This window comes from Zingiber officinale, chromosome 6A (assembly GCF_018446385.1).
Source record: "Zingiber officinale cultivar Zhangliang chromosome 6A, Zo_v1.1, whole genome shotgun sequence".
NCBI classification, from domain to species: domain Eukaryota; kingdom Viridiplantae; phylum Streptophyta; class Magnoliopsida; order Zingiberales; family Zingiberaceae; genus Zingiber; species Zingiber officinale.
The window spans coordinates 6,767,073-6,911,251 of NC_055997.1; the positions used below are offsets into that span (position 1 = coordinate 6,767,073).

At 42.0% G+C, this 144,179-nt stretch overlaps 5 protein-coding genes and 1 long non-coding RNA gene across 7 annotated transcripts; 3 read left to right on the forward strand and 3 right to left on the reverse strand.

The window, feature by feature from the left end:
• The first annotated feature begins 19,562 nt into the window (after positions 1–19,562).
• Positions 19,563–43,654, forward strand: LOC121995684 (ubiquitin-like protein ATG12). The gene is made up of 5 exons (XM_042549427.1): positions 19,563–19,767; positions 19,865–19,923; positions 23,297–23,365; positions 23,454–23,516; positions 43,256–43,654. Exons 1-5 carry the CDS (start codon positions 19,734–19,736, stop codon positions 43,313–43,315), a joined length of 285 nt encoding a protein of 94 aa, XP_042405361.1. The 5' UTR covers positions 19,563–19,733; the 3' UTR covers positions 43,316–43,654.
• An 806-nt stretch (positions 43,655–44,460) lies between these two features.
• LOC121995686 lies at positions 44,461–53,459 on the forward strand. 2 transcript variants are annotated; one of them, XR_006115891.1, is made up of 5 exons: positions 44,461–44,863; positions 45,479–45,628; positions 45,865–47,449; positions 52,160–52,219; positions 53,287–53,459. XR_006115891.1 is itself a non-coding variant. In XM_042549428.1 (4 exons), exons 1-4 carry the CDS (start codon positions 44,666–44,668, stop codon positions 53,289–53,291), a joined length of 1,938 nt encoding a protein of 645 aa, XP_042405362.1. In that variant the 5' UTR covers positions 44,461–44,665; the 3' UTR covers positions 53,292–53,459. The 2 variants fall into 2 exon arrangements, 1 of the variants encoding a protein (XP_042405362.1); XM_042549428.1 differs by lacking the exon at positions 52,160–52,219.
• Positions 53,460–56,185: 2,726 nt separating this feature from the next.
• On the reverse strand, positions 56,186–62,619 carry LOC121995687 (phosphatidylinositol/phosphatidylcholine transfer protein SFH12-like). The gene is made up of 15 exons (XM_042549429.1): positions 62,350–62,619; positions 61,805–61,872; positions 60,841–61,090; positions 60,561–60,660; positions 59,931–60,197; positions 59,596–59,673; positions 59,390–59,491; positions 59,271–59,320; positions 58,992–59,085; positions 58,759–58,854; positions 58,554–58,685; positions 57,985–58,090; positions 57,511–57,875; positions 56,829–56,906; positions 56,186–56,465 (listed from the first exon to the last, which is right to left on the reverse strand). Exons 2-15 carry the CDS (start codon positions 61,848–61,850, stop codon positions 56,442–56,444), a joined length of 1,788 nt encoding a protein of 595 aa, XP_042405363.1. The 5' UTR covers positions 61,851–61,872; positions 62,350–62,619; the 3' UTR covers positions 56,186–56,441.
• A 24,988-nt stretch (positions 62,620–87,607) lies between these two features.
• Positions 87,608–89,146, reverse strand: LOC121993683 (phenylcoumaran benzylic ether reductase Pyrc5-like). The gene is made up of 5 exons (XM_042548035.1): positions 88,842–89,146; positions 88,622–88,759; positions 88,313–88,550; positions 88,015–88,218; positions 87,608–87,915 (listed from the first exon to the last, which is right to left on the reverse strand). The coding sequence occupies exons 1-5, from the start codon at positions 89,112–89,114 to the stop codon at positions 87,749–87,751; spliced, it is 1,020 nt and encodes a 339-aa protein (XP_042403969.1). The 5' UTR covers positions 89,115–89,146; the 3' UTR covers positions 87,608–87,748.
• A 25,467-nt stretch (positions 89,147–114,613) lies between these two features.
• On the reverse strand, positions 114,614–116,126 carry LOC121993684 (eugenol synthase 1-like). The gene is made up of 5 exons (XM_042548036.1): positions 115,833–116,126; positions 115,616–115,753; positions 115,309–115,546; positions 115,011–115,214; positions 114,614–114,906 (listed from the first exon to the last, which is right to left on the reverse strand). Exons 1-5 carry the CDS (start codon positions 116,025–116,027, stop codon positions 114,740–114,742), a joined length of 942 nt encoding a protein of 313 aa, XP_042403970.1. The 5' UTR covers positions 116,028–116,126; the 3' UTR covers positions 114,614–114,739.
• Positions 116,127–138,820: 22,694 nt separating this feature from the next.
• Positions 138,821–142,154, forward strand: LOC121995688. Its single transcript, XR_006115892.1, has 4 exons — positions 138,821–139,365; positions 139,501–141,044; positions 141,301–141,351; positions 141,767–142,154. It is a non-coding gene; the product is annotated as an uncharacterized LOC121995688 (long non-coding RNA).
• Positions 142,155–144,179: the final 2,025 nt, after the last annotated feature.

The following is a 144,179-nucleotide window of genomic DNA, read 5'->3' on the forward strand; positions in this document are numbered from 1 at the left end:
TGTATGTTTTTGATTTTCTGATTCCATACCTTTTCTCTCCTTTGTAATAACCTGGGATGAGAATCTTGCTGCGGAATACTAAATCCTTTAAAGATCTTTTGAAGGCGGCATCTTTGCATTCATTTTCTAAATATCGGTAAGCAAATAATATTCGTGGTATTACCCTGATTACTACCCTTGGATATTTTTGCTCAAAGGCTTCTTTCATTCTTCTGCCAAGATCCCCTGGCATTTTTAGCCAGAATTTCCCAGACAGGTTACTGCCGATGTAAAGTCTTCTAGTCTTTGCAGCTAGCCTCATATACTCGTTAATGTATTGGATAATATTTTTAACATTCTCACATGATAATCTTTCCAGGTCACGATAAGCAGCGTCCTGGATGATAGTAGAACCCTGTGTAGGATCTTCCAGGGAAAATACTCATCTCATTTGAGATAAAATATTTTGTGTTCCTTCTCTTCCATCACCGGATTCAATTAGCGTCTGGTACTCATTGCCATATTGCATGCGCCACTGGACCCATGTTAACTTTTCAACTTCCCCCAAGAGGTTCTCCATGTATTCTATTTTGTCTCGGGTATCAATGAACCCTTGGTTGGCCATATGATTCCTTGTGATAGATTCTCATCGGGAGAAAGCATCATCAAATAATCCCAATTGATCAAGGATCACAAACATTGCACCCCCATCTTGCTGGGATGATGGAAGAGTCCGCATTTCATTGTTATACCCTCCTTTGAATTTGCCATGTCTCCTTCCTTCATCAAACATTGGCACAGGTTTGTGGATAGCTAGGGGGCCCATGGATGTGTTTGCAGGTGGTTTGTAAGGCGAGGTTGCGAAAGTAATAACACTGGAATAGAGTTGCTCGCATAATTTTTTCATAGCTGGATACTCCAACTCTATTTCTGGCTCTTCTTCATAACCTGCTGTAATAATGTTAGAGATACCTGTAGAGGAAGAAGCTATTTCTTTGAAAAAGTGGTTAATAAATTCTTCCGTAGAGTTGAGTCCTTCTAATAGATGCTTATCCTTAGTAGGTCGTCGGGATGGGTAGTCCATTTGATCACCGACTGGTCAATAGGTTGGAGCTGATTTCTTCTTCATGATCCATTGTGAGATAAAAAAATGTTTTATTGGTAGAGCCAAAAGATCCATCTCCTCGCATGGTTTCTGATAGTTCAGTTTCTTCATAAATATCAGGTGATAATATTTGCTCGATTATTAGTTGAGCAATGCATTCGCCAGGCTGGATGCGTACTTGATAGTTAGAATGATTAAATATAAGAATCATAACTTCTCCCCAATAATTGACATCAATGACTCCTGCTCTGACATCCAGACCTCGTGTCCATGTAGCACTGGATCTTGCTGCTATTCTTCCATACGTTCCCTAGGAAGTTCTAGGCTAAGACATGTTGATATAAGGCCTCACCCTCTGGGCTCTATAATGCATTCTTTGTCTATGGCAAGGTCATAACCAGCAGCTCTATGAGTTCTTTTCTGTGGCATGATGGCAATATGTGATAGTTTTTTTTGACTCGAACAGAGGATCTTTCCTCCCATTGGTTATCTCCTTCGGGAGGGGTATAGTTAACATAGTAGTTAAACTTACCACTTGGTTATCCTAGAGAGTCCCAAATTTCCTTATTTTTGGTAAGTACTGTTATAATTTGTTAATCACTCCTGATTTCTTCTTCATCACTAGCCATTTGTTCATTATGTTGGTTATATTGAGGCGGTGCCGTAACATAATTATCAAAATTAATGCTAATAGTGCCATTTAATAAGTTTCGAGATTGTACCTATGTAGGTATCCTTGGGAATACCATTTATGGTTGCTGGATAATCTAATTGTGTCCCTGTGCCTCATTAGCATTGTATCTTCTCCCAGGGAGAGCTCGTGCACTTTGACTTGCCAGGTAATCTGCAACATGCTGGACTTGATAGGCAAAACCAACATTGGGTGTGTTGGAGAGTCACCCCATAATTCCCTTTGTAATTAATAAGTTGGCCTCTCTATTTTACCAATTATCATAGCCCCTTGTTTGTATTAAGAACTGGATATTCTGATAGAAATCTCTTATTGTGGTAATAATATCAAGAACCACATAAATAAGTTGACTGCCTGTGGGCAGATCAACCTCCATGGTGGCAAAAATAGCTTGGTCCCCTTGCCATGGATTATCTCTGAATATCACCAGGGCTAAGGTTCCCTCCTCTCGTCAATGTAGTATTTGCAGCCTTAACTGCATAAGGCCAATATGTACAAACTGCATACTACTTCGTCGCAGTTCCTCAAAACTTTCTGGCTCTATTACACTTCTGTCTATCTGCTGGACATCTATGCAAGTTATGGCTTCCTCTGATTTGTGTATGTACACCCTATGGTCTGCATCATCTATTCTGGATCTGTATAGCACTTCTACCGGTACCAAGTTTACCCTTTACTTCATTGAAAGCTGAAGTTGCTTCTGGATTTACCTGCTGCTCCAGAGTCTGATTATAACAGCCTCCAGTGAATCTTCTCATCATTCTTCTTGCATTAAATAGTTGTCTTTGCCCTTGTCGATATCCTCTAATTTGATCCTCAAATAGTGCCTATTCCCGTTGTGTTGTCCTTTCTGAGACTGAAGTTCTTGAGGTCATCATTACCCCTTTAGCTTTTCTTGTTCTTCCTTGAGGATTTTGAAGGGATCTTTGTAAACTCACAGTTTTCCTTTTCCTTCCTTTGGCTTCTCTTGGGCTCCAAGAGTTAGTCCTTGCAACTTTTCAATTAGTGAGTCCGGAATAGCTGTTGTTGTGTTGCCGCTCCCTTTCTTGGTTTGTTTAACCACTGTCTTTAGATCAGACTAGATGTCCTTCAAGGTTTCAGCAATCTGCACCAAAAGTTGAAGTTGTGTATTATTTTGTTTAATAATTGCAGAGTTGCCTGAGAAAGCTCCCTGATATTTGCTTGGCTTCGGAAAACTAATAGCAGGAGATTCGATGGATTCTGTTGCTTGAACCGCCTCTTTATAGGTTTGTGCTGCTCATGTGGCGGTCCACCTTTCAATTCAATGGAGAAGTTTTTCTACCCTTCCTAACTTCTTGTTGAGGTCTTCAGTAAGCTTAAGGGCCTCCTCTTTGACGAGTTTTGGTTGTTTAGCGATTTTTGCAGCAAGTTCTCTTACTTCCTGCTTTGTCAAGGGCTTGTTTTAAAAAAAATAGTTGTAAGATTTTTCAGAGCAACCCTTAGCTTGGAAATTTCTCTTTCAAGAACCTGATCCCTCTCTAGGATGATTTAAAAATTTTTGAGGTTCACTCGGGAGGATAGGCAGATTCTATCATATACTATTGCTAGGTTGTGAGCTAAATGGTTGAGACTGACTTTGGTAGTGGAGGTAAGGTCAAAGTACTCTAGGTTTGAGGTTTGGGAATGATCATACCACACTCTTGGATAGCCCTTTCCTAGGTTTCAGACATACCGCTACTGCTTAATTCTTCATTAGTTAATCACTCTTCTCGGCTCATCTCCAGGGTTCACTAGACTTACCCTCTGGTGCCAGATATAATGCCTTCACCTTCTGCCAATACAAGTTTTTACCTTTGAGGTTTCAAGCAGATGGGAATGCCTTTGATCCAGTTAGAGTTTTTCTAGGAGATAGATACGGTCAGCCCTTACCTCTTCCCCATGAATACCCTGACCCTAACTAACTTAGGCTTTATATTAATTAAAGATAATATTTTCCAGCATAACCAATCATTTCACATAATAGTCATTGAAGTATCCAGAAAGAATCTAGATATTTCCTGAGGTATATAAGACAAGAATTCTACATCTGATACGACAACATCACTGAATGATGCATGTTTTGAGATGTAACCTACTCCATGAAATGAAAGTGGTTCTCCTTGCAGCTTCGTTTAGTCGGCTGCTGGCAAGCACACTGATTTTAAGAGCCAAGTTGGAGTTGGTGGTTACGGGTACCCAGCTATGATAGCTTTGAACGTAAAGAAGGGTGCTTATGCCCCACTCAAAAGTGCTTTTCAGCACGATCAAATCATGCAAGTCTGTTTCTCATTCCTTTTGTATCAATTTATGCTCGAAAGTACTCCTACAAGACAAATATTTCATCTTATCAAGTAAACTAATGAATTGTTTTTGCAGCGAATTTGTCAAAGAAGCAGGTCGTTGTGGAAAAGGGAACCTGCCCCTCCAAAACACCCCAAGTATTGTCAAAATAGAACCATGGGGTGTGATGCGGTAATGATGAAGGGCTCTATCTCGGTGCCACGGTGGAGGTCAAAAGAGGTCAAAGTCAAGATGGTCAATGGATGGACAATATCGGTCGGTCGGACGAATCACACTCCGACCAGGGATTAAACTTCGACCCACTGTCTTCGATACGAGCAATCAAACCAACGCTCAAAGGACGACGCACAGAAGCCGAACCGAGCGGCCCCTTCGCTCGGTCGAGCATCAGACGCAACGTCAGCCAAGCATGCAGACAGTGGACTTCCGACCGAGCGGCTATCCCGCTTGGCCCGGCGACAGACAACACTCGGACAGTAGACTTCCGACCTCTCGGCCCAGCAACAGACAACATTTATGTTAGAGTGTATACTAAAAGCCTAGTTTTTTGTAAACATTTATTTTGAAATAAAGAATCACATTGGTCAAATGTCTACATTTATATGCTAAGTGTAGTTGTTCAATTAATTTATATTGAGATAACATGGTGTGTGGTGTCACACACAGAAGATCATGTTATCAGTTCCTTATAAATTATAAACAGTAGCTCACGACTAAGATAGATAGGAACAAACCATTGGAATAGTTGTAGTGTAATTTGTTATTAATTTATTTTGACTAAAAAATTACACTAGTACACTCTGAGTGTATTGAGCAGGACCATTTAAGGTAAGTTCTTTTTATACTGACTGCATAAAAGCACAAGACCTTTGTTATTATGGAAGTGTGTGCTCTTAATCATGATATAATAACAAGCACATATACTCAATATTCATTTCTTTAATTTATCAAAGGGTGTGATTTAGTTTGATAAATCAATAGGCCTGATAAGTTGAAAAATCATATTATTTATATGGTGTATTGTTGATTATAGAATGAAACTGTGTCCTAGTAATCTAGGTTGATAATGTCCCCAAGAGGAGCTCATAAGGATTGTCATGTAAACTCTGCAGGTGAACTTAGTCTGACATGACAATAAGGTTGAGTGGTACTACTCTTGGAGTTAGATATTAATTAAGTGAGTTGACAGTAACTCATTTAATTAGTGGACATTCGACATCTTAAACACAGGGAGATTAACACACTCATGATAAGAATGAGCCCATATAGTAATATGAGATTGGTGCGGTAGTTCAATAATAACCCTTTAGTGGTATGAGTTATTATTGATGAACTCGAGTTGGGTGTTCGGGGCGAATACGGGAAGCTCAAGTTCATCGGGAGACCAAAACCAATCCCTTCTCTCGGTCCCTGTCATAGCCTCTTATTTATAAAGTCTTATACCCACCTATACCCAACTTCTTACCCACCTTAAGGTGGCCGACCAAGTCTAGCTTGGAGCCCAAGCTAGGGCCGGCCAAACCAAGGCATGATGGGTCAAGTTGTGGCCGGCCCTAGCTTGAACCCAAGCTTAGGTGGGCGGCCAAAATAAAATAAAAGGGGAGTTTAAATTTAAATCTTTTCTAATGTGGAAGACATAATTTTAAAGAGAGTTTTAAAATTAAATCTTTCCTTTTATATCTTTCTACAAAGGATTAAGGAAAAGGTTTGATATCTTTTCTTATTTGTAGTTTAAAGGAAGATTTTAATTTTTGATAAAATTTTCCTTTTTGTAATCATCCACATGTTTTATGATCCGGCGGTAAGAATGGGGGATCCACTTCCTGAAGGGTCTCAGCTTGAGGACAGATGGAGGGCTGACTAAGCGGTTAATGGCCGCGCCGAGCAGCTGAGTAGGTCCGAGCGGAACCAAAGATAACCCAGCCAGGCTTGGGTTTCCGACGCCAAGACAGGAGGATTGAATGGCCGAGCGGGGCGTCTGCCCGGCTGGAACCGAGGGGCCGAGCGGGTTGTCCGTTCGGCCAGGATAAGGGCGAGGATACAAAGGTTAGCCGAGCGGCCTATTCGTTCGGCTCGAGATATGAGATGTCAGCAGAGGCATGTCTAATGATTATGCCGTACACAGAATTTCACGATAGAAGATCTTGCCGTCACATCATGGAGAGGTTGATACAGTAGCGGTATGGCCTCATGGATGCCCTTCTGACAGACTCATACCTGGGCATGGTCGAAAGCAGGAGATTGCTTCGATTGGCGCGCCCAGGCTTCTTGGAGAGGTCTATATAAGGTCTCCATTTCTTCACCGGAGGTACGCGGGTCTTCATCTTTGAGCCACCTCTTCATCTATTTCCTCGTCTGACTTGAGCGTCGGAGGGCCGTCGCTGGGACACCCCCCCCCCGGCTCGGTTTTGTTGCAGGTTCGCCGGAGCACTCGAGGATCCAACAGGGAGCGCCACGTCCCCAACGTTCGTTGACCCCTGGTTCGGACAGGATCAATTTGGTGCCGTCTGTGGGAACGCACCTGTATCCGAAAGGGAACAATGGACGAGGCTGGACGACAACACACGGTGACGCTTTCGACGGAAGAACTCGACGCTCTGGTCGAGATGAGGGCCGCCAAACTTGTGGAGTTAAAACAAAAAGCATCAGCCGAGCGGCCTGAGCAACAAGCAACATCTGCATCGGGTGGCCGAGCGGACGCACCTCAAGCCACCGTTGCATTCCATCGGGCCTTATTCCGCATCCCTGAAGTCGGGCCAGCTCGGAGAGATAGAGGATCTTCTTCCGACGAAATGCCTAGGCGAGACGCCAGAAAGGGGAAAGCTCCCCGAGCGGACTCATCTCCCGAGCGGATCAATCGCCAATTTTCGGAGGCTATTCTACGAGACCCTCTGCCCAAGCACTACACGCCCCCGACGATCGGCGAGTACAATGGAGCAACAGACCCGGATGATCATCTGGGTAAGTTCGATAACACAGCTACGCTCCATCAATATACAGATGGAGTAAAGTGCCGAGTCTTTCTTACCACTCTCTCGGGATCGGCTCAACGGTGGTTTCGGAGGCTGCCGGACGGATCCATAACTAGCTTCAAGGACTTCCGAACAGCCTTCCTCCACCACTTCGCCAGCAGTCGGCGTTATCAGAAGACAAGCGTCAGCTTGTTCGCCATCAAGCAAGAGCCGAGAGAGTCACTTCGAGCTTACATCCAGCGATTCAACCAAGTGGCGATGGATATTCCAACGGCCACATCGGAGACGATGATGAATGCCTTCACGCAAGGCCTTGTGGACGGGGACTTCTTCCGGTCGCTCATCCGAAAGCCGCCCCGAGATTATGATCATATGCTGCACCGGGCCAATGAATATATCAACGTGGAAGAAGCGCAGGCAGCCAGGAAAAAAGAAACACCAACCGAACGGGCTCCTCATGCCGAGCGGAGACCCTTAGCCGCTCATCAACTGCCGAGAGGACCAAGGGCCGAAGCAACCCGCTCCCCTCGTGTGAGGTCCTATGTACAAGAGGTAGCTGCCACTCGGCCTAAGCCAAAGAAGAGATGGACCCCTATGTTCTGCTCCTTCCACCGGACGGATACGCACAACACGAGGGATTGTCGAAGTCTTCCCTTCGTGTCTAATCCCGTTCCTAGAAATGCCGAACGATGGTCTCCTTCCATCGACAGGAGACCCAGGACCCATGAAGCCGACCGGACTCGCACCGAGAGGCGACATCAACAGACGTCCGATCGGCAGCAATCTCCAATACAGGAGAATCGCCGAGCATCCAGAGAACGGTCCCGACCGGCCACTAGGGAAGAGGAAAATAGGAGCAATACTTCCCGCGGCGAGATCAATGTTATTGCTGGTGGGCCGACTGGAGGAGATTCCAACCGAGCCAGAAAGGCAGGCGTCCGGCAGCTCCAGATCCACGCAGTCGGTTGCAGTCAAGAGCGGGCAAGTGGACCGGAAATCACTTTCGGGCCCGGGGACTTAGAAGGAGTCGAAGTGCCCCACGACGACGCCCTACTCATTACAGCGGTAATAGCAAATTACACTATTCACCGCATATTTGTTGACACAGGGAGTTCGGTCAACATCATATTCAAGAAGGCGTTTGACCAGCGTAACGATCGAATCAAGGAGCTGCCATGACAACCGCTCTAGGTTCTACATAAACGGTGCTCTGCTCTGCCATGGCGATTGCTTACCGGAGCCGGAAGAGGACAATGGACCAAATTTTGGTGGTCGATTCTCCTCGCCTACGCCATGGCCTCCGCCGGAGCTCGCTCTCAACCTTCCACCGAAGCATCGGGTTCCCGTCCATGGACTGAGGCATGGAGACCGGCTCGGCGGTGTTACATAGAGATGATCCGAGCAGAAGCTTGTTCCGCGGAAGGCGCCCCGGATCGAGGTGCACGCCATAACCGAGAAACCTCCTGCTTTAATTTATGATGAAAAGGAGGAAGTTCAGATCCATCCAACCCGATCGGAGAACACGACTTTTATCGCCTCTGATCTGGAGGAGGAGCAGAAGGAGGAGCTGATCCAGTGCCTCCAACGAAATCATGATGTATTCATCTGGTCGACACATGAGTTGCCCGGAATTTCCCCGAGCATAGCGCAGCATGAGTTGCATGTCCGACCAGACGCTCGGCCAGTGAAGTAGAGGAAAAGGGATTTTAGTGCCGATAATCCGAGCGGGAGTAGAGAAACTTCTGGAGGCCGGCCATATACGAGAAGTACAGTTTCCGAGTTGGCTGGCTAACGTAGTATTAGTCTCCAAGCCGGGCGGCAAGTGGAGAGTCTGTATTGATTTTCGGGACTTAAACAAAGCATGCCCCAAAGATTTTTATCCCTTGCCCCGGATAGATCAGCTGGTGGATTCTACGGCCTGCTGCGAATTAATCGCGAAGATCAAGAAAAAGTAAGCTTCGTAACGGCCGACGGCACATATTGCTACAATGTGATGCCGTTCGGATTGAAGAATGTCGGGGCCACTTATCAACGCTTGATGAATAAAGTATTCAGAGAGCAGATCGGGCGGAATCTGGAAGTTTATGTGGACGACATTCTTATCAAGTCCGCCCGAGCGGCCGATCTCTTCAAGGACATGGAAGAAATCTTCCGAACGCTTCGCAAATATGGAGTCAAACTAAATCCCCAAAAGTGCCTGTTCGGAGCGAAAGGAGGACGTTTCTTGGGATACATAGTGACCGAGCGGGGAATCGAAGCCAATCCCAGCAAGGTGAAAGCTCTGCAAGACATGCCGCCTCCAAGAAATACAAGGGAAGTTCAGCGGTTGACCGGTCGGATAACTGCTTTGTCCAGATTCATCTCCAAAACCGCCGACCGGAGCCTACCATTCTTCAAGATCCTGCGCAAGGCTACTAAGTTCCAGTGGGATGAAGAATGTGACCGAGCATTCGAAGAATTGAAGACATATCTAAATTCTCTGCCTGTACTTGCCAAGTCGATCGGGGGTGAGTCACTTTATATGTATCTGTCGTCAACTGAACATGCTGTAGGCTCAGCACTTGTGAGGGCGAGTGGCGGAGAGCAACCGGTGTATTTCCTAAGCCACATTTTAAAAGATGCTGAATCTCGTTACACCGGGCTCGAGAAGTTGGCCTTTGCTTTGGTTCTAGCCGCTCGGCGCCTTCGACCATATTTCTTGGCTCACACCATCATCGTCCGGACAAACAGTCCACTAGGAAGAGTCTTGTTGAATCCCGAAGCGTCCGCAAGTGGACGACGTAACTAAGTGAATTTGACATCCAATACCAGCCCGATCGGCGATCAAAGCGCAATCCTTGGCTGATTTTGTGACCGAAGTGCCAGAGCCGGAAGCTCTGTGGAAAATATATGTGGATGGGTCTTCCACCCGGCTCGAAGTGGGATTGGAATATTCCTGCTCTCACCTCAAGAAGAAAAGATGCACCTATCCGTCCTACCGACTACAAAGCCACCAACAATGGCAGTAGTATGAGGCCCTCATAGCCGGACTGCAGGCAGCACGACATGTAGGAGCCGGTCGGGTGACCCTCTATTCGGATTCACAGTTGGCCGCTCAGCAACTTTCTGGCACCTTTGAAATCAACAGCGTTCGGCTTAAGCTCTACGCTGAAGCCTTTGAAAAACTCAAAGCTACTTTTCGAGAGGTCCTTATTCAAAAGATTCCCCGAACGGAGAACCAGGTAGCCGATGACTTGGCCAAACTAGCAAGTTCTATAGTGCCGGTCACCATTCAGCAACCAATTGAAAAAGTACTGCTGGTAGCGCACGTCGACCGGATGGAAAGCCTCACGTTTCCAAGCGACTGGAGGACACCCATCATAGAGTTTCTCCACTCTGGAGCCACACCGACCGATCGGGATGAAGCCCAGTTGCTCAGGAGGAGGGCCGGTCGGTTCACACTCATCGGTGATCAGCTCTACAAGAAGGCTTTCTCACGTCCGCTGTTGAAATGCGTGAGCTCGGAAGACTCTGCTTACATTCTCCAAGAAGTACATCAAGGATCGTGTGGAGGGCATCCGGGCGGACGATCATTAGCTAAGAAGATCCTGCTAGCTGGATACTTTTGGCCGACCTTACAGATAGACGCCGCTCGGACAGTATCTACATGCCTCTCGTGCCAGAAGTATCACAACTTCTCCCACCGACCGGCGGAGGAGATGAAGGCATCAACCGTCTCATGTCCGTTCGATCAATGGGGAATGGATATCGTGGGTCCATTTCCGATGGCGACCGGGCAGAGGAAATTTTTGCTGGTGGCGGTCGATTATTTCTCCAAGTGGGTGGAAGCCGAGCCACTAGCCAGGATCACCGAACAGATGGTCAAAAAATTCATATGGCAACACATCATCTGTAGGTTCGGTATCCCTCGCCGATTGGTTTCCGACAATGGGCGGCAATTCACAGGGAAGGTGCTAGAAGATTGGTGCAAAAGCTACGGCATCGAGCAACACTTCACGTCCGTGGCTTACCCCCAAAGCAACGGTCAAGCCGAAGTAGCCAACCGGGAAATTCTCCGTATGCTGCGCGCTCGGCTCGACCACGTGGGAGGAAGTTGGCCGGATGAAGTGCCGGGCGTTTTATGGGCCATCCGGACGACTCCTAAGGAGGCGACGGGCGTCACACCTTTTCATCTGGTGTACGGCGGCGAAGCAGTCATCCCGGTTGAAGTCGGCGTCGAGTCCGTCCGGGTCCAATGTTACGATGGAAGCAACGCCGAGCGGAGGAACATGGAGCTGGATTTGGTTGATGAGGAGCGGGCCAAGGCAGCCGTACGGCTGATGGCGTACCGTCAACGGATGAAGCAAAACTACAACCGGCGCGTCATTCCCCGATCCTTCCAGGTCGGCGACCTCGTATGGAAGAAAATCAAGCCGGTCGGTGACGTTGGCAAGCTTGAAGCTCCGTGGGCAGGTCCCTTCAAAATCATCGAAAAGCTCCGCTCAGGCGCGTATTACTTGAAGGACGAGGACGGTCGGCAGCTAGATAGGCCGTGGAGCGCAAATCACCTCCAGCCTTACCGGGCGGGATGAAAGGTGTGCCAGTGTAAATCATCCTGTATACTTTTTCCGACTGAATGCTTGAAATGCAGAAACGAAAAATCTAGAGAATAAATATAAGGCATCGTCAAGAAAAATCGAAGGCCCCGTACCGTTCGGACGGAGGTAAATTATCCAAGCCAAAATGCTCAATGCGGAAGACCCCGTGCCGTTCGGCCGGGCGCACGATACCCAAGCATCGACACAAAAACCGAAGGCCACGTGCGGGAAGCAAAGTGGTGTAATATGGTGCTAATTGTATATTTTAAAGCTGCGCCGAACGGGAGAGTTAAAATTAGCCTTAACGGCCGTCTAGCCCAGACGTTAAACCGTAGAGCCGCGCCGACCGACTATAAATATCCGCGCCGACGAGCTCCGTCTTTAAAGATCGAGAGACGAGCCGGCGTCTATAAACCCTCCGAGCGGGAGACCGACGAGCACCGTCGTTAAAGATCGAGAGCCGCGCCGATCGGCTATAAACATCCGCGCCGACGAGCTCCGTCGTTAAAGATCGAGAGACGAGCCGGCGTCTATAAACCCTCCGAGCGGGAGACCGACGAGCACCGTCATTAAAGATCGAGAGCCGCGCCGAGCGGCTATAAACATCTGCGCCGACGAGCTCCGTCGTTAAAGATCGAGAGACGAGCCGACGTCTATAAACCCTCCGAGCGGGAGACCGACGAGCTCCGTCGTTAAAGATCGAGAGCCGCACCGATCGGCTATAAACATCCGCGCCGACGAGCTCCGTCGTTAAAGATCGAGAGACGAGCCGGCGTCTATAAACCCTCCGAGCGGGAGACCGACGAGCTCCGTCGTTAAAGATCGAGAGCCGCGCCGATCGGCTATAAACATCCGCGCCGACGAGCTCCGTCGTTAAACATCGAGAGCCGCGCCGATCGGCTATAAACATCCGCGCAGACGAGCTCCGTCATTAAAGATCGAGAGACGAGCCGGCGTCTATAAACCCTCCGAGCGGGAGACCGACGAGCACCGTCGTAAAAGATCGAGAGCCGCGCCGATCGGCTATAAACATCCGCGCCGACGAGCTCCGTCGTTAAAAATCGAGAGACGAGCCGGCGTCTATAAACCCTCCGAGCGGGAGACCGACGAGCACCGTCGTAAAAGATCGGGAGATTGATTAAGGCCGATCGGCCGTCGGTTTGCCAACACTTCGCATTCACTGAAGGCAAACAGTATAGCCAAGCACTAAACGATTTTGAGGAAGCAAGTCAATTGATTAACCCGATCGGTCGTTTAGTAGGAAACAAGGGGAGTCCAACTGATTCTACGAATAAGCAGCAACACACTAAAAGGAGACAATGAAGGACAAACAAAAAATACAAGCAAAGGAACATAAGGAGGCCGAACGGCACGTACAAAAATTTTTTGCATCCGCTGAGCGGAGGAAATACAGAAGGCACTCGAAAGAACTCGCCTCACTCCGGGTCTTCAAAATTAAAAAAGGCGTCCGGGATATCATCAATCATGGCAGCCAGGTCGGAGGAGGGAATATGCATTCCCGTAGGAAGGTGGCCACCCTTCTTCAAATACGCCATGGTGACCTTGACCGCCTCGGCGAAAGTGGAGGAGACGTTGTCGCCGAATTTTGCGCCGAACCGTTCCGAGCGGAGATATTCTTGGCGCGCTGCTGCTAAGCGACTCGGCTCTCCCTCCTTATATTTTTTAAGCACCGTCCGGGAGGCAGTTAAGGAATCTTGGACTGCCTTCAAGTCCATCTCAGCTTTTGTGCGTTCAGCCGAGCGGACCTCCCGCTCGGCGTTCAGTTGGGCCTCCAGATCCTTGGATCGCTGATCTAGCGCACGGACATCTACTTTCATCTTGTCCAGATCAGCTATCGCTCGCTTCTTCCGGGCAGTAGCGCGTTTGGCATCCGCTTCGCGCTTCTTGATTTGGCCCTCTAGCCGAGCCACCTCTGTAGACAGGTCGGCGGCCTTCTTCTGTTCGGCCTCGCGGGCTTGTTTCTCCCGCTCGGCCGATGGACCCCCCGATACTTGGAGTTTCTCCCGGAGATCCTCCAGCTCGGCTAGCCGATGGCTAGTGGCGATTTGCTCAGCCCAGCGCTGTAAGAAAATAATAAAATGAGGAACCGGACAGTAGCATGGCACAGAAAGAAAAATGAATTCACCTGAGTGACCTGCTGCATATTGTTATCGCCGAGCTGCTTGGGCGTCATGAGGGCCACTTGAATCTGGGCATCCTCGAAGAGCTTGGCGAGCGAACCCGTCAGGGTTATTTCATGAACGGGGCTGGCGGGCCGATCGGCTGACAGTAAATATTCCTCCGATGGAAATCGAAGGGTAGTCTTGATGGTCGGGTGGCCGGTCGGCGCTTCCTCAGCCGCAGTCGCCTGGCCGGAGGACTCCCCTATGGTAGAGGTTTCGCCCAACCGTCGTAAGCGACGGCGAGTTCGTGGAGGAGAACCAGAGGGCTGTGCGGTAGGCGAGGCCGCTGGAGTCCCGATATGCGACGGCGTGCGATCTGGCGAAGCTACCCCGATCGGCGCCTGTGGTCCACCCTCTTGGGTCGGCGGAAGGCTGGAGTCTCTGTGACGTTTTCGCCGAACTTCCAGTGGGGGATCCCCAACCTGGGGGACTCCCAGCTCTGCTGGAGCAGAGGAAACGGGATCCGCCTCAACCTCCGTTGAAGCGGCTGAGGTAACTTCTGTTTCAGGGGCGGACTGCGTCCCCCCCTCTCCTGTAGCTGCCGGACGGCTGGGGATAAGACCCCGCTCGGCGAGCTCTCTTTTGGTGGCCGCTTCAATTTCCACGGCCTTCAACTTCAGATGAGCGGTAGCTTTGGAGCGCCACATGACTTCAGCTGCAATAGAAGAAATTAAAATCAGTTAGACAAAAAAAGGCGAGGAGAGTAAAAAGTCCTTACTCATGCGGTAGGGGAGATTGGCCCGAACGGAAGATAATCCGAAAATATACAACACCCCCTTGAGAAGCAACTGGTCGATCTTGTACCGCTGACCGGACAACCAGTTCGCCGCGTGAAGGTATGCCGGGTTGCTTCTGAATTTGCCGAGCTCCGGCTGGGTCGGCACGGTGGTCTGCCATTTGGTTCGAAATGCCGGCCGCTCGGGAAGTCGGATGTAGAAGAAAAATTCCTTCCAGTGCTTGTTGGAGGTCGGCATATTATCAAAAAATTTAAAGCCTATTCTACTCTGGAAAATGAAAGTGCCCAACTCGGATTGTTTGGGGTAGAAGAAGAAGTGGAATATTTTGGGGTCAAGTGGGATACTATGCAGCTTAAAGAGGACAACCACCCCGCTCAGCAACCTAAAGGAGTTCGGCACAAGTTGGCCGAGCGGGATGCGGAAATAATTACAAACCTCCAAAATGAATGGATGGGTAGGAAATCTAAGGCCGCCCTGGAATTGGTCTAGAAAAAAGCAAATGGTGCCGATCGGCGAGTTATGGGGCCGATCGGACGGGCTGGCTATAATTACTTCGTGGTCATCAGGGATCCCATACGTCCAAACAAGACGCCGAGCGCCCTCTTCATCAAACCGACTCTCCATGGTCATATACCAAGGGCCATGAACACCAACAGCGGGCTCAGAGGAGCTTGCCATCTCGGAGAAGCAATAAGATGGCAAGAAACCAGAGGAACGGGAACGAAAGAGGCAAAACGACTTGGGAGGACCTTGTAAACGAGGGGAGAAGACTCACTGAGAAGGAAACGGGCGGAAAAGATCACCGGTGGGTTGGTAGCCGCCGAAAAAACAGGAACTGGATCGTCGGAGGTCGCAGCAGAAGAAGAGGCGGAAGGACAACGCACAAGCAAGCATGCGGCGAAGGAAGTAGATGGAGGCTTTATACGGCAGAGGCTGGTCGGCCTCCGCCGTCGGATGCAGGTCACGAGAGACGAGGTCATCATCTAACCGTCCATTTCAAAGTAATCGGCGTCCCATCATACGAATCATCACCGCCACACAAGAAGAGCCACGTGGCGCTCTGTCAACAGGCGCAATTAAGGCGCCCATATCGCGCATGCTTCGGTTTAATGAAGAGGATTTGCGTGGTTTTCGAGAAGATTTAGACAAGCAAACATCCACGTTGAGCGACAAGACAACCAAAACGAAGAGCCGAGCGAGCCGAGCGGCTGAATTTGGCAGAAGGGCCGAACGGCCCCAGGGATATTATAAGCGACGGAAAGGTGACGACCGCCCGCTCGGACACATAGTCCAGTCAGTCGGACTCACTGCCTCCTTCGACTAGACTTGAAGGGGAGGCAAGTGATCCGGCGGTAAGAATGGGGGATCCACTTCCTGAAGGGTCTCAGCTTGAGGACAGATGGAGGACTGACTAAGCGGTTAATGGCCGCGCCGAGCAGCTGAGTAGGTCCGAGCGGAACCAAAGATAACCCAGCCAGGCTTGGGTTTCCGACGCCAAGACAGGAGGATTGAATGGCCGAGCGGGGCGTCTGCCCGGCTGGAACCGAGGGGCCGAGCGGGTTGTCCGTTCGGCCAGGATAAGGGCGAGGATACAAAGGTTAGCCGAGCGGCCTATTCGTTCGGCTCGAGATATGGGATGTCAGCAGAGGCATGTCTAATGATTATGCCGTACACAGAATTTCACGATAGAAGATCTTGCCGTCACATCATGGAGAGGTTGATACAGTAGCGGTATGACCTCATGGATGCCCTTCTGACAGACCCATACCTGGGCATGGTCGAAAGCAGGAGATTGCTTCGATTGGCGCGCCCAGGCTTCTTGGAGAGGTCTATATAAGGTCTCCATTTCTTCACCGGAGGTACGCGGGTATTCATCTTTGAGCCACCTCTTCATCTATTTCCTCGTCTGACTTGAGCGTCGGAGGGCCGTCGCCGGGACACCCCCCCGGCTCGGTTTTGTTGTAGGTTCGCCGGAGCACTCGAGGATCCAGCAAGGAGCGCCACGTCCCCAGCGTTCGTTGACCCCTGGTTCGGACAGGATCATTTTAAAAGAGAGATTTTAATTTATAAAACTTTTCTTTTATAACCAACTATGAAAGAATTTTAAAAGAGAAATTTTTATTTTAAAAATTTCCGGAAACAAATTAGGAAGTTTTATTTTTGTGTTTAAAACTTTCCTTATTTGGAGGAGATGGTGGTGGCCGACCATTAAGGGTTTATAAGAAATTTTTTAATTAAATTTTCCTTCTTAAACATTGGCAAGGAATATAAGGAAGTTTTATTTATAAAACTTTTCTTATTTGCCAAGACCAAGGAATATAAAAGAGAGGGTAGAGGTGCCTCACCTCACAACATATTATCTAGTATTCCTCTATTCTCTTCCTTAGTGGTGGCCGACCCTCTCTTCCTCCTTTTCTCCTATTCTTATTCCTTGTGTGGTCAGCGACATCTTCATCTCAAGGAGCTTGGTGGTGGCCGGATCTTGTTAGAGGAAGAAGGAGAGATAGGAGGCTTTATTTCTTAGCATCCCTTGGAGCTTGGTTGGTGGCCGAAAGTTCTTCATCTCTTGAAGATTGTTGGTGGCTGAAACTTGCTTGGAGAAGAAGGAAGATTGGGTGGATTCTCGTCTCGGTATATCGCCGCCCACACGACATCCGAGATAAGAAGAGGAATACGACAGAAGATCGTGAGGTCTATAAACTACAAAAGGCATAACTAGTTATCAGTTTTCACATCATAACTAGTTCATCCTTTTGTTTAGATCTTAGAATACCAAACACAAGAGGCTAGTGATTCTAGGTTTTTGGATTTATGATTTGATTTGTGTTTCTTTTGTTTCTCGATCTTGTGATTCGATTGTTCTTATTGGTTAAACCTAGGGTTACTATAAGAAGATTAAATATTGAATTTCGTTGAAAGGCTTTGTCTAGGAAGTGATGGATGATCTCATACCCAAGAAGGCCTAGTACCTCGCCATGTTTAACCTGAAAGCCGATCTCTGAAATAAATATTTAATCAAATTTGTAACATAGGTAGGTTTGGATTAAGAATGTTAAACATCGTTTGCAATCCAAGTCTAAACATCTAAGAACAGATAAATTGAATTTGGAATCAATAATATTAAGTTCTGTTTGCGATTCCTAATTTAATTTCTAAAGAATACAATAGGTTGTTAGGAAAGGTTCAGGACTTGTACAAAATTTTTATACAGGGGAACCGGTACGATATTTCGAGTAGCAACCAACAACTTGGACAGTGGACTTCCAACCGAGTGGTTATCCCGCTTGGCCCGACAACATACATCTTGTGGACAGCATAATTCCGGCTGAACGGCCATTCCGCTCGGCCAAGCAACATACACAGCAGGATATCTTTTGACATCCTTTTGGGAGCTAGTGCCGCTGCCAGACGACATGGTCAGACAGAGGATCGTACGACGGAAGCTTCCACTTTCACTTCAGAGATATGTTCGACCCGTTAAGGTACTGTGTCAGGGACACTTTACAGACACGTCTTTTCAGGGAAGCTTCAAGATGCGTGCCCACCTTGGGAAGCGTGCACGTGCGTTACGGGAGCTCTATATAAAGAGGGGTCCAAGCACCGACGAAGGTGTGCGTTACATGTGATGTTTACTGTTGCGCTATAGTTCTCGTTGTTTTTTCTTCTTGCTTCACCGGAGACTGATTTGAGTGTCGGAGGGCCATCGCCGGGGATTCCTTCTCTGGCTCGACACTGACGCTGCTTGTGTTGTAGATCGGAGCGAAGTCCATCGGAAGTCAACAGGAGCGCCACATCCCAACATCCATCTGATCGACTTTCGGATAGGATCAGGATGGTAAAGATGGGGAGGTCATTGAGGAGGATGAGTTCTCCCTCGATGAGCTCATGGGTGAAGATAGCAAAGCTAAAGACGAATTGTGACCGCGAGAAGAGTAGTGTAGGTGATTTTTGTAAGGGTTGTTGAAGGTTAGTTTCCAATTCTGACTTCCCTTGTAATCCCTGTGACAAATTACTTGACCTAATTAATCTCTCGAGATTTAGATGAGGCTTAGCTTTTTCTGATTTGTGTAGTCAGGAATGATAATCATGTCAGAGCATCCATATCAATTTTCTTATTATTACATCAAAAATTTAGGATAAGTGATTCACTTTATTAAATTTAGATAATCATTTTTTACTACACACTACATCAACTATCATAAAATTTCTATCATCCTTAATTTTTTATTATTTTCTTCTCTTTCTTTTATTTTTTTATTATTATATTTATGGAATGAGAGGAAGGAGAGAGATGGAGTGGAAGGTGAGAAATTAAAAAAAATTATTTTATTTTTAGGGTAATGGTTTCATTCATATTCATCAAATTTAAGAAATTGATAGAGTAACTGATTAAAGATTTTTTTAATTATCCAATTTAAAATTTAAAATAAAATTTTTTAATAGAATAGTTGATGATACTTTTAACATTTGGACGAGGTGGCATGTATCAATGCTTGCTTAGGATTTGGTGTTAATTTTTGAAGTTATCAAGGAAAGGCCTTCTGAGCTATTTTAATACGCTATTTGTATTCTGGAATGTGCTGGCCCTATTTGTCAGTCATCATTTCTTACGTCTTAGAATTACGTGCACCACTCAAATATAAAAGGCTTAATTGCTAAATGATAAAAGTTTTTAATATTTCCATTGCAAATTTTCATTTTTCATAAATTTATGCAGGTATTCCTTTTAGCATGAGATATTTAAAAGGCATTGCAAGTATTTGCAACCATATGATAGTATTTCAAATTCTTGTTGGCAACTCAAGTGTCTAGATTTGAGTTTTAGATTCATTTCAGGGGTTGTTTAACTTGCTTTAAAATTCATTAAATGGAGAAATGTAAGTTTATGAAGGATGAAGTGTTGCCAAGGGATAAGCGAGGGTATTTTTGAAATTCAGGGCATTGTTTTAAAAAAGGTATTAAAAAAAGCGAGGACTTTTTAGGCAATTGCCCATATTATTTCATAATTAGTTTACAAATCAAGGTGTGAGAGCGAGTCTAGGCGCATCCCTTCGTGCTTCTCTCGCCGCCGATCTCCACTCGCATCGATCCTTTACTTTGTTCGCTGCTCTTCCTTCCGCTGGTTACAGTGATCTGAAGCCTGAAGTCCACCGATCTTTTTATCCCTCCGGTTTTCCGCTATCGGTAGATGGCGGCTGATTCGCCCACGGCTGACCGGAAAGGTACGACGATACTCGGGGCCAAAGTGAACAACATTCTTCCTTTCTTTATCATTGATCTTTTGGTTTCTAATTCCTCTCCCTTCAAAATTGATTGCAGTGGTTGTTCACCTGAGGGCCACTGGCGACGCTCCTATTCTTAAACAAGCCAAGTTCAAGGTACCTCTTTGTACGAGGTCAATGTTCCAGGCCCAATCTAGAAAGCAAAGTTACAGTGTGCTAGTTCTGAGGATATATTATTTAGATCCTTGTTACTATCCCAAGCTCCATATATATTGTTACTTTATTTGTGTTAGAATGGCATGCATCATTCCTTGCACAGGTTGCACAGGCAGTTTACTTCTTTTTTTTTTTTTAAACATAAGGATCAGATTCATCATTGATATCTTGCATTTTAGCAGATACAAATTGTACACGATTTATACTACTTGAAAATCTTTGAGTTGATTAGCAAATAGCACTCCATGGTAATTTTACATGCATTGGGGAAATTAACTGGTCTGAAGTAGGTTCCAAGGTCCTAGAAATCATCAAAATGACGTGTTATTGTCTGTTTTTTTATTTTTTTTGTGTGTGCTTGTGTTCCTTCATACACTAATTGTCCTTGATGTATGATAGAGGGCGTTGAAGACTTGGAAATTAACTCTTCTCCTAAAAGAGTTGCTAATATAGTATAGTTTGCTTCAGCACATCCTTTGGCAAGTTTTGACATGATACGGCAAGTTGAGTACATAAACTTGGTGCATGACAAAATATCATTATGTTTGACAACCATAAATGTGGTGGGCTGTCTTATCATAAAACAACAGTGACCGTCACCTTGTACAGTCATGCTGAACACTAGTGCATCTCAAGTAGTACATTTCAAGTTTAACTTTTGTGAATTGTGTGCATGGTTATACTATGTACTTATCCAGCTGCATCCTACCTTACCAGGAAATCATTGCTCTGCTGAAATATGATCATTTTTGCAAATATTTCTTTTTTTAAATCATCAAGATTGGAATCAGTCGATTTGGATTAGGATACATGATGCATGAAGTCTGTTTTGATTTTATCCGAAAAATAGATTCCCATCTACTGCTAACTTCCTGGCTTTATCAATAATAAACAGAAGTACAAAATCATGGCAAATTTGTCAAGAATCAGCACTGGGCAGTCAATAATTGGACGATACTTCTAAGGATCGGTTAATCCCTGCTAATCCCAAGTGGATGGAACAAATCAAATGGGTAGAAGAGTGGAGAATGAGATGAGCAGAATGAAACCCTTTGCAGCCACACTATTGCAATTTTCATGTTGTGATGCTTACAATTTTGAATAATAAATTAACACACTAGGAAGAGGAATTGTGGGCATGTTTTGTGAAATAGGATAATATTTTACCTTTCTATTAATGGATTAGATTCTGATCAAAAGCAAGGAAGTAGATAAGCTATAATATTCAATTGGTAAGATGTAGTGTATGCTAGCCAAAATTGGTATATAACCAATAAAGATTTAATTAAACAATTTAATTTGATTCAAATAGTCATAATGATACAACCCTGCTTAATGTAGGATAAGGTCAGCCCCAAATGGTTTGACGATGATAAATATACAGGACAAAGAATAATATACAACAATTGAGACCATTAAATATTGGTTAATTAATAAAATAAGATACATATGCACTCGCTAGAATTGAACTGGATTAGGTATTGTATCATTACTGAAGTTACAAGTGCAGTTGGCCAACAAAATATAAATACATGCCCCTTAAGATCTACATATTTATATATGCAGAAAATATTTGGAAAAAGAATTCCAAATTATAAAGAAAAGTTGAAATTACCAATTCGTGCCCTATCCGATTGCTTCAATCCATAAAGATGTTTATTCAGTTTGCATGCAAGATCACTCTCCTCTTGGCCCACAGGGCATTGCTCTATCCTCTATGCATACTTTTTTTTCAAGTTCACCATGGAGGAAAGAATTCTTTATATCCAGTTGGTAAATCATCCACTAAAACATAACTGTTAAGTGGGGAAGAGTTGTATTGAAGCAATCTTATAGCCATAAGAGAAATTTATTTCAAAATACTCAACTCCATTCACTTGACTGAATTGCTTGCCATCAATCAAGCATACCTGTAGATTATCTTCACAGTGAACACCCACTTAGTTGCATCCAACTGTGAATTTGAGAGGAGGAAGAAGAACTAACTCTCAAATATCACAGAATATAGGTTTGTGGTGCCTCATTTGCCATCATTTGTTTTCATCTCCTATTAGAAAGTGTCTCTGAAACAAACTATGAATCCTAAGAAAATAAATAAATACATAATATCTATGTTACAGAGAAGCACATGTATTGTAACAAGAAAGAGGATGATTAGCAGTAAATTGAGTTAACATCAGGGAAAATCATTATTGTGACCTGATTCTTGTTACTGGTTTGTATCCTATGAAAGTGACTTTGAAGGTCGTATAACGATAAGCATTAGGAATTGTACCTTACACATTGAAATTTAGCTGCACCTTAACACTTAAACAAATGGATCCAGTAATCAGGACTCAGTCATGGGTATTGGTTTAGCATCCTCTTGATATTTACCTATAATAGGTAGAGTCATACCAGTGATTTGGAGGGGCTAATTTCGGTCAACTCTCCATTATCTTTCTTTGGTTGAGTGGGATGTACTTCCATGGCGCCAAATGTTGAAGCATGGCTAAGTGATCCTACTCACATTGCGCCCAGTGCCCAGGTACTTGAGTTTGGCCAGGTCAAGAAACGGTACCACAGGTCGTGGGACATAGACTAAGACAGGGTTTTGTCTTGGTGCAAGAAGGCCTCTGGACAAAGGCATATGTATGTAGAATCTAGTTTTTTTTTTTAATTTCTTGGATGTTTATATTTCCATGAGTATTAATGAGGTACTTTTAACATTTTGGCATTGTATATGCAAGTTTACACGTTTCTTCATTTAAGCTCATGCCAATTCCCAAATCAATTTATGTTCAGATGATGTCAATGAGTGCTAAATATAGATGCCTCAATGGCAAATTGAATGACATCAACTCACATAGGCAAACTGCAAGTAAAGATGCATTTACATTATCTCATCTTCTTCACCATGCTTAGTTAGCCAATTATAATTGCAAGTGTTTATTTGTATGCCATTTTATGTTATTTAAGGTCAATACAAAAACTTGACTTGCATTTAGTAATCACAGTATATAAGCAATAGTTGCCTAGAGTGGAGAGGTAGGGAATTGAATGATAGACAGTTCCCTATTGAGAATGGAAATGCCCAGGGAGAAGGAAATCTCTGTTGAGAATGGAAATGCTTAGGGAACCAAAATTAGACCAGGATTATGTATATTCTCATTCTAGTCTATTGTTGTTCAGAAACATACTCTTGCTCAGCTAATTTAAAGCTATTCTACTTTTATTTGTATTTGAAATTTGTCAAATGAGATTCAGGAAGACAATAAATGATGACAATTAGTAATTGTGTCAAAATCTGAAGCAAATTGCTTTCTGTTTGTAGATTTCCGGAAGTGACAAATTCTCAAAGGTCATTGAATTTTTGCGGCGCCAACTTCACCGTGACACTTTGGTATCATATCATTACTCTCGTTTCCATATGCTTGGAAGCTTATAATGTCATTATAATGCCCTTTCTAAATATTCCTCATTTGTAACAGTTTGTATATATCAACAGTTCGTTCTCACCAAACCCAGATGAATTGGTGATTGATCTCTATAATGTAAGCTTCTTTCTTTCTATCGTATATGCTGGTGATTTAGTTATGCATTGAATTATCTCAGAACTTAACAAATAAAGCTTTTCTTTCTGATTAGAAGGTCCATATCATGCTTTATATCCTGTTTATTCTTGAGTTGCTTGTGTCATAGGTCCAACTCCTTGTGTCTTGATTACAAATGACTTTATAACTGTACAAAGTAAAATTTAAAATCTCGTGTATCTAGGAACCACGAGTTAGGCCTTTATATAGAAAAGAAGAAATAAGTCAAAAGACCAAACTACCCCTATACTTATTCTAACACTCCCCCTCAAGCTTGAGAATATAGATCATATACACCAAGCTTGTTACATATGTAGTCAATCTGAGGACCTCTAAGTGATTTAGTGAATATATCTGCTAGCTGATCATTTGAGTTGACAAAACTAGTAGATATTTCTTCAGATATGACTTTCTCTCTGACAAAGTGACAGTCAACTTCAATATGCTTTGTTCTCTCATGGAAGACTGGATTTGAGGCAATATGCATAGCGGCCTGATTGTCACATATGAGTGACATTTGTGTAATCTCTCCAAACCTTAGTTCCTGAAGCAACTGTTTTAACCATATAAGTTCTTGACTAGCAATAGCCATAGCTCGATATTCTGCCTCTGCACTGGATCTTGCCACAACATTCTGTTTTTTTGCTTTTCCAAGAAACAAGGTTACCTCTGACAAATATACAAAATCTAGAAGTGGATCTTCTATCAGAGGGAGATTCTGCCCAATCTGCATCAGAATATCCCACGACTTGAGTATGTCCTTTGTCTTCATATAGAAGACCCTTTCCTGGTACACCCCTGATATATCGAACAATGCGAGTCACTGCATCCCAATGTTCTTTGCATGGAGAGCTAAGAAACTGACTTACTACACTTACTGCAAATGAGATATCCGGACGAGTGACAGTAAGGTAGTTTAGTTTCCCTACCAATCTCCTATACCGTTCAGGATCTGAAAAAGGCTCCCCCTGATTTGGTAGGAGCTTGACATTAGGATCCATGGGATTGTCGACTATCTTTGAATTTAACATTCCTGTTTCTTCCAAAATATCTATTGCATACTTCCTTTGGGATATAATGATCCCATCTTTAGACTGTGCCACTTCTATCCCTAGAAAATATTTGAGTTTGCCAAGATCCTTTGTCTGGAAATGTTTGAAAAGATGTTGTTTTACTTGTGAAATCCCAAGATAATCATTACCTGTGATGACAATATCATTAATATAAACCACTACATAGATGCAACCAGTAGATGAGTGGCGATAAAAAACAGAATGATCAGCCTCGCTTCGAGTCATGCCAAACTGCTGAATTACGGTACTAAATCTACTGAACCATGCTCTGGGTGACTGCTTGAGACCATATAAAGATTTCCGTAAGACTTCCTCGAGCAACAAAACACGGAGGTTGCTCCATGTAGACTTCCTCGAGCAGGTCACCATGTAAGAATGCATTTTTGATGTCCAATTGATGAAGGGGCCAATGGCGAAAGCAATAGACAGAAAAAGACGCACAGAAGACATCTTGATAACAGGAGAAAAGGTGTCTCCATAATCCAATCCAAATACCTGAGTATAGCCCTTAGCGACAAGACGAGCCTTAAGCCGATCAACCGTGCCGTCTACACTAACTTTTACCGTAAACACCCATCGACAACCAACTACTGACTTCCCAGGAGGTAGAGGAACGAGATCCCAAGTCCCACTGCTCTGTAATTGTAACGACCCACCTTCTGGGTACTGGCTGTGAGGCCGGTCGCTACAGTTATGCTGTGCTATACTGTGCGGAAAGCTGGGCTAATTAAAATTTTACTCTACTAAGGACGGATACAACTGATAAGAAAGGTCTAAAGACCTTCTTTGCTGGTGTACACATGCTAAGGAGGGGAAACTGAACATCCCAACCGAGCTAGGGACTAGAAACTAAACTTCCCAACTACCTACAGACCTGCCGATCGATCCACAGATCGATCGGAGCTGCGGTCGTTCTGTTCCCAACTGGATCGGTCGGCAGATGGAACGCTACTGTATCGTGCTGGGTCGGTCGGCTGACCGATCCAGGAGGATACAGTAGCATACTGTATCTGTCTGGACGGTCGGCTGACCGATCCAGTGGCACTGCTCAGGCCCTGATCGGTCTGGAGACCAATCAGAGTTCTGATTTCGCCCGGAAATCTGATTTCAGCACTTTGGCGTGCCAAAATCTCACACAACAACTCTAAACCAATGCAAATCACACTAATATAAAACTACTAACATTCTAAACCTGGCATACTACATAGTGCATGGTTTACTATCTCATAACACTTAACAATCAAAACTGAATAATGAAAACTAAAAACGCAAAGTGCTAATACTGAAGTAAAACTATTTAGATCCCAAAGATCTTTATTCCAATTCCTGCTCACACACATCTTGATAGCATTGCCCTCCAACCTCCGCTACTGATCCACTTTTCCTTTACCTTTATCTGCAATATAAGAAAAGTAGTATCTATAAGCTAAAAAGCTTAGTAAGAAACCATCTATCTCACGAAAACATGCATACGATGCATATATGTTTTAAAAACATGCTGTTGGAAAGTAGGTGCTGATCATGGCATAGCATGACATTTATTCATATAAACAGAAACTGAGCATGGCAATCATACTTGCAAAAATAGAGCTGAGCATGAAAACTGAAACTGAATACAAATCATGGAACTGAACTAAGCTGATCATGAACTGTACTAAACTAGCTGAGCTGGTACTGAAACTAAGCTGAACTCACATAACTGATTGTGAATTTGAAAAGTTATACATATAATAAGTGAAAATACTAAACATGTTGCTGAGGGGCCCGACAACTGTACGTGCTATGCGCGCATCTCTAGCTAGACCCGGGGTTGCAAGTCCCGAATTTAGTAGAGCTACTAGGTTATCTAAACCTAGGGATCGACTATGGGAGCCCAGCCCAATGGATATCTAATCCAGTACAGTGCCAACTGAAAAGTAAAATAATGAGTATAGCTAAACTGTTCTAAATTGCTGTTTCTAGGTTATCTGAACCTAAAGCTAGGTTGTCTGAACCTAGAGGCGACTGTGGGAGCCCACCCATTGGACCGTAGTCCCATATAAGCTAGAATAAACTGATTTACTAATTTAGATGCTTCTAATGCATTCAACCGTGCTAATAAAAATGCCTAAGTTGCATTCTTTTCTAAGCTGGTTATTTAATCGAACACCTAGTGCGCTTAACTCCCCTCTCTATTAGGGAGACTACATTTAGGCACCCAACAACATCTAAACCTCCAACTGAAGGAGAAAAGATGTGTCCGACCCATCTAAAGGTACTCACTAAATCCCTAAACCTGCGAGGAGGGTTAAATACACCCTATGTGTCGAAAACATACGCATATAACTAAACTAATGCACAGAAAAATCACACGGTAGCTATTATACTGCAGGTGAGGGGTTTCTTACCTCCTATTCGTAATTTCTTACGATTCTATTCGCTAGAATTCCGGTGGAGATGACCTTCTCGACGATCCGCTCACGTCTTCGCGTTCCTCTCGCGGAGAAGAACCTTTTTCGTGTTGGAGTCGTCGCCGGAAGAAGTTCCCTTGGCCCTTGGGGGGCTTGGTGTGCCGTGCGTGAGGAAGAGGAGAAGGAGGAGTCGGCGTGAGGGCTAGGGTGAGGAATAGGTCACGGTAAAAATCCAATAACTCTTCACCCTATTAATTTTCCTATTTATATTAAAGACTTAATTCGCCCAACTCCAATATAAATTTTATTGGTTCCCTTTCCTCTTAGCACGGCCCTGCTGGGTTCAACTGGTTCCCAACATTATCCCTAAGCCATAGGTCTCGGGTTCGATTCCCACCTAAGCTATTTTGCGGTTCTAATTATTTTTGCTGCTTCCGCTACTCGGAAAATTCCGAAAAAATATCTAAAAATTCCAGAAAAATCATAGAATATTTATAATGCAAGTTTGAGAATTTTCGGGCGTTACAGTAATGCACTCATTTCATCAAGCATAACCTGTTTCCATCTTGGATGAGCAAAGGCATCACCTGCAGTCTTTGGAAGAGAAACAGAAGACAAGGAAGACAGGCAATAATAATAGGATGGGGAAAGACGATGATAGCTCAAAGAAACATAGTGAGGAGAAGGATTACGAGTGGAACGCGTACCCTTTCGAAGTGCAATAGGAACATCAGGGTCAGGAAATGAGACCGGAGGAAACGGCGAAGGACTTGGCTCCAAAGATGTGCCCACAGCAGTGTCAGTGTTGGCCGGCGGCAAAGCAGAACGAGTACGACGCTGATAAACCTGCAAAGGAGGAGGCGAGGCTGGAGAAGATAGAGGCGCCTCTGGAGGACAAAAGATAATCACTGGCGCAGGTGGAGAGGGAGAAACCTCGACCTGTGAAGCGGAAGGAGCAAAAAAAGAAACCGACTCAAAGAATGTGACATCAGCAGAAATGAAGTACCGACGAAGGGTAGGAGAATAACACTTGTACCCTTTCTGAGATCGTGGGTACCCAAGGAAAACACACTTATGAGACCGGGGAGAGAGCTTGTCAACGCCGGGATCAAGAGCATGAGCAAAACATATAGAACCAAAGACCCGAGGTGGTAGAGGATGAAGGGACTGATGTGGATAAAGTACCTGATGAGGTATTTTTCCCTGGAGAGTGGATGAAGGCATGCGATTGATGAGATAATACGCAGTAAGTACGGCATCACCCCAAAACTGATGAGGGACATGAGAATGGAGAAGAAGAGTCCGAGTCGTCTCAATGAGATGACGATTTTTGCGTTCTGCAACCCCATTCTGTTGAGGGGTATGGGGGCAAGACGTGCGATGCAACACGCCATGAGATGTCAAGAAGGTACGAAACTGAGTAGACAAATACTCGCGTGCATTATCACTTTGCAAAATTCGAAGGGAAGTACCAAATTGAGTTTTTATTTCAAGGAAAAAGGATTCAAAAATAGAAAACAATTCTGAACGATCCTTCATTAAATATAGTCATGTACAATGGGAAAAATCGTCTATAAAAGTAACAAAATATCTTGACCCCATTGTGGAAGAAATACGACTCGGACCCCAAACATCAGAATGAACCAAAGCAAAAGGAGACATAGCCCGACTCTCAATGCGAGGAGAAAAAGAACTACGAACATGCTTACCTAATTGACACGACTCACAAGATAAAGACTCTAAGTGAGAAAGACTAGGATGTAACTGTTTCAACTTATTAAGACCTGGATGTCCTAACTGAGCATGAATAAGTAGTGGAGATGTTGCCGCCGAACCAACAAAAGAGGGTTGTTGAAGCCGATATAAGCCATGGGATTCACATCCGAAGCCAATCATCCTCCCCGTACTCCGGTCCTATAAGGAAACAGACGTGTTAGTAAAAGAAATGACACAGTCAAGAGATCGAGTAAGTTGACTTATCGACAATAAATTAAAAGGGGTGCCGGGAACATAAAGAACATTATGAATTGAAAGAGATGAAAAAGGATGAACAATACCAATACCCTGGGATTGAGTTTGGGAACCATTGACCATGGTGACCATCGGTAAATTACCAGAAGTAGTGAGAGAGGAAAAAAGGGATTTATTACCAGTGATATGATCGGTGGCCCCCGAATCAAGAACCCAAGGACCCGAAGAACGAGATATGCTAGCAAAGGAAGTACCAGCGTCTGCAATGGTAGCAGTGGAACCCGAAGCCTGTCGATCCTCAAACCATTTCAGAAAGTCAGTATAGGAGGGTGTTGAAGTCGAATTAGGTGTTAACTGTGAGGTGGAAGCTGAAGGAGTAACAGAACTCTGAACAATCTGAGCAGCACGAGGAGGACGACCATGTAGACTCCAGCATTTATCAATCGTGTGTCCCGGTCGGTGGCAATGATCACACCAAGGGCGTCCTTTGCCACCCTTACGAGGTGGAGGTCCTTTGTGTCGAGAGACCAAAGCTGACGAGTCGACAGGAACAGAAGAAGGCATCGTCAAGACTTTGGCCGGGACACGGAGAAGAGTTACCCAGGTATTTTCCATGGTAGCTTCTGTGGGGCTGCCCAGGATCTGGTCACTGACATGAGAGCAATCTGTAGGCAGACCATATAAAGCCAAAGACAAAAAATTTCTTCCGATTTTCAAGCTCTTCAACAGGATCAGCCGTAGGTGGGAGCAGTTCATTGAAGTCACAAAGAAGGCTAGAAACTGAACCCAGATAAGTTGACATTGAATCCTTAATCTGATTGGCGTTGAGGATAGTCATGAGATCTTCACAAACTTGGTAGAGTCGCCGAGAGGTGTTTGTAAAGAGTTGTTGAGCTTGTGTCCAAACAACTTTGCAGGTTTTGTGAGTACGGAAGACATTCCTAAGAGATGAATGGATGGTGGCTCGGATAATACAACACAACTGAGCGTCAACCTTCTTCCACAGAGGACGATCGGCGTCTTGAACATCTTCTTCAGTTTGAGTGAGATGTGTCTCATACCCCTGTCTAACAAGCCAAAGTTCAATGTGAGATGCCTAGGAGATATAATTTTTTCCATCCAACTGCTCGGAAGAGAGGGGTGCAGTAATATGGTTGGTAAAGATTGAGGTATCTGGCTTTAGAGCGCTAGATGTAGCCATGAATAGAACTATGAACCGGACTGCGCTTGCTTCTGTCAGCAGTGCTTCTTCTGGCGTCAGGTTTGTTGGTTGCTTGAACTCTCAAATCTTAATCTAAGGGGTCCCTGGTTCCGTCCTCAATCCATTTCCATTCAATGAAAGAGGTAAGGAAGCAAGACAGCAGGTTATGATAGCAGCTTTGCGTCACAGGTTCTTGGCTGCCGCAGAGACGCTTGTTGGCTACTGGAGAAAGGCCGTTGGAGACGGCAGAATCGGGAGCGAAGGGACTCACCACCGCCGGAGCAGATCCACACCGCCAGTAGATAACCCTAATACGAGATCATCGCCGCTCGTAGGGGCCGTCGGAGTTGCTGCCGTTGCCGGATGGAAGAAATCGCGAACAGGAGAAAAGAAACGCGAACAGGAGAAAAGAAAAGAAACCCGAGCCCAGACTAGCGGCCGCCCGCCACGGGAGAAGAACCTCCGAGAGATCTTGGTCTAGGGTTGCCGCAAGTGGACAGGTGGTGGACGACAGCCGACCATGAAACACAGACGGCGGCCAACACTGAGGAAATTAGGTGTCCTGTGGAGAACTCGCGCGGCAGAAAGGAAGGAGGCGGCGCGAGGAAGGAGGCAGCGTGGAAGGAGGCGGCGCGAGGAAGGAGGCCGCTGGAGATGCTCGCGGTGAGAGAGAGGCGCGGCGAGAGAGAGGCGCGGCGCTGACGAGGAGATGAGGAAATTAGGTTTAGGGTTTTAACCTCGCTCTGATACCATGTACAAAGTAAAACCTAAAATCTCGTGTATCTAGGAACCACGAGTTAGGCCTTTATATAGAAAAGAAGAAATAAGTCAAAAGACCAAACTACCCCTATACTTATTCTAACAATAACAATAAACAATGATGCAAGACTTTATATTAGAGTCATCTTGTTTATCACTACAGAAAATAACATGTTGCACAACTAAGGATTTCTTGGTACCCTTTTTATTTTTTATTTTGTAATCAACAAAATTGCTGTGTGGCCAAAGAGATATGTAAAGTTCTCCCATTCTTGTGGACATGATGCCAACTTTACATAGAGGAAATAAGATGTGACTCATTTCACTAATTTACTAAAAGGTTTTTGAATTTTTTATTTCCATATACCGTAGGACGTTGAAGAAAGAATTCTATATAAAAGAGCTTGATTCTCATGCCTGACAATTGGTATCGTACTATATGAATGCAATAATTTAAGGTTGTGATTCCTATTAACCATTAACATTCCAGTTTAATGTTAAAATTGTTAAAGTTCCTCTGATTATTCTTTTGAAGATATAGGAAATGAATTTTTTTTAACTTGTATTTATTTGACACATCCAAGATGCAATATCATGGTGCATGTTGTTGGTAGATAATATTATTTTTGGTAGATGATAAACTAGAATCTTGGCAGGGAATGCTAAAAGTGAAAAGTTTTAGATTTAGTAAAGTAAAGACAAAATATATAAAATTTAAGTTTAGCAATATTAGATATAATGAGACAATTGTTAAGATAGGAGATGATAAGTTGTCTGAGAGTTTTAAATATTTAGGATCATTTTTATAAAAAGATGAAAAAATTGAGAGTGATGTCTTGCATAGAATATAAGTGGTGATCCTGTCCGAAAGATGAATCAACGGACGCTGGGCACGTGGCGCTTTCCGGTTGCTGACGGGGGTCTTCGGCCTCTGGTGCGAACTTTCAGCGATCCTGCAAAGAAGTCGGGCCGAGAAGGGGTTCCCGACGACGACCCTCCGACGCTCAAGTCAGAAAACGAATGGCAAGAAGGTGGCTCCAAGGATTTCAGATTACATACCTCCGATGAAGTCTGATGGCGTTTATATAGAGCCATGAGAGCTTGGTGCACACAACTCGAGGTGTACACGTGTCATACCCCATACCGCAGCATGGGCTTGCCAGAAGAGCATGTTTGACTCCATTCCGCTACAGTCTAAGCGTCTGATTGATGGGACAGCAGAATATTCGATTGTACCATACTACGTATGGTTTAGTCTTCGAACATGCCTGTTGTCAGCAACAGGGGTTACTGAAATGACGTCCACGTCCCCTACTCTTTGACTTCCTCTTCTAAGATCGACCACCCAGCCGCTCGGCCAGCACGCTTTTCTTTAGTCCGAGGTAGGTGGCCACCCGTTCGGGAAGACTGAGGGTCGTCGTTCTTTTGCTCGGCCCTTCGTTCCTGGTTAATTGAGCGCCGGAACCCTGACTCCTACCAAGGCGCCTATTGCCATTGGCTATTCACCGGTCGGCCGGCCGGGAGGTCGGCCCATCCTTCTCCGGTCGGCTGATCGGTCCGCCTCCGATGGACTGCCTGGCTCTTTGATTTCCACGTGGCGTTGACCCCTCAAAATGGGGGTCCCCTGTTCTAACCGTCGGATCACTTGCCTTCCCTTCAAGTCTAGTCGAAGGAGGTGAAGTCCGACTGACTGGACTGCCGATCTGACTGAGCAACGGCCGCTACACTACTCCGCTCGGTCAGGCATAGGGATGCTCATCCGGTCGGCGATGTCTTGCCCGTGCCTTGTATTTCCTTGGAATCCATGCCGAATTCTCTTCTCTACTGCCCCTCACGTGCGCAGCGTGCAGTAAGGGGCGCCCATTAAATGTAACCCGTATCCTGCTGACACGTGACGATCTTACTTTTGTCAGGGTATGGCGGTGGCGTCACCTCCGATGGGACAGCCGCCGTTTGAAATGAACGGCTGGATGATGACCTCGTTCTTCACGACCTGAATCGGATGGCTAAGGCCGTACGAGGCTAACGTTATAAATCTCACGGCCTCCTCTCTCCGCCGTCTTCTTCTTCATCAACCTTCGACCTCCCGCTGTTCTCTCTGCTCCAGCGACCCCATGTTTCAGCTTCCCGACGAACCCGAGGCCCCTTTCGATCATCCCTTTTGCTCGTAAGCCTTCCTTTTTCTCGCTCCCTCCTTTTTTCTGTTAGTTGTCCCTCTCAAGTCTACCACCTTTTCTTTCTTGTTCGAACCCTTCTTTTTGCCTCAAATTTCTTACTGCGTTTCGCCCATGACTAGCACTTCCCAGTCGACCGCCGGCGCTCCTGGTCTTTGGTACACGACCATGGAGAGCCGGTTTGACGAGGAGGACGCGCTGCGCCTCGCTCGGACTTATGACATCCCTTCCGACCACCACATAGTAATTGCCACCCCAGCCGATCGACCACATGAACCGCCGCCCGGCACCGTTCTTTTCTTCCGAGACCAATTTTTGGCCGGGCTACGCTTTCCACCCCATAAGTTTTTCTTGCAAGTTTGCAACTACTTTCGCATCCCGCTCGGCCAGCTAGTTCCGAATTCCATCAGGCTGCTGAGCGGGGTGGTAGTTTTGTTTAAACTGAATAACATCCTGTTGGACCCCAAGGTGTTCCACTACTTCTACTACCCTAAGCAAGCCGAATGGGGTACCTTCGTTTTCCAATCTAGGATAGGTTTTGTCCTTTTTGATAATATGCCGAGCTCCAATAAACATTGGAAGGAGCACTTTTTCTACGTGCGTTTCCCCGAGCTACCCGCCTTTCGTATCAAATGGCAAACGGCGATGCCAGCGCAATCGGAGCTCGGCAAGTTCAGGGGCGATCCGGCCTACCTTCATGCAGCCGATCGGCTGGTCGGCCAGCGATATCACATCGACAAGCTGCTCCTTCCGGAGTAAGTTCTCTTATCTTCCCGTTTCTTTTGTTTTAACTGATTTATTCTTTGTTTCTGCAGCCGAAGTCATGTGGCGCGCCAAGGCTACCGAGCGGCTGAAACTGCGAGCTGCTAAGATCGAGGCGGCCAAGAATAGGGAGACCGCCGAGCGGAGCTTGGCCTCAGCTGGTCCGGCCAGCGAAGAGGGTGAGGGGACTCAGACTGTCCCCGAAGCCTTAGACGCTCCTGCCTCTCTCGGCGAGGCTGCGGGCGATCCCGAGCCTTCTACTCAAGTCGAGGTAGAGGGCCGTTCGGCCGACGACGTTCCCCTGGCCACTCGGAAGCGCAGACGGCCAGAGCCAGCCTCTCAACCAACTCCATCTGATGAACCGCAGTCCGAGCGGGGCGATGAAGCTCCAGTGCTATCCGGGACGGTCTCTATAGAGAGTACACCCACGCCACGCAGCTCTCCAAGGGTTACCTCTGACGTGCCGCCCTCCAGTCCTCCACGAACCATGCGGCGTCTTAGGCGATTGGGTGATCGTCCTTCTTCCTCCACCGGTGCGCCGTCCGGTAAGGCAGCTGCGCCCCAGGGTGATCCGAGCGGCCCGAGATTGATAAAGACTGTCCTGCGCCTTCCGTCGGAGGAATACATGGCGGCTGCTGATCGACCAGTGGTCCCCGAGCAGCAGATCACCCTTACGGGTCCTCTTGCCAAAGCATGGGAAGATGCTCGGCTCCGAATTGCAATGCTGACTTCCGGTCAGCTAGGCGACAACAATTTACAACAGGCGACCGGGGTATGTTCTTTTGCCTTGTTGGTTACTTGGATTCAATTTCTAACTTGTTCATGTTCATTCACAGAACTGGGTGGACCAGATTGCCATCAGCAATCGACTAGCCGAGCTGGAGGACGAGCTGAAAAAGCTCAAAGCCGCGGGAGAAAGCAGACAATCAACGGCGGCTTTGGAGAAGGCCAAAAAGCTACTAAGAGGCCGAACGGGGTAAGTCCTCCGATCTGTCGGGTGAAGTGGCTCGACTCGAAGCGTTGGTGAAGCAGCGGGACAAAGAAATAAAGACCGCGACCACCCGGAAGCTTAAAGCCATTGATGACATGGATATGATGAAGGTAGAGAATCAGGGGCTAGAGCAGCGGTTGAAGGAGTTGGACACCTCGCTGATCGCCGAACGGGAGGGCCGCTCGGCCGACCGGGCTAAAGCAGAGGGGGCTCTGAAGGACCTTCAAGATGCCCTTGACGCTTCCAAGGCTACTCTTAAAGAGTATCAAGACGGGGAGCCCAGTCGGTCGGCGGAGGTGCGCAAAGCATTCGTCTGCTCGGACGAATTTGGCGAAAGGTTTAGCGACAAGCTGTCCTTAACTTTCGAAGAAGCGATCAAAGTGGCGGTGGACTACATGAAGACCAAGGGCCACATACCCGCCGAGCTGTCCGTCCCCCCCGAAGATTTGGCGGCCATGATGGGCTCCATCCCTGACTCTCTCTTTAACTTCGATGATAGTGAATGAGGGGTTTATGTAATTTCTCTAAGTGTCATCCTTTGTATGCCTGCCGTTCGGGGCGAATATTATAAATTTTGTCTGTCCGCCGCTCGGCGTGAGTGAATCTTTTCTTTTGTTATGTGTTTGTTCTACCAGCATCCAATCCTTAACTTTTTGCGCCGGTCTTAATTTTCTCGCGCTAAGTACGTTTTATAAAAGAGCCGCTCAGCCACATGTTGCCTTTATTCTCGCCTTATCGGCAGACCCGATCAGATGTCAACTTTTACAACAGAGCAGGACCTTGCTGAAAGTTATCCGTCCGGAGGATTTGTAGACTCCGGTTGCTCGCCTTTTAACGTCTAATTTTAGTCAGCGCCAGACGACCTTCCGCTCGGCGGGTTTATAGACGCCGGCTCGTCTCTCGTTTTTTAACGTCGGAGTTCGACGGTCTTCCGCTCGGAGGGTTTATAGACGCCGGCTCGTCTCTCGATATTTAACGTCGGAGCTCGACGGTCTTCCGCTCGGCGGGTTTATAGACGCCGACTCGTCTCTTGATATTTAACGTCGGAGCTCGACGGTCTTCCGCTCGGCGGGTTTATAGACGCCGACTCGTCTCTCGATATTTAACGTCGGAGCTCGACGGTCTTCTGCTCAGCGGGTTTATAGACGCCGGCTCGTCTCTCGATATTTAACATCGGAGCTCGACGGTCTTCAAGGCTAACTTTAACACAGCCGCTCGACGAACATATTAGCCATCCTTTAAATCATTTTTGCTTCCTGCATTATAAGGACATGGCCGACTAGAATATATACAAAAAGGAGTTACATCAGTGCACCTTTCACCCAGCTCGATAAGGCTGAAGATGATTCGCGCTCCAAGGTCTATCCAGTTGCCGCCCGTCTTCATCCTCCAAATAATAGGCGCCCGAGGGGAGCTTTTTGATAACCTTGAAGGGGCCCGCCCAAGGAGCTTCTAGCTTGCCGACGTCGCCGACCGGCTTCACTTTCTTCCAGACAAGATCGCCGACCTGGAATGATTTGGGGATTACGCGCCGGTTGTAATTATGCTTCATTCTCTAACGGTACGCCATCAGCCGGACGGACGCCTTGGCTCTTTCTTCTTCGACCAAATCCAACTCCATGTTCCTCCGCTCGGCGTTGTCCTCATCATAATTCTGGATCCGGGCGGACTCGACGCCGACTTCAACAGGAATCACCGCTTCACCTCCGTACACCAGATGGAAAGGCGTGACGCCCGTTCCTTTGGGGTCGTTCGGATGGCCCACAGGACGCCTAACACTTCATCCACTCAGCTTCCCCCCTATGGTCGAGCCGAGCCCGCAAAATGCGAAGAATCTCCCGATTGGCTACTTCGGCTTGACCATTGCTTTGGGGATATGCCACGGACGTGAAGTGTTGCTCGATGCCGTAGCTTTTGCACCAATCTTCGAGCAACTTTCCTGTGAATTGCCGCCCATTGTCGGAAATAAGTCGACGGAGGATGCCGAACCGACAGATGATGCTCTGCCAAATAAATTTCTTGACCATCTGCTCGGTGATCTTGGCTAGCGGCTCGACCTCCACCCACTTGGAAAAATAATCAACCGCCACCAATAAAAATTTCCGCTGTCCGGTCGCCATAGGAAACGGACCCACAATATCCATTCCCCATTGGTCGAATGGACAAGACACAGTAGCGGCCTTCATTTCTTCTGCCGGTCGGTGGGAGAAGTTATGGTACCTTTGACAAGAAAGGCACGTCGCGACGGTCCGAGCGGCGTCTGCTTGTAAAGTTGGCCAGAAGTATCCGGCCAGTAGTATCCTTTTAGCCAGTGATCGCCCGCCCGGATGTCCTCCGCATGATCCTTGGTGCACTTCTTGGAGGATGTACGCAGAGTCCTCCGAGCTCACGCATTTCAACAGCGGGCGAGAGAAGACCTTCTTGTATAATTGATCTCCAATGAGTGTGAACCGACCGGCTCTCCTCCTTAACTGCTGGGCTTCATTCCGGTCGGATGGTGAGGCGCCCGAGCGCAAAAACTCCATGATGGGTGTCCTCCAGTCGCTCGGAAACGAGAGGCCCTCCATCCGATCGACGTGCGCCACCAAGGATACTTGTTCAATTGGCTGCTGGATGGCGACCGGCGTTATTGAGCTCACGAGTTTGGCTAACTCATCGGCCGCTTGATTCTCCGCTCGGGGTATCTTCTGAACAATGACTTCTCGAAAGTTGGCCTTAAGTTTTTCAAAGGCTTCGGCATAGAGCTTGAGCCGAGCGTTATTAATCTCAAAGGTACCAGAGAGCTGCTGAGCGGCCAACTGAGAGTCTGAATGCAGCGTCACCCGTCCGGCCCCTACATGCCGGGCGGCTTGTAAGCCGGCTATAAGGGCTTCATACTCTGCTTCATTATTCGTAGCTTTATAATCAAGCCGGACGGATAAATGCATTTTTTCTTCTTGGGGAGACAACAACAATACACCAATACCACTCCCGATCCGAGTGGACGATCCGTCCACAAATATCTTCCACATGGCTTCGGGCTCTAGCCTTTGTACTTCCGTGACAAAATCTGCCAAGGACTGCGCTTTTATCGCCGAACGGGGCTGGTATTGGATGACAAATTCACTTAACTCCATTGTCCATTTGATGAGCCGCCCGGACGCTTCTGGATTCAGTAATACACGCCCCAGCGGGCTATTGGTTTTGACAATGATGGTATGCGCCAGGAAGTATGGACGAAGGCGCCGAGCGGCGAGGACCAGAGCGAAAGCCAGCTTCTCGAGCCCAGTGTAGCGAGATTCAGTATCTTTTAAAATATGACTAAGAAAATACACAGGCTCTTCTCCGCTCGCCCTCACTAGTGCCGACGGCTTGGCTAATACCGGGAGAGAGTTCAGATATGCCTTTAAATCTTCGAACGCCCGATCGCATTCTTCGTCCCAGTGAAACTTAGTGGCCTTGCACAAGATTTTGAAAAAAGGAAGGCTCCGGTCGGCGGTTTTGGAGATGAACCTGGACAGAGCAGTTATCCGACCGGTCAGACGCTGCACTTCCCTCAGATTTCTTGGAGGCGGTATATCTTGTAGAACTTTCACCTTGCTGGGATTTGCTTCGATATCCCGCTCGGTCACTATGTAACCCAAGAAACGTCCTCCTTTTGCTCCGAACAGGCACTTCTGAGGGTTTAGCTTGACTCCATACTTTCGTAGCGTTCGGAAAGTTTCCTCCATGTCTTTGAAGAGATCGGCCGCTCGGACGGACTTCATGAGAATGTCGTCCACGTATATCTCCAGATTTCGCCCGATCTGCTCCTTGAACACTTTGTTCATCAGCCGCTGATATGTGGCTCTCGCGTTCTTCAATCCGAACGGCATCACATTATAGCAATAGGTGTCGTCGGCTGTAACGAAGCTGACTTTTTCTTGATCTTCACGGGCGAGTGGCACCTGATGATAGCCCTGGTAAGCGTCGAGCATACATATCAGCTCACAGCCTGCGGTGGAATCCACTAGTTGATCGATCCGCGACAGAGGATAAAAATCTTTCGGGCAAGCTTTGTTGAGATCCCGAAAATCTATGCATACTCTCCACTTGTTGCCCCGGCTTGGAGACTAATACTACGTTCACCAGCCAGCTCGGGAACTGAACCTCGCGTACATGGCCGGCCTCCAAAAGCTTCTCAACTTCCGCCCGGATGATGACATTCTGTTTGGCGCTGAAGTCCCTTTTTCTCTGCTTCACTGGCCGAGCATCCGGTCGGACATGTAGCTCGTGCTGCGCTATGCTCGGCGAAATTCCGGGCAGCTCGTGCGTCGACCAGACGAAGACATCACAGTTTCTCTGGAGGCATTTGATCACTTCCTGCTTCTGGCTTACCTCCAGGTCGGACGCAACGAACGTTGTTGCCTCTGATCGGGTCGGGTGAATCTGCACTTCCTCTTTTTCTTCATAAACTAGAGAGGGAGGCTTTTCAGTTATAGCGTTCACCTCGATCCGTGGCGACTTCCGAGCGGAATTGGCTTCTGCTTGGACCATCTCGACGTAGCATCGCCGAGCCGCTAGTTGATCTCCCCGTACTTCTCCCACTTTGTCCTCGACAGGGAACTTGATCTTCTGGTGGAAAGTGGAGACGGCCGCTCGGAACTCGCTGAGTGCCGGTCGTCCCAAAATGACGTTGTATGATGAGGGAGAGTCGACCACCACGAAGTTTGCTGTCCGCGTCCTCCTGAGCGGCTCTTCTCCCAGTGAGATAGCCAGTCGAATCTGTCCGACCGGCAGGACTTCATTGCCCGTAAACCCATAGAGGGGGGTTGTCATGGGCAGGAGCTCGGCCCGATCAATTTGTAGTTGATCGAACGCCTTTTTGAATATAATGTTGACCGAGCTTCTTGTGTCAATAAAAACGCGGTGAATAGTGTAGTTGGCTATTACCGCTTTGATGAGCAGAGCGTCGTCGTGAGACACTTCAACTCCTTCCAAGTCCCCGGGCCCGAAACTGATTTCGGGTCCACTCGCCCGCTCTCGGCTGCAGCCGACTGCATGGATCTGGAGCTGCCGGACGCTCGCCTTTCTTGCTCGGTTGGAGTCTCCTCCGGTCGGTCCACCAGTTATGATGTTGATCTCATCTCGGGAAGTATTGCTTTTATTTTCTTCTTCCCGAGCGGACGGTCGGGGACGTTCCCTAGACATCCGGAGATTCTCCCGCCTCGGAGAGCGATGCCGCTCGGGAGTCTGTTGTTGTCGTCTGTCAGCTACCGTCCGATCGGCTTCACTAGGCCTCTGCCGCCTGTCGGCTGATGGCGACCGACGACCGCCGCCTCTGGGAACGGGGTGAGCGATTAGAGGAAGACTGCGGCAATCCCTGGTGTTATGTGTGTCCGTCCGGTGGAAGGAGCAAAACATTGGGGTCCATCTCTTCTTTGTCCTGGGCCGCTCGGCTGCTACTTCTTGGACATGAGGTCTTGGATGAGCACGAATTGCTTCGGCCCGTGGTCCTCTGGGTGGCTGATGAGCAGCGTGAGGCTTTCGTTCGGCAGGAGGAGCCCGCTCGGCTGGAGTTTCTTTTTTCCGGGTCGCTTGCGCTTCCTCCACGTTGATGTATTCGTTGGCCCGGTGTAGCATGTGGTCGTAGTCTCGGGGCGGCTTCCGGATGAGTGATCGGAAGAAATCCTCATCCACGAGGCCTTGTGTGAAGGCATTCATCATGGTCTGCCACAGTGTTGAACCGTTGGATGTAGGCTCGGAGCGATTCGCGAGCTTCCAGTTTGATGGCAAACAGACTAACACTAGTTTTTTGATAGCGCCGACTGCTTGCGAAGTGGTGGAGGAATGCCGTACGGAAGTCTTTAAAGCTTATGATAGATCCGTCCGGCAGTCTCCGAAACCACCGTTGAGCCGATCCAGAGAGGGTGGTGAGGAAAACCCGACACTTCATCCCGTCTGTGTATTGATGAAGGGTAGCTGTGTTATTAAACTTACCCAGATGATCATCCGGATCGGTGGTCCCATTGTATTCACCAATCGCCGGGGGCACGTAGTGTTTTGGCAGAGGGTTCCTCAAGATGACTTCTGAGAATTGACTATTGACCCGCTCGGGCGAGGCATCCTCTCGGGGGGCTTTACCCTTTCTGTTATCCCGCCTTGGTACTTCATCTGACGAAGAACCTCTATCACGATTAGCTGCTGCAGCTTCAGGAGGAGTGCGGAAGAGAGCCCGATGGAATGGAACTGTGGCTGGGGGTGCTTCCGCTCGGCCACCGGATGCTGAAGTTGCTTGCTGCTCTGGCCGATCGGCTGTTGCCTTCTGTTTTTGTTCCACAAGCTTAGCGGCCCTCAACTCGATCAAAGCGTCGAGTTCCTCCGTGGAAAGCGTCACCGTGTGCTGTCGTCCAGCCTCGTCCATTGCTTCCGTTCAGATACAGGAACGTTCCCACAGACGGTGCCAAATTGATCCTGTCCGAAAGATGAATCAACGGACGCTGGGCACGTGGCGCTTTCCGGTTGCTGACGGGGGTCTTCGGCCTCTAGTGCGAACTTCCGACGATCCTGCAAAGAAGTCGGGCCGGGAAGGGGTTCCCGGCGACGACCCTCCGACGCTCAAGTCAGAAAACGAATGACAAGAAGGTGGCTCCAAGGATTTCAGATTGCATACCTCCGATGAAGTCTGATGACGTTTATATAGAGCCATGAGAGTTTGGTGCACACAACCCGAGGTGTACACGTGTCATACCCCATACCGCAACATGGGCTTGCCAGAAGAGCATGTTTGACTCCATGCCGCTACAGTCTAAGCGTTTGATTGATGGGACAGCAGAATATTCGATTGTACCATACTGCGTATGGTTTAATCTTCGAACATGTCTGTTGTCAGCAACAGGGGTTACTGAAATGACGTCCACATTGTCCCCTACTCTTTGACTTCCTCTTCTAAGATCGACCACCTAGCCGCTCGGCCAGCACGCTTGTCTTTAGTCCGAGGTAGGTGGCCACCCGTTCGGGAAGACTGAGGGTCGTCGTTCTTCTGCTCGGCCTTTCGTTCCTGGTCAATCGAGCGTTGGAACCCCGACTCCTGCCGAGGCGCCTGTTGCCATTGGCTATTCACCGATCGGCCAGCCGGGAGGTCGGCCCATCCTTCTCCGGTCGGCTGATCGGTCCACCTCCGATGGACTGCCTGGCTCTTTGACTTCCACGTGGCGTTGACCCCTCAAAATGGGGGGTCCCCTGTTCTAACCGCCGGATCAAGTGAGATAGTTGAAATAGAGGAGAGCGTCAGGTGTTCTTTGTGATCGTAAAGTATCTCCAAGACTTAAAATAAAATTTTACAAAACAACCGTTAGACTTGATATGTTAGATGAAGCTGAATGTTGGGCTATGACTTGAGCACATGAGTAGAAGATGAGAGTTGCAGAGATGAGGATGTTAAAATGGATGTGCGGGCAAGGCATACAAGGATGAACATGATAATAAATGAAAATATTAGAAAGAAAGTCGGGTTGTACTTATTGAGAAAAAACTTCAAAAGACATGTTTAAGATGTACAAATATGAATTTAGACTACCAATAAATGTTCTAATTAGGCGACGTGAAACTATGACAAATGCTCATATCAAACGAGAAAGACTAAAAAAATACTTAGCAATAATAAAATAATATAAAATTTATTTAAATATAAATAACAATATAATAAGGGATAGAGGTCAATGACGTAGGGATAAGGCAATCCTTCAATGTCATTAACCAAACAAGAAGCACTTACAGAGGAAGAATTGCCCGTCTTCTCCGAGCAACGAGTACTTTGAAAACCGATTCTACTCAACTTTGATTTCTCTCCGTTTAGTAAATATTCTGCAGTCATATATGTTTGATCGATTAAGCTTGGAGGTAAATGGAGGCAAACAATACAGGAGTCTAATTAAAATGATCTTAGCTAATAGATATTAGTAGTGATGTAACTTTATATAGTATTTAATGATCGAACATGATCCAAATAGCTAATCACAAATTTTTCGACATAATTTTTTTTGAAGGTTCAATTGTGTCAAATCTGACCTAAGCTGGCCTAATTAGAAATCTGTTGATATAGCAGAATTTAGGGCCACAAGAACTGGCTAAATCAGCCCGTGCAACTAGCAAGATGTTACCTCTCTTTTTCATTTTCTGTTCTTTGGTTACATTTAAATAATAATACTAATACTAGTGGGTATTTTGTTGATATACTTGGGAGCAAGTATATCGATTGTATCGTTGCAAAAGGTGATTATGCTCACCTCAATTGAGAGCAATTATATCAATATTCTCCTTTTGGAAGCAATCTACAACTGTTCTTATTGGCCGCAATTTTTCACATGTCAAACTTTCATGTTTGATCTAATAGATACACATTTCATTGTTGTTTTGCAGAACTTTGGATTCGACGGTAAACTAGTCGTTAACTACGCTTCTTCCATGGCATGGGGATGACTGCTGAGCAAGATCTACGGCCATGTACAAGTTAAAGAAAGGCGCTTCTCCCTGTAAATGCTGGTTATTATTATTGCCTCAAATGTATCATCAGAAGATAACAAATGATGATATGTTTGCCGTTCTCTTAAAAAAAAAAAACCTTAGGATCCCTGTGGCCTTTCTTCATGTCAGAATTACTTTCTTTTTACCCTTCATTTTTGACTTTTGATTTTTTCCCACATGAGCCCAAATTTATATCGTTTGGTATGTAGATATTGTGGTTATAATTGGGCCAAGAAAATTTCATAATTTGTTCAAAAGTAAGTAAAATTAAGTTTGTCTGGACTTGGGTATAAATAGGGTATTAAATAGATAATTCACATTTATTATTATTATTAGAAGCTAACAATTTTCTCCTCTTTTGAAATATTGTCTTTTAGAATATTTTGTTAGATTTACTATGGATAATAATTCTTATATGTACAAAGTAATTTTACACACCTATATTATAAACTTAGTATGTAAGCGGATAATTAATGTCAATAATGAAAAATGTATTAGTTAAATTGTTTTGAGACAAGTAATAACAGTTCATTAATCAAATTATTTAATTATTAAAGATGTATCCTTGAGAAATCATCCATTCATTAGAACAAATATTCTTTATGATTTATCTTCTTTTAAAGCGAGTGGAATCGTTCGGAGTCGAAGAATGACTTCACTTGATAAGATTTCTAAATAAATATATTTAAATAATCCTTATTATTTTTAAAATATATGGTTAGATTTATTATTATTATTTTTATATTAAAATAAATTATTGATTTTGTTATTATTATTATTATTAATTTTATGTTGACAAACATAAGTATCTTTGTAAACAAGTTAAGTCGAATCCAATTTTATAGAATTTTATAGTATTTAAGTTTGTTTGATAGGATAATTAAAATAATTAAATTAATAAATGATTATTTTTATTTATTTATTTTAAAAGTTGTTTTTATTTATTTAATAAATTGATGAAAATTTTATTGATAAATATTATAATATTATTGATGAATATTATTTATAAATATTAACAGTTATATATTTAAGTTTATTTATTTAATTAAACGAGAGGTTGAAGCTTATTAAGCTGTTCATTTAATTTATCTTGTCCCTATGGAGTGGAAATAAATAAATTCTAACCAAATCGTACACCAAGTTCACAGACGTTGGAAGCCCTTCGTCGATCCGTCTCCCACTCTGTAACGGCAATTGGAGCCAAAGCCTCGTCGCCCTTGGACCTGATTCTGCGCGCAGGAAAATAACCTAGGGTTTCGCCGTCGTTTATTCAGCAACCGGGGAGGGGATCTAGGTCAGGCGAAGATGGGGAAACGCAAGGTGTTGAACAAGGATTACCCGCCGGACTTCGATCCGGCCAAAATCCCTCGCCGGAAGCAACCCAAGAATCAGCAGATTAAAGTTCGGATGATGCTTCCGATGAACATCCGCTGCAACACCTGCGGCACCTACATTTATAAGGGTACGAAGTTCAATTCACGCAAAGAGGACGTCATTGGAGAGGTGAGATGGTTTCTTTTCCTTTTTTCTCTTCTCCGTGACGTGGTTGCTTGACCTTTCTTGTTCACAAAGGTCCCTTAGCCTTAGTAGATATTCTGGTATTGCTTCTCCTTCCTAGATCTGACTCACGCTTTGTCCTTTTAGTGCCTTTATTCAAACATAAAGCTTTATGGAATCATTCTATCTATAATGTCGGACCATGTACCCGTAATGTGTTTGGAAAACAAGACGGTGAAATTAGAATTCAATTATCCAAAAAACAATAGGAATTAAGATTTCCAATTACATCCGGCTGGTTATTTTTTTATGTTTGAGAGTTTTCTACGAATCACTAGACTGATTTATAATATAATACTAAACATTCTTTCTGTATCATTTCAAGCATAAGAACTGAAATTCTGGTTTCTCACTTAATTCCAAACATAAAAGTTGGAAAAATATCCTTCACGAGAGTACATTCTTTCTGCAAGTTTGCCTTGCCCATTTTTTCAGTTGACAAATTTAACTTTTGTTTATTAGCTTGTGCCCTTCAATTTTCTTAAACACTATGAGTTCAGGAACTCTTCTATTGTGAATTTGATTTTTGCAGCAAAGTTTACCATCGATACATTTTTGCAGACATATTTGGGGATCCAACTATTTAGATTCTACTTCAAGTGCTCAAGATGCTCAGCTGAGATAACATTCAAGACAGATCCTCAAAACTCTGATTACACCGTTGAATCCGGTGCTTCCCGTAACTTTGAGCCTGGGCGTGATGAGGATGAGGTAAACATATGCTTGTTTTGTAAATAATTTACTTAGAACTGTGATTATGAACTAATAAGGCAGGTCTTATAAGGTGGGTTTGACAATTTGAACTTCGGCCTGTTATTCCTGTATACAATATATTCTAAGTGATTGATTTTTTTCCATTGCTGGATGGGTAATTAGTGCCAGATCACATCTGTTTGTAGTGTTTTATGATTTTTTTTTTGATTGATGCTGAGTTCATACTTATGCAGAGGAAATTTTCCGCAGAGCCATCAATGAAGGTGGAAAAAGCAACAGACTATTTAACCAAAACTACTAGCACCGATTATGCTAAAGATGGACCAGGGGTACCTCCCCCGGCCTACCCAGCGGTACCACTTGTAGTACCAGCTTCAGTGGTTTCACCAGTTCCCGCGACGATCCCTACTCACCCTACTGATATGGTTGCGGCACGAACTCGGATCCCAGCTTTGGCAGAGTCGATGAAGAGCAGATTCACACTATTTCGCGGGGAGACTGATCCGAGTGTAGGTCAGTCTTGGATAGAGACTTTGGAGCGGACTTTCTCCTATATGGCTTGCTCCGAGTGGGAGAAGGCAGAGCTGGCTGTTTACCATTTACGGGATGATGCCGACATCTGGTGGGATATGCAGCGCTCGATTATAGGCGAGCAGCACATCACTTGGGTGAAATTTAGAGAGGCTTTTGAGAGCCAGTATGTTCCACGGTCATATCAGATGAAATGCCGACAAGATTTTCTGAGTCTTCGGCAGAACAACCGTACGGTGACAGAATACAATGCCGAATTTAATCGGTTGGCCAGATTTTGTCCAGAGTTAGTTGCTAAGGACAGGTCTCGTACGCTTCAGTTTGTCCAGGGACTGGATGGACATCTGCAAGTAGAGATTGCCGGTTTTGGTAATTTATCTTATATAGAGGCATTGGATAGAGTCCTTATGATTGAGGCGGCTCAGCAGAGAGTGAATGCCGACAAGAAAAGGAAGCAGACAGATCGGACTTCAGGACAGACCCAGCAGCCACAGGCTACCAGACAACAACAGAGTGGTTATAGTCAATCGGGTCAGGGTACTTTTGGAGCATCTAGCCGACCTCATAAATCAAGGCGGACTTCCTCAGGACGTTTCTGGTCTTCTCAGCAGAACCAGAAACAGTCTTTCAGTGACATGCACTGCACCCAATGTGGATCCAAAGATCACATCACATCAGCCTGTTCCCTGGGACAGTCAGTTTGTTATTATTGTAAACTGCCTGGGCACATGAGCCGAGATTGCTCACTGAAGGCTCAGCATGTGGCTTCCGTGATTTCTATTCAGGGAGGACAGTTCAGTCAGACAAGGACTCAGCGAGGGGGGCAGAAAGCCCAATCTTCGCATCGTTTGCAGAGGACAGCCCCTCCGACAGTAGCTGCATATGGCATGTACAGACAGGAGCCTTCCAATGCTTACACGGTATCGCAGGGTTCTGTTTTGGGACCTCAGTATCAGTCGCAACTTCAGCCACTGGTGCAGTATCAGCTACAGCCCCAGCCACTGGTCCAGTACCAGTCGCAGCCTCAGCCACTAGTCCAGTATCAGCTGCAGCCACAGTCATTAGCTCAGTACCCGACGCAGCCCCAGCCACCGGTCCTGTATCAGTTGCAGCCCTCATATCCATCTTTGGCTCAGTATCCAGCACCGCCTCAGTGGCAGGCTCAGACTCTGGCTCAGGCGCAGCAATCTTTGACAGTACTACCACCTCCACCCCTGCCAGAGACGGGACGAACTCACGTGGTTACCAGAGAGGATGCACAGCGGACCGACAGATCAGTTTTCCACGGTACGATTTTACTATATGCATTTTCTACTGATATGCTAATTGATACTTGTAGTTTGCATTCGTTATTTCTCGGGCATTTATGAGGGAGATTGGTAGACTATCTATTCTTAGATTGCAGCGACTGACCGTCTCCTTACCGTCCGGTGATACATTGGACGTCACTCAGGAGGTCAGAGGATGCCCATTGGACTTCGACAACTATATACTTACTGTAGATTTATTGGTACTGGAAATGGTCAAGTTCGACATTATCCTTGACATGGATTGACTGTCAGCATACCATGCCACGATTGATTGCCAGACGAAGGTGGTCACATTCCGACTTCCGAACCAATCCTCGTGGGATTTCACTAGCATCAGGGATGACGGTATATTGACCATTTTTGCGATTCAGGGTCAGAAGCTGTTGTCATAGGGCTATCAGGGATTTCTATTGTTGTTAATTAATATTGACGACAACAGTAGATCTCAGCTCTCAGACATTCCAGTGGTTCAAGAGTATCCGGATGTATTTCCAGATGAGCTACCAGGCTTGCCTCCCCGAAGACAAGTGGAGTTTGCTATTGAGCTAATTCCGAGGACCGCGCCAGCATCGAAAGCTCCTTACCGTATGACATCGAAAGAGTTGGACAAGCTAAAGGTCCAACTCTAGGAGTTATTAGACAAGGGATTTATTCGCCCTAGTGTATCTACATGGGGTTCTCCGGTATTGTTTGTCAATAAAAAGGATGGTACTCTGAGGTTGTGTATCGATTATAGACAGCTAAATGCAGTGACCGTCAGAAATAAGTACCCCTTACCACGGATCGAGGATTTGTTTGATCAGCTGAGAGGTACATCAGTGTATTTTAGGATTGATTTGCGATCCGGATATCATCAGTTGAGAGTCAAAGATTCTGATGTTCAGAAGATAGCATTTCACACCAAATACGGACATTATGAATTTTTGATAATGTCATTTGGGCTTACCAATGTTCTAGTGGTATTTATGGATTTGATGAACCGCAACTTTCTGGAGTATTTAGATCAGTTCGTTATCATTTTCATCGACGACATTTTGATTTACTCGCGTTCCGAGGAGGAACATGCACAGCATCTTCGCATAGTCTTGGAGACTCTTCGACAACATCATCTATATGCGAAGTTCAGCAAGTGTGTTTTCTGACTATCCCCAGTTAGTTTTCTGCAACACGTGGTTTCTAGCAGAGGTATTTCCGTAGACCCTCAGAAGATCGAGGCTGTCATTGGCTGAGAGCAACCAAAATCAGTTCAGGAGATCTGCAGTTTCCTGGGATTGGCCGGATATTACAGATGGTTCGTCGAGGGTTTCTCTCACATTGCTATGTCGCTGACATGTTTGACCAGGAAAGACGTGAAATTCACGTGGTCAGAAGCCTGTGAGACCAGCTTCTAGGAGTTGAAGCGGAGATTAGTGTCGGCACCGGTAATGGTTTTGCCCTCTGGAGAGGACGGATTCGTGCTCTACACCGATTCTTCTCTACAGGGTTTGAGTGTTGTTTTGATACAACACGGTAGGGTAGTCTCCTATGCTTCTCGTCAGTTAAAGAGCATGAGAAGAACTACCTAGTATATGATCTGGAGCTGACCGCCATTATATTTGCTTTGAAGATTTGGCAGCATCATCTGTATGGTATTACATTTGAGATTCTCACTGATCATAAGAGTCTCAAATATCTTTTCACTCAGAAGGAACTCAATCTTCGACAGAGGAGATGGATGAAGTTCGTGAAGGACTATGACTGTACTATTAACTACCACCTGGGGAAAGCTAATGTGGTTGTCGATGTACTTAGCCGAAAGTCTAGAGGGACTTTAGCTGGCCACCGAGTTTTGGTCACAGACTTGATTCAAGGTTCCTTTGAGTTGGGCCTTGAGGAGCAGGGACAGATAGAGCAGGGTATTCTGGTTACCATGGTTGCTCAGTCGTCGATCAGAACGAGGATCCGAGAGGCCTAAGCCGACGATCAGCGCTTACAGTTCATTGGCAGCCAGATAGTTTCCGGGACGGAGTTCACCCGAGATGACGAGGGTATTATTTATTTCCGACGCAGGTTATGCGTACCTCAGTCTCACCCGGTCTTGGAGGAGCTACTTCAGGAGGCTCATCACTCCCGATTTGCGATCCACCCAGGCGGAACACGCATGTATCGAGATTTGAAGCATTCTTATTGGTGGAACGACATGAAGAAAGACATCGTAGAGTTTGTAGCTAGATGTCTAGTCTATCAGCAGGTGAAGGCTGAGCACCAGAGACTTGCCGGATTACTTCAGAGGATTCCGATTCCAGAGTGGAAATGAGAGCACATCACTATAGATTTTGTGGTGGGATTGCCTAGGACATAAAGATGCCATGATGCGATTTGGGTAGTCGTTGACCATTAACTAAATCCGCACACTTCTTAGTGATCTGGAAGACCAATTCTCTGGATCGATTGACAGAGCTGTATTGTCGGGAGATCATCAGATTGCATGGTGTCCCTTTGAGCATTATATCGGATAGAGACCCACATTTCACGTCCCGGTTCTGGTAGAGTCTGCAGTAGGCCTTGGGCACACAGCTTCGATTCAACACAGCATTTCATCCGCAGACAGATGGACAGTCAGAGCGGACCATCCAGACATTAGAGGATTTGCTGAGGTCTTGCGTTATGGATTTCGGAGGCAGCTGGGAGGACCACTTGCCATTAGTAGAGTTCACCTACAACAATAGCTATCATTCGGTTATCCAGATGACACCGTTTGAAGCGTTATATGATAGACCTTGTCGGACACCCACCCTCTGGGAGGAGGTTGGGGAGGTTCAGCTGCTAGGACCTCAGAGAGCTCAGCAAGAGGCTGAGTTGGTCCGCACGATCAGACGGAGGATGTCAGAGGCACAGGACCGCCAGAAGATTTATGCTGATCGGAGACGCAGACCCCTGGAGTTCTCTACTGGGGACTATGTATTTTTGAGAGTCTCACCCACGAAAGGGTGAAAAGATTTGACCTCCGAGGTAAGCTAGCTCCACGATACATTGGGTCTTTCTAGATCTTGGAGAGGATTGGAGCGGTAGCTTACCGTCTAGCGCTACCACCATCTCTGGTAGGCGTTCACGATATATTTCATGTGTCTATGCTGAGGAGATATGTGCCCGATCCCGCACACGTTTTGTCAGATATATCAGTTCTCATCCAACCTGACGTTACCTTTGAGGAGGTTCCGATACGGATTCTAGATCACAAAGAGCGTCAGCTGCGGAATAAGACTATCTGGCTGGTTAAAGTTGGATGACAGTATCATTCTGACGAGGAGGCTACTTGGGAGCTCGAGAATACGATCCGAGCTCGATACCCCCATCTTTTTACTTGAGGTATGTGGGTTAAATTCTATTTAGCATTTATTTGGTTGGTTATTGCTAGTATTTGCTGAGGGCAATAACGAAAATTTGAGGACCAAATTTTTATTAGTGGGGGAAAATGTAAAATACGGTACCTCAAATAAAGATTTAATAATAAAGTTTAATAGGCGAATAATCTTAACGGAATTTTTAGAAATTTTTTGAGAATTTTTCGGAACTCGTATGACATATTTGGAGGGGATGCATTTATGACTTTGGAAAAGCCTGTTTGGAATACCAATAAGTGAGAGTTGATTGAGGAATGTACCTAGGGTTTGATTATGCAAAACCTAAGTTAATTTCTTTTTATTTCTTTCTCCTCTTTTCTCCTCCCGACTCCTCGCGCGCGCCAACCCCCTCCTCACCGTGCCCTAGCCGACTCTTCTCCTCGACACCGACGCTGCTTCTCTTCCTCTCATTCGCTCGAGCGCCGCCGACTCCTCCCTTGCGACGCCGACTCCCTTTCCTTCTTCCACTCCCGATCCTCTTCTCTGGTCTCCACTTTGCCGACGCCCACCTCAGCCCCGATCGCGCCGGCAGTCCGATCCCTCTCGTGTCTCTGCCCTAGTTTTGTCCGACGCCACTAGATCGAGTCGGTGCCACCCGATCACCGGCGTGAGAAGGTGTTCAGGGACCTGAGGGTCGTCCAGCCACACTCGATCTACCCTCTCCTGGTCCCGGACACGCTGGCAGCAAGCTTTCTTCCGTGCCCTAGATCGCCGCCTAGCGCCTGAGGTACATCTCGTGCCCTAATCCTATTCTTCCCCTCCAGCAGATCATTGTTGATGCCTTTATCTCCTTCTGAGCCATCGCAGCCTTGTGTTGGAGGGTAGATCATAGCATCACCGATTGTTGCCTTTGTGAGCGGCTTGCACAGATTTGTTGACCACCAGTTTTGACGGTTCCACTTGTCGTCATCGGAGAACAAGAAACGGAAGGTAACCAAATTCTTAACTTAAGCATTGTTGCTCTATTTTAATTCAGTTTAGAATTTGGGACTGCTAAATTAGGAGGAGAAGGAAAGGTGAGCAACAGGTTTCTTCGGCTGTGAGTCCTGCAGCAGGTCATTGAGATTTGGGTGAGTTATTGGAATTGATTCAAGTTTGTTTATCCTAGGTTGATTATGGAATGCTTAGGGTTAAGGTTGAATTAACTCAAGTTTAGGTGGTGAATTGTTTTACCGAAACCTAAACATATATCGGGGGTTAAGCGATGATCATATTTTGATTGGAGTTACCCTATATAGGTTTTGGGATTTTATTTAACTATTTGCTATATGTGTAAATAGCTAAATACATTTATGTAATCGCAGGACATTGATTTGAGACGGGCGTCTTGACGTAGGATTTCTGGTCATGATTGACTGATAAAGGCGGGTACCTCTGACTTATCTTCTTGATATGATCATTTTTGATATGCATAGTAGTTTATAGCTAGTAGTAATAATTGTGTTTACTTCTGCTTTGGTATGTTACTTCTTGGTTATTGTAGTCTGCCTATATTCCTATCTGCTTTGCATTCATACTTATATTCTTTTGTTTGTTGCCATGTTTACTCCTGTTCGTAGAAATAGTGACATACATTGCTCTACTGTGTGATAGTCTAGTTATTTGACATGTCTGACTTGTGTACCTAGTTTATTGTTACCTAGATCATTGTATGAATTTATTTTCTTTTTGGTACATTTTATATAGATGTGTATATTGTCAGTATCTACATGTTTAGTATCATTCATCATCTTGCATGATTGCATGCTGAGCGATTGTCGGCTCCATTATTGTTGAACATATCGCAGTTGCATGATCTGCACATACAACCACTCATGGGTTAATGGTATATTAGGCAAGGTGTGTGCAGTTTGCTCTGTTAGGGCTCCACTAGTCCGCTCATGGGTAGCGATGATTGCAACGTGTAGCGGGCAGGGATCCCTCCTCTTGACTATGATACAGGGAGATGAGAGCTTAGACTCCCCCACTATGTTTGAGGTAAGAGGATAGGTGTATTCCGATAACATCCTGTCCACTCGGTCACTCAGGAGTAGTGATGGCAGAGTACATAGTTGTCATAGCCCTACCCACTCGGTCTCACCATCGCATGTGAGATGGCTGACTGGTGTCAGGGGTGACCATGTCATTTTTGCATCATATGCATGAATTGCATTATTGCTTGTGATTGCTACATTTTGGATGTTGCATTTGTTTAGGTTGCATATGATTGACATGTATACAAGTGACATTTTGTATCTGGTTTGACGACCCTTACTTCTGGATAGGAGGTTCTCATGAGTATAGTTTCTTCAGCCTTTTCAGTCTGTATTTTCTACTTTTGTTCAGGAAACTGTACCGCATGATTATTACTGTTAGTTATATCTTATTATGCATGTCTATCTGGTATCCGTTGAGTTGTTGAACTCACACCGTTGATTTATTCCTATTTCAGGTTGAAGTTGTCAGGAGGTTCCAGTTGCTAGTCCCTTTGCCACAAGGATTTTCACTTTGGTCTTTTGGTTTTCTGTTTATTTGCTTAGAGCTATGTTTCAGACTTGTACTGGTTTTGCACTCTGGATTTTGTGTGTTTTGTCTTAAGGCATTGTAATGGTTGAACTTTTGCTTGTTCGGTGGATTTTCTATTTGGTATGTTTAGCTACGCGCCTGCCAGTCGGCAGAAGAGGTAAGTTTGGATGTTGTCTTCGATTTCTTTTCATATTGTGATGACAACCGGAGGCTGCTATATTATTACTGCGTGGATTATTTGTTTTTGTATGTCATATATATTCCAGCCGTGTTGGTTGATGAGTGTGAACCTTGAACGCTATGTAGATAAGTTTCAGATTATTATCCGTATAGGAGAGATGTTGTCGAAATTTCTTCTGGTAGGGATTTCCCCGGGATGTGACATTATAATTACTAAAATTTAAAATTTCACACTAGAAGTTTATGGATTCTTCTCAATTTTATTGTTATATTTGCCTGTGTTACAGGAAAGCTTAATGCATCTATGAACCCAAAGTTTATCGTCAAACCACGATCAGTGTTGCAGGTTAGTAAGAAGCCCCATACAATTATACAAATGAAGATTCAGACCCATCAAATGACAAAAGGAGATGGCAAAAAGCATGATATCAAGAAAGCCCAGTCAATAAATGGACTTCAATCCCTCTTTCAGAACTATGACAGTGCCTAAGGGTTGCGTTTAACAAAAGCTTGTTTATTTTTTCGGCATTGTAATCCGTTTCTTGGTCAATGCTTCTGCCGAGATAATTGAAGATGAATGGAGTTGTGGGGCTTGGCAATTGTGATTTGTCCGTTGGGAGTTCAAGAAAGAAAGAAATTTGGATGAAGGCTAAAGGGATTAATGGACGTGGGGAGAAAAATAAGGGTCAGAAGGACATGAGACAGGTTATGGAGATGAGAATGTGATCAAATCCTCAATGGAATTGAAGGAATCAAGCTCAAGCGCAAATAAATTATAGTTTAAATTTGAGCTCGATCCAAGTTGGAGTTGCCTTTGATGTATGTTCTCATCTTTCAGATTTTGATTATTAATTATGCTTTTACTGATTCGGATACTAATTGTTTTTTGTTTCTGTTGTATTAATCAAACTATCTTGGTTTAACTGAAACAGATGCTCTGGAGACTGGATCCTTATAGCATTCGTCGGTAGATTTTACATTTTGTTTTTGAATTCCTAGGAAAAGTTTACAAATTCAATTGCACTCCCAATGTTGTATCTTTTTGGCAAAATGTTGAACCGGAGAATGCCATATTCTAACAAGTCGATGTATGGTAAATCAAGTTGAAAGCCTTTTTTTTATAATGGCTAAATCTACACGTGTTATTTTAATTATCATATATCCATTTTATGCCGATTATTAGTTCAATCCTATGGAAATTTTCTATTGGTCATTATAGTAAATTAGGAAGGGCTCCTAGCGAGGTGACAAAATAAAAAAACTCAATGCACCATTGTCCTGGAATAATAACCTTGTATATGGATTGGATTCATGAACTCAATTTCTTATTCACAGCTAAATTTTACACTTCATGAAATTCAATTAGGGGCTAGTTTGGCTCACTCATGCTAAATTACAGGATCAATATTGGTGATGACATTTTCTTGAAGTTTTAGAACCAAAAAATGAAGCCATAAAAAAAAACAGAAAGAGGCAGGTGGAAAAAAAAAACAGTTGAGCCGTATATGACTACTGTTATTTTCAAGTTATCTTTGAATGAAATGATATTATGTGTTTATCATGCCACTACTTCATTAAAGTGAAATGATGGTATTAATGATTAAGTGATGAAATAATAGCATTAATGATTGAGGCATCTCGGTGGAAATACTTTTCCACTTTTCCTAATGATCTGTTCGATTTCTTGATTTACCTCACTATCAAGTCAACTGTGTAAGATGTCTGAAATCATATGATTTATTTTTTTTAGGACAAAAAATAAAATGAAATTTCTCTTAAAAATTGAATTAAACTCCAATAATTATTCTCAAAAGAAAAACAGATGTAATAAGAATCTAAATACAAGAACAAAAATTGATATATTGATGTGTATAGTTTATAACAACTTGAGATATGCCACCCAACCTAACTCACCTATTCTATTTCCTAGGGCAGTTACCCTAAGTCAATTGCAGTTCTTAACTTCGTATATGCCAAACTAACATAATCATGTGCAAGATTTATTGAAGTTGAATCAGTTGATTGTATTCAGAACAGACTTCGTTAGAATGTATCAAAATGGTTTTTCTAATTGATTCGATCTATTAAGATTTACCTAAAACAAGTAGAGGTGTTTCATTTAGGTTGACCCCACCAAAAGCTTAATTCAATTTGAATCACTTGAACTAATTGATCTGGTAAGAACATTATGGTTCAAAGACATTAATCTTTTCAAAGATATTTTGTTTTACATATGATAATGTGTATAAAGCTTTAACCGTTACAATGATATCGTTGCTTATATTTTTAAAGCTCATAAGGGAGTAGCTTGACCTAGTGTTGTTATGTTTGCTAAAACATATTTCTTGTATTTTTCCCATTTTAATTTGATTTGTGAATATAAACTCATTCATGAAATATCAAATATCTATGATGGTTTATTATAATCTTTCCAATTAATATTTTTGATTTATGAAAATCTAAAAGAAAAGTAGTAGAAAGTTTTAAGAGAACTCTAAAATGCCTTGAATGTTGACAAAAGATTCTGATAAGTTCCTCTATTATAAGAAGTCCATAAGATGTATAATTCTGATTGTCCATATGCAGTTATATTTTATCAATTCAAGATCTTGATGAATAAAATGAGAGTAAATTTTCATCAAAAAGAATAAAAAAAGTCACTGATATTTAAACCACTGTTACTTGTTGAAAACAGAAGCAAATAGTGCCTTTGTTTGGTTTACAAGTAAGTATTCACATTGCAACAATCAATATTCCTTTGGGATGATATGAAACAAAAAGGTCATGATTTAGATATTGAACCCAGACTTTGAATCAGTCTTACAAACACAACACTCAAAGAAGCTGACAATATTTCCAGACTCGCGCTTTGTTTTAGTGAGATCTGAGTTTCTCTCTTCCTCACTTGCCCCAGCAAAATGGATTCTGCAAATGAGTGAAACAGAAGAAAATGATCAAGAGAGGGAGATAAAGAGAGATGCTTTCTAGAGTAGCTACATAAACCTGGCTTTGTCCTTGAATAAAACAAGAATTAGCTACATAATAATCCTTTTGCATACACAAGCTCTCAGAAGACTAGAGAGGTTCTAAAATTAGAATTTTTACTGATATGTTACATATTCTTAATTGTCATCTTCTTTTTTTGTTTATGTTCCCTTGGGATTCAGAAGCTTTGGTGTTCAGGACTTTGCTATTTCTTTGTTTCTAACATACTAACTGAAACAGAAACACCTCATTGTTCATAAATGATATCAAAAGGAAAAAAAAAAAACAGCTGAGGCCACTTACCAACATCTTCTTCCTCTTCTTTCTCTTCTCGACATAAGCAAGAAGCTCCTTCTGTTTCTCTAGAGCATCCTCAAGAGCCTGGAAACACCATAACCTAAAAGTCTTAGATAATTGCATTGCCACTTTATTCTAGGTTAAGAGCCATTTTTAAACATAAAAATAAGTAGAGAACTCGGCCTTGAATCAACAAGGACTATACAAATACAAGGAACTTGTGAAATGTTTAGATCATTCATCTACAAGAAAGGGCAAACATCTTATAACAAAAGAGTTACATTTCTTCAACACAATACCTGCTTGAATGTAAAAAAGTTAGACCTCTCTAGGTTCACATTCAAGTGCCATTTGTCTATACAAAAGTCCACCATGCCCAAGCAGCAAGATACTTAATTCTCTGTTACATTCATAACACAAATCTGGCCAAATCTAGTTCCTAGAAGAAAAACAGTAAATATATGTGTGTGAAATAAATGATTTTAAGCATGCTATATGGTAAATGATGTCATGAAACATTTTTTGAATGATAGGCATTCAGAGAAGTTATATATATTTACTCATATTTCTCAGTGTTTAAGAAGATCCTACATCGAATGTGTGTATCATCAGATGTATCATAGGTTGAATATTTGTGTTTAACAGTTTCTTTAGGAAAATTATTTTAACACTTTTTTCAAGCTGATACCTTCTTTGTTGCGGCAAGCTCTGCCTCCAAAATATCCACACGCTTGACGGCAGAATTTAGTATCTCTTCCTTCTCAGGTGGCATCTCAGTGGGCTTATTGTCAAGAACAGTTACCTTCTCTTCCAGCTCATCCAGGCGTTTCAATACGCATGAGTATTCAACCGCTGTGACAGTCGGTGCCGTCAGCTGCCTCTGGTGCCTTTTGCCAGAACTGGAGTCAATGTCTGCATTAACAATCTTCCTTGTTATATTCCGACCAACACGGACCATAGTGAAAACCCCCATGACAATAGCCATGGCCCCAGAAAGAATCCCATTACTAAATCCATCAGGACCATTGTAAACTTCAGAGACAGCATATGAATCTGTAATTCAAGTGGATTGTAAGAAAAATAAAGTCCATAAATGGGAGTGAGAATTCTGAAGTAATAGTAATTTGAAAGTTTAAAGATTTAATCATGCATCAATATGGACCTTTAGGGACGTCAAACTTTTTGTTCCAGTTAGCATCCACAGCCTTGTCCACAATTGGAACAAAACCACCATAAGAACAAGGTTCAGGGAATTTTTCACGAGAAATCTGTACATGCAAATCCTTATGGTTAAATGTTAGTGCAGCAAATTTTCAATTATCATGAAATAGAGTCATGTAGAACTACAATAGACTCTATTTGTATCCTATGGTTTCTTGTATTCTCAAATATAGAGGTCCTTTGATCTTGTTATCTTCAAGAAGGAAAAGTGAACTATTGAGGATATATTTTCAAATCTAAAGCTAAGCTAAACCTCAGGATTCTAGCAATTAGTACTTGAATATTTGATGTGATCAAACATCATGATTTGGATGAAGGATAGAATACAGTATAGTTAAAGAGGTTTTCAATTTTTTCTCTAAAGAGAATGAGAACACTCTGTTAATGCATACTTGCTGATCCAACCGTTCAGTGAAAGAAATGAAAATAGCTAAACAAGGAAATCAACAAGCTAGATTACAAGAATAGACTAAATAGGGTTTGCAAAGGTAATGGTTTACTAGACATTACCTGCCATTTGGAACTGTCAACTTCCCGTATAGGTGACATGTGTGGATGCTCAATAGTACTCCTTGGGGGACTCGGAGAAATAGAACACTTATCTACTGTTAAATGAGCTTTGGGATAGCAGGAATCTTGCTTCTTCATTGAACAAGAATTACTTCAGTATCACAAAATTCCAAGGGAGAAGTACAAAATATGATATCATCATCACCTTAGGATAGAATACTTCTTCTTCAGAAATGGTTTTTTCCTCAGCTCCAGATGTAAGATGTTGCAATTCACAACTTCCAGTGCCATTTTGAACAATCTACGTTGTCAATTTATCAAAGAACATTGATGCTTAAAATATGATAAGGTTCTCTTTTTGATGCAATATAATGCAAAAGGTCACAAGCAAGGAATTAGAGTATGAACCAAAAGCAAAAATGAATGGGAAACAACCACCTTCAAGATTTCAGTATCCTTCCACGGCCCTTTATCCGATCGAAGACATCCACCTTCACATTTGCAAGTGCCACCAAGGAACTCCGGCAATTCACTTGTGAATTAACCAATAAATTAGGAATTTTAAAGATCAATTATTAAGAACCATTATTTCTTCTTATCATATTTTTAAAACAAAAAAAATTGCTTGAAAAAATTCCAGAACTATATTTTTCTTTTATGTCAATTGACATTTGTCCCAACTAAGAAAATTTTCAACCTCTAGTCATAAGAAGATACCTGGCATCAATTACTTCTAGCAGCTTACTTTGGTACTTGTTTCCTAAAACCTGCAAAAAACTTTTTTAGATGCTAAATTCTTTTGTTGTACACATTCCATGTAGAGGCAAAATTCTTACATGGATCTTGGCAGTGGTTTTGGGATCAAGAAAGGACTTTATAGTACTCCAAAGCAGTCTGAATCCCTGGCCTGCATTGATGATAAACATGCGGCACAGGGTCTGAGGAAAGACAAACAGTCACAGTGATTGGACACATTGGACATTTAAGATTCTAACAGTAAAGTAATTGATCAGAATTTATGTCTCTCGAATAATTAAGATACCTCAGGATAATTGTCGCCGTCAATTTTTTGAAGACATCCTATTAGTTCTCTTGCAGCCTTACTGAATTGTTTAACACCCTACATTTGAAATTGTCACATAAATTAGAACCAAGTAGAGATATCTGAGACATGAAAAAAAAAGAAAAATGAAATGTCTAAGACAAATCTGAATTCTTCCAGAAAAAGTAGGAATATACTAGACTTAAAAAGTTCAAAACATCTCATCTATAGCACAATCCTTTGCAGATGCTTTCATTTTGTTTCTAAATCATGCTTGGAAAAAGATGAAGACTGTGATATATTTCAAAAGGTAGCGAAAGTCATCTCAACCATACCACTCCCTGAACATCAATGATGGTAGTGCTCTGGTCTATGTGTTGTTTTGCCGCAACTGAACAAGCTGGAAACTTGACAGCAAAAGTCCTCTCGAACTCTTTTACATGGTATTTAAGATATCGATCCATGGTTGTGACTTGCATCAGCTTGTTGGGATCAACTTGACCCAACCTTTCAATATAGACAGGTCTGCCATCCTTATCTACCCCATGATGACCTTGTGGATAGTATTCTAAGACTTGATCAAGTTCCTTGAATTCAAAATCCTATTATACAATAGAAAGAGGAAGAAGAATGTGTTATTCTGAAATGCCACTAACAATAAATATGTTGCAAATAATTATAAGCATAAAGAATCTGATGACAATTGAAAATTGATTGTCCCACTAAAAGTAAGATAGCATACTTGATTATGAAATGGACTTTGGAGGAAGTTTCTTTATAATATAACTTATAATTATTCTCCGCGAGCCACACCACTCAGAAATGTGCTACACTATGTTGCACATGTTACGTTATATGTTTTAAAGTAAGAAGAAAGGAGTCCAGGAAAAGAGAGAATTTATGAACTAAAAAACATGTACTTTTGCATGAATAATGAACACACCCGAAGGAGAAAGATACATTACCTCTAAAATTGTGTCAGCTCCAAATTCCTTCCTCCACTTAAGCATATCTGCCCACATTTGCTTTGTTTTCTCAATGTCAAATTTTCTGGCCTTGAGAAATCTGAATCACATAAATTTGCATTGATAAGGAAGAATGAAATAGAAGAAGATAGATGGGTAGGGAACCAAAGTTATTGCCTTTTTCATCCAACTTCAAGTAGTCATGAAAGAAACAATTCAGTGCTTAATTCTCAGGAAAGAATTTATTTTTTAAAAAAAAAACATCAAGCAAGTGAAAAACCTGAGCATCATATGATAATCATCATGCTTAGAGGGTAGCATCTCTTCCAAAATTAGAATCTGACGGAAGGCATCAACGGCCTTCAATTCCTCGGCATCACGCACATCCTCAATGGAGACAGACATGACTTTGCTACTTCTCCTGCCCCTTTTTGTCAAAGAATTCCTGAACTTTGAGGATGCATTGTATGCCTTCTTCTTTAGTGATTCAATCTTGGTTTTCCTTTCATCCTCGGAGATAGTATCAAGACCTGAAAATAGATATTAGCATTCAATAAGTCTTTCAGTAAAGAGCCCCTTTAGAGCCTCAGACTTCATTAGCGTGTGTGTCTGTGTATTGTGTAATGTTATATTTTCTAAACTGAGGAATCATAGCCTAGGCCACAATCATCATTTAAAAGACACAGTAGGATATGTAATGCATTTCATATTAGTTGTTTTTCAGCTGCCTATTTCAAACACTTTTTTTGTGTCATCTACAATCTTGAAATGTGTAAGTCATTAACCATAAGGCATCAAGATTCATGACGTGATGTGAGATTTCCGAGTCAAGCATTGCTTAGATTTCTAAACTAAGTATTTACCCTAGGGTCATATAAATACTTACGAGAAGGCCTACATTATTGAGCTAATTAAATTACCTTAGACTAACTTAAACTAAAATTCAATACATATTGGGGTTCACCACAGGTCTTGAAATTGTTATCGCAACTTCCATATTCTCATGATAGAAATCAAACTACTATTCAAGAACAAGAAGATTCTTTTTATCAATGAAATAAAAAAAATGATATTGTAGGTAAGCGAAAAGAAAAGTTATTTAGAATGTTCCATGCAAATTCAATGGCACTTGGTTACATCCTGAACTTCTCTAATACTTTTGCTGATAATAGCAAATAAAATTGGATGAGGAACATATGCAAACAGATCATGTAACAACACGCCAAATCTCGTCATTTGCATACCATGTTTGTGGAACTGGTTAACTGGTCCAGACATGACTTCACACATTTTTGGTGCTTGCAAGTTCAACCTGGTTCAAGATACAAAATGCAAAGGGGTTATGCAAAGAACACCTCCAAGCAACTGAAGTGTGCAATTTTATCAGTAATTAAACAACAACAACAATTTCTGAGGGAAGGATGTATTATATAGATGCATGTTTCATCACACGGGAGCAAACGTGTAAAAAGCTGACGCACAGAAGGAAAAAAATGAATCTTTCTATTAATCGCAAGATATAACTATGAATAGTGAATGGATCCCCAAAATGTAAGACAAAGCCGCAAAACTAATCAACTTGTGCGTAGTCGCAAGCCCACAACATCCGATGTAGGGTTTTCTTGGGCATAGCTTAAAAATCTAGATTCGCCTCGACATGAATAAAGTCAAATGCAATGCAGAAGACCTCAACAATCACCAGAAAGGAAGCATTTTTCTTCTCAAAAACTGAATGGAGCTAGAAGGAGAAGCCAAACAGAGATAAAAGGCGAGAAGAAAAAGGCATTACCTGGGAATGGGCTAGAAATCTGTCAGTTAGAGAAGAGAAAAAAGGCGATTGGGGGATCGAGCAGCATAAAAAGACCTCGGTGAGGAGAAAGGGGAGAGTTACAGGAAGGCAACAACGCGATTGCAAGCTGTAGGAGAGAGAAAAATCTCTCCTTTTTTTATCAATGGATGGCGTTGACGAGGTCCCTGTCTCCAGCCGTGTGTCGGCAAATGTCCACGAAAGAGGGAGGAGGGTGACCGAGAGCCGAAATGCATGCCACTCCGTTCTTTGGAAACGGCTTCCATAGAGGCAACCTACCTAACTGCTATACCTGTCCAATTGCATAAAACAATTATTCAGAATTGTCTAATTAAATGTAAGTATATAAAATATTAAGTAGGTTGGAATTAAAAAAAATCATATATTTCCATAATACTATGGTGTTAAAATTTTATTTTTTAGATTCTATCTAAAAGATCTTATTTTAATATAGATATCCTTATATTTTTTTTAAATATATGATCTTTTTCATATCTTTTCAATGTAGGACTTTAATTGTATTCCTAACAATTCTCCCTTCAAGCGAAAAATAATTATTATTCTCATAGTTCGAGCCTCTCAAGCATATGGTCACTCTTGACCTATTCCAGACCTCTCCTCAAGCATCAAGTCACTCTTGACTTGCTTTGCGTCTTCTTGCAAGTATCCGATCACTCTTGACCTGTTCAGGGCCTTCTCGTAACTTCGTTCAAGATCACCGCACGTGACATCCGGTCTAGATTATGACTCTAATACCAATTGTTACGTAAAGGGGGCAACACTTCTAACGCGGAAGAAGGGAAAGAGATAAAGAGATAGTGCGGAGCAATGAGTCAAAGACACACCATAAAGAGCAAACATGAGGAAGAAGAAGAAGAAGAAGAAGAAGAAGAAGAAGAGTTACCTACTATACAAAATAGTTGAAACTTTATTAGAATTCTCTCTATATTAAAGAATTCACACCATAATGTAATAGGTTTACAATTACCCCCTATAAATAGTGCCCAAACCCTAACATGCTAAAACAGACCCGAAAAATCATAACAAATTTCTATTATAAAAAATTGTAATAGAATTCTGTTATAAAAAATTGTAATGACCTTCACTCATATATGAGCCACCCATTAACAATCTCCACCTCGGTGAATATTCACCCCTTCGAAGAATACGAGTATTTGAGTAAAACTCCAACTGGATCTATAGGTTTGGGCTTTCTTCCTTTAGCATCTAGAGATAAGGATCAAGTTTAAGCAATACTTGAACTTCTCTACGGTTACTGGCTTTGTCAACATATCTGCAACATTATCTGCAGTATGGACATCCTCAAGTTGAATTTCCCCGGAAGCAATGATCTCTATGGTCTTGTGATACCTCACATTAATATGCTTGGTTCTCGCATGATACACCTAATTCTTTATCAAATAGATAGCACTCTTACTATCACACAACAACTTGACTCCATTTTGCTGAACCCCCAATTCTCCGATCAACCCTGTAAGCCACAAAGCTTTCTTTGCTGCTTTACCTATGGCTATGTGCTATGACTACGTAGTCGATAATGCAATTATGGGTTATATCATTAACTTCCAACAGTTATGTCCTCTAGTTATTGCGAACACGTATCCTGTAGTAAACCTCATATTATCTAGATCTTTTGCATAGTCAGCATCCACATATCTTGACAGTGAAGTATTTTCCAGTTGTCTATAGAACATGCTATCATAATCAGTTGCATTGTTCAAGTATCTGAAAATCTACTTCACTGCATCTTAATACGGTCGACCAAGATTTGAGAGAAACTTACTCACTATACTAACTGTTTGCATTAAATATAGTCTCATACAAACTATGGCATATATTAGACAACCAATTATACTATATATGGAACCTTTGACATCTTCTAGATCTCCTCATCTGTCCTTGGATATTGTGTATTGGATAACTTGAAGTGATCTGCAAAAGGTGTTCTCAACGTTTTTGTATTCTTCATGTTGGACATATCCAAAACCTATTCCACATAGCTACGTTGAGATAACCATAATCTCTCTGTATCCCTATCCTTATAAATTTCCATCCTAAGAATCTTCTTGGTTTCGCCCAAGTCTTTCATGTCAAATTCCTTGCTCAGTAGCTCATTCAATTTGTCAACCTCTTTCTTCTTCTTTGCAACAATCAACAGGTCATCAATGTATAGTATTAGGAAAGTCAGCGATTCATCGTCCATGCTCTTCACATATAGGTAACAGTCGTACTCACATCTTCTAAAGCTATTTTGAATCATGTATGAATCAAAATACTTGTATCATTGCCTAGGAGATTGTTTCAATTCATAGAGTGGTTTATTCTATATGAAAATCAACTGCTCTTGTTAGGGCTGACTAAATCTTTCAGGTCGTAACATAAAAATCCACTCCTTCAAATTCCCATGAAGAATGGTGTGGTGAAAATGTTGAATAGGACAATCATTAAGAAGACAAGATGTCTTATTAATAGGCTAGCAAAGAATTTTTGGGCAGCAGTAGTTAACATAACATGTTATCTCATTAATAGATCATCAAGAGCAGTACTGGAAGACAAAGTATCAAAGGAAGTATAGACAGGGAATCTAGTAAATTACTCTCATCTTCAAATTTTTTAATGTCCAGTCTATATGCATATATCTAGTGAGAAAGATTAAAGCTGGATGCAAAGCTAAAACATTACATTTTTATGGGGTATCAGAAAGGAGTTAAAGACTTCAAGCTTTGGGATTCTAAGGCAAACAAGGTGGTGATCATCAGAGATGTGGTGTTTGATGAGAAGATCATGTTACAAAGTACTCAAGAAGATGGAACGAAAAAATCACAAAGCAACAAGCATAAGGACATTGTGTAAGCGAAGCAAGAAACTCATGACTCTGATAATGATAGCTCAGGGCACACAAAACATCGCATATAGCTGGAGGTAAGATAAGACAGGTCATAAAATCACCCACCAGATATGGTTTTGAGGACTTGGTGTCTTATGCATTCATAACTAATAGCGGAGATCCTACATCTTTTCAAAAGGCAGTTCATAACACTGAGAAGAGCAAGTGGATGAGTGCTATGATGGAGGAGATGAGGTCACTGTAAAAGAACAAAACATGAGATCTAGTGGAACTTCCTGAGAGAAAACAAGCTATAGGATGCAAGTGGATGTTCAAGAAGAAGGAACCAATGTCAAAGGAAGGAGAAGTGAAATACAATGTCACCCCACATGACATCCGATCTGGACCATGACTTTGATACCATTTGCTGGGACCAAATAATTCATGTATCTTCATAATAATATAATATTATCCACTTTGGCCTTAAGACCTAATGATTTTATTTTTTTGACTCTATCCAAAAGACTTCATACTAATAGAGATATCTTCATTCTTTTAAACCCATGCTTTTTGAATATATTTTCAACAAGGGTCGGCTCAAGCCTATTTGAGGCCCTAGGCGGAAAATAAAATTTAGGTTTTTGACATTATTTTAAAAAAAATTCCCTCACCTTTTATTCATTCAGACTTGGGATCGAAAACAGTGGTTTAAAATTTTTTTTAACAAATTAAATATTAATTTTAAAAAATAATACAATTTAATTTTCTCATTTTTAGATACTAAATTATTAATTAAATTTTCATATTCAAGTTTTGATAACCTAATTATTATTATTAGATATAATAATACACCTCAAGTAGACAATAAGTTTACAATTCACTTAGCTAAAAATAAGTATATTCAAAATTATTTTAAAAAAAAGAAATATAGAAATATGTCTAATTATTTAAATAAAAGAAGGAGAGAACAACCCTTACAAAAATGAACAAAATTGAGGAAATAAGAATAATAATAGAAAAAAAATGCTCTCATGCTTAATTTAAAAAATAAAGATCACAATAAGATCAAAACCAACCATTATCATTTATCAAAAACTAAATGAAAGCCTTTTTAAGCACAGAGCAAAAGAAAAAAAATTATATTTTTCATTACCTAAACTAGAACAATTATAAATGATAGAATGGAGACAAAGAGAAAATTGAATAATTTATGACTATAAATATATCTAAATAAAAGTTAAACTTCTATCAAGGAAGCGAAATGATAGAGGTATCTCACTCATTATTGCTAAAATTTAATAAAATCTTCTATTTTTATCAGACACAATATGGATGAACACATAACATTTGAATAAATCAAGCAACGAGCATCATAGCATTGACCGGATCATCATGTAAGTGTTAGGTGCAGTTTCTTTTCTCCAATCTCAATGAGCAAAAAAAGTACAGAGAGGGAGGGAGTTGGAAAAGGGGAAGAGGAGAAACTTAAAAATAACTAGCATTTTTATTTTCAATTGTATGGATAAGATTAAAAAAAATTCTAATTTATGTTCTTATTGATCAAAAAGAAAGTATCACCAAGGAATGAGAAATGTAATGAGAGTGGCTATGATTGAGAGATATTGAAGAGGAATAGATTAGATTTTATAAAATAATATCTATAATTAAAAATAAATTTAATTTGTTAAAAAAAGAATTCTTTTATTACTCTATCCATTGAACCCTAATGAGTTGTGAAATACGAAGCTTTATAGATTGAAATAAATATTTAATCACGTGGGTTCTATTCTTTTCCATTTTTTTAAAAAAATTATACATAAAAATATATTTAGTATATTAAAAATAATGATCCCGATTTTTAGAGAATGAAATTGTACAATCTTTTATCACGTGGGCCATATTTTTTTCATTATCTTTGAAAAAACATATAACAATATATTTAATACATTAAAAATAATGGGCCCCAATAAAAATTGAGGCCCTAGGCATAGGCCTATATATATATATATATAGATACATCTAATTCAAATATAAGGTAATTTACCTCTTTTCATTAAACTTGAATGTACGATGATGGTGTTAGTAATTAGTCCTAAAAGTAAATCATGAGATAATTAGAGCTTTTGGATTACTCATTGAGTTAGATTCAAATGAACTCACTCATTAGATTGAGTCCAATCCGAATTAGACACATTGAATTAATGGATTAGACTCAATGGGTTAGACTTATTGGATTATTGGATTAATGGATTAATGGTTAATCCAATATAATAAATCCAACTCATTAAGAGAAATACAAAGAGATAAAAGACCTTTGGTATTCATGGGATGAATATAAATAGTCTTTTGTAATGAATTTTTCATAAGAGTTGAAAAGTGAAGAGAATGGTGACTCTTCATCTCTCTCTTCTTCCTCCTCCTTCCATGGCCGAACCAATCTTCTTGCTAGCACAAGAAGATGGTTCTAGCAAGAAGATGGTTCTTCTCCGAAGGCTTCGTTCGTACGACGAACGAAGAATATGTTCGTGTGGATATCATAGAAGCACAGACGTTTGAACGCGTTGAGATCTGGATCCAAAGAAAAGGTTGCTGTCGGGATTGCGAAGGGCACACAACAAAGGTAATCCTATCATGTAACTTAGTATAATTTATTTTTAGAAAATATTTTTTTCCTTCGCATGGATCTGCTGGATAAGTGGATCTAATATTTTTCCGCTGCGCTTTCACATATTTAGCACGCTTGATCCCAACATATGGGCACAAAATTAACTAGGAATTTTGATGGTGCCTTAAATTTTTTAACCAAGTACATAAATCTTTTCTATTGTCCAAATTATTTAATCCTCTCCTTAATCATATACTTTCTTTTCTCTATCTAAAATAAAAAAATACACCTACTTTCTATTTTCTTCTTCTCTTTGTACAATAATCTTTAATAACTAAATAACTAGGGTGCAGTAGCAATTGATACTCATAATAAAATTATTTCAATTAAAGTTGCAAGAATCTGGTACATTTAGGGAAAAAATCGACGGCCCCAAATTATTATAATAGTCAAATTAAAAGAGCATCAAATTAAAAGGCGACCCTCCTTTTTTGAGAATAACCTTTATTTTCAAAGTTATTATAACAGCTACGAGTAGCTATTATAAAATGTAATAATTAGTATCATACCAACAACTTAGTAACTGCTATACAATTGCCTTAAAGTAATTTTAATTAATTTAAAATTATTTTAATGAAATTTAAATAATTTTGATCAAATTGATAATTTTTTTATATGATAGTGCTTAGAGTTTAGAATTTAGAACTCAAAGTTTTATCATTTAGAGTTCAGGATTTATGATTTAAAGTTTATCTATAACCGTGTAATAGCAACTTACTTCTACAACTATATAATAAGTATTTAGTAGTTTCTATAACTATTTTAAAATAATTTTGATAAAGATTAATATTTTTTTTATCAAGTTGGTAAGAATATTTTAATATAATATTATTCAGAATCTAGAATTTAGGATTTAATTATAATTATATAATAGCTACCTAAGTAACTTCTTGTGTAATAGCTACTTAGTAGCTACTACAATTATTTTAAAGTGATTTTAATCAATTTAAAGTTATTTTAATGAAGTTTAAGTAATTTTGACTAAGTTAATAAAGAGTATTTTGATATAATAGTACTTTTACATATTAATTTTGATTAAAATAAAATAATTAATTTTTCATATTGTAGTGTGATACAATAGATATATAAGTGGCTCTCACATAGGATCAGAAAGTCAATCTTTCGGTTAACATGATAGTCAAAGTCTAAGGTCGGTCAACCTGAGTAAATGGTCGATTGGGACATCAGAGACCACCATCCAATCATATCTCCGCCTCATGGGACTCTGCTCCCCTATATCCTTCCGCTCGGTTCCCAATCAGATTTTCTACTCCCAGGACTCTGCTCCCTTGCCTCCTCCCGATCGGGTCATGGGATCACGGGGCTCTGCTCCCTTATATCCTTCCGCTCGGTTCCCAATCGATTCACATGATCACGAGGTTTTGCTCCCCTATATCCTTCTGGTTGATTCCCGATTATATTTCCTACTCCTAGAGCTCTGCTCCCTACCTCCTCCCGATCGGTTCATAGGATCACAGGGCTCTGCTCCAATATAGCCTGCCTCTAGGTTCTCAATCGACCCAATCGGATCTTCGACTCATAGGGCTCTGCTCCCCTCGGATCCCTATCAAATGAACATGCGTATAATTAAGTAGACCTGTCAGCACACGACCAGAGATTAGGCCCCCTTTTTTCTAACCTATTATCCCAATATTTGGGTCAGGCCTAGAAAGTCTAATGAGCCTTTCAACTCAAGAGCTCATTCCACAATTAATATTGCATGTGAGATTGTCAAAGGCATGTATGACCATATCTTTATATAGAATATAGGAAACTAGAAATGTATAGGGGATGGGACGGTACACTATAGTGGAGATACATAGATTTGACATATATCTTATGCTGATATGAGATTTAATTAATGTGGGGCTTATAAAAGTGTTAAAAAAGGTCCCACCCTCATGGACATAGATACGTCTTTTGTTTCACACACATCTTATATTCTTCTACTACTATTTGTAAGTACTCCGAGATAATTTTGATATGATTAATCGAGTTAAGTTAGGTCCTGTTGTTGTTAGGACCCTTGGCGGCCGGCTTGAGGGAGTGAATTGTCTATGAAACAACCTTTCTCATTCTTTCAACTCAGATTAGTAGCAATAGTACAGTTAAGAATGAATTAAAAAAACTGAAAGAAGAGGTGCAGAGTTTACTTGGTTACAACCTAGTTGGTCACTTGGTTGTTAATCCAAGATAAATGAAACACTCTAGAAAATCTCCTTTAGTGAAGGCGAAGAAGCCTCTTACACTCGTTGATTGCTCATACTATTGCTAGAAAATGAATACTAGAGTTGATACTAAAGTTGTTGTCTATTTCCTAGCTACAGGGGCCTTTTTATAGCTCTTAGAAAATCCTATTCGTGGGTGGAAGGTGCCTCCAACAGGTTAGAAGGCGCCTCCAGTGAGACGCTTTATCCTTTGGCAACGATAATATTTTTCTGGTCGAAGGCACCTTCCATAGGGCTGGAAGGTGCCTTCGTATTGTTCATCGAAGGCGCCTTCTAGCCATGGAAGGCGCCTTCCACAGTGAGGCGCGCGAAGTGCCTTCAACTCCCATTGAAGGCACCTCTAGCATCACTTCCAGCCATCTTTTGCTCTTTTGCTGCTCCAATCACCTGGGTGATTTCGGTCAACCAAAATAAGACTCACTCGAACCTATTTTCCGACCTTCTTTTCGAGCAGGCTTCCTCCCCAGCTTCTCGTCCCTCGAATGTCACACACATTCTTCTCATCTACTGGTGTACTCTTCCGCAGCACTTCATCCCTCGGATGCACTGAGTTCGTCGGCTCCCTTCCCGTGCTATCCTTTTCGCTAGCTATGTCTTCTGCTCGACTTTTTGTGTTCCTAAGCTCTTGCGCACTTAGACACAAAGATCAAATACTAACAGAACCTAACCTGACTTAGTTGATCACATCAAAACTACCTTGGGGTACCAATAATCTCCCCTTTTTTGATGTAATCAAACTCAAGTTAAGTTAGGGTAAACCATAAACAAAATAGAAATAAAAAAAAAATTGCAAGTATGAAAAGTAAGTACAAATATTAAAATTTAAAATTGTACTACCTCCCCGTAAACTTAATCTTACTTCTCCCTCTTTTGATAACATTAAAAATAAAATAAATTTTACTAACAATAACAAAAAAGTCTAAGGAAAAAAAATGATAGTTTTAGTTTCAAAAAAAAAAAAAGTTAAAGACAAACTTTGATGTTTTAACAATATGAAAGTTGGCCCAAAAAATTTTGAAAAATTTTCTGAATAATTTAAAAAGAATTTGACAAACATTGAAAGCATGATAATTCAATGCTTAATAGTTAGTCAATTAAACATTTATTTCTGTAATTGGCTTCCAAGCTGTGGCGAGGCACTAGTCCTTCTTTGTTATTGGAGCAATAACTACTTTTTAAACAAAGCCTCTTAAAGAAATTAAACATTTAATTTTTTCTCTAAAAGCCCTACTTCCTATTTTAATTTATACAAGATTTTGGAACCTAATATAGGTTCCTTCTAATTGGGTTAATCAAAAATTTCTTAGGTATATATTTATGTGATATCTTCCTAATTTGGCCCTTATGGTATTTAAAATACCAGTTTAAATTATTATATCTCCTAATATTTTGATTATTTGAGCATGTAAGATTTTTTAAGTATTCTATTTCAGTTTTCAATTTGTCATTTTCTAATTTCAAATTATCAAATAACTCTACGGGGTAAGTATTGACTAATTGTCTTTTCAAGTCCATATTTTCTTTTTCTAATTTTACTAAATCCTTGGAAAGACTCTTAATAAATTTAAATAACATTTCAGGAGATAAGGCACGTACCTACCTTACCTCGTATTCTGATGCTCCCCCTTCATCGTAGCTTTCCTCTAATGAACCTCCCCCTTCATCGATGCACATCTCTAAGCTGGTTTCATCTTCCTTTTGATGGTCTACCATTAGGGCCAGTCCGGCATAGGCTTCGATTTCAGATTCGGAGGACGACGATTCATCCCATATAGCTTTTAGACTATGCTTGGGCCGAGCTGGCTTCTTGTTCTTTTCTTTGTCCTTGTTTTTCAATTTTGGGTAGGCATCCTTGATGTACCCCTCTTCGTTGCAGTTATAACATCGGACCTTTCTTTTGTTTCTAATCCTGTCCAAAAGTCGAAAAGACGGAAAGCTGGAGATGTGGCGCTCACGCTGACCTCTGGTGGACTCCGCGCGGACCTGCAAAACAGACTACGTCAGTGCCGAGTTAGGGAAGGGGTCCCCGACGTTGGCCCTCCGACGCTCAAGTTAGTCATCGACGATGAGAAATGAAGCGGAGCAACAAGAAGACTACAGTAGCATAAACAGTGAATATCACATGTAATGCGTACCTCCACCAATGCTTAGCCCCCTTTTATATAGAGTTTCGATAGCGCGCGTGCACGCTTCCCAATGTGAGCACGTATCTCAAAGCTTGCCCTAAAAAGATGTGTCAGTAAAGTGTCCCTGACATAGTACCTTAATGGGCCGAGCATATCTCTGAAGTGATAGTGGAACCTTCCACTGTACGATCTTCTAGCAACCCATGCCCGGTGTCGGTGGCATCAATTCCCAAAAGGATGTTAAGGGATATCAATGTACTGTACCACCAGGCCGAGCAGGTGGGCTACTCGACCATCTATTTGCCACTCTGGTGCCTCATCCGGTCGGCCAGAACCTCAAGACTCGCATGAACGAAGTTCCACCATGCCACTGTCAAGACCCGCTATCAGGCTGAGCGGGGTAGTTCCTCAACCCTGTCGGTGTCATGTTTTGCTGTCTGGCCGAGCGGGGTAGCCACTCGGCTCAACTTCTGCACATCGTTCTCCCTTGAGCATCAGTTGTTTGATTGCTCCCCGTGTCGAATGCAACGGCGGGTCGGAGAGGCCTACCCAATAGGGGCATGCTTCGCTCGACCGGCCGATGCCATCTGGGCATTGACTGCCTTGACCTTGACCTCCATCATGGCAGTGGGGTGGGGCCTTTCATCATCACCGCATCAGTTCCGATAATGCTTTCTCGTCTATGATCTAATTTTAGATTTAAAAAATTTATTAAATTTTTTTTACTAGTAGGGTCGCTTCATCTTCGTCGATTGACGCGTCAGAGTCAGGATCTTCCTTATTAACTTTCAAGGCAATATTATTGTTCAACTTTTTGATTTCTTTAGAATATGCACATCGAGTTTTGTGAAGTTCAAAAGTAGAAAACAAATTCTCTAGAGTACTTATCTCGAAGTCCTTAGAGATGTAGTATGCATCTACTAAGGATGACCATTCTAGGGTTCTAAGGAAGGCGTTGAGTGTGTACCAGATTAAGTCTCGATTCGTTACCATTTTCTCCAAGATTATTGAGTTGAGTGATGAGTTCTTTGATCCGTGCTTGGAGTTGCACTACATTTTCTCCATTGTTCATTCACAGGTTTGTTAGCTGGGTTCGGAAGATGTCTTGCCTTGCTAACTTTACTTCTGAAATGCCTTTGTAGAGTTCTAGGAACTTTTTCCAAATCTCTTTAGCGGAGTCATAGCTGCCGATTCGATTTACTTCCTGGGGTGGAAGGACGTTGAGCTGATGAAACTCTGCTTTACCATTCACCACGAAGTCGGCTTGCTCCTTCTTTGTCCACTGATATTCTTCTTCGTCTTTCGAAACTACAAAGCCATATTTCATAATTAATAGAATTTCAAAATCTGTTTTAAAGAATACCTCCATCTGACGTTTCCATTATGCAAAGTCTCCCTCAAATTTTGGTGGGTGAATGCTTGCACCGACCATCGTCTCATTGCTTCAGTCAGCGGTTAGTCATTCTTAGGTGTCCTGGCTTTGATACCACTTGTTAGGACCTTTAGCGGCCAACTTGAGGGAGTGAATTGCCTATGAAACAACCTTTCTTGTTCTTTAAACTCAGATTAGTAGCAACGGTATAGTTAAGAATGAATTTAAAAAAAACTGAAAGAAGAGGCGTAAGGTTTACTTGGTTACAACCTAGATGGTTGTTAATCCAAGATAAATGAAAAGCTCTAAAAGATCTCCTTTGGTGAAGGTGAAGAAGCCTCTTGCACTTGTTGATTGCTCGGACTATTGTTAGAAAATGAATACTAGAGTTGATACTGAAGTTGTTGTCTATTTCCTAGCCTCAGGGGTCTTTTTATAGCTCCTAGAAAATCCTATCCGTGGGTGGAAGACGCCTCCAACAGGTTGGAAGACGCCTCCAATGAGGCGCCAAAGGATAAAGCTTTATCCTTTGACAACGACAATATTTTTCTGGTCGAAGGCGCCTTCCATAGGGTTGGAAGGCGTCTTCATACTGTTCATTGAAGGCGCCTTCTAGCCATGGAAGGCGCCTTCCATAGTGAGGCATGAGAGGCGCCTTCAACTCCCTTTGAAGGCGTCTCCAGCAGTACTTCCAACCATCTTTTGCGCTTGTGCTGCTCCGATCGCCTGAGTAATTTCGGTCAACCAGAATAGAGCTCACCAAAACCCATTTTTTGGCCTTCTCCTCGAGCAGGCTTCCTCCCCAGCTTCTCATCCCTCAAACGTTGCGCACGTTCTTCTCGTCCACTGGTGTACTATTCTGCAGCACTTCATCCCTCTGATGCACCAAGGCCGTCAACTCCATTCTCGTGCCATCCTTTTTACTTGTTGCGTCTTTCGCTCGACTTTTTGTGTTCCTAAGCTCCTGCACAGTTAGACATAAGGATCAAACACCAACAAGACCTAACCTAACTTGGTTGATCACATCAAAACTATCTTGGAGTACCAACAATTGTGTCTAAGTGTGAGAATTTAGGAACACAAGAAGTAGAACGGAAACCCAACCAATGAGAAGGATGGAACAAGAAGCGAGTCGATGAGCTCGGTGCATCCAAGGGATGAGGTTCTATGGAAGAGTATACCAGCGGATGAGAAGGATGTGTGCAATGCTTTCGAGGGATGATTGAAGAAGACTGCTCGAGGAGAAGACCGGAGTTGGGTTCGGGTGAGCTTAACTCTGGATGGTCGGAGAATCATCCAAGTGACCAGAGCAGCAGTTAGACAAGTCAACACAAAGTTGACTTATCCAGGTGCCTGGACCATGTCTAGGCGCTTGGACTCTAGACACCCAGACCAGTCCAAGCGCCAGACCAGCCTGGTACAGACAGACACCTCTTTGGACCATTACAGCTAGTATAACTCTCAGAGTCCAAGTCGGCACCAATCCAGGCGCTAGGGCGAGGATAAAATATTATCATCAAGCTATTGAAGATCCATTTCGAAACAAATAAGGTGCATCGCTAGGGGCGCTCGGACCTGCTCCAGGCACCCTAACCTGCCACATCAGCCAACGGATAAATTCGACCAGTAGGCTATAAATAGAGTCCTGGTCTTAGGAGTTAATCACAACATTTGTAAATGACACACTCTGTACTTGAATTCTATTTATGTTTTAAAGTTTGCACTTTCATTATTGTAAGGGCGAGGATAAAATATTATCATCAAGCTATTGAAGATCCATTTCGAAACAAATAAGGTGCATCGCTAGGGGCGCTCGGACCTGCTCCAGGCACCCTAACCTGGCACATCAGCCAACGGATAAATTCGACCAGTAGGCTATAAATAGAGTCCTGGTCTTAGGAGTTAATCACAACATTTGTAAATGACACACTCTGTACTTGAATTCTATTTATGTTTTAAAGTTTGCACTTTCATTATTGTAAGAGGCTACTCCATCTTCGTCAAAAGGAGATCTTTAGTGGAGCTTTACATCACCTTGGATTAGTAACCTCGCCAGTTGCAAACCAAGTAAATTATGCCTCATCTTTTAATTTATGTTTATTGTTTTAATTAATCTAACATTGTGTCCTTGCTGAGCTTGAAAGCAAGATAAAAAGTTTTAATTCTAACTTGTAGGCTATTCACTACCTCTAGCCAGTCTCATCGGATCAACAAGTGATATTAAAGTCAAGTTGCTTCAGAAGGACTCATTGTTGTCTAAAGCACAAATTGTGGGAGAGAGCATTCATCCACCAAAGTTCGAGAGGGATTTCACCAATTGAAAAAAAATGGAGGTACTTTTTTAAACTGACTTTGATATTTTATTAACTATCAAGTATGATTTTGTAGCACCCAATAATCAAAATGGAGATGAAAAAGAAGAAAATCACTGGACCAAGAAAGAGCAAGCAGATTTCGTGGTCAATGACAGAGCTGAGTTTCATCTGCTCAGTGTTCTACCATCTCAAGAAGTCAACCAGATTGGAGCCTACGAGTTGTCCAAAGAACTAAGGGAGAAGTTCCTAGAGTTGCACGAAGGAACCTCAGAGGCTAAGCTAGTGAAACGAGATCTACTCCGGAATCAATTGACAAACCTTCGAATGGAAAAGGGAGAAACAGTGGCTCAACTACACACGAAGATCAAGACACTAATCACCAGACTTAACAACCTCAGAGAAGTGGTAACAAATAGAGATTCAATAAGGTATGCTTTAAATGCATTCTCGAGAACTCTCGAATGGATCTCGATAGTAGACACCAACTACATTTTCAAGGATCTCGAGGTAAGTAATTTAGAAAATTTATTTTCTATTTTTAAATTACATGAATCTAGATGTGTAGGCATAAGAAAGGACAAGAAGCAAAACATCAACATTGGCCTGAACACGAGAAAGGTCGAATCAACTTCTAACACATCTCTTGATGAAGTTGAAAAAACTTACGTGGTAAAAACATTTTTAAAGTTCTTTAAAACTAACAAATTCAACAAGTCTCAGGCTAAGAAGCTTCCGCGAAACAAGAGAAGAGTACGATACTACAACAAGAGTATGATACTACAACTGGGATGAGGATGGACACATAAAAGAGAGATGTCCGAAATTAAAAGGCAAAGACCATGTAACGCCCACGAAATGCTAAGCTATACCTAGGAGTATTTTTCTTTAAAATAGAAGAATAAAAGAAAGAAAGAGAAAAATGGAAAAATAGAAACCAAAATAAAAAGAGGTGAGGACAAGGATTGAACCTTGAACCTCCCACAAATGATAGAGTTAAATTGGTGCATAGAACCACTAGAGCAATGAATGATATGTGAATAGGAAAGAATGGAAATATTAGTTAAAGGTGAGAAGATGGTTAAGTAAAGGAACAAGAGAAAACCAAGTAGCTTACTTTCTCTTCCTCTTGGTTAAGAGAAGAAGCAAGCAAAAGACAAGTTGCTTGCTTCCCTCCCTCTCTCTATTTTCGTGAGATTAAAGGAATGGGGAAATAGAGGGGTTGAGGGAATGAATGAGGACATGCTTCAATTACATGGAAATAAATAGAATGGAGAGAAGAAAAGTAAGAGATTAATCCTTCCTTCTTCTTCTTCCTCCTTCCTTCTCCTTCTTCATTCCCCACCGAAACCAAAAGCTCTCCCTCTCCTCATTTCCAAAAGCTAAGCTAAGGTTCCTCACCAAGAAAACTAATTTACAAGAAAGAGCCTTCAAGGTCTACCCCTTCCAAGCAAGAGAAATCGAAGGAAGTGCTAGAAGAAGAAGCTCTCTTCTTCCTCTTCACCTAGAGTATCTTTCCTTAAGAAAAACCACAAGCGAAAGGAAGTAAATATCCCCTCACCTGTGGTACAAGTTGCTTTTGTTTTTACATAAGAATAGAATGCTTAAAACCTAGGGTCACAAGTTGGAACTTTCGGCCAAGTATAGAAAAAGGACCTAGGAAAGCTTAAGCCCTAAACTAACCATGTTCACTACATTATGATATGTATGCTATGTTAAGGGATTGGGTTGGTTTTTCTTATGCTTGAATGTTGCTTAAAGCTTAGCTTACTCTTCATGTATGTCTCGGCTAAGAACAGAATTTGGGTTTTAAAGAAGCTAAAAAGTTAACCTAGCATGCTCATGTACCTCTTGATAATATGATATGAATTTAGCTAGGTGTTCATGCTTTTATGTTGTTTTAAAGTTAGCTTTCCCTTCATGTATGTTTCGGCCAAGAACAAAATTAGGGTTTTAAAGAAGCTAAAAAGTTAACCTAGCATGCTCATGTACCTCTTGATAATATGATATGAATTTAGCTAGGTGTTCATGCTTTTATGTTGTTTTAAAGTTAGCTTTCCCTACATGTATGTTTCGGCCAAGAACAAAATTAGGGTTTTAAAGAAGCTAAAAGTTAACCTAGCATGCTCATGTATCTCTTGATAATATGATATGAATTTAGTTAGGTGATTATGCTTATATGTTGATTAAAACCTAGTTTTCTCTTCATGGATGGTTCGGCCAAGAATCAAAATTAGGGTTTAGAGAAGCTAAAAGGTTAACCTAGCATGCTCATGTACCTCTTGATAATATGATATGAATTTAGCTAGGTGTTTATGTTTACATGTTGTTTTAAAGCTTAACTTCCTTTTCATGTATGTTTCGGCCAAGAACCAAATTAGGGTTTAGAGAAGCTAAAAAGTTAACCTAGCATGCTTATGTACCTCTTGATGATATGATATGAATTTAGCTAGGTGTTCATGTTTACATGTTGTTTCAAAGCTTAACTTCCTTTTTATGTATGTTTCGGCCAAGAACCAAATTAGGGTTTAGAGAAGCTAAAAAGTTAACCTAGTATGCTCATGTACCTCTTGATGATATGATATGAATTTAGCTAGGTGTTCATGTTTACATGTTGATTTAAAGCTTAACTTCCCTTCATGAATGGTTCGGCCAAGAACCAAAATTAGGGTTTGGAGAAACTAAAAAGTTAACCTAGCATGCTCATGTGCCTCTTGATAATATGATATGAATTTAGCTAGGTGTTTATGCTTGCATGTTGCCTATAGCTTGGTTTCCTCTTTATGAGTGGTTCGGCCATTATGAGTTTAGAAGCTTAGATATGCCTCACATGATGCGTTATGAATTAGGAAATGTTATTTACTGATGCTATGCATGATTGTGTATTTTATGATTTGCTATGTGCCCAAAGATGCATGTTTTATGATATGATAAATAACATGTTCATTATGAATGCTTATGATCCATGCATGTGCTGTGTGCCCAAATATACATGTTTTATGATATGTTAAATGACATGTTCATTATGTATGCTTATGATCCATGCATGTGCTGTGTGCCCAAATATGCATGCTTTATGATATGGCAAATGACATGCTCATTATGTATGTTTATGATCCATGCATGTGCTGTGTGCCCAAATATGCATGTTTTACTCCTCATGATATGATAAGATATGTTATGTTATGATATGAACCATGATATGATATTTTACTTTGTATGGCTTGTACTAAGGGTGAGCTCCATAAGCGCCCCTAGGCCGACGGACTATGAACGAGTCTAGTAAAGGGATGAGCTCCTTAGTACGCCCCTAGGTCGACGGACTATGAACGGACCTAGATCCCTAGTAGGTTCGGGGCTAGCTACCCTGTCCTAGGGATTGCGCGCATTTATGTATGTATGTGGTACAAGCCGGGCCCTCACGATGATATTATGTTCAAGTACTATATGATATGTTTTAAAACATCTTGCATATGACATGACATATGTTTTAAAAGACATCTTGCATGATATGATTTATGATTTATATGACATGATGATTTATGATATGATATAGCATGATGTTATTTATGAGCTGATATGATATGATTTACGATATGACATGCTATGCTCTTATGATATTTTGATTTATGATATGATATAGCATGATGTTCTTTATGATTTATGATATAACATGCTGTGCCCTTATGATGTTAGATGATCATATTTTTATGGTTGTATGCTTATGTGTTTATGCTTGATATATGGATTTTTGTGAGTAGGAAAGGATCTTACTAAGCCTGTGTGCTTATAGCTTACTTTCCTTGTACCACAAATAAGGGCAAAGAATGGATGTCCTAAGGGAGCTGCAGGAGAGGCAAGGAGATGTGTGTGGTGGTGGCTCGGCTAAGGCAAATAAAGACCTGCTTAAGTTATTTGGTTATGTTAACATGGACTAAGTGTGTTATGTTATTTTCCATATGACTTCAAGATATTTTTAAGTGTTTTATTTTCGAAAGAAATTTTAATATGCATATATGTTTCCGTAAATAGAAATAGATAAGTAAAGTGACCCCGCCCTACTAGCAGGAGGGGCGGGCGTTACAGGTCATCTCATGTCGTCGACCGTCGGCCCTTATGTCATCGGCCCATTTGGAAACCTCTAATGTCGTCGACCGACGACCCTTGGCCGTGCCATTACTCACTAGGACTTTCCACCCCTGGTCAGTGATCTCACTTGGTTACCAGGATTCATAAACTCTAATACTTAAGCCTGGAGGTTTAGAGTTCGAATCCTAGGGGAGGCAAAAATCCACTGACCAGGGGTGGAAAGTCCTAGTGAGTAACGACACGGCCAAGGGTCGTCGGTCGACGACATTAGAGGTCGCCAAATGGGCCGACGATATAAGGGCCGACGATCGACGACATGAGAGGTCGCCAAATGGACCGTCAAATGGGCCAAGAGGACTGGGTCATTACAGACCAAGGATCAAGAAAGTCAAAACAAAGGAACCTCAAAGCAACTGGGATGAGTCATCAAAAAAATATGAACTAGAGAAATATGTCGAACTAGCAATGATGGTGAGTTACCAAATGGAGAGCATCGATGAAGGAGGAGCTACATCAGAAGATAGCAATAATGAAGAGGGAGAATCCCACTTCAGATCAGATATTGTAAATGATGTTTGCCTTCTACCTCATGATTAGTTATATTTTGGTATAACCTTAATGTCTAGATCAATGTGCAAACTCAAGTTTAAGAATAATAAATTGAAAAAAAAGGAAATATTGATTTGAAAATAAAATTAACTAATGCATGTCCATTAGAGCTTTTTGACAAAGTTCAAATGGAAAATTCTAAATTAAAAGAATAAATAGAATCCTTGAAAAAGAATAATGCATGTTCAAAATTTTCAAATTTCAAAAATTATAATAGTCTTAATTGGTATATTAGGAATTATAGAAATAAATTATAAAAGTAGATAGAAAATATATTCCACGAAATTTTTTGATGAATCCAGTAAATAAGAACTTATTTTGGGTTCCTAAATTCTACTTAGTTTAAATTAATTTTTATGCATGAATCAAATATAAATTTACTTCAACTTTTTGCTTACAAAGTTTAATTATTTCTTATAATTACTCTTCAAAATTTGAGTTGAAATTTTTTACTATGCTACAAGATGATTTTTTTCAACTAACAAATTTTTTTTTTCAAAATATTTTGACTTCTGTATAATTTTTAAAAATGCTTGATTGGAAAAATGAATTTCAACTTAGAAAAAATACTGTGAAAATCTATTTTTGAAAATTTTAATTTTTGTTATAGTGAATCAGATGTTCTGTTAGAATAATTTTTTGATAGTTAACCGATTTTTTATCAAAAAAAAATATATAATTTAAATTTTAAAATTCTTTCAGAGAAATTTAAAAAATTTTAATTTTTTTGGTGATTACTATTATATTTTAAGTAATGAGAAAAATTAGCTAGATTTTTAGACATGGAAAACTACTTTTATAAATTTAATTTTGAAAATAATTCTATTTGTTCAAAAAGATTTAATACGGTCAAATTAATATTTCTGTTTTGTCTAAAAATTTTACTCCTAAATCACATTGTTTATGGTTGAGTTTGATAAAAATTTACAGAATATTTTGACACATAAAAATAATTTTTAATTTATATTTTTCAAAACAATAAATTAATTGATTAACATATTACCTTTTAAAAAATTATTTAGAATAAAGTAATTTATTGAAACTTTGTTCAAACACCCCTAGATTTTTTTTTATATTTTTCTAATAGTTTTTTTTCTGATTATATCCCTAATAATTTTTTTGATGTGATAGGGGGAGTAATATTAGAGGATTAAATTTAGGGGGGTTTTATTGTAAAATTTATGCTTTAATTGTTATTTTATTTCACAAAATAAAATTTCATGTCTTTGTTTATTCTAACGTTAATTTGGATTGATATATATTAAAATGTGAGAGAATATAAGTATCCAAGGATAGTTTTTATGTGGTCAACCGAGTTAATTTAGATCCTGTTATATCTGATTCTTGTGTCTAAATATGAAGAAACTTAGGAACACAAGAAATAGAGTGGAAAACATAACTAGTGAGAAGGATAACATGATAAGCAAGTCAACAGGCTCGGTGCATCTTAAGGATGAGGTACTGTAGAAGAGTACACTAGCGGACGAGAAGGATGCGTGTAACACTTTCGAGGGACCAGAAGTCAGAGTGGAAGACTGTTCAAGGAGAAATCGAAAGTTGGATTCAGGTGAGGTCAACTCTAGGTGGCCGAAAAATCACCCAAGCCACCGAAGTAGCGAGACAAGTCAACACGAAGTTGACTTATCCAAGCACCTGGACCAAATTCAGGCGCTCAGACTCCAGGCGCTCGAACCAATGCAGGCGCTCGAACTAACTTGGTATAGCACAGGCGCCTCTTTGGACGGTTGCGATGAGGATAACTCTCAAAGTCCATGTCAATACCAATCCAGGCACCCAAACCGATCCAAGCACCCAGGTGAGGATAAAATATTATCATTAAGCCTTTGAAAAGGCGTTGCAAAATAGATAAGGTGCATTGCTGGGGGCGCCCAGACCTGCTCCAAGCGCCCGGACCTGCCAAGTTAGCCAATGGATAAATTCGGCCAGTAGGCTATAAATAGAATCTTGGTCCTAGGAGTTAATTACAACAGTTGTAAATGACACACTCTATACTCAAATTCTATTTACGCTTTAAAGTCTACGCTTTCATCATTATAAGAGACTACTCCACCTTCATCAAAAGGAGATCTTTAGTGGAGCTTTAATTTACATCGTCTTGGATTAGCAACTGTTGGGTTGCAATGTTGCAAACAAAGTCCCACATTGAAAATACATAGGAAATATCATAGATTTATAAGAGAAAGATATCTCCATTGGTATGAAGCCTTTTGGATAGAGCTCAAAAATAAAACCATGAGGGCTTAGGCCCAAAGTGGACAATATCATGTCATTATGAGGATATCTAAATTCCTTTTGGTCCTAACAGCAACCTCTTCGATTGTAAATCAAGTAAATTATGTCTCATCTTTTAATTTATGTTTATTATTTTAATTAATCTGACAGTATGTCCTTGCCGAGCTTAAAAGCAAGAGAAAAAGTTTTAATTCTAACTTGTAGGCTATTCACCCCCTTTAATCGGCCTCATCGGGACCAATACTGTCGATCTTCCACATTTTCTTCACCTCACCGACTTAAGCGTCAGAGTGGCTACATTAAGGATCCCCTGACCTTCTTGCTAACACTCCTTTCTCCTCAATCTTGTGATCTTGCAGGTGATCCCCCTTTGAGGTTTTTTCTCCATCAAGGTCCTCTTGCGGTCAACTTCAAAGTCATCTCGTCGGTGACCCCCCTGTTGGTGCAATATCCCCTGGGTCAAGGTTAACCAGGTTAACTAAGCTTGAGTTGACTCAAATTTGAGTCTTGATTTAGTTTCGATATTTGACAATATATGGAGATTGCAGGAGCAATCGTCCGATTGGGGATATTGTTGGTGAAATTCCCCTCTGGTTAAGGTTTGACCAATTTGATGTGAAGAAGAGTTAAGTAAGTCAAAGTTGACTGGATACTCGACTGTGAAAGCCCTAACTAGAGGTTAGGCAAGGAAAAGTCCTGGTGAGTGAAGCCAAGCAGATGGAAAATCTTAATGAGTGAAGCTGGGTGAAAGTCCTGGTGAGTGAAGTCAGGTATATGAAAAGTCCTAGTGAGTGAAGCTAGGCAGATGGAAAGACCTGGTGAGTGAAGTCAGACACGTGGAAATCCAGATGGGTTAAGGTTGATCAGACACCTAGTGTTGGGAAGTCCAAGTATGTCAAAGGAGTGACTGGATACTTGGCACAAGAAAATTCAGATGGGTCAAGGGTGGCTGGACATTTAGTGGAAGGAAGTCCAAGTGGGTCATGGAGGACCGGACCCTTGGCACGAGACGGTAAGTCCAAGTAGGTCAAGATTGATCGGTCACTTGGCATGAGGAGAAAAGTCCAAGTGGATCAAAGGATTGACCCGACACTTGGTGAAGAAGTCTTAGCAGGTCAAGGTTGACTGGATGCTAGGCATGAGGAGTTCCAACAAGTCATGGCTGACCGGATGTTGGATTTGGGAACCCTTGAGTTTGAGTTAAGTAAGTCAAGGGTAGTCAATCGATTAGCCGATCGATTGAACCGAAGCCCAATCGATCAACCGATCGATTGGGGAAGTGCTGTGATAACCTGTAGCCCAATCCATCGGTCAATCGATTAGGAGTGTTTATCGCGAGCACAGAATGCAACCCAATCAATCGGTCGATCGATTGGGGCTATATACCCTAAGCCTCTCGAATTGTAGTCGTCTTATCTAGAAGATGAAAAGGCGGGATCCTCACCGCCACCACTCAATCATGAGTCAAATCAACAAAATCCCAACAGCCACCTCAAAAAGACAACCTTAGTATGGTGGTACCACTCGGCGATTTTCCATTAATCCACATTTATGTCTAATTTAATAAGGACAATCATCACATAGATACGCCATCACACGTGTCATCTGCATTAAAGTTGCCTTACTCACACAGTTTTGAGGCATTGACCATGCAACGGTGGAATTATCACGATAACATCAACCCTAAAGGAAGTAGACCAATTGGTAGATCATACCTTGTTGATGTTACTTAGTCGGGCTCGGACTTCCTTCGACTAGATTTAAAGGAGAGGCTTGTGATACAATGTATTGTTGGTGCAATTTCCAGTAGGTCAAGGTTGACCTAGTTGACCAAGCGTAAACCTTGGTCATAGTTTCGATGTTTGACAATACAGAAAGACATGTAGACATGGACAATGCAGGTGCAGTTGTCCATGCGGAGAGATACTGATCAGCGTTTGATCAGGTTGGATGAAGAAGAGTCAAGTAGGTCAAGGTTGACCGGATACTTGACTGGGAAGTCCTAACTGGGATGTTAGGCAGTTCGGAAAGTCCTGGTGAGTGAAACCAGGCAGTTCGGAAAGTCCTGGTGAGTGAAGCCAGGCAGTTCGGAAAGTCCTGGTGAGTGAAACCAGGCAGTTCGGAAAGTCCTGGTGAGTGAAGCTAGGCAGTTCGGAAAGTCCTGGTGAGTGAAGCCAGGCAGTCGAGAAATCCTGGTGAGTAAAGCCAGGTGAAAATCCTAGTGAGTGAAGCTAGGTGAAAGTGAAAGTCCTGGTGAGTGAAGCCAGGCAGGGGAAAGACCTAGTGAGTGAAGCTAGGTAGTTGGAAAGTCCTGGTGAGTGAAGCCAGGCAGTTGGAAAGTCCTGGTGAGTGAAGACAGGCAGGGGAAAGACCTAGTGAGTGAAGCTAGGCAGTTTGGAAGTCCTGGTGAGTGAAGCCAGGCAGATGGAAAGTCCTGGTGAGTGAAGCCAGGCAGTTGGAAAGTCCTGGTGAGTAAAGCCAGGCAAGGGAAATCCAGATAGGTCAAGGTTGACCAGACATCTGGTGAAAAGTCCAAGCAGGGAGCTTGGCACGAGAAAAGTCCAAGTATGGAGACTTGGCACGGAAAAGTCCAAGCAGGGAGCTTGGCACGGGAGAAGTCCAAGTATGGAAGCTTGGCATGGGAAGTCAGAGAGGGCTCGGTAGCTCGGTAGCTCGGTAGCTCGGTAGCTCGTAGCTCGGCAGCTCGCTCTCCGGACTAGGTCAGAGAGGGCTCGGTAGCTCGTTCTCTGGACCAGATAGAGTCGGAGAGGGCTCGGTAGCTCGGTAGCTCGGTAGCTCGTAGCTCGGCAGCTCGCTCTCCGGACTAGGTCAGAGAGGGCTCGGTAGCTCGTTCTCTGGACCGGATGGAGTCGGAGAGGGCTCGGTAGCTCGTAGCTCGGTAGCTCATTCTCTGGACCGGACGAAGTCGGAGAGGACTCGGCAGCTCGTTCTCCGGACTAGGTCAGAGAGGGCTCGGTAGCTCGGTAGCTCGACTGATCGGTCTGGTGACCGATCGGTCTGGTGACCGATCAGTAACCAAACAGAATGCTTTTGTGGATTATCTGATCGGTCTGGAGACCGATCAGAAAGCAAACAGAAGAAGAAGAAGGAGAAAGGCTGATCGGTCCAGGGACCTATCAGACTCCTCCTGGACCGATCAGGGCATAGCCTGATCGGTCCAGGCTTAGCCTGATTGGTCCCCAAGACCGATCAGAACACTCCTGGACCGATCAGGAGTGTGCCTGATCGGTCCAGGCCCTAGCCGTTGCGACACAACGGCTAGTTTATGTGTCTTCTTCTTCGCAGGATATATATCGAGGTCTAGGGCCTCTACAAAAACAGTTCTTGCTCTTCCTCCTTACGGCGATTTGAGCTTTGCTGAGCTTCTCTTCGCTGAAGCTTCGTGTGAGCTTCCCTCGACTGGTTGATCAGCTGCTGTTGGCATCATCCGTGAAGTTGCTGCTTCATCAACGGACTTCAGTCTGCTTCATCAACGGACTTAAGTCGACGAGAAGAAGGCAAGCAAACTTGGTAGAGTGTATTTACATTCATATTTTCCATTGTTTCTTGCTTTATTTCTTGTACTCCTTTATTGCTGTTGCAAAAGATATTGTGGCGAGGTTTCTCCACTCAGAAGGAGTTCATATTAGCCGGTTATCCGTGGTCTCATCCACCGACGGATTGATAGGCTTCGTCCACCTTACGGACACGCCGAGGAGTAGGAGTATCATCTCCGAACCTCGTTACATCGCTGTGCTTTAGGTTTGATTTCTCCATTTACATTTCTGTTGTTTATTTTCCGCTGCGCTAACCTGATTTATAGAAAGAAACGAACGATTTAGGACGACTATTCACACCCCCCTCTCTAGCCGCGACCATCGATCCTAACATGTATAAGTGGCTCCCATATAGGATGAGAAAGTCAATCTTTCGGTTAACGTGGAAGTCAAAAATTAAGGTAGGTCAACCTGAGTAAATAGTTGATCGAGACATCAGAGACCACCATCCAATCGGATCTCCGCCTCACGGGGCTCTGTCACCCTACATCCTTTTGCTCGGTTCCTGATCAGATTTTTCTACTCTCGAGGCTTTGCTCCCTTGCCTCCTTCTGATTGGCTCATAAGACCATGGGGCTCTACTCCCTTATATCGTTCTGCTCGGTTCTCGAACGAATTTCCTACTCCCGAGGCTCTGCTCCCCTATCTCCTCCTAATCGGCTCACATGATCACGGGGCTTTGCTCTTATATATCCTTCCACTGATTCTCAATCAGATCTCTGCCTCATGGGGCTCTGCTCCCTTATATCCTTCCACTTGGTTCTCGATAGGATTTCCTATTCTCGAGCTATGCTCTCCTACCTCTTGTCCTACTTGTGAAGTACGTTTTTTTTTTACTTCGCAGACATCTTACATTCTTTTACTACTATCTATCTTCCACATTTTCTCCACCTTACTGACTTAAGTGTCGGAGTGGCTGCGTCAGGGACCTCCTGACCTACTTGCTAACACTCCTTTCTCCTCCACCTTATGATCTTGCAGGTGATCCCCCTTCGAGGTTTTTTATCCTTTGATGTCCTCTTGCGGTCAACTTTAAAGTCATCTAGCCGGTGACCCCCTTTCTTCTCTTTCTTAGTATTCTTGCTGTTAACTTTAAAGATATCACGTTGGTGGTCCAACTTTTACCGATTTCATACGGGATCATGGTTCATTCGAGATAAGATTTGACTGTGATATCATGGTTAATTAATTGGAATACTTTATTACGATTAGGAAGAGAGACAACCATGGAATCCACATACATAATAAACAGGAAAGAAACCATTAGAGGACGATTTATTTGCATCCAAAACCGCTGAGAATTGGCAATGTAGCACTTGCTCTTACAGATAATGATTCAGGTACTCATCCACAGAAATATATTTGACATCAGGGTAGAGCTCCGAAGCCTCCACGCCGAATGATGGTTCGATCTCGAAGTTGGTGTGGTCGCCATCGATGAACGCCAAGTGATAGGTCGCATAACTTAAGCTCAATGGAACCGGAGACTCTGCACAAAAAAGAGGGAAAGGGAAAAACAATCAAACAAAGCAATCGAATCAAACTGTCTGTTGCTCTACTGAAAATTATGGTCCTAATTAATCAAAACCTTGGATCTTCTTCAGAACTTCTTCTTCGGATACGTAGACCTTCTCAAAGGTCTTGCCCACTTTCTTTTCCCAAAGGGAAACGAGCTCATTGTGAGACAAGATGTTGGCCGGTGGTTTCACGTAGAGAACCTTGTTCAGAGTTGCGGGATCATCCACTGCTCTGACAGTGTATGTTCCGACGTCGTCTTCATCAACAAACACAGCTGTTGAATTGGCAAATTAACAGAATGGATCGAAACTCATGATCGAACGCTGGAAACAAATATGATACTTAAATTAGTTTAGTTCGTCAATTACCTTTGACGTTCCCATCGCCCAAAATGATGACTTTGTCAGTAGGGAGACCCGTGGCTTCTGCCTGCGCAAGCGTTGAGAGGAAGTAGCCGGCGAAGAAGTTGCTGGCCACGAAGGTGTAAGGGATCCCCGAAGCCTCCACGGCCCTGCGAATCTGCACCTTGACGTCTAGCATTGACTTTACCGGCTCCACAGCGTGGCCTCGGTCAACGTCGTTCCCAAACTCGGAAGGTAAAAACCTCTGCATGTCGAACAGAGACATGCCACGCGTGGGTAAATATTGGTTGGTTTTGGGGGAGGAAGCGTGCGGACCTTGATGTCGGCGCCGGAATCTTTGATGGCGTCAATGATCTTGGTTTGGTCCTTCAGCTGCGAGGAGCCGACGGTGGAGATGACGACGTCGACTTGCTTGACGGCGCGCACCAGGCTCGCGTGGTCGTAAAAATTCCCCTGTTTTCGATTGAATTTTAGAGCAAAACCAAAATATTGCATCGACGGTCACAAATTCCTACAACAAAATGTGTTATTATACATGGACGAGGGTGACGCCGGCGGCCTCGAAGTCCTCGAAAAGCTTGGCCTTGGCGGGGTTCAGATCGGCGGCGGCGGCGGTCTCACGGACGAGGGCGAAGGTGGGGTGGCCGTGGCGGGCACTGGCGAGGACGATGTGCTTGCCAATGTAGCCGGTGGCGCCGATGACTAGAATCCTGCTCTTCGCTGCCATCCCTCGCTCGATCGATCGATCGATCGATCTCTTCTTTCTCAGCTTCTGCTTTTTAGTGTCCCCGATGACCAGTAAACGCATAGGAGACGAAAGCCTGCGGACGCCGTCGACTCTGTGCCGACGCAATAACATAATAATTAATAGTAATAATAGCATAAGTGGGCCCGGCGGCTGACGAACAGGCGGACGTGGAAGAAATAAGTGGGACGATAAATTTAAATTTTAGAGACGAATGAATAATCTAGATATATCGTAAGATAAGATGTCAATTTTCTGTGGGATATGATTTGAATTTTATCTTTAAAATACAACCAACGAGAACGTCTCCATCGATAGTGGTCAGAGAAAAACCTAAACGTAGATTTTGTATTTTTCAGTAAATTTGGAAGAAGTTAGAAAGCAAGATACTGCAGTCTTAGGTTCACAAAGGTGTCTGGTTCTTCATTAGATAAGGGCAACTATTCCCCGAGTATGTATATGCATATATATAGATGATTTTATTCGGAATCTGAGTCCGACGAAGATCGGTTAAGGTAACGTTAGCATTGATAGAGATGTGAGAACACACCTAGCGTATGTGCACCGGAAAGGAAGACCCCACGTGGAGCTCAAGGACAGTGGTGATGAGACCAGTGGTACTTAAGTTCTGCGCACACTCAGATAAGCACACGGAATGTTAGAGACTAGAAATCAAGGAAAAAGTCTCCAGCGCAGGCTCTCCGACGTTTAAATCAGGTACTTTTCCCCTAAAAGAACAGTGTACGAAGAAAACAAGACCTATAGAAGACGAGTGCGAATGTGCACGTATCTGACTAAGGGAGAGGATCTCCCTTTTTATATGATGTTGCATACCTTAATTCAGAGCATGTATGTTGTTAGAGAATGTCGGGTATCAGGACCCCACTTTTATGCACCGTATCAATAGATTTGATAGATTAGGCGACACACGTGGGCAACACAAGTGAGCACCTTTCATATGGAGAGGCATCTCCGTATGCGAGAGGTGCCCAAGCGCGTCACTCACACGTGTTGCCCAGTATAACAAAATCTTTCACGACGCAATCCTTCGTCGTGGCCCTCTCACGTCACTTAGGGTTTTACCGCTTACCCCTCGTCGTTCCTTGTCGCAACTCGTTGTGACGTCGTCCCTCGCCGACAGGTTGAAATTTTGTCGCCTACCCTGTGTATGTTCTTCTCAAACCTTCTGCTCCTTTCTTTCTGAATTTTTGGATGCATTCTAAAAAACATAATAAGATTACTGCCTTGAGACCTAATGCTACACTGACATTTTAGAAGACGGGAAGTGATATGAAAACACTCGAAAATTTCAAAAGTTTCTAATTTGATATTTGTACATTTCTCAAAGTATAGTGCATGCTAGTTCTGTGTTAAAACATCTAAAATCTTCTGTTCCTTTCTTTCTGAATTTTTGTATACATTCTAATAATCTTGGAGGCACTGCATCAATTATCCCTTTAGGCTTTGTTTGGTATGCTTGGTATGCATGATAGAATAGGATTAAAGATAGGATAAATAATCCCTCTTGAGGCCGAGGTATTATGAATCCTACTCCTAATCATTCACAATCCTACCTCTAATCAACTCTACCAAACACTTGATTAAAAACTTTTTGAAAATATAATTCTATTTTATCATGCATACCAAACATAGTCTTACTGTCAATATGTGTATATTTGGCTATGTTTACCATGCATTAGATATTTGAAAGTTTAATATTCAATTATTATTTGCCTAAATTGCCTTTTCCGTATGCACTAGCAATCTTTGAACTATTTTATTCTCTGATCAGCATAATTGGTTTAGGATTAGTATACATTGAATATAATTAAAATTCAATAATTGAACACTTAGGACCATGACACAGGGAGGTTAATTTCATCTTCATTCTGTATGAATATTACTCTCAGATCGGTCTGAATATTACTCTCAGATCGGTATGAAATTTCATCATCATCATTCTGTTTACCACTTGAGCATCTCCAACATCGAATGTGTGCAAGAAGGAAATGCTAATCATGCTTATGGGCTCTTCTTGTTAGTAACACTCAAGATCAAAAACATTAAATCAATTCATTCTATTTGTTACCATTCTTCTTGTTAGTAACTACTATTCATTTCACCTATCCAGATCTGAGAAGCAAGATGACAGGGAGTAGATAAATGCCTAATTAACGATTACATATTTTGCGACAAGAACCCAGATTGTGTTGCCGTGTTTTGCGACAAGAAGCAAGATTGTGCTGCCATGTTTTTATATAATATGATGTACATGTGACATCTCATCTTCTTTTCTCTATGTCACTCTCTCTTTTACATCTTGTACTTTGGCATTGTGCCGTCGGCGAGGGACGGCGTTGCGCCGAGTTGCAGCGAGGAATGATGTCGTGGCGCAGCGACGAAACCTTAAGCAGCTAGAGGGACGACGAGGGGTCAGCGGTGAAACCCTAAGCGACGTGAGAGGGCCACGATGAAGGACTGCGTCGCGGCGATTTGTGGCGAGGAACGACGTCGCAGAGGATGGGCGTCGAGAGAGTTTTCCGGGACGGTGTGGGAAGATAAATGTCACGATGAAAAAGAAAATTAATAAAAACATCAAAATTAATTTTAAAAAAACGTTGACAGGGGCTGCCACCATGGCAGTCGCGCACAAGGCGCGTAGGAGATCGGGACTATATAAAAGCATCAACTACTACGATGCTTCGACAACCAACGCTTCATCGCAATCATTTGTTGTCGGTATATTGTACTTGCATTTACTTTACATTCATACTTGTATGAATCTGCTTCTTCTCCGAAAGTTTTCGGAGAGAACTATATTAATTTGTCCATCAGAAGTGATAAAAAAAATTTGGACCTTGGAGTAGTAATCGTCGGACTACGAACCAAGTACAACCAACCACGTCTTTGTTATATGTTTATTCCGCTGCTATTATTACTTGATTCAGTTTTGCGAAGTGAGGCGAAAAAGAAAAGATTTAAAACGAATTAGATTCACCACCCCTCTCGTCTTCTACGTTCCTCTAGGCACGACCACCATAGTCGCCTGCATAGCACGACCACCGCAGTCGCCTACTCAGCATGACTACAATAGTCGCCTGCTCAACACGACCAACATAGCCGCCGCACAACCACCGTTACTATCAACTCGGCATAACCACCACAGCCACCCACTCGACATCACCACCGCTACCGCTCTCTCAACATTGAGATAGGAGTACCTTACGACATGCAACAAGGATATGACCGCTCACTCAGACTTACGGTAGGCTCAAAGCCTCTAGCCTAGTGTTACAGTGCATGTTCCCTCGCCGCCAGAGACTGAGTATGTGTTTTTACACTACAAAATATTCTGATTCTCATGGCTTCGCTCCTTGTCCAAGCCCGGCTCTCTTGGATTCTCAGGGCTTCATTCCCTTCTATTCTTAAGGCTTCGCGCCCTGTCAATGCCTGACTCCCTTGGATTCTCAAGGCTTCTCTCCCTTCGATTCTTAGGGATTTGCTCCCTATCAGGGCTCGACTCTCTCAAATTCTCAAGGCTTCACTCCCTTCGATTCTCAGGGCTTCACTCCCTCTGATTCTTAGGGCTTCACTCCCTATCAAGGCCTAGCTCCGTTCGATTTGCAAGGCTTCGCTCCGTCCGATTCTTAAGGCTTCCCTCGTTGTCAAGACCCGGCTCTCTCTGATTCTCAGGGCTTCGTTCCCTTCAATTCTTAGGGTTTCTCTCCCTTTACAACCATGGGCTCTGCTCCAACTTACAACCATGAGCTTTGCTCCCACTTATGGCCATATGATGGGCTCCACTCCCACTTGTGGCCATGAGCTCTGCAACTCTTCTCCCTCTTTAGGGCCACAGGCTCCACTCCTACTTACAGTCACGGACTCTACTCCCTCTTTACTAACATGGTATCCACTCCCACTTATAAACACGGGCTCTGCTCCCGCTTATAGCTATGGGCTTTGCTCCCACTTATGGCCACAGGCTTTGCTCCCTCTTTACTACCACAAGTTTCGATCCCACTTATGGCCATAGGCTCTGCTCCCTCTGACAACCACAAGATATGTTACAGCTCCCCAATCAAAGAGTAAGAGCCTAGCTCCCTGATCAAAGACTAGGACCCTAGATCCTCGATCAAAGACTAGGGGCACAACTCCTTGATAATAGACTAGGGGCACAACTCCCTGATAAGAGATTAAGGACATAGATATCCAATCATGATCTAGGGGCCTAGCTCCCCTATTAGATACCCAGCTCCTCAATTGGATACTCACGGGCTCTGTCCCTTAGACTATCAAGACTCTACTCTTAGCGATTTCTTTATGACTATGCAGTTGGGAGCAATTCCGCTTTTCAATAGGCTTAGTCCAATCAATCAGACTCATGCATGTTGGTGCAGTTTGTACTAACGGTCTAACTCAGGTTTTGATGAATGATAAGTAAGTTGAGTTAGGTCTTGTTGTGATCTAACTACTTGATTAAGTGTGCAGGAGAAGTCTAGATAGGTCGACGGACTGACTAGATATCTGGCAGGAAATCATCTAGGTCAACGGGCTAACGGATAGTTGATACGAAGTCCAGATATGTCGACGGGCTGACCGTATATCTGGCGAGAAGTCCAGCTAGGTCAATGGGTCGATCGGATAGCTTGCATGAAGTCCAGACAGGTCGACGGCCTGACCAGATGTCTAGCAAATTGGTAAGTTAAGGTAAGTCATTGGAGGAGAATGACCTTGTGAGGACACGTCCTGGTTGAGGGACAGTAGGATTCAATCCAATTTAGGTCTATTTGGAATCCCTAAATTGAGACCTCAACTAGTATCTAGTCCTGGGAGGATAGGAACTAATTACTACTCTTTATTATTAATTATTATTATCCTTGTATTGCAGGTTATTTGGAATAACATTATTTTGCAGGACAAAGGAGAAAATTTACCTTCGGATGAACAATGTCCGAAGGCGCCTTCAAGGCACCTTCGTACTATTCATAGAAGGCGTCATCCATAGCTATGGAAGGTGCAGTCTTGAGAAGGCTTTGATAGAACACTGATATACGAGCTACCACGCATTCGTTTGAGCTTCTGACTGCTCCATGCTTCTGCTACAACTCTGCTGCACAACTACTGTGCCCGACGACTATTCCAAGGACTTCCAATCGTGGCTGATAGACCAACAACGACACATGAGCGCTCCCATTTCGATCCTTAAGTGCCGGTAATTAATTTTGTTTGTGTACTTAATTTCTACAAAAGGACAAGTGCAGTGTGTTGCACTTGTTCTAATCCTTTTTATACTCGATTCCCTCTTTTGAAGGTACCGAAAGAGGTTTTTAGTGGATTACCCATCGGTAAGTTCGCGGGACCTGAGTCTTGGAGTAGGAGTCGCCAAAGGCTCCAAACCAAGTAAACCGACTGTGTTTTCTTATGGTTTTTGTTTTTGATTTCTTATTTAATTTTCGCTGTGTTCATACTCGTGATTTTAAAAATGAGAAAATAAGTTTTTGACAACCACGTGATTCACTCCCCCCCCCCTCCCACGTGTGTATCGATCCAATAAATGGTATCAGAGCAGCTCTGAATTGGTACAACCACCAATCAAGTCGGGGGAAAATGTTTTTAGTTTTTTTCTATCTGAATTGGTAAAACTTTACCTATTTATATAATTTTTTTTCACTTGTTTGGTTTTAACTCAAAGTTGGTTCAACACCTCTCGAGTTCTTCTATTTTTTTTATATATCACAAACACTGCTAATCCAAGACCAAGTCTTGGGACCTCCTTTCACTTTTTCTCTTTGTGTGCAAGATTCATGGCTCAAAATGAGGGATATAGCACCGCCCGTCCTCCCTTCTTCAATGGTGATGACTTCTCGTACTAGAAGAAGCGGATGGTGGTATACCTGAAGATCGATTTTGACCAGTGGTTCAACATCACCAAAGGTTACAAGGCTCCCGTTGACAATGCCGGAATTCCAATGGACCCAGAACATTGAAATCCGGAAATGAAGAAGAATGCTTAGATCAACTTCAGGGCTCTCAACACAATCAGTGTGGGCTAATGAAGGAAGACCTGAACCGCGTCGGCCCACATGAAAATATGAAGGAGTTATGGGATAAACTCATCGAATTACACGAGGGAACCAACTATGCAAAGGTAACAAAAAGAAACCTTTATTTGAATAAATTATTTAACATAAAAATACAGAAAGGAAAATCTGCGAGTCAACTACATGCAAGGATAAAAGATATCCTAAACGGGCTTTATACAATCGGCCATCAAATGGAGAATTGAGACTTAATAAGGGATGCACTAAACGTGTTTCCTCGAAATGCAGTGTGGGCATCCATCGTGGATGCCTATAAGATTTCGAGAAACTTGTCTAAATTAAAATTAGATGAATTATTTTACGAATTAGAGCTACACAAACAGATTAATGCCAAAATCGAGAAAGGTATGTTGGGACCTTGACGCCCGCTAGAGGGGGGTGAATAGTGTCTCACCCAAATCGATCACTTCCTATAATGTTAGTGCACAGCGGAAATACAAAATCAAATACTAACAAGAGAAAGCAAACCTAACACGTTGATTTAACGTGGTTCGGAGATAAAGCTCTTACTCCACAGCTATCCGTAAGGTGGACGATCCCGATCCGTCGGTAGATAACTCCCCGGAAAACCTCCGGCTAGCTCAAGCTCCTTGTCGGTGGAGAAACCTCGCCACAAACACTTGAATACAAGCACACCGATCACACGAAGGCTTGGGAGACTCTAATAGGCTTTAACCAAGTCTATTTCGTCAACCATGCCCAAGCACCTCGAGCTCTATTAAATAGAGCTCGAGAGGAAAACACTAAGTTGTTTTCCTGCTACCAGTCGACTGGTGTATGCACCAGTCGACTGGTCCTTTAAGTGAAGTCGAACGTTACCCAACGGTCGACTACCAGTCGACTGCTACAGTGTACCAGTCGACTGCTACAGTAACCATTCGACTGTTATAATGTCGCTACAGTACTCAGCACTCGTCCTCGCCCGACCAACCTAGACCTAGCCTTCTAGCCTCGCGTCCCTCGGATGTCTCCCCATCCTTCATGTCTTGCCTTCTGGAGCTTCCTTCGGCCTTGTCTTTATTGTCGGGTCTTCCTTTGCCAAGAGGTTCCTCACCTCCGGGACTTCATCCATTGCCAAGTCACACTTGGACTTATATTGCCAATACTATATACTTGGACTTACACCGCTAAGACTCATCCTTGGACTTTTCTCCTTTGCCAATATCACACTTGGACTTTCCTTGTTGTACCCGTATCCTGCACACTCACAATGCATATCAAATACAACAATAAACCTAACTTAAACCTTTGCCCAAACATCAAAACCTAGGGCACCTAGATTGCTCCAACAATCTTCCCCTTTTTGATGTTTGGCAACCTATTTAAGTTAGGGAAACATAAATGTAATACATATGCAAATAAATATGCAAATCAACTCATGCACAAATAATAGAACCTAAATCCCTAGGTTCCCCCTTCACCTAAGCTCTCCCTTGAGCTAGGATTTCCCGCAAAGGTAAACTTCTCCCCCTTTGCCTAAACAATCGCTCCCCCTTCACCTAAGCTCCCCCTCGAGCTAGGATTTCTTGCAAAGGCGTATAGGTTTCCCACTTAAACCTAAACTTCTCCCCCTTTGTCATACATCAAAAAGAGCTCCAACAATATCCCAATTGTTGAAAACATGTCATCCAAATTGACCCTAAACTCATGTATTTATCCCCCATGGATTTCACACATTTAAATGAGTTGACACGGTCAAGAACAATGTTGAAAAACACTTTTAGGCTGGTATCAGTCGACTGAACTAGGTACCAGTCGACTGCCCCCTTCGATTTCCACTCACAGAACCTTCTGTGTTTGAAATACACTGTTACCAGTCGACTGGTATCGGAACCAGTCGACTGCCCTCATTAAAATGAGCTTACAGAGACATTCTGTGCTAAAAAATATTGTTACCAGTCGACTGGTACAGATATCAGTTGACTGGTACCCTTTTTCTGCAAAAATCAACTTTTTGACACAACTTCAGAAATGCGTCAAAAATTCCACAGACCTCCAAAAAAATCCCAAATTTTGTGGAGAGGTCTATTTTATCCATATCTACTTGGAAAAAAATATATATAAAAATATATTTATCACAAATCCCAAGATTGACATAAAATTCAAAACTAGCTAAATAATTCAATTGAACATTGACCTAAAATCCTAGTTTTGGCTTCCTCTTGATGTATCTGCCCATACTAAACCACAATACTTCCCTAGCATGGGTTTATATGGCATCTATACATCAAAAATTAATTTTCATGCAATATGAACCCAATTCATATTTTTATGCACGAAACACATCCCAATTGTGTCAACCCACTAGGTTAGAAACTTAAGTCCGTCTCCTAACCACTTGGCACATTTGATAGCCCATCTATCATGGGCCCCAAAGGATCTTCCTAACCTTAGGAATCTTAACCTTAGTCACCTCCCTTGGTGACTCATCCACTATGGCTAGGCCACTTCGGTGCACCTCGGGTGACACTTGGCCTACTAAACTCACCTTCTTAACCTTATACACCTTGTCTTTGGTTAATTTCTTCTTGTTCTTAATCTTAGACACCTCATCCTTGCTATAATTATATGCTACCCTAGCATATTTCTTCTTATTGGCCTTGGATGACTCTCCCTTGTCCTTAGTCACACCTCCCTTACAATTGTCATGTGCTACCTTAGCACTTGACCTCCTTTTGGTCTTGGAGAGACCTAATTTGACATTTTTGGGTCTTTGACCACCCAAATACATGTCAAGTCCTTTAGGTACAATAATGAACCTCTCTAGGACTTTCTCCATTTCCTCAAGCTTTGTCTTCAAGGCTTGATTTTCCAATTCTAGGGTTCTAACCCTAGAATCAACATGTCCATCATGGACATTCCTAGACCTACCCTTCCTAGGCATGTGTCTCCCCTTCTTGGGATTAATGCTTAGGTTTTCACCCACTTTCCTTCCCTTAGGCAAAGTGGTTTGGGTCTTATTAGGTCTACCCTTAGAGTATGATTTCTTAGGGTTATCTACCATGTTAACCCTATTTCTATCATTATACCTAAATCCATGATTATACTTAGGTAAATAATCTACATTATTTCTAACAAGCATATAAGAATTGGAGATTGGATTAAACTTTAAAATAGGGATTACCTTCCCTTTTACCTTTAAAGCTCCCCCTTGACTTGTGCTCCTCTTCTTTTCCCATTTCTTCAAGTGCGCCAATTTCTTGAGCTCTCCTCTCCTTGGGCACTTTGTGTGGTAGTGACTCCACTCACCACATGTAAAGCACCTAATGTGCTTCTTCTCCTTCTTCTTCCTACAACTCATATTAGTTTCTGAATTAACTTTAGTGAGTTTAGGGTTTACCTCCTTTACCTTCTTGAGTGAAGGACACCTACTCTTGTAGTACGTGCCCCATCTTACCACACTCAAAATATTTGATGTGGGCCTTTGTGCTCTTCTTGGTAGTTGAGGTGGAGGGTTGAGCTTCCAAGATCTCCTCTTCCTTGGATTGCTCTTCTTCCTCTTCACTTGAAGATGTGGACGGTTCCACTTCTTCCTCGCTTGAAGATGTGGATGATACCTCCTCATCTTCTTTCTCCTCCTCGGATGTTGAGCTCGTGTCAATATTTGATTGGTCATTCTCTTCTTGGACCAATGAGTCATTCTCCTTGGGTTCCTCCTCTTCTTGGATTTGTGAAGGAATCTCATGAAGTGCAATTACCTTTTTCCAAAGGTCACTTGCATTTTCGTATTCACCTACATTCAATATCGCATTAGGAGGTAATAAATTAATTAAAATTCTAGTTACCTCGTTGTCCGTCTCCGATTGCTCCCTTTGCCCCTCGGTCCAATATCGACGTCGGAGACGCTTTCCCTTTTTGTCCGTTGGAGCTTTAAACGGTTCCTCCAACACAATCCATTGGTTCCAATTCATTTGGAACCACATCTCCATGCGCTTCCTCCAATAGTCGAAGTCCTCGCGCTCGTATGGAGGTGGGATTCGGATGTCCCATCCGAGAGGTCTCTCCGACTCCATCTTCTTCCTCTAGCCGCTCTCTTGGCGATTAGTCCAACAAGAGCTCACCTAGCTCTGATACTGTTGGAGTGTATACTGAAAGCCTAAGTTTTGTAAACATTCATAATGAATAAAGAATCATATTTGGTCAAATTTTCTACATTTAGTTGTAGTTGTTCAATTAATTTATATTGAAGATAATATAGTATGTGGTGTCACATACAGAAGATGATATTATCAGTACCTTATAAATTATAAACAGTAGCTCACGACCAAAATGGAAAGGAACAAACCATTAGAAGGTCGTAGTGTAATTAGGTATCAGTTTATCTTGACTGTATAATTACACTATTACACTTAGTGTGTATTGAGTAGGACCATTTGAGGTCGTTTCTTTTATACTGACTTTATAAAGAAACAAAGACCTCGGTTATTATGGAAGTGTGTGCTCTTAATCCTGATATAATAACAAGCACATATATTTGATATTTATTTCTTTAATTTATCAATGGGTGAGGTTTAGTTCGATGAATCAATAAGCCCGATAAGTTGGGAAATGGTATCACTTATAGTGTGTGTTGTTGATTATAGAAGGAAACTGTGTCCTAGAGATACTAGGTTGATAATGTCCTCAAGAGGAGCTCATAAAGATTGCCATGTTAAACCCTGCAGGTGGACTTAGTCCGACATGACAATAAGGTTGAGTGGTACTACTCTTGGACTTAGATATTAATTAAATGAGTTGTCAGTAACTCACTTAATTAGTGGACATTCGATATCTTAAACACAGAGAGACTAACACACTCATAATAAGAAGGAGCCCAAAAATGTAATTTGGGATTGGTGCGGTAGTTCAATGATAGTTCTCTAGTGGAATGAATTATCATTGATAAAATTAAGTTGTGTGTTCGGGGCGAACACGGGATGCTTAATTTTATCGGGAGACCAAAACCAATTCCTCCTCTCGGTCCCTATCGTAGCCTCTTATTTATAGAGTACTATACCCACCTATACCCACTTTCTATACCCACCTAATAGGGGTCGGCCAAGCTAGCTTGGGAACCAAGCTAGGGCCGGCCTAAGCATAAATTGGTGTGGCCGGCCCTAGCTTGAACCCAAGCTAGAGGGGCCGGCCATATTAAATTAAAAAGGATTTTAATTTTAATTTTTATTATGTGGAAGATATAATTTATTAAAGAGAATTAAAATTAAAATATCTCTCTTGTAAAAGATCTACAAAAGATTAAAGAAAGAGATTAGATCTCTTTCCTTATTTGTAGATTGGTGAGATATTTTATTTTCTCTTTAAAAATTATTCACATGTTGTAAAATTAAAATTATAGAAATTTCCTTTTATCAACCATGAAGAGATTTTAAAGAGAAATTTTATTTTTTAAAATTTCCGGAAACAAATTAGGAAGTTTTAATTGTTGATTAAAACTTGTCCAATTTGTTCTCCAATGATGTGGCCGACCATTGAAGATTGATTTGGAAAATTTATTTTATTTTTCTAAATTAAATCATGTCAAGGAAATTGAGAAAATTTTATTGTAATTAAATTTCCTAATTTGCCTAGGCCAAGGAATATAAAAGAAGGGGTGAGGGTGCCTTCATGAGAGACAACATCTATTGTTTTCTCTCCCTCTTTTCCTTGGTGTTGTGGCCGGCCATCATCCTCTCCCTCTCTTCCTCTTGTGGTGGCCGAATACTCTCATCTCTTGGAGTTCTTGTGGTGGCCGGATACTACTTGGAGAAGAAGAAGAAGAAGGAGAGAAAGCTAGCATCTCTTGGAGCTTGGTTAGTATTTTGGTTTTCTTCTTTGGTGAAGTTCTTCCTTTGTAGCCGAACCTTGCTTGGAGGAGAAGAAGGTGGTTGGTGGTTTCTCATCTCGGTAGATCGTTGCCCACACAACGTCCGAGGTTAGAAGAGGAATACGATAGAAGATCAAGAGGTTTTTCTACAAGGTATAACTAGTAATTTTTATTTCCGCATCATGCTAGTTATTTATGGAAATAATACCAAATACAAGAGGCTTACGTTCTAGAATTTCGAATATGTTTTTTCGATGCTGTGTTCTTTTATTTTTTCTTTTCCTTGTGATTTGATTGTTCTTTTTGGTTAACCTAAAGTTATTTTAGGAAATTAAATATTAGCTTTCTATTAAAGGTTTTGTCTAGTCGGTGGTGGTTGCTCCCATATCCAAGAAGGTCATGTGCCTCGCCACGTCAGTACTGGGAACCTTTTATGGAAATTAATATTTAATGGAATTAATAACTTAAGGAGACTTGGGTCGAACGTGTTAAGTTCCGCAGGAGATCCAAGTCAAAACCTAAAAGAACAAATAGATTAAGTTTTGGATCAAACGTGTTAAGTTCCGCAGGCGATCCAAAATTTAATTTAAAAGAACACATGGTAGCTAGGAAAAGGTTCAGACCTTTGTACAAAATTTTTGTACAGTGGAACCTCTAGGTTTTCCGAGTAGCAACTAACAGATACCACTTGTTGGGACCTTGACGCCCGCTAGAGGGGGGGTGAATAGCGTCTCACCCAAATCGATCGCTTCCTATAATGTTAGTGCACAGCGAAATACAAAAACAAATACTAACAAGAGAAAGCAAACCTAACACGTTGATTTAACGTGGTTCGGGGATAAAGTTCCTACTCCATGGCTGTTCGTAAGGTGGACGATCCCGATCCGTCGGTGGATGACTCCCCAGAAAACCTCTGGCTAGCTCAAGCTCCTTGTCGGTGGAGAAACCTCGCCACAAACACTTGAATACAAGCACACCGATCACACGAAGGCTTGGGAGACTCTAATAGGCTTTAACCAAGTTTATTTCGTCAACCATGCCCAAGCACCTCGAGCTCTATTAAATAGAGCTCGAGAGGAAAACACTAAGCTGTTTTCCTTTAAGTACATACACCAGTCGACTGGTCCTTTAAGTGAAGTCAAACGTTACCCAACGGTCGACTACCAGTCGACTGCTACAGTAACCAGACAACTGCTATAGTGCCGCTACAGTACTGCTACAGTGCCGCTACAGTACTGCTATAGTACCCCTAAAACCGTAAGATTTTTCCCCCGGGTACAATCACTCAGCACTCATCCTCGCCCGACCAACCTAGACCTAGCCTTCTAGCCTCCTCTATCAACCTCGCGTCCCTCGGATGTCTCCTCATCCTTCATGTCTTACCTTCTGGAGCTTCCTTCGGCCTTGTCTTTATTGTCGGGTCTTCCTTTGCCAAGAGGCTCCTCACCTCCGGGACTTCATCCATTGCCAAGTCACACTTGGACTTACGTTGCCAAGACTACATACTTGGACTTACACCGCTAAGACTCATCCTTGGACTTTCCTCCTTTGCCAATATCACACTTGGACTTTCCTTGTTGTACCTGTATCCTGCACACTCACAATGCATATCAAATACAACAATAAACCTAACTTAAACCTTTGCCCAAACATCAAAACCTAGGGCACCTAGATTGCTCCAACAAGGTATTGCTCTTATTGTAGGAACATCAAAAGAGAAGACCAGAACCAAACCAGAATCAGAAGTTGAGACTGACCAAGACTCAGATGATGGAGAACACCTGGTGAACTTGGTAAGAAAAATGTTCATCAAGAGAAAGAAGAATTTCTTTAAAAGGGACCTGCAGAAGTTTAACTCAACATCAAATGGCAACAAAACGAACGTCACATGTTTTGGGTGCAACAAAAAGGGATATTACAAGAACGATTGCCCAAATCTAAAGAAAAAGAAGGTCCTCAAAGCAACATGGGACAAATCGTTCGGAGATGAATCAGATGACGGAGAACCGAAGCACACCAACTACCTCATGCTGATGGCTTACGAAGTAGAATCATAATCAGATAATGAATCGGAAGACAGTTCCAAACCCGAATCCAGCCACAAGTCTGCACTCGTTTCTGAAGGTTCCGATGAGGTATAGTTTACTTTAAGCAAAATATTTTTTAAAATTACTGCATGTTTAAATAAGAAATTAACTATCTCTGAAAATTACATAAACGAACTAATTAAAGAAAATACAAACTTAATGAACAATTAAAATTAAGTTCAACAATTGAACCAATTCAAGTTGAATCCAACTCAAGTTGTAAAACTTGAGGAGGATAATTTCAGGCTGAAAAATAAAATAATTGAACAAAAAGAATTACTACAAAAATTTACAACTAGATCCAAGTACCTCAACATGATACTTGGGTCACAAAGAGATATGTACAACAAGTCCAGACTCAGATACAAGTTTAACTCAACCAACAAATCCTTTATATCCTTAGTTAATCAAAATAAGACCCAAACTAAGCTTGAGTTCTAAAAGCATGTCTAACCACGTGAGTAAGAATTAACCAATATTATGTACCTAAGAATGAAATCCATTATATTAAATCAAATCCAACTAAAACCTTAAATTCAAACCAAAATAAATCTTCAAAACTAAATTCTAAACTTAAAAATAAAAAAAATAAAACCTAAATCCAGAAGATAAAATAAAATCAAACAAATCAAATTACCATCAAGTCCACTATAATTATAAAAGTAAATAATACAAACCCAAAAATTAAAAATCAAACTCAACAACTCAGGGGGAGGCTCCAAATTAGTTAACACCTCCAAAATAATAACTTACCCGACTGGATAATTAGGACTAGCTAAAATAGGGACAACAGTTTAACTTGACAAATGTACTAGTGAAGTTTTGGATGATAGTAGGTTAGGGAAACTCTGTCTATGCATGTCTAGGAAGATATGGCTTCGACCTGGTGCATTTGGCTTAGTGGAACTAACTAAAGTTACCCCTTACGAATCCTAACTAGTTAGACCAAGATTTTATACTAAGTTCAGTGGATGGAACTATTTAGAAAACTTCGGAGGCATGGTTACTCTAATGATGTCCAAGTGACTCACCATAGCCCAAAAGTTTATCCAAAAAATGTCTGTTTATTGAACTCAAAGCTAAACCTAAATCTAATACAAAGTTAAACCAAACTCTGAAAATAAACTTAACCCATCTCACAAAATTATAGGATTCCCTAATTGAAAACGTAGATTGGGTGAGATGACTAAGGACCTGAAATCAAAAATTAAACTTAAAATTTAAATTAAACCTAAAATTAAAAAAATTAACTTAAACCTAAAATCAAAAATTAAACTTAACCTTAAATCAAAAATTAAACTTAAACTAAAATTAAACCTAAAATTAAAAATTAAACTTAAACCTAAAATTAAAAATTAAACTTAAAATTAAAATTAAACTTAAAACTTAAAATTAAAATTAAACTTAAATTTAAAATTAAACTAAAATTTAAATTAAACCTTAAAATAAAAAAAATAAAAATAAATAAAGCCTACGAAATACGCCTTCATGTCAACTGGAGGCGCCCTCAGAAGAGCGAGAAAAATCCTGCCCTCACTGACCGAAAGCGCCTTCGGTCAGCTGAAGGCGCCTTCCGAAGCACATGGAAAGCCTTCCATTAAGTTTGAAGGCACCTTTGAGCAGGATTTTTCCAGCGAACAGAGTGTTGCTCTGTTCGTGATTTTAGACGCAATAAGGCACCTTCCAGCCACTTTCTCCTGCGATTCTTCATCCCAAAATCTCAAAATGCCTCCTAGGTATACCTCAACTTAGTTTATCTCATCAATACTTAGTTCATATGTGTTTTCTTTGTCAATTTGTGCTTATATGCTTGTATAAAATTAGGAAAAGATGGCATATTGCCCCTAGGCCTAGTAATACTCCATCTACTGATGTCAGATTCCCCATTGAGCAACTTAGGTTGTCTTTTTTACAACGTATATATGTTGGCTTAAAATCTAGGTTTCTGAGTAAGACTTTCTTTACTCAGTACTGTGCACTGATTATAGAAATTATCGATTACTATCAGTTAGATAGACTAATTTACTGTAACCATGCAGTAAATCTAGACCTATGTGCACAGTTTTATAACAATCTAATTAAGATTGATGATTTGACCTACTCCACTAGAGTTGGAGGAAAGAACTTTCACTTTTTTTCCCCACCTTATTATACGATAGCTTAGGACTTAGGAGATTTGCATGCACCTTTTTGTGCTACCCTGGTAGGGATCTACCATTTAACGAGCCCTACTCTCATATTACATTAGATACTATCTATATACATTTTTGGGGGGAGGGGGGACTACCTATAGTGATTGACTTTAGGTCACTCTTTCTTATGTCCAAGACTATATCCTATATTGAGTCCTGACTATCTGTATTCTGTAGATTACATTTCATGATGTTACGATGATGCAGCCGTCTCATTCATTTTTTCTATATGCACTATGCCAGCACCTTGACATTGATATTGCATTACACATATTTCATAATACAATTTATGCATCTAGTCTCGTCACTAGATGTCAGGTTCATATGCCCTATTGTCACATCTTAACATACATATTTTCGACCATAGGAGTAGATATGACCCAGGGTACATCTAGTTCCCTTAGTGTGTATGATAAGATTGGTCAGCGTCAGCTAGCTTTAGTACATATAGGCATCACTACTCAAGGGGTTCTAGCCTGGAGAGCTGGGTCGCAGCCAGCCATACCAGTCGAGACCGAGGATGACTTTCCAGCCAAGGGAGAGGAGTGGCCAGCGTTTATGGCTGGGGAGCTCTTGGGACATCCTCTGACTCCGACCCAACCCTCGACCTCGACCCAGCCCTTGACATCACTATCCGTCGAGGATCGACTTGCTCGACTTGAGAAGTCCTTCGCATAGCTTCGAAAATCAGTGTCGGATGGATTCAACACACTCTGGGAGAGATGTCATCGGATTTACTTCTCTCCGAGATGACATGACCACCAGATTTGAGCAGATTCTTCAGACTCTGCGAGCACTTAAGCGACCCCTACCACCACCACCTGCTGATGATGATCAAACCTGATCATGTTACATACACTATTATGCATTGTATATTTTTTACTTATTATCTACAGTCAATTTTTTCCCTGCAGTCTATTTGTTAAATCAGGATTGTATTTAATAAACTAGGACCACTATTTTCAAAATTATTTTTCAAATAATTTGCAAATTTTAGGGTAAACTTTTTTTTCTTACATTTTTCTCAAAATTCTCTTATTTTTAGAATTTTCAAAACCAATTTTATCCCTAGTCTAGATCAAATCCATAGAAAGCATGTTCCTATAGATTTAGGACTTGAGCATCTCACCAACACATTAGGGCAACCTTGTTTGTGTATTATCAAACTTAGAAATGGGTGAGATGCATAAGCAGATTGCTTGGACTTAAGATGCTTATATCAGTACATCAACATAAGTCTGAGCGTTAAATACCAAATTTATAGTGATCAGGTTAAGTAATTCAGTTTAGTCAAACACTAACTGGATAAAAAGACTTAACCTGACTAATCAAGTGAACACTGCTATCTTATGATAGTTAGTTAGTAACCAACGGTTAGACAGTTAAGGATAATTTATAGTTGATTAGATTATTTTGAAATAATATCAGGTTCAGAGGGAGGATTAATTTTCAAAATATTTCTAAAAATTGTCTTCAAATCACATTTATACTTTTCATAAATCTACCTTTTAAAATATGTGTTGAAAAACTCTGTTATTTCTCAATTCATAGGTTTTAAAAAATAAATTTGGCAACTGTTTCAATTTTTTTTTGTAAACTACTTTAAACCATTTTTTAAAAAAATGTTTTTGAAAAGTTTTACAAATTGTTGCAACACTTAGTATTTTAAATTTTATTCTTGGAAAATGCTTTTTATTCTTGGAAAAGTTTCATTATTGCAAAATCTAGCATTTTCAAACAAATTTTTTGAAAAAAAAATTTTACAATTTTTTTCCATGCTCAAAACTCTTAACGTTTAAAAAAAAGGATTAGTAGATTTTGAAAATTTTAACTTTATTAGCCTTATGAAATTTCTGATATAGAGTATTTTAAAATATGTTTTAAGATGTCTTTAAACAATCAATTTGCAACCTATTCCAATTTTTTAAAACCGCTTTAAAAGATGTCTTTGAAAACACTTTGGAAAAGTCTTTTTCTTGCAAAATTTATTTTTCACTTTTAAGCTTCTAAATAATTGTTCTCTATATTTTATCATTTTGAAATGATAAGTGTTTTCAAAACTATTTTGAACGTATTTTAACAATTTTTGAATGTATTTTAACATATGTTGAAAACACTTTGAAAAGCTTTTAAGATTTTAAATTTTTTTTAACTTCCCCAAGTAATCCTGAAAATTATCCTATTGTCAAATTTTACTGATTGCTTTACTTAGCACATTTTGTTTGCTTAGTTGTCCATTCATGTCTTTGATGAATGTCAAAGGGGGAGGGTTAGGGATTAAGTTAGCAAACACCGAAAAGTTAGCAAACACTGAAATTTGAATAATTTAAACTATATCATTTGTCTATTTATGTTTACATTTTTTTCTAACTTAATCCAGGTTGGCATTGCATCAAAAAAGAAGATATTGTTGGTGTAATTTGCACTAACAATCTAACTCAGGTTTTAATGAATGACAAGTAAGTTGAGTTAGGTTTTATTGTGATCTAACCACTTGATTCAGTATGTAAGAGAAGTCCAGATATGTCGACGGGCTTGCTAGATATCTGGCAAGAAATCCAACTAGGTCAACGGGCCGACCGGATAGCTGGTATGAAGTCCAAATAGGTCTATGGGCTGACCAGATATCTGGCGAGAAGTCCAGCTAGGTCAATGGTCTGATCGGATGGCTAGCATGAAGTCCAGACAGGTCTATGGGCTATCCGGATGTCTAACAAATTGGTAAATTAAGGTAAGTCATTGGAGGAGAGTGATCTTATGAGGACGCGTCCCGATTGAAGGATAGTAGGTGTCGATCCAGTCTAGGTCTATTTGGGATCCCTAAACTAAGACATTGACTAGTTCCTGGTCTTCGGAGAACGGGAACTAATTACTACTCTTTATTATTAATTATTATTATCCTTGTGTTACAGGTTATTTGGACTAACATTGTTTTGCAGGACAAAGGAGAAAATTTGCCTTCAAATGAATAGTGTCCGAAGGCACCTTCACTGGAGAAGCCTTCGTACTATTCATAAAAGGCGCCTTCCATGGCTATGGAAGGCGCCTTCCACAGGATAAATTTTGGACGCGGTCTCAGATAAGTGTCGAGCTACTCGGGATTAAATTTACCAGGTTGAAGGCGCCTTCAATAGTTGTGGAAGGTGCATTCTAGGCTTTGATAGAACACTGATATACGAGCTACTGTGCATCCGTTTGAGCTTCCGACTGCTCCAGACTTCTACTACGACTCTCCTACAAAGCTACTATGCCTTACGGCTGTTTCAAGGACTTCCGATCGCTGCCGGTAAACCAACAATGACACACGAGCACTCTCATTTCAATCCGTAAGTGTCGGTAACGAATTTTGTTTGTGTACTTAATTTCTGCAAAAAGACAAGTGCAGTGTGTTGCACTTGTTCTAATTCTTTTTGTACTCGATTCCCTCTTCCGGAGGTACTGGAAGAGGTTTTTAGTGGATTACCCATCGGCAGGTTGCGGGGACCTAGGTCTTGGAGTAGGAGTCGCCGAAGACTCCGACCCAAGTAACCCGAGTGTGTTTTCTTGTGGTTTTTGTTTTCAATTTCTTATTTACTTTTCGCTATGTTTGTACTCAAGATTTTAAAAATGAGAAATCCCCCCCCCCCCCTCTCCTCTCACGAGTGTATCGATCCAACAATGTCTCCTTCAACTAGACTTGAAGGGAGGCTTGTGATATGGTGAATAGGAAAGAACATAGGTGGATGACAAGGGTATTTTGGAGGGTTTCTACCGAAAGGCAAAGGGGCTTTTTCTTTCGCACGAGTGTCACCTCCCCTCTTCTCCCGCTCAGGATGCCTTCACGCGATCGCTCAAAGCCATATCTCACCGTGTCACGCCCCGGGGGAGTCCCTGTCCGAAGAAATTTCGGCAGCACCTCCCCTGTACGGGTGACAATCTGAAACTTTCTACAATGCCCTCTCGGCCACATATACCTCGGCCAACACGGTCGAAACAATAACAGTAATAAAAATATAACACAGAGTCATCCACGCAATATAATAGTTGACAAACTAGAATAGTAAAAAGAAGACTAAAAAATAACCCTACTCAACTACACTCATAAAGCACAAAACACAACGAAGTTACCTCTTCTGCCATCCAGGCAGGCATGTAGCAAAACAAATCCAAATAAAACGCATCGACAATATCCATAAGGTAAACTAATACAAGTCCAGATAGTGCAATAAGAAACATAACAAAAGACCAAATAACTCTGGATCTTCAGGGGACTAGTGACTGGAACTCTCCGGACAGCATCAACCTGAAAATAGCAACGGAGGAGGGTGTGAGTCCAACACTCAGCGGGTAACAACTGATATGCATAATAAAGAAAATAACAACCAGCACTAATCATGCATACAGTCTCCTGATACAAGAAGGATAAATGCAACTGAAACAAGCAGGAGAAAACTGTACTAACCAGGACCAGGGTATAAGTACAATAGGTCGTCAAACCGAGAGTGTCATAAATCCTATATGCATGTCAATCATATGCATCCATATAAATGCAGCAAGTAAATGCAGCAAACACAAGCAATAAATGCATCATGCATATGATGCAAATGTCATGGTCACCCCTGACGCCAGTCAGCCATCTCACACACAATGGTGGGACCGAGTGGGTAGGGCTGTGACAACCGTGCACTCTGCCATCACTACTCCTGATGAGTGACCGAGTGGACGGGATGCTGTCGGAGTACACCTATCCTCCTACCCCAAATCATAAATGGGGGAGCTCAATGCTCTCATCTCCCGGTACACGATGACGGAGAGGGATCTCTGCCCGCTATCACGTTGCGTCACACTACCTATGAGCGGACCAACGGAGCCAAACAGAGTCCAACCGCCTGCTGGCTACCACGCTGCTACACTAAACCAGCGGAGCCAAACATAGCAGAACTGTCTGCCGGCTATCACGCTGAGTCACCAGACCAACGGAGCCAAACAGCAGAATTGTCACACACCTGTCTGATATACCACTAACCCATGAGTGGTGGTGTGTACAAATACATGTAACTGGCGATGTGTTCGACAATAATGGAGTAGACTATCGCACAACATGCAATCATGCGAGATGATGCATAACACTAAACATGGCAATATCCTGAACAGCATAGCAATATCCATATATAAATATAAAATGTGTACCATAGGACAATGAATCAAATCAAAGGTACACAGATCAAATAAGGTATCAAAAACCCTAGGTACTGAACATAATAAATAACATGGCTGTGTCACTACCTCTATAAGTATGTATAATTAGGTAAATACTAACATGATGTGCATAACAAGTAAACAAACAAGCATGTAACAGATCGGGTAGTGATCAACCGAAGCAAATGAGAAACACAATCATTGCTATTTGTTAAAAACATTACTATGCATATCAAATGACATAAAGTCAAAAGTACCCGCCTCCAATAGAAAAGCCCAATCTGGTCCAAATACGACGTCGAGATACTTGTCTCGCGTCAAAGTCCTGTGTCACTAATATGTATACTTTTATTTAGCTCAAATTCAAATAAATTGCTAAATAAAATCTTTAAAACTATTTAGGGCAAATCCCTAAATCATAAACATCAATCTACCTAATTCACACATATAATTCAACCACCTAATCCTTACCTTGTTACTGCTGGATCAAGATTTGTGGCCGAAATCAAACAGAGACAACAACAAACTATTGATGTTGTAATAGTCGAAACCAAACTAGGTCACTGCCTTCCAACAATAAATCAAAAAAAAAATCACACTATGAATGCATCAACTACCCAATCAAATACCAGTGCATAGCTAAAATTGCAAGCTGATCCTTACCTTTATCCAATAGCTCACAGGAATAGAGGATGAAGGAGTTAGGGCACCAGTGTTGGTTCCAGCAAGGAGCTACTGAGGCAGTGAACCAGAGCAGAGGGGCGACGACGGCATACGGATCCCAAGTGATGGCCATGGCAGAGCCCTTACCAGCGTCGAAAACAGAGGCTAGAGCACGGCTTGGAGGGCTTCGGCAGATCTAGGGCAAAATGGTCGGCAAATGCAGAGAAGCAGCACCGGGCGGTGTCAGCACTGCTCCCTTCGACCTCAAGTGGTGGCGTCGTCCGTGTAGGATCGAAAAGAATTTAGATATCTCCACAATGACATGATATTGTCCACTTTGGGCCTAAGCCCTCATGGTTTTGCTCTTGGGCTCTACCCAAAAGGTCTCATGCCAATGGAGATATCTTTTCTCTTATAAACCCATGATCTTTCCCATGTGTTTCCAATATGGGACTATGTTTGCAACCTTGCAACCCCAACAATCCCCCCCTCAAACAAAGGACCATAGGTTTCCCACGTCCGATCCTCGACCCACCAGGTCTTCCTGCCCCTCGGTCCACCCGACCTACTAGGACTTCCTTGCCTAGTCGCAACTAGGACTTCCTGCCTGGTGTCTGGTCCTCTTGATCCGAACATAGGAGCCCCCACTTTCTTTGTTCGAGGTCAATATTGTATCCACATGGCTCAATCAGACCATAGCTCTTGTGCACAGTCGGCGGTTAAACCTTCTGGCAGTCCGGGCTCTGATACCAATTGTAGAATCGAAAAGAATTTAGATATCTCCACAATGACATGATATTGTCCACTTTGGGCCTAAGCCCTCATGGTTTTGCTCTTGGGCTCTACCCAAAAGGCCTCATGTCAATGGAGATATCTTTTCTCTTATAAACCCATGATCTTTCCCATGTGTTTCCAATATGGGACTATGTTTGCAACATTGCAACCCCAACAGTCCAGTGCGGCTCGGAAAGGAAGAGAAGGAGAGGTCGGCTCTAGGACTGAAGAGGAGCAACACCCGGCGGTGTTAGGGCACAGGCGTCGGCGGCACTGGTCGGACCTAATGGTCGGCGCTCGGGCTCTTCTCGTCGCCGCAACACAACTCTAGTAGGGAGAAGGCGGCGGTGTGCAACGGGTGTGCGGCTCGGAGAAGAGGAGTGCGGCGGCCCGATGAAGAAAACAAAGAGGAGAAGAATCGGGCAGAGGCGACTTGTATACTCAGGGAGGAGAAAATCGCCGCGTGCGCGGGCGGTTAGGGCAGAGAGATCGCGCGTGAGAAGCTCGGGTGAGGGCATGGCGTCGCGGGAGAAAGGAAAATGGAGAAAAGAAAATAAAGGAAAGAAAGAAAAATAAAAAGGAAAAGGAAAAGAAAACTTTTCCTCGTTAAAATGGGGTAGGCTAAACAGGCTTTCCCAGGCCCCGTTTTTATCCCCGTAAACTCGTCCATACGAGCTCCGAAAATTTCCCGAAAAATGCTCAAAAATTCTGAAAAATTCCCTTATTATTACTTACCCTTTTCTGGTATTTTACATTCTCCCCCACTAATAAAAAATTTGGTCCCCAAATTTCGTTATCTACCATCAGCAAGTACTAACAATAGATAGAAAGTATAAATGACGAACGGTAAATTAAATCACATACCTCAAGTGAAAAGATGGGGGTATCGAGCTCGGATAGTATCCTCGAGCTCCCAAGTAGCCTCCTCGTCTGTATGACGCTACCATCCGACTTTAACCAGCTGGATAGTCTTGTTCCGCAACTGACGCTCTTTCCGGTCCAGAATCCGTACCGAAATCTCCTCATAAGTGACGTCAGGCTGAACTGGAACTGAGATATCTGTCAGCACATGCGTTGGGTCGGGTATGTATCTCCTCAGCATAGATACGTGGAATACATCGTGCACGCCTGACAGGAACGGTGGTAGTGCCACCCGGTAAGCTACTGCTCCAATCCTCTCCAGGATCTGGAAAGGGCTAATGTATCGCGGAACTAGCTTACCTCTGAGGCCAAATCTCTTCACCCCTTTCGTGGGTGAAACTCGCAGAAAAATATGATCACCAATAGAGAACTCCAAAGGTCTGCGTCTCCGATCAACATAACTCTTCTGGCGGTCCTGCGCCTCTGACATCCTCTGTCTGATAGTACGGACCAACTCTGCCTCCTGCTGAGCTCTATGAGATCCCAACAGCTGGGCCTCCCCAACCTCATCCTAGAGGGTGGGTGTCCGACAAGGCCTACCATACAACGCTTCAAACGGTGCCATCTGGATAGCCGAATGAAAGTTGTTGTTGTAGGCGAACTCTACCAATGGCAAATGGTCCTCCCAACTGTCTCCGAAATCCAATACACATGACCTCAGAAAGTCCTCTAGAGTCTGTATGGTCCGCTCTGACTGTCCATCTGTCTGCAGATGGAAAGCTATACTGAAACGGAGCTGCGTGCCCAAGGCCTGCTATAGACTCTGCCAGAATCGAGACGTGAACCGGGGGTCTCTATCCGAAATAATAGTCAAAGGGACACCATGTAATATGATAATCTTCCGGCAATACAAATCTGCCAATCTATCCAGGGAATTTGTCCTCCGGATTGCTAAGAAGTGCGCGGATTTGGTTAATCGATCAACGATTACCCAAATCGCATCATGGCCTCGTCGTGTCCTAGGCAAACCCACCACAAAGTCCATAGTAATATGTTCCCATTTCCACTCAGGAATAGGAATCCGTTGAAGTAATCTGGTAGGTCTCTGGTGCTCGGCCTTCACCTGCTGACAGACAAGACATCTCGCTACAAATTCTGTGATGTCTTTCTTCATACCGTTCCACCAGTAAGAACGCCTCAAATCTCGATACATGCGGGTCTCGCCTGGGTGGATCGCAAATCGAGAGCGATGAGCCTCCTAAAGTAGCTCCTGTAAGACCGGATGAGACTGAGGTACGTATAATCTGTCTCGGAAATATATAATACCCTCCTCGTCTCGTGTGACCTCGGTCTGCTGCCCGGAAGCTATCTGGCTGCCAATGAACTGCAAATACTGATCACCAGCCTGGGCCTCTCGGATCCTCGTCCTGATCGACGACTGAGAAACCATGGTATCAAGAATACCCTGCTCTGTATGTCCCTGCTCCTCAAGGTCTAACTCGGAGAAACTTTGAACCAAGTCTGTAACTGAAACTCAGTGGCAAGCCAAAGTCCCTCTTGACTTCCTGCTGAGTGCATTGGCAACCACATTAGCTTTCCCCGGGTGATAGCTAATGGTACAATCGTAATCCTTCAGGAACTCCATCCATCTCCTCTGTCGGAGATTAAGTTCCTTCTGAGTAAAAATATATTTGAGACTCTTATGATCAGTGAGAATCTCAAATGTAATGTCATATAAATGATGCCGCCAAAGCTTCAGAGTAAAAATGATGACAACTAACTCCAAATCATGAACTGGATAGTTCTTCTCATGCTCCTTCAACTGTCGAGAAGAAAAAAAAAAGCTTGTTTGTTCATTTTGGAGTAAAGATTTGACTGTGATATCATGGTTAATAATTGGAATACTTTATTGCGATTATGAAGAGAGACAACCATGGAATTCACATACATAATAAACAAGAAAGAAACCATTACAGAACGATTGATTTGCATCCATAACTGCTGAAAATTGGCAATGCAGCACTGGCTCTTAAAGATAATGATTCAGGTACTCATCCACAGAAATGTATTTGACATCAGGGTAGAGCTCCGAAGCCTCCACGCCGAATGATGGTTCGATCTCGATGCTGGTGTGGTCGCCATTGATGAACACCGAGTGATAGATCGCATAACTCAAGCTCAATGTAACAGGAGACACTGCAAACACAAAAAAGAAGGGGAAAACAATCAAACAAATTAAGCAATCGAATCAAACTGTCTGTTGATCTACTGAAAATTATGGCACCCTGATTAATCAGAACCTTGGATCTTCTTCAGGATTTCTTCTTCGGAAACGTAGACCCTCTCAAAGGTCTTGCCTACTTTCTTTTCCCAAAGGGAAACGAGCTCGTTGTGAGACAAGATGTTGGCTGGTGGTTTCATGTAGAGAACCTTGTTCAGAGTCCTGGGATCATCCACTGCTCTGAGAGTGTATGTCCCAACGTCGTCTTCATCAACAAACATAGCTGTTGAATTGGCAAATTAACAGAATGGATCGAAACTCATGATGATCGGAACGTGCCTTTAGATTAGTTTAGTTCAGTTTAGTTCGTTAATTACCTTTGACGTTCCCATCGCCCAAAATGATAACTTTGTCGGTAGGGAGACCGGTGGCTTCAGCCTGCGCAAGCGTTGGGAGGAAGTAGCCGGCGAAGCAGTTGCTGACCACGAAGGTGTAAGGGATCCCCGAAGCCTCCACGGCCCTGCGAATCTGCACCTTGATGTCTAACATTGACTTTACCGGCTCCACGAAGTGGCCGCGGTCAACGTCGACCCCGAACTCGGAAGGTAAAAACCTCTGCATGTCGAAGAGGGACGCGTGGGTGTATGTATGTTGGTTGGTTTGGGGGGGAGGAAGAGTGCGGACCTTGATGTCGGCGCCGGAATCTTTGATGGCGTCGATGATCTTGGTTTGGTCCTTCAGCTGCGAGAAGCCGACGGTGGAGATGACGACGTCGACTTGATTGACGGCGCGCACCAGGCTAGCGTGGTCGTACAAATCCCCCTGTTTTTCAGTTTAGAGGAAACCAAAATACTGCATTGACGGCCAAAAATTCCTACAACAAAATGTGGTATTGTTGTACATGGACGAGGGTGACGCCGGCGGCCTCCAAGTCCTCGAAAAGCTTGGCCTGGGCAGGGGTCAGATCGACGGCGGCGGCAGCGGTCTCACGGACGAGGGCGAAGGTGGGGTGGCCGTGGCGGGCGCTGGCGAGGACGATGTGCTTGCCAATGTAGCCGGTGGGGCCGATGACTAGAATCCTGCTCTTCGCTGCCATCCCTCGCTCGATCGATCGATCTCTTCTTTCTCAGCTTCTGCTTTAATTTCTCTCACTCAAACTGTGGTGTCTACGCTGTCCACTAAACCTGCAGACGCCGTTTACTTGCCTAAGTCTAGCACCGTAAATGTGTATATATATATTTTTTTAAGTTCCTTGATGTTTGTGAATATCTTCATAAATAATATTCATCAATCAAATTTTTATTAATTTATTAAATAAATAAATAAATTTATATTATCAAACTTAATAATTAATTAAACAAATTTATAATGAAAAAGTTTCAAACAATTAAACAAGCTTGAATTGAGAGCTCGATAATATCTAAATGAACCAATCTCAAGCTCAACTCAAACCAAACTTAAGCTCATGAAAAAGAAACCAAGCCGAATTTGAACGACTTGATTCATTTTAGATTCGGCTCGACCACTTTATCAAACAAGTTTGAACATCGTAAACCTTAACTTGGCTAAGCTTGTATAGCCCTACCTACACCGTAACATAATAATTAATGGCAAAAAAAAGGCTTAGGGGCTGCTTATTTGGGGGGTTTGGAATGGGAATGAAACTAAACTTGTGCTTGGTTTGGGGAAATGAAGGTGGGACCCATGGATTCATTCCTCTAAATAGAGGAATGGGTCATTCCTCTAAATAGAGGAATGGGTCATTCCCCACTAATATGAGGGGTATGGGTATTATTCCCATTTCAATAATATTTGCAATCATTCACATATTCTTTCTCATTCCCTTACCCGAACCAAGCACCCCCTTATTTTTTTCTGAAATTTTATTTTAATGAATAAAAAGGAGATCCCACCCCACAAGTAATCCATAAATATTTATATTATTCGCACATTATTATCTCATGTCATCCAGTATCTAGGGTTGTAAACAAGTCGAGCCGAACTTTTAGGTGTTCAAGCTTGTTTGATAAGGTAACCAAGCCAAGCCGAGCCGAGCTTAAAATCAACCAAGCTTTTGAAATGAGTGTTTAAGTTTGACTTGGTTTATTTTTTATGAGCTTGAGCTTGTTTGAAGCTTAGCTTAAGCTTGGTTCATTTGGATGTTATCAAGTTCTCAATTCAAGTTTGGCTTAAGCTTGGTTCGAGCTTGGCTTGACTTTGGTTCGAGCTTGGCTTGACTTTGGTTCGAGCTTAGTTCGTTTAGATGTTATCAAGCTCTCAATTCAAATTTGTTTGATTGTTTGAAACTTTTAGTTGTTTGATTGATTATTGAGCTTAATAATTTAAATTTATTTATTTATTTTATTATTTATTTAGCATATTGAAAAGAGTTTTATTAATGAATATGGTTCATAGACATTGTTCATGAACGTTGTTCACGAATATTGTTCACGAACGTTGTTCACGAACGTTAACGAGTTGAACATATGTGTATTCAAGCTTGTTTGTTTAGCTTAACGAGCTGTTCAAGTTTATTTGTTTAATTAATCTTATGTATATTGAACGAAAATAAATAAGCTCTTACCAAGCCGAACACCAAGCTTGTTCATGAACGTTTAGTTCATTTACAACCCTACTAGTATCATCAATCAATTGTATCAATACCACTGTCACATCGTGGCCCCTCACGATTGTTCCACGTTATTAAAAAAAGTTCAGGAGGAACCCAAGTTGGCAAATACATGGACGAAATTTGTAGAGATGATAAAATTTTCTATCAAATTTCAGTCTATTTCTATAGGTATTATCAAATATAATTACCAATTGAGTCAGCCCTAGTGCCAAAAATTGTATAATGTAAATATTTGTAGGCAAGATAAATCTATATTATAACCATTATGATTTTAAAACTGCTATAGCATAAATATTTTTAACCAGATAAGTCTATATTATAATAACTATAAAATTATGACTACTATAAAATCGCTGTAGTTACATGTTCGTAATTTTTATCATGTAAATATGTAGATGGGATAGGTAGTCCTTTTCATTAAAAATTAAAAAGGGCGTCTAATAGCATAAGTGGGTCCGGCGGCTGATGAACAGGCCCATATTGTTAAACAATTATATTTATAAATAAGATAAATTTATATTTATAATTATGAAATCGTAACGGCTGGATTTATAACTCCTACCGTGTAAATATTGTTAAACAAATTAAATCTGTCGACTTAATACATGTGACAAAGATACCAAGTGTAACTCGATCACGGGAACCTCGTAGCCTCCTTTGATTAAAAATAACAAAGGACGTCTTTTTCATTAAAAATTAAAAATGGCGTCCTTTTATTTTTTACCCATAATTTTAAGTAAAATGATAATTTCTAAAATGACTTATTCTATCCTATAAAAATTTTTCACCGGCCACTCAAATAAATTGAAAAACGTACTCAATGATCAGTCCAGAAATCCAATATTCTTTGATTGCGACTCTCATTTAAAGAAAAAATTCTTATAAATATAGTGAATCATGGACATTTAGATGACAATCTAAATATTTTACTCTAATAACATAGCTCCGAGACCATAATTGAAAGTAATAATAGCATAAGTGGGTCCGGCGGCTGATGAACAGGCGGATGTAGAGAAGGCACTTACTAAATCATAGAAGGAAAAAGTTGGACGATAAATTTAAAATTTAGTGATGAATGAATAATCTATATATCGTACGATAAGGTGCCAATTTTTTTTGGTGTAAGATGATTTGAATTTTGTCTTTAAAATACAACCGACGAGAATGTCATCATCGATAGTGGTCAGTGAGAAACCTAATCGTAGATTTTGTATTTTCAGCAAATCTAGAAGTTGGAAAGCAAGATACAGCAGTTTTAAGTTGACAAAGGTGTCTGATTCTTCTGGCATCTTTATATTTTGACTAAGGGTAGAAAATAAGAAACCCAATTGACTAAACTGTAAAAGGCATATTTTCAGCTTAAAAGGAAAACTAAGCTGATTCTTTGGCATTGTGATCCCATAAATACTAATTTAGGTGCAGTGTTGAAACCTTTGAAAGAGGAAGATCAGTTGAGAAGATTGAGACACTTCATGAGAACATCTGTATGCTCTGGCTTCCCAACAGAAATTTGAATCAGAAAATTACAACATTTCAAACTAGCAACCATTAAAGAAGGTAAATAAATAACCAAAGATGCAGTACAATTATCATCGCACACAATAAAGGCAACAGCCAATTGAATGAACAAAATCTATGTTGGTGTAGCAACAAATTATTGTGTATTTTACGCTATATTTAATGCAAAATAGTAAACAAAGTCAACAAGTTAGTTAACAGTAAATAGTTAAACAATTAGATAGGAAGCAGAGTATTTTGGTTATTTTTGCCTGTCTGGTAGCAAATTCCTGTACTGTGATGTGTCTATTTTATATAGGATTTTTTATTAGTTTTGATGTATTTCTTAACCTATTTTGCATGCAAATATCTCATGATTTATTTGTTTTTATGCTTCATTTCAATACATTTCCATTTTAAGATATTGCTCTGGTGCATTTTAGTGTTAGAGCACGGAATGAAGTGAAAATAAAGATTGAAGATCAAGTTGAAAGACTTCTAGCACGGAACACAGGCGCCCGTGCCCAGCACAACCCGTGTTCCCTTCGGCTTCTGATCCAGAGTGCTTGTGCCTAGTGACACGGGTCATGCTCAACATCCAGTAGTGAACACAGGCGCTCGTGCCCAGCGGCACGACCCGTGTTCCCTTCGGCTTCTGATCCAGCGTGCCTGTGCCCATTGGACACGGGCTGTGCTCAACATCCAGCAGTGAACACAAGTGCCCGTGCCTAGCAGCACGACCCATGTTCGCCCGTGCTCTGAAGCAACCGCACCTAACACGGGCGCCAATGCTGCCGGGAACGGCCCATGTCGGACCTCCACTTCAGGACCTATTTAAGTTGATCCCTCCATTTTAAAAGGGGATCGGGATCTTCCAAGGACCCCTAAGAAGCTTCAGGAGGTGATCTTGGGTGGATCCAACGCCATCTACACTTCAAGGAGGGATCAGTAGCAACGAGGAGGAAGATTCTTCAATCGAGCCTAAACATTTTCTCTCATTTCTCTGATTCTCTGAACTTGTAATCGGACTTTGAATTTTGATCATGATTTGGGAATGCAACCTACATTTATAGGATAAACTCTAGACTCTAGGATTAGAAAGTAACTTCACGTGCTGTAAGCATTATTTCTTTTGATCTATGCATATTTAATCCTTCTTATTATATAATATGTGATTTGTGGTCCAGATCTACTATGTTAACACGATCTTGATATTAAAAACACGAGATTCATATCCCACGAGAATTTAGGGATAGACCGAGAGGTGAACACAATCCTTCAACCAATAGACAACCCAGACACGGAGAGTCGGCTGCGAGAGTAGATCGGTATGCCACAAGGAACCCTAGACTATCATAGAGTCTAATGGACTAATCTTAATTCATCGTCACATAGTAAGAGAATGGTCATTTAGGGGTCGCGGAGTCTCATGACAGGGCCCTACTTAGGTTAAACCTTAATTTAGTCCGCTCTGAAAGTAGACAATAATTGAGATTAGTATGCTGGTGTAGTTCCAAAAGTTTACACTGGATACATAGGATAGTCTACCTACACAAGTCAACATTGAGGATAAAAATTCAAATGTAGATAAAGTGTTACTTGTATAGAAGTGAAATCAAAGTCCTAGAATCGCTCTCTCTTTTGACTACATCTATTTCTGCTTTACTATTATTTCTTTACTACATTTCTGCTGCTACGTGGGTTTCCTATGATTGGACCACTACTGCACTTACTACCTTTCTAAGCTAACTGTCTTTATCTCTCTTTTCTCATTCCACTTTAGCTGTTGATTTTCGTGTTCATGACACTACAAAACTGATTTGATCTAGACAATTAAGTCTGAATAGTAAGCCAGTATTCAATTACCAGGGATTTGATCTTTTTTACTTGACAACACGATGATGCACTTACGGTTTGCCCATATCATGCTGTCAAAAAGTAATGGGAATATCCAAATCTGACTGACGGGGTTTCCTTATGATTGTTTTGAAATCCAACTGAAGAAAATGAACCAGAGAATAAACCTTTTTTAATTTACTACAATTTAGTTTCTTGCTATGAACTGCTGCAGCTTGAAATGTTTCGTTTAGACTGGGAAAAGTAGATAAGTGTGATGTGAACCAGAAAATTACCAGCAAATTGCTACAAAATATTATACATTATATGAAGTTTAACAGAGTTAAATCCCATATATTTCCAGGGACTCTTAATAAAATTTACTGAAACAGGAAAGTGATTAGGATATCCTGAAACTAACAAGCAGATGCATCTGATAACAAACAGTTGACAAACAATCCAATAGGTAGTCAACTGAGGTTACTTCAATCGAGTTCTGTTATCCAGCCGACTCAAATCAGAATAGAGACCTTTTTTCACGAGCAGCACACATAATCCAGTGGACTGAATGTGCTCTATACTTTTGAGTTATTCTATCGACTTCGACCTAGAACACCTATTCTCTACTCAATTACACGCCAAGCGCCATTTTGTTCCTGTCTGAAAGCTGAGAAAATGAACCTGCCGGTATGACGTGTCTGGAAGGTTGACCGCATCCTCATGACCCGGTCGATGAGCTGTCCGCTACGTTGACCAAGTCGTCTGAAGTCCTCCTCCGGTCAACTATACCTGTATCCAGCGACCGGGTTCCCTCGGTCTCTGGTACCTCGGTGCTCGAGGCGAATCCCACAAATGCATAAATATCCAGATAATAGTAGAATATTGATATAAATGCAAAGAAGGTACGAGAACGTACCCTGGCCCAGGGGGCGCCCTCGGATGGATGAGTGAGCTGGTCGTGAAACTGACCGAGTCGTCGTGATCCCGAATAGTAGATAACTGTCCACCAAACGCGTAGCTGGCTCCAGTAGCTCGAAGCCGGAAGCGATATAGATCCGCAGGACGGAGTACGGTCCGATGGCATGATAACAATCCGGATAATGAAACACCACACGGCTCGATGGCCGGAAACACAACCGATGTCCGGAAACACTGCACTGGGTCAGATCTGTGCCGCACGCGGTGAGGACAGCGGCTGTACCGCCGTCGGAATCGACGGTCGGGAGACCGGAGGTGCTGGCCGCCAAAGACGGTTGCGGCGGTGGCTACAGCGTGAGATGCCGGTAACGGCAGCCTCTGGAGGAGGCACACGGCCGGCGGGAGGCGCTGACCGCAGCCGGAAGTCACGGCCGGCGGAAACATTCGCTGCCGACAGTATGGGAGAGGCGTCGATACTCGCTGGGGGCGATGGCGGTGACATCCACGGCCACTGGAGGTGGCCTAGGGCGACGACAATGGTCGCTGGCGGCATTGGCAGCGGCTGGCACCTACTGGAGCCGGCAGCGGTTGCGGGAGAAGGCGGCAGAGGGTACGCCCGCTAGAGACAGCAGATCCTCCACGGCATCGTCGTCGGCGAGTGGAGAGGAGGAGGCAGCTATGAGTGCCTGTCGCCAGTGGCAGTGCCAATCCAACCGCCACCTCCCAAAAAGTTCCCCTCTCTTCCTTTCGTGCCCCCTCTCTCTGCCGCCGCCTCTCCCCTCTTTCAAATCCGAGCCCTTTTTTCCCTTTCAAAGCCCTAGCTTCCCCCTAAAAGACCTAAATGCCCCTGTCTTTTCCTCCTAATTTCATCTCTGCCACTCAACTATATCCGGATCAAATGGGAATATCCAAATCTGACTGACGGGGTTTCCTTATGATTGTTTTGAAATCCAACTGAAGAAAATGAACCAGAGAATAAACCTTTTTTAATTTACTACAATTTAGTTTCTTGCTATGAACTGCTGCAGCTTGAAATGTTTCGTTTAGACTGGGAAAAGTAGATAAGTGTGATGTGAACCAGAAAATTACCAGCAAATTGCTCCAAAATATTATACATTATATGAAGTTTAACAGAGTTAAATCCCATATATTTCCAGGGACTCTTAATAAAATTTACTGAAACAGGAAAGTGATTAGGATATCCTGAAACTAACAAGCAGATGCATCTGATAACAAACAGTTGACAAACAATCCAATAGGTAGTCAACTGAGGTTACTTCAATCGAGTTCTGTTATCCAGCCGACTCAAATCAGAATAGAGACCTTTTTTCACGAGCAGCACACATAATCCAGTGGACTGAATGTGCTCTATACTTTTGAGTTATTCTATCGACTTCGACCTAGAACACCTATTCTCTACTCAATTACACGCCAAACTAGAAACTTCTACCCCAAATGCCCATTCTTTAATTGGTTAGTGTTGGTCAGTGACGAATTGCATTGAGAATCAGAAAGTACATTTATTATTTCATGAGCTAATTAGGACTGAACATTGATTGCGATAAAAGTTTTGATGAAGCAATGCTCTATTGTATTGAATGTAGTTTTACAGGATGCCCCTGCAATGTGTAGAATGCAGGAGATTATATAGATTCAATTAGGATGAAATTTAGTGGTGATTGGGGCATTCAGAAACTTTAAATGAATGAACATGTTTGAACTAATTTGGACCATACAAGATGCTGGGCTGTTTTTTTTTTTCAAGTTTTGTTGCATTACTCAATAATTTGAGACCATGCAACAAAGGGTAAGTTAGAACAAATCTTATTTAGCTAGTTGCTCCGTACTACAACGCCATATGTTAGATAGCTGGAAGTTAGGATGGCAAGGTTCTATACAGCTGGGATTTGCAAAACAAAAAGTTGTCCAAATAGCGATTGGAGACTTGGGAGTTTTTTCCTTGACATAAATACTGAAGGAAACAAGGAGAATCAAGCAGCAAGAACCAGTAACTATGCATAAAAAAGTGAGTACCATATAAACTAAGAACAAAAACTATTATCCCATCTGTTGATAAAATTAATGTGTTAGTAGGCATGTTTTAATTGAGTTAGTGGAGATGGTTGTAATGTGGTGTTAGTGGGTCAATATGTTGACATGTTGAGTTAGTGGTGGTGTTAGTAGAGTTAGTGGTTAATGTTGTAGTGGTATTAGTGGTTAATGTTGTAGTGTTAGTAGAGTTAGTGGGTTTTATCAATATGTGATGTATTAGCCTATAAATGTAACAATCACCCTTCTTACTACTACTACTCTCTAAGGATGACCGTTACTTAATTACTAACTCTACTTAACCGGTATGATTAAAAATCACATGAAAACCCTACCGAAAAATTTCGACAAAATCCCCCCTGTACCGGTGACCATATTCAACAATACATGCAATATATACTCAGCCACAAGCGGCTGGAACACATATCAATCAACCACGCAGTTAAATAAGTATCAAACACACAAATATCTACTTACTAACTTGAACTCATCCTACATGCAATCGAAACAGAATAATCTCAAATGACATGAACTTAAAATACAACTCAAATGTTTACAATAACTAAAATGCGGAAACTAAAATTAAAACTTCTTTCCTAGTCCCAAGGCTTCCATAGTCCTGGCATCACACATCCTTCGAACACCTCCTTGTCGCCTTCCTTTCTATATTTTTTCCTTTCCTGTATCTGCAGTAAGAGGAAGTGCAATCTTATAAGCAAAATTTGCTTAGTAAGTGCTATCTAACTCACAAAAACACGAATGTGCATGTATACGAAAAGAACTAGAAACTATATGCTCTAAAAAGAAATAAAGCATAAACACAACTGCTCATGTTAAACTAATAGCAAAGAAAAGCTAAGGAATCTACTCATGTAATTCTAATAGCTAATCATGCTTCTCATCTAATAGGTAAACATGAAAACTACTCATCCACTAGATAAACATGGTAGAATAAAGAACTAAACTTGCTGATTTTAGAACTATATGAAACTTATTTCATTTGTTCTAACTTAATCTTTAATACTTTATGTTTATGTAAAACTTGTTTTACTTGTTCAAAAACTTATACTTATAATATTTCAAAATAATAATCAACTTCTTCTTGGGCCCAGGCGTAGTACCATCTTATGCGCGTTCCCTAATAGGTTGGGGTAGCGAGCCACCAATCCTAAAAGAGTAGACCTCGGTCTACCAGGGCCAAGAGCTCGGAATTGGACACCTGGATTTGTTTAACGACAACCTCGGAAGTCGGGTACTAGCCTCTTCTTAAAAGTAAAATACTTATAATCTTAATTACTTCTTCTCTAAATGTCTTGGCATTTTAATAGGCACCTTGTTTGCCAAAAATCCCTAAAGTCTTAACTTTGGGATCTACTTAAGGCCTCGGCCTTTTCTTTCTTTTCTTTATCTTTCTTATACTTTTATTTATCTTTCTTATACTTTTCTTAAACCAAAAATCCTGTTAGGATATCTTTCGTATGCATCTATGAATGAAACTAACTACGTAACACATAATCATGCATAGAATACAAAAGAAATCTACACATACAATACTTATCAAAAATCTGCACTAATGCTTAACAGAAATCTGCATACTAGCTTAATAAAAATATGCATAATAGCTTAACAGGAATCTGCATACTAGCTTAACAAAATCTGCATACTAAAAATTCTGCATATTCAAGCTAACAACAACTCTGCATTTAAGCTTAATAACAATCTGCTCTTGTAAAATCTGCACTTGTGTATTTAATAAAATCTGCACTTAATGAAATCTGCACTTAATGAAAGAAATCTGCACTTAAAAATTAAGAATCTGCACTGCTCTTCTTAATAAAAATCTAGTAACAAAAGGGTCTACTGATTTCTTCCTAAAACTAAGACGGTTCATGTCAAATGCCTAGCACAAACAAAACTAAAACCTGCTGAAGCTTAAAACTGATGTAAAACTTAATCTTACTTTACTTGCAATTACCCATAAGTCTCTAAAAGAAACTAATAGGGCACCCAACTACTTATATAATATCACTTTCCTAGTTAGGATAACTATCCAGAAAAGAGGATATTTCATCATCTCACATGAACCTTTCCATATCCTTATTCAGTAGACATGACCCACACATATCATATTTTGCACCCAACTTATAAGAATGCTGGTAAGAAACAACTAAATGCTTGCATGCATGGGGAAGAGCTACAGGAAGAGAATTCAGGACCTATACATTTATCAATGCGAGGTTCACAAGAATTAAACTAACCTGGAAAACTTAAATCCCATCAAACTCATGTTAGTGTATTTAATACTAAAGCTCCACAGCTAACCATAGTGGTTAGAAGAAAACCGAATTCTGTACCTTGCACTTATTTGAAACCAATTCTACCACTAGCACCTGATTTCCCTCACTGAAGTATAAGAGCACCACAAAAATATATTCACGATCCTGCTACCTTCTCACAGAACAAAATCTAAAGCCCACATGAGAATCAAAATCGCATTGAACTCGTATTACTACCTACCTGACCAAACCCATCACAAGCTACGATAATCCCAAATGATCACCCAGAACAGTGGATAAACGCCCAAACCACAACTATGCAAAGAAACAGAATAGAGCTGAATTAAATCCACCAAGAACCATTACTAATCAGGGAACCAGAACATCTACGGATTGAAAATCCTCCCAAAGTAATAATTGCGAAGAAGCAAAACCTATTAACCCACATCCATGGCAGCAAGCTCCGAACCCATCTCCTTGCGGCATATCAAAAAAAACAACAAGAAGAAGCAAGAACTCGAGAGCTACTCCTACTGCAGGTGAGTGAGCAACTTACCTTGCTTCTTGAACTTGTTGGGTTCTTCGGGCCGCGAAAATCGCTTTTCGCGTCGCGGAAACCCCGAATCACCCAAAGCCGTAGATCCGTGCAAGGAAAACCGAATGAAAATTACGAGTACGAGTTACAAAACTTTAGATCTACATGATGAAGATCTTTACCCTTGTTGCGTGCCCTTTCGCGTTCTCGCTCGTCCAAGGAGTTGCCGGATCTCTAGACCGTCAAGCGTCGGTCCTCTAGAAGTATCCACACGGACACGTAGGTGGAGAAAACCTCACACAAAGGTGTGCTAGAACCTTGGTAAGATTCGGCCAAGCAAGGAGGAGAGGGAGAGGAAGAGCTTCAAGAGGAAGAAGGAAGAATAATGCACACTTGAATCAATGAATGAAAATCAATTCATCCCATTCAAAATGTGGCCGGCCACTATCTTCATGTGTAACTCCCCATTAAATGCAATTAATGTGAAGTTATTAAGAAAATGGCTTTGTAACTTCCATGAGGTGGCACCCATGATGATGTGGAGTAACATCATTGGTCCACTTCAATGCCAACTCACCAATGAGGTGGCATAAAGTCAAATCAAACTTGACTTTTAATCTTCCTCTCAAGTCAAGTCAAACTTGACCAAATCTCTTCCATGGTTGATCGAATCCAACCATATGATTCAAGCCAACTTAATATAATGAATCTAATTCATTTAATTAAATTGATTCAATGAGTCAAAATCTAAATTAGATTCATTGAACACATGAATCAACTTGAGTCGAACTCAAGTTAGCCCAATTAGGATTACTCTTAATCCAATTTGATTCATCAAATGAATTTAATCCTCTTGGTTCATCATATGAACCTAATCTCCATCTAATTGTCCTAAGTGTGTGACCCTATAGGTTCTTGTAACGTTGGCAATGCCCTAAACCCATTTAGGAGCATAAGTAATGAGCGGTATCTAGCAACACATCATTACTACCCAAGTTACAAGAAATGTCGAGATCCAACATCACCTTGTGACTACTAATTGTGACTCCTCACAATATATGACAAGTGTCCTTCTATCCAAGACATCTAGATTGATCAATATGAGACATAGACCGTGTCATCCTCTAATCAATCTAAATCTTGAACTCCAAGTAGACTCACTCAATCAAATGAGCTCAACATTTAATGTTGACTCATTTGGGCATGGCCATGCACTTAGTGGTCTCACTCTATCAAGAATACCGATGTCGCTCCCGTCATATGGGAGGGATAGATCCCATCTACATCACTACATCCCTCTACATAATTCGTTATATACCCAGTAATCGCCTTTATAGTCCACCCAGTTACGGGTGACGTTTGACGAAACCAAAGTACATAACTCCTTATGTAGGGATCCAAAGTGACTTCAGGTCTAAGGACTAATAGTCATACTAATAGCCACATGAGAAAGTATATGACACTCATATAACGATCCATGATACTTTCTCATGGCGGGTCATTCAGTATACATTCTCCAATGTATACCCATGTGTCAGCTTGATATCTCTATATCCATGACTTGTGAGATCAAGTCATCGAGCTGACCTACATGCTAGTCTTATTGCATTAACATTGTCCCTGAATGTTAATACTCGACTAGGAATGATTTAGAGTAGTGTTCCCTATATCATCTCACTATCGATTCAACTAATCGATTGATATAGGTATGAACCTTCTACTCAAGGACGCTATTATACTTAGTCTATTTGGCACTAATACAAATAAGTATAATAACAAAACAAATACCTTTATTAATATACAAGAATATGATACAATGAGTCCATACAATCATCAAATGATTGGCTCTAGGGCTCTAACTAACAATCTCCCACTAGCACTAGTGCCAATCAGTATAGGCTCTAAGGCCTAATGACCTAGTGTGACCATCATGTTTCCTCTGTGCCAAAGCCTAAGTCAAGGGATCTGCGATGTTAGCCTCTGTAGGTACTCTGCAAATCTTCACATCTCCTCTATCGATAATCTCTCGAATGAGATGGAAGCGCCGTAGTATATGCTTGGTCCGCTGGTGTGAGCGAGGTTCCTTCGCCTGTGCTATAGCTCCATTGTTGTCACAATAGAGCTCAATAGGGTCAGCGATACTGGGAACCACCCCAAGTTCAGTGATGAACTTACGGATCCAAACTACCTCCTTTGCTGCCTCCGATGCAGTAATATACTCGGCCTCTGTTGTAGAATCAGCTACTGTGTCCTGCTTCGAACTCTTCCAGCTCACAGCACCACCATTAATGCAGAATACGAACCCTGACTGCGATCTATAGTCATCCTGGTCGGTCTGGAAGCTAGCATCACTGTAACCCTTTACAGCTAGCTTATCATTGCCTCCATATATCAAGAAATATTCTTTAGTCCTTCTTAAGTACTTAAGAATATTCTTGACCGCTATCCAGTGACTTTCACCTGGATCTGACTGGTATCTGCTCGTCATGCTCAAAGCATACGAGACATCAGGTCGAGTACATAGCATGACGTACATGATCGATCCTATGGCTGAGGCATAAGGGATCTGATCCATGCAGTCTCTCTCCTCTCTAGAAGAGGGACCTTGAGTCTTCGAAAGACTCACGTCATGTGACATCGGCAGAAATCCCTTCTTGGAGTTCTGCATGGCAAACCGTAGGAGTACCTCGTCAATGTATGTACTCTCACTTAGGCCAAGCAATCTCTTAGATCTATCTCTATAGATCTGTATCCCAAGAATGCGGGATGCCTCACCTAAGTCCTTCATTGAGAAGCAACTCGCTAGCCAGGTCTTGATAGACTGAAGCATAGGGATGTTCTTCCCAATGAGTAGTATGTCATCCACATACAATATGAGAAAGACAACTGTGTTTTCTACAACCTTCTTGTAGACACAAGGCTCATCTTCGTTCTTGATGAAACCAAACTGTTTGATCACATCATCGAATTGAATATTCCAGCTCCGAGAATGGCCTCTAGCCATTTCTCGGAATCTGGTCTCATCACAGCTTCCTGATAGGTGGTGGGCTCATCCTCTATGAGCACAATGTCATCATGGTCAGACAAGAGAAATGAGTATCTCTCAGGCTGACGACGTACCCTATCAGACCTGCGAAGAGGTATGTCTACTTGAACTGGTTGTTGTTCCTCAACTCCTTGTGGAACAACATCATCCACAACACTTTGTGGTTCCAGTTCAATTTCCATCGAGGCATCAGTGCTATTGTTCGCATCTTGAACTTCTTCAAGATCGAACACGCTCCCACTAGTCTTTCTAGAAACAAAGTCCCTTTCTAGAAAGACAGTCTTTGCCACAACTACCTTGTGCTGACTGGGAATGTAGAAGTAATATCCCTTAGTTTCCTTGGGATATCCGATGAAATAGCACTTGTCAGATTTGGGTCCTAATGTGTCTGAGACTTGACGTCGTACGTAAGCCTCACAGCCCCAAATCCTCATGAAAGACACCTGGGCATCTCTCCCAGTCCATATCATATATGGTGTCTTTATCACGGCCTTGGATGGAACTCGGTTGAGAATGAAAGCTGTCGTGTCTAGAGCATAGCCCCAAAGGTATGTCGGAAGATCTGTGTGACTCATCATAGATCGTACCATATCTAATAGGGTACGATTCCTCCTTTCGGATACACCACGCCACTGTGGTGTTCCAGGAGGAGTGAGTTGGGATAGAATCCCACACTCAGCTAGATAGTCACGGAGCTCATGGCTAAGGTATTCTCCACCTCGATCGGATCGAAGTATCTTAATACTCTTGCCAAGCTGGTTCTGTACTTCATTCTTGAATTCTTTGAACTTTTCAAAGGATTCAGACTTATGTGTCATCAAATACGCATAACCATATCTACTGAAGTAATCAGTAAACGTGATGAAGTACCTATAACCGCCTCTAGCAGCGACATTGAAAGGGCCACATACATCACTATGTATGAGTCCTAACAAATCAGTTGCTCTCTCGCTGTGCCCACTAAAGGGAGTCTTGGTCATCTTGCCTCGTAGGCATGACTCGCATATCTCATATGATTCAAAATCAAATGAGTCCAACAAACCATCCTTATGGAGTTGGGATAAGCGCTTGTCATTTATATGACCTAAGCGACAGTGCCAAAGGTAGGTTTGGTTCATGTCATTAGACTTGAACCTCTTGGTATTTACATTATAGATAGGGCTTTCAAGGTCTAGAATATAGAGTCCGTTTATCAGAGGTGCACTACAATAGAACATACCGTTTAAGTAGACGGAACAACATTTGTTCTTTATAGTAAACGAGAAACCTTTCTTGTCCAAACAAGAAACTGATATAATGTTCTTAGTTAATGCAGACACATAACAACAATCGACTAACTCTAGTATAAGCCCAGAGGGCAGAGATAAACAGTAAGTCCCTACAGCAACAGCAGCAACCCGTGCTCCATTGCATACTCGTAGGTCCACCTCGCCCTTTGTCAATGCCCTGCTATTTCTCAGCGCCTGCACATCAGTACAAATGTGAGAAGCACATCCAGTATCTAATACCTATGATGTAGAAATAGATAGATTGACTTCTATAACATATATACCTGAAGTGGAAGTCTCACTTCGCTTCTTTTTAAGATCCTCCAAGTATACCTTGCAGTTCCTCTTCCAGTGTCCGGTCTGACCGCAGTGGAAGCAGGTAGCATCCTTGGCGACCCCTCCTTTAGGCTTCAGTGCCTTGCCTTTGCCCTTGGCTTGGGACTTTCCCTTGCCTTTGGGCTTGCCTTTGCCCTTATGCTTCTGGACCATCAGAATGGGCTTAACCTTCTTAAGGTTAACCTCAGCAGTTCGTAACATACTAAGGAGCTCGGGCAGTGGCTTGTCAATCTCATTCATGTTATAGTTCAGAACGAATTGACTATAGCTATCCGACAAGGATTGCAAGATTAAGTCAGTGGCCAGCTCTTGGCCAAGTGGGAACCCCAGTCTTTGTAGGTTCTCTATGTACCCAATCATCTTGAGTACATAAGGACCTACGGGAGCCCCGTCTGACATCTTGCACTGAAACTGTGCCTTAGAGATCTCAAATCTCTCATGCCTCGCTTGTCCCTGATATAGTTGGCGAAGATGCTCAACCATATCGTAAGCGCCCATCAACTCGTGTTGCTTCTGAAGCTCAGAGTTCATGGTCGCGAGCATTAGACAGGACACATCTAATGCGTCATCTTGATGCTTCTTGTAAGCATCTTTGTCTGCTCGCGGGGCATTGGCAGGAGGAGCCTCCGGAATGGGCTGCTCCAGAACGTACAGTTTACATTTCTGGGTGAGAACTATTCTCAAGTTCCTGTACCAGTCCAGGAAATTCGCTCCGTTGAGCTTGTCCTTCTCAAGGACAAATCGCAGGGAGAAGGAATTCGTGTTCGACGTCATGGTTATCTACAACAGAAAATTTGCAGAAATAAATATCATATTCTTTTAAAATCATTTAATTAGGCCTTTAACTAAATGATGCTCCCACTGAATACTATAATTCTTATGGGACAAGATCCACATCATACTAACCCTTGAGTTAGCTTTAGCTAATACGCCCAAGGCTTAGTATGATCGGTAGGTAACGATTACCAATTACATCTCTATGCAACTCTTGTTTATAAAATCAATATCCGCATTTATATTAAAACTCGAGTTAGCTTTGGCTAATACGCCCGAGAGTTAATATAGATGTGATTTTGACCTATCTTTTCTAACCGTTGGAAGAATGCCTATAGTTGACTCGATCTAACCGAGCAACTAGGAATACTCAATCTAATTGAGTTTGTATTTACCCATGCGTTGATAGGCAGGACCAAGATTGTCCCTCCGTACCCTACCAAGATAATATGTATTACTCTGCTTTGGCAGATTCAACAATACATGTGATCGAGGTAGTGATAGGTATCACGGCACGGTTAGGCATTTAGAGTTGGTTCGATCGAGATCTAATCTAATCGAAAAAGGATGCATCTTGTGCACGACTTAGATCTAATCTAATCGCAAGGGTGCATCATGTGCACGACTTAGATATAATCTAATCGTAAGGCACTAATTAATTAATTACTTATTAAACATGCATCATATACATAAGCAATTAACTAATTAATCTATTTGTGATTTAGTCATAGCCCCACTATGATCTTCTCAAGCCAATGAGAAGATCGAATGGTCATCCTAGGGTCAACAGCTTCTCCAAGATTCTCCCTTTGACCACCTTGTGTTGCTCGTGCCCGCCTCAGAACTCCGTCTCATGTGGACCCTCCACCGCTCCAATTTGTACATTACAATTTGAAACTCGAGTTACATTCGAGTCTAAATCTAATTTATAACCAGAATATATGAGAAAGGCACGACGCGCAGGTCGCGGAAAAATAAAAACATACAACACGCGCAAACACATAACGGCACGCAGGCCGTATTATGAATTACAACACAATCCAATCATATTGGGTTTTTGGGCCATGACTATCACAAAATTAATATATAATTCAAAATTATATATTTTCATAATTTTCTATAATTTTAAAAATTATTTTTTTTACAATTTTTACGAGTAAAATTTCCCGGCGGTCCCGTTTAGCGGTTTCGGGGGCAATCGCGGAACGGATCCCCTTGCGGGGCCAGGGGCAGCGCCCCTACCCGCGATCTAACCATCGCGAGGGTTCCTTTGTGATCCAACAGCGCCTAAACTCGCTGTCCCAAAACGATTTGGGTCGAGACATTGCCGTTTCGGAAAAATCTTCCCGGCAGGTTCGTTTTTAGCGATTTCGGGTGCAATCGCGGAGCAAATTCCCTTGCGGGGTTAGGGGCAGTACCCCTACCCACGATCTAACCATCGTAAGTTGCTCCTTTACAATCTAATGGCACCCAAGCCCGCTGTCCCAAACAGATTTGGGGCAAAACGAAGCCGTTTAAGGAAAAACTTCCCGGTAGCCGAAGCCTACAAGTGCCGAGATACTTGTGCTTCGCTTCTACGGAAAAATTACCCATAAAAACATAAAAAACTAAATTTTACAGAAAATCACAGAAGGTTTAGTTTTCATAAAACCAAAAATCAAACTCGTACAAGCCTTGAACCTCGCTCTGATACCACTGTTGGGTTCTTCGGGCCGCGAAAACCGCTTTTCGCGTCGCGGAAACCCCGAATCACCCAAAGCTGTAGATCCGTGCAAGGAAAACCGAATGAAAATTACGAGTACGAGTTACAAAACTTTAGATCTACATGATGAAGATCTTTACCCTTGTTGCGTGCCCTTTCGCGTTCCCGCTCGTCCAAGGAGTTGCCGGATCTCTAGACCGTCAAGCGTCGGTCCTCTAGAAGTATCCACACGGACACGTAGGTGGAGAAAACCTCACACAAAGGTGTGCTAGAACCTTGGTAAGATTCGGCCAAGCAAGGAGGAGAGGGAGAGGAAGAGCTTCAAGAGGAAGAAGGAAGAATAATGCACACTTGAATCAATGAATGAAAATCAATTCATCCTATTCAAAATGTGGCCGGCCACTATCTTCATGTGTAACTCCCCATTAAATGCAATTAATGTGAAGTTATTAAGAAAATGGCTTTGTAACTTCCATGAGGTGGCACCCATGATGATGTGGAGTAACATCATTGGTCCACTTCAATGCCAACTCACCAATGAGGTGGCATAAAGTCAAGTCAAACTTGACTTTTAATCTTCCTCTCAAGTCAAGTCAAACTTGACCAAATCTCTTCCATGGTTGATCGAATCCAACCATATGATTCAAGCCAACTTAATATAATGAATCTAATTCATTTAATTAAATTGATTCAATGAGTCAAAATCTAAATTAGATTCATTGAACACATGAATCAACTTGAGTCGAACTCAAGTTAGCCCAATTAGGATTACTCTTAATCCAATTTGATTCATCAAATGAATTTAATCCTCTTGGTTCATCATATGAACCTAATCTCCATCTAATTGTCCTAAGTGTGTGACCCTATAGGTTCTTGTAACGTTGGCAATGCCCTAAACCCATTTAGGAGCATAAGTAATGAGCGGTATCTAGCAACACATCATTACTACCCAAGTTACAAGAAATGTCGAGATCCAACATCACCTTGTGACTACTAATTGTGACTCCTCACAATATATGACAAGTGTCCTTCTATCCAAGACATCTAGATTGATCAATATGAGACATAGACCGTGTCATCCTCTAATCAATCTAAATCTTGAACTCCAAGTAGACTCACTCAATCAAATGAGCTCAACATTTAATGTTGACTCATTTGGGCATGGCCATGCACTTAGTGGTCTCACTCTATCAAGAATACCGATGTCGCTCCCGTCATATGGGAGGGATAGATCCCATCTACATCACTCACATCCCTCTACATAATTCGTTATATACCCAGTAATCGCCTTTATAGTCCACCCAGTTACGGGTGACGTTTGACGAAACCAAAGTACATAACTCCTTATGTAGGGATCCATAGTGACTTCAGGTCTAAGGACTAATAGTCATACTAATAGCCACATGAGAAAGTATATGACACTCATATAACGATCCATGATACTTTCTCATGGCGGGTCATTCAGTATACATTCTCCAATGTATACCCATGTGTCAGCTTGATATCTCTATATCCATGACTTGTGAGATCAAGTCATCGAGCTGACCTACATGCTAGTCTTATTGCATTAACATTGTCCCTGAATGTTAATACTCGACTAGGAATGATTTAGAGTAGTGTTCCCTATATCATCTCACTATCGATTCAACTAATCGATTGATATATGTATGAACCTTCTACTCAAGGACGCTATTATACTTAGTCTATTTGGCACTAATACAAATAAGTATAATAACAAAACAAATACCTTTATTAATATACAAGAATATGATACAATGAGCTCATACAATCATCAAATGATTGGCTCTAGGGCTCTAACTAACAGAACTCACAACCAAACGCAAGGAGGACTTCTAGGTCTCGGAGCTCTGATCGGAAGACTCGAAATCGCGGCTCCTCCTCGTGCTCCAGACTTCTCCTCGTCGAGAGAAGCTCGGCGGTGTGAAGAATCCACAGAACCTTGCCTTGGCCGGCCGCCGAAGTTGAGCCCTAAGCTCGGCTTCGTTTTCTCCCGAGAAGGAATCGCCGCCGCGCCGTCGAACTCGAGAGAAGGGGAGAGGGATCGAGAGAAATAATTTCCTCTCTTAACTTAACCTCTTTTTATAACCTAGGATTATTTTTATTACTAACCATTTCTTAAGAATATTTCGCACCCTATCATTTCACGAAATACTCGTGGAAGAGTTGGTTGGCCGCGTTCTGCATAATGTGTGGCTCGCGGGTTCGAAACTCGGCTGCAACCATTTTCTGCCCATTAATTCTTGTTATTAAATTCTACTCATTAAATAAAATTCTCCTTTACTTGATTTAGTAATAACTGCTAGCTCAGTTGGTTAGTCGGGTTTTGCTCGGGTCAGGGGTTGTCGGTTCGAGCCTCGACTTGGACATTTTTTTTGTCACAACTTCTTTCTTTTGGTAAAAATACCAAACGACCTCCAAAAATTTCATAAAAATACTCTAAAAATTTCTAAAAATCTCTAGAATTTTTCTAAAGTATTTCTAAATATTTTAAAACACTTTTAGGACTCTTAATGAGAAAAATTGGGTCGTTACAATAAATAGGATATGTAATGATCAATGAAATGTATGTGTGAAAAACTTATTTTTTATCCTCCTTGTGTCCTCGACTCGTCTATTTTGCTTATCAGTGGTATCAGAGCAAAGTTTTGAAGAGAGTTATGTCTTCCGAAAATTTTGTACAACCTGTCATTCCTCGATTTGATGGTCACTATAACCATTGGAGCATGCTCATGGAGAATTTTTTAAGATCTAAAGAATATTGGACGGTCGTGATTTCTGGAGTAGCAGAACCGATAGAAGATGTTGCGCTAATAGATGCGCAATTGAAAGATCTTAGCAAAGAATTATCTCTTCTAAGCTATTGATCGCTCTATCTTGGAAACCATTCTCTGCAAGGATACTGCTAAAGATATCTGGGATTCTATGAAAAAGAAGTACCAAGGTACGACAAGAGCTAAGAGGCAGCAGCTTCAAGCACTTCGTTCGGAGTTCGAAATGCTCCGAATAAAATCAGGAGAATCAGTTTCGGATTATTTTTTAAGAATGATGGCAATCATCAACAAAATGCGGATCCTTGGCGACAAGACAGAGGATGCTCTTATCGTCGAAAAAATTCTTCGATCTATGACACCAAAATTTAATTTTGTTGTCTGTGCCATTGAAGAAGAAAATGATGTAAGTCTACTTTCGATTGATGAATTACAAAGTTCATTATTAGTACATGATCATGTCCGAATGCTGAATCAATGGACGCTAGACACGGGGCGCTCTTCGACTGCTGTCGTGGATCTTCGACTGGTGGCACGAAGCTCCGGCGAACCTGCACAGAAGTCGGGCCGGGAAGGGGTTCCCAGCGGCGACCCTCCGACGCTCAAGTCAGGCGAAGCTCAAGAAAGAAACAGTGGCTTCAAAACTCGTAGAATGCGTACCTCCGGCGAAGAATGAGAGCCTTTATATAGGGCAGCGAAGAAGTGAGTGTACACCTACCGAGGTGTACACGTGTCCATGGCCCATACTCCAGTAAGGACTTGTCAGTGAGCTTCCCTAACCCATACTGCTACAGTCTCAGCATGTCCTCGATGGGACAGCGGAATCCCCTGTCACAAGATTTGGAGCATGGCCCACACGTGAAACATACCTGCTGTCAGAAAAAGACGTTCCTTGTCCTTTTCCCCTTTGCTCCAGATCTGGCTTCCGGGCGGACAGCTCCCTCAACATCCGGCCGGACATATGCGGTGGTTTACTTGGGGAGATCTTCCATCACGTGCTTTGTGGAGACTATTAGCAGTGTTACCTTATGGCTTTAGCCGAGCGGAGCGCCGGAACCCTAATTTCGACAGGGCGCCTTTAACCATCAGCCGAATATCGTCCGGTCGGCCAGCCGCTCGGACCCATCCCTCTCCGGACGTTCAATTCCACTGGGCGGCCGGCCGGCCGATCGGACCAGACCCTCTCCGGATGGACAACTGCCACTGTGACTTCCACGTGGCGTTGACTCCACAGGGCGGGGTCCCCTGTTCTTACTACCGGATCACTTGCCTCCCTTTCAAGTCTAGTCGAAGGAGATGAATAGTCCAACTGACTGGACTAAGAATCTGGACGAGCGGCTCCTCCGTGTTGGTATCCTCCGCTCGGCCAACCATAGAGGTAGCCTTAAGCGAATCAACAATGGCATTCACCGGATCTCCTCGTGTTCTGCGCCAATCTTCGACATTAAGGTTGAGCATGCTTTCATTAAATGCTCCGAATGATTGAATGCCACGTGGAGCACTGCCATCGGCGTACGGCGGTGGCGGCATGGTGTTTTGATGTGATCGAAGCTATTCGAAATGGACGGCTCGATGCATGCTTTGATTCCCGTGACCTGGATCCAACGGTGGAGGCCGTCCGGCCTTCACCCTATAAATTCTTCGTTTCCTTCTCTTCCTCACTTGCCTCCGCGATTTCAACCATTGCCCCCTGCGCTTTGGAGCTCCGGCGATCCTGTTTCTGCTCTCCGACGCCTTTTCCTTGATCCCTTTCCCCGCAGCAAGGTTTTATATCTTCCTTCCTCCTTTTCGGTGTTTCCTCCGCATTTCTTTCTCAGTTTCGACCCTTGAAACCTCCTTTCGTTTGTTGTTGTTTTTCTCCTGCCTTTTTGCCTTTTGACTTCTCCCGATCGGCCAATGGCTAGCTCTTCCAATCCCGAAGATCAGTCGCTCGGCCCATGGTACACCACCCACTACAAGAAAATTGGACTTTTACAACACTTAAAAGACATCGCTTTTTTTAAAAAGCGTTGTCATTTTTTTTTTAACAACGCTTTTAGTGAAAAGCATTGTCTATTTCTTTATTTTCTTACTAATAGACAACACTTTTTTTAAAACTATTGTCTTTTAGTGATTTTTATAAGTCAACGACAACACTTCTTGAAAAGCGTTGTCTATTATTATTTTTTTAATGTTGTCTATTATTGAGTTCTCGTCTAAATTAAATCTAGAATGGTACAAACCGTTGGATAGAGTTGAAAAACCCTAGGTTTCACTCACTGGCACCCACCTATCTTTCGAAAACCTCCCGAACCCCTCACAAGTTCGATCATCTCTCGCCTTCTCCATCACTGTCGGCGTCCCTCATTCTCTTCCTCTACCCGATTGGAAGAGGACAGGCTCCCTCTTCCGCCTCCATCTCATCTACATCCGACGCTAATGCACACAATAGGAGCTTCATCCCAGAATCCGCAGGCCATCTCATCTCCTCTACCATCTTCCTCGCTGTTGACGGCAAGGTCTTCTCACAGAGCTTCCAGATCTGAAAGCCATCTCACGGTGCCTTCATCTTTAGCCCACAGCTTCTTCCAATTGGGAGAGGCGCCACCACCGAACTCTACATCACCCTCTCCTGATTAGTAGAGGTTTCTTCGCCACAACTAGTTTCCTTCCACTTCTCCATTTCGGATTTGAAGAGTAAAGCTTCATCACTAGCCAGCAGCCCCTCTCCTCTTCGGATTTGAAGAGGAGAGTTCTTATCTGAACTTATCGTTTGACTGGAAGACCAGCTCACATTGTAAACTTTTTTTGCTGTTTTTTAATCACCTGTAATCGTTTTATCAGTGTAGATGCTACCATGTTATTTCTAGATAGGTTAAGTGAATTGGTTTTCTTGATTGAAATTGGCTATGACTGGACGTTGCTTTGGCAGAATTAGAACTGACACACCCAATTCGGCTAGGTTTGGCCCTAAATTTCTCGGTCTGTTCTAGGACGAGATTTTGAATTCGCAAGACAAGTCTTGTTCTCTTGCCAAGAAGGTAAGTTCATCAGAGTATGCTTGCCCTTTTCTTTCTTAGATTCTTGTTTAGGTGATATGTACCAACAGAAGAAAGTTAGTTCTGAAATTCTGGTTTAGATGCATTTTCAAACTTAGAAATAGTTGGCGTGATCTTGCTGGGATAGCTTTTTCATAGATCACTGAAAAGTTGGTGGAATTTTCCTTCATTTTCTAGTTGAAACATTTAATTAAGTTCGGAATATGCAAGTTTCAAAGAGCTTTCATGATAGAGTTGGAACCAAACCAAAAAAAAATTAGAGTAGCAGCTGTAATAATTAACCTTGCTGCAGAGGCACCTTTTCCTCTGTTCTTTTTGTTATCAGAAATATCTAGGGATTTGTCTTGACAGTCTTATTGATATTATCTTTATATCTTGTATGCCAATATGCAGTTTGTTTTGGCCTTCACAATTATGTGGGGATTCTCTTTGATACTTCTCTTGATATATCTGTTTGTGATATGACATTGTTCTCTTTTGTTAGCCAACTCATGAGTAGCATTTCCTCTCTAAATGAACATGTTATTTCTATTATTCTAACATGCTGTATGAAAATTTATTTGGATTGTAATGACATCCTTTTTTGTTCTTGACTTCTTATCCAGTATTGATGTATGTTCGACAATTCGAACTTAATGCCCATATTGCATCCCCTAGCTTGTCTTCCTATAGATGTTTTTCCTATTTGTAGGCAGTTAGAAATTTCTACTTGGTTCCTTTCTAAAGCAAGTTAAGAAATGAAGCTACCTGTGCACTCTATGAGGTTTCATGAATTTAGGCAGTCTGTTCCACCAACTGAGTTTTTAACCATTGTTTTTTTGGCCCTTTCCTAGCATGCATATTAGTGGATGTATTCCTAGTATGCAATGTAAAACTTAAAATAAAATATCCTTCTTTGAGAATAAGTTCTCTTTAATTTTCATATTATGATAAATTAATAACACAAATTCCTACTTACATGTGGTCTTATACCATCAAATTTTCTACTTAGCAATTCTGGTATTTGAATATGGAACTTTATTAGCTTCTTGTGTATCACTTCTAAAGGACATCATATCACAGGTAAATTCTAAAGGATACGTTTGATATGCTTGTTTAAGTTGATTACATATGATTTTTCTTCTTCATTGCAAGTAACTTTTGTGTGAGATATACATTTTCAGTAATATATATATTCTGCATTGTTGATAACGCACATGTCAAGCATACAATTTTTACTTTAAGCCTCTTCTCAAGTGCAACGAGAAAGCCACATATAAACATAGCTAAGTGATGCTCAAAATTGCTTGCATGATGCTCTTTGAGGAGACATTGATAAGCGAAGAGGAGGAAGAAGCACTACTTGATCAGAATATGGAGGATTAAGATGCAAAATATAGAAAAATAAAAGTCCATGGCTGCATATATCAAGAGAGAGGTTCGTCATCATTTATCTCCATTCTCTTAGAAAATTGCATGGGCCTAATAACTTTTCTTTTTTGTTAAAATTTGTTTGAAAGCGGAGAGTTCTCAAATAAATCTAATAACTTTGAGTGATTGGTAAGGATGTTGGATATGTATATGTAAGAAAAAAGAGTTCTTTAATGAATCCAAACTTACGTGTTCCTTAAGTATTTTTTACCTTAAGTTTTTTGATCTTTCACCGATCTATGTTTGTTTTCTTTGATACACAGGTTTGTTCTGCCTTGGTGCAACTTATAGAAGTTCGACCATCATTCCTAGAGGTATATAAAAAAAATTATTTGGTTTTTAGATGGATTTGTTCATATTTCTATTGATTGCCCATATTGGTTGTGTGTTTTTGTCATTCTATCTTAGATGAACATCACAATGGGAAGATGTTGTGGAATTCTAAAATAGTAGCATCAACATTTCTGCTAGCACAACCATGACATGGTAGCACATAGTGAAATGTGGATATTGATTATATAAGATATTGTACATTAAGCCATGAATTTGCTCTCCTTTTTTGGTTTATTAGTTATGTTGTGTTGTTTGTTGATTTAATGTTAAGTAAATTGTCTTGATTCCTACTTCAGAATCTAAGAGTTTATAGAATCTACGAGAGATATTGTTGTTGGCCATTTTTGTGGGTCATCAAGACTAGCTTACACTTTGTCTTGAATCTTTCATGTGCAGTGCATTTTCAGATATTTTTGAAGGTGAATGGAGGTATTCAAAAACTCCAGCTAAATAGCTCGGGTATGGATGATTACAGGAGCAACAACTACATGCTATGTGGCACTGCATCCGAACATCATGGGTGTGATTGGGAAGTACTTCGACGAAGAACTATCAAGAAGGCTTTGGGATTTAAGTGAGAATATGGTTAAAGTCAATGAGTAAAGAACATTCAAGTCAAGAGGATAAGTAGCATCTATAAAGATCCTTTAATTTCATACAATAAGATGTAGATGATAGAAGTTTTCAGTGTCTCCTAATTAAAATTTCTTTGTATGCAAGTAATTATGCTTGTTATAAAGTGTATGGATGATAATTTATATATTTATCTTGGTTGTTTATTTAATAATATGTCGTTGATTGAAGTAGATTTATTTTCATTTATCTTTTATTTGTCTTTGGTATTAAAAGATAATAGTTTAAAACTTCTTGGATAATGCTTTTTTATGTGTTGTGAAATTGTTGTCTTTGCTAAAGAGGACAATGCTTTTTATGCGTTGTCTTTAAAAAAGACAACGCTTTTTATGCGTTGTCTTTGTAAAAAACAACAACGCTTTTAAAGAGTTGCAAAAGCGTTGTCTTTTCTACAAACGACAACGCTTTTAAAGCGTTGTCTTTGAGCAGACTTTTAACAACAGTGCTTTTAACAACGTTTTTTCAGCCACATAGACAACGCTTTTAAAGCGTTGTCTATTAGCTTTTTTCTTGTAGTGACCATGCAGTCCCGATTCGATCAGCGGGACTTCGATATTTTGACAGACAATTTCGAAATCCCAGAGGATTTCGAAATTCGCTTAGCTGGTCCTTCCGCTCGGCCTCACAGGCCGCCGCGCGGAGCTTTCTGTGTCTTCCGAGACCAATTTACCGCCGGTCTTCGTTTTCCTGTACACCCTTTCATCATAGATGTCTGTAATTTTTTCGGTGTGCCGCTCGGCAGTTTAGTACCCAATACCTTCCGTCTCCTCTGCGGTGTTGTCGTTTTGTTTAAGATTCACAACATCCCCCTCCGATCGGAGGTCTTCTTTTATTTCTATTACCCCAAGCAAGCCGAGCCGGGCACCTTCATGTTCCAAGCTCGGCCCGGCTTGGTCTTTTTCAACAAACTTCCTACTTCCAATAAACATTGGAAGGATTATTTTTTCTACATCCGTATGCCCGATCGGGCCAACTTCCCGACCCAGTGGCAGGTCAGCCTACCCCCCACTCCCGAGTTGAAGAAGTTCAAGACCCGACCGGACTACCTCCACGCTGCAAATATACTGGCCGGTCTGCGACTTGACATCAACAAACTTCTCCACGAGGGAGTGATGTACATCTTCGGGCTGAGTCCTATACGGACTCCTCTTCCGGCCGGCTTCGGTAAGAACTTTGGTTGGGCATTTGCTTTGATTGCTAACTGATTTCTTTTCCTTTCTTTGCAGCGGACATCGTCATGGATTCGGTCATGGCCGGTGTTTTGAAGAGAAAGGCGGCCGCTCTGGAAGCCGCGGCGGCCAGAGAAATGGAAGCTTTGGGTATCCAGCCGGTCGGATCCCACGAAGGAGAGAGCGGGACTCAAGCTGAGTCTGCCGCTCAAGCTTCCCAACAAAATGTGGCTAACGGCGCCACCCCTCCTGGAGAACCAACTGCCCCCGAGGAAGGTTCCGCTCGGGAGGAGGAGCAGCCTCTACAAAAGAGGCGCCGAGTGGAGACTCCCCTGCGGTCGGCAACCTCCGCGGTCCAACCATTCGAGCGGGTCACTGCAACCGCTCAAGGCAAGGCGCCAGAGACCGAAACCATCTCGTCCGACCGGACGCCTTCGAATTGGGACGAGCCCGCTGCTCCAGTGGAGGCTATTCCAATCAGCACCCTTCCGCCCGCTCGTCACTCAGTCCAACGCTCGACCATTCATTCGCAGTTTTCAGCGTCGGCTTCTGATCCCCTTCCGACTGCCGGTCGGACGACCCCCGGTCATGGTCGTACCATTCGGGTCACTCTTCATCTCCCGACTGAAGAGCTGCTGCCAGAGGCCGATCAACCGACTGCGCCCAAGCACACTATCACTCTGAAGGGGCCTCTCGCTGAGATGTGGGCCGACGCTCGGGCACGCGTCGCCCTGATCCCCATCGGGAATTTGGCTAACAGCCATATGCAGCAGGCCACGGGGGTAAGTTTGTAATCTACCAACTTTTGTGTTCATTCCTTCCGATCGGCCACTAACAGCTTCTAATCTCTCTCGTCAGAGATGGGTGGAGGAAATTGCGGTTTCCAACCGCTTGGCCTTGATGGATGAAGAGTTGCGACAACTGAAGGCAGCAGTTGGTCCGTCCGGCCTTCAGGGCCCTTCATATTCCGATCTGCAAAAAGAGCTGAAGAAAGCTCAAACTCTGCT

Bases quoted from the DNA above. Each gene is read 5' to 3' on its own strand.
- LOC121995687 (XM_042549429.1), bottom strand. From the start codon at position 61,850: ATGTGTGAAGTCATGTCTGGACCAGTTAACCAGTTCCACAAACATG. The intron at 61,091-61,804 runs GTATGCAAATGA...ATCTATTTTCAG, and splicing joins TAACCAGTTCCACAAACATG to GTCTTGATACTATCTCCGAG. The intron at 58,091-58,553 runs GTAATGTCTAGT...TTGCATGTACAG, and splicing joins TTGACAGTTCCAAATGGCAG to ATTTCTCGTGAAAAATTCCC.
- LOC121995684 (XM_042549427.1), top strand. From the start codon at position 19,734: ATGGCGGCTGATTCGCCCACGGCTGACCGGAAAG. The intron at 19,768-19,864 runs GTACGACGATAC...AATTGATTGCAG, and splicing joins GCCCACGGCTGACCGGAAAG to TGGTTGTTCACCTGAGGGCC. The intron at 19,924-23,296 runs GTACCTCTTTGT...TTCTGTTTGTAG, and splicing joins TTAAACAAGCCAAGTTCAAG to ATTTCCGGAAGTGACAAATT.
- LOC121993684 (XM_042548036.1), bottom strand. From the start codon at position 116,027: ATGGCAGCGAAGAGCAGGATTCTAGTCATCGGCCCCACCGGCTACATT. The intron at 115,754-115,832 runs GTACAACAATAC...ACTGAAAAACAG, and splicing joins CCGGCGTCACCCTCGTCCAT to GGGGATTTGTACGACCACGC. The intron at 115,547-115,615 runs GTCCGCACTCTT...TTCGACATGCAG, and splicing joins ATTCCGGCGCCGACATCAAG to AGGTTTTTACCTTCCGAGTT.
- LOC121993683 (XM_042548035.1), bottom strand. From the start codon at position 89,114: ATGCGTTTACTGGTCATCGGGGACACTAAAAAGCAGAAGCTGAGAAAG. The intron at 88,219-88,312 runs GTAATTGACGAA...CCAATTCAACAG, and splicing joins GGGCGATGGGAACGTCAAAG to CTGTGTTTGTTGATGAAGAC. The intron at 87,916-88,014 runs GTTTTGATTAAT...TTTTTTGTGCAG, and splicing joins AGTTCTGAAGAAGATCCAAG to AGTCTCCGGTTCCATTGAGC.
- LOC121995686 (XM_042549428.1), top strand. From the start codon at position 44,666: ATGGGGAAACGCAAGGTGTTGAACAAGGATTACCCGCCGGACTTCGAT. The intron at 44,864-45,478 runs GTGAGATGGTTT...ACATTTTTGCAG, and splicing joins AAGAGGACGTCATTGGAGAG to ACATATTTGGGGATCCAACT. The intron at 45,629-45,864 runs GTAAACATATGC...ATACTTATGCAG, and splicing joins CTGGGCGTGATGAGGATGAG to AGGAAATTTTCCGCAGAGCC.